This window comes from Chenopodium album, chromosome 10 (genome assembly GCF_948465745.1).
Source record: "Chenopodium album chromosome 10, dcCheAlbu1.1, whole genome shotgun sequence".
NCBI lineage: Eukaryota > Viridiplantae > Streptophyta > Magnoliopsida > Caryophyllales > Amaranthaceae > Chenopodium > Chenopodium album.
In genome coordinates this window covers 59,684,330-59,813,399 of record NC_137843.1, presented here as the reverse complement: position 1 = coordinate 59,813,399, position 129,070 = coordinate 59,684,330, and the positions used below count along the sequence as shown (strand labels likewise).

Sequence of the window (129,070 nt, the reverse complement as noted above, 5' to 3'; positions counted from 1 at the left end):
ATGCTCCTCAAATTCTCATGGCAATTCAAAACAACAAAAACTCATCTTTCACTACCTAGTTCTACAAAAAAGCAGAGTCTCCACTCTCCTTAAAGTATGCGGCTTGACCAAAGCAAAATTCATACACTCCTCTCGCGTAGTTTATCATCACCAAATATATATATTCATCAATTCTCCAAGTACATTCCTAATTTGATCATAAGGTTTCTCAAATAAACACTCATTGGTTGCAAAAATTGAAGGAGATATTAAATAATAAAAATATAGATCTTACCAATAACCTAAAGCACCAAATAAATAATAAATAACATCATTAAATAAGCATAACCAAATAGTCACATAATTACATGCTTCATATAATGATCATCCATACATACACATTACATTGCACAAATCATCACAAATTAATCTATATTGTATTCTTTAATCCTTACACATGATTCTAGGTGATCACAACACCCAAATTTGCATGATTATATAAAACATATACAATTAAATATAACTTGCATAAAAACTACATTCAAAATAAATGGCACCAAGAATTAAATTATAATGCACATAGAAAGAAATCATTTGTCCTATATGCCCTTCTGAAGACTACCCAAATCTCACACATAAAATAAAATAAATAATACTAAGGATCAAAGAATAAAATAAGTACGCAAATTCAACTAATTTCAAAAATAATTAATAACATAGTAATTTATAAAAATACATATATTTTATTTAAACTGCTGAATTATTTTAATTAAAATAAAATAATTTTTTTGAAATTAAAGTTTAACCTTAAATCACGTCATAAAATCCAGAATCATAAGATTTAAAACATTAGGCGCCCAAAAACTTTTAAAGTAACTTTAGTGGTAATTAAATCGAACCAAAGCTCCCAGATACCACTTTGTAACACCCCAATAATTCTCTCTTTAAACCTCTGAGGACCCTGAACAATATTCAAGAGAATTACTGGCGTGCTACCGCCACGTGTTCAAACGTTAAGGCTTTATCAGAAAATAGCAGCGAAAAAACTAAATCAGTTATAAATAAGTTTCAAAACCAACGAATGAAACCAAATTAAGTCATACAACTTGGAACCATTAAGGCCCTTATTCAAAACCCAATAAAAGTAGTAAGTGATTAAATTCAGTGTTCAAATAAATTCAAACCCAAAAGAAATAGTGTCGAATAAAATCGAATTAAAATAAATTCAAACTTGCAAAAGAAATAAAATGAAACAACCAACTCTCTACTCAAGATCCCACAACCCTGATGAATGCTGCATGTGTAAGAACCTGTGGTAATTCTGCTCCCCAATATTACAAGTGTAAAAATTGGATCGTCACAGGGTCATTGAAAGGCGAAGGCCATGACCAAAGAAAGACACACAAAGCACGCAATCAGCAAAGCTGAGTACATACAAGCTGCAAAATAAATTAAGAATTTCATAACATGCTACTAATAATCAATCATCATGCATCATTAAATTATAGACTCAACACACGACTCAACTATTTATATTACTAAGACTCCATTAATTAATAATAGGTAAATCATTATTTTTATTCATTGGATTACGCAATAGACAAGGTTGTCCAACCCATGCTCCATTTGGAACATCAATAAAAGAAAAACCCCATGCCTCCTTTCGGAAACATCAATAAACATCCAACGACCACGGGCGCGACTCCGTGACCGTAGTTAGTATGAGATCTCACCTAACTCCTAGTTTTGAAAAATATTTGAAATAAGAGACTCGTAGATCAGACGGCCTCGAGAAAAGTACACGGCTAATACCCCATGTACCCCAACCCCTGATTGTCATTACTCCAGAAGTGCACCAATCCAGAGTTTTATTGCTCATCCATCTTGCACTTTACGTGATTTACAGGTTTAGACTTGGTGATGACTCATATGCATAACAATACGATCAATCCAATATCAATTCAATCAAGTAAAGCAACTTTTCAATTTCAATTCTTGATTTATTAGTGGCAAGCAACATTTATTATTTATTCCTTTACTACCTCGGTGTATAAACACCTTGAGTGCATAAGGCACCCCAAACTCTTAACCTTGTCTTATAAGACATGAACCATTCCTTTACTCATCCTATTTCATTAAATCATGAATGAGTAATAATTAAGTCATTTCACCAATCACATACCTTTGCCTCTAAGCGCACCTTGCATAATTAGAACATAACCAATAATTACAATAAGGAATAGTGCACGTCAAAGGAAATTCACAATGTATAACCAAACAATTTAACCCAGTCATCCCTAGACATGATACTAAGTTCTCGATCCGTCCTTAAACATGCACCTAAAAGCAAGGTTTTGTAACTTGTACGTACCTTGAGCAAACGAATTGGTATGCCACTTTACTAACTAGAAATCACCTTCAATAAAATCCTCTCCTAAGCCAAATAATAACATCTCAATCAATACCCAATCAATTAAATTTACAGCAATACTAACTTACTTTAAAACCTTCAAAATCCAAATCAAACAACACTTTAAAACCTTCCCTTTTGTTAAAATTAAAGGCTTATATATAGTTCTTTAAATTTTTCTTCATAAAAACCTTAAAATACACTCTTATACATGAAATTACAGCAAGTTCAAAGTCTAATAAAAATCTGAAAATTATATAAAAACCCCTAAAATCTCTCTTTTTAATGGGTGATTAAACCCTCTTTATAAAACATCAAAAGTAGTACTTAGAAACTATTTCCAACACTTGAAACTTCAATAAAAACATATATTTATGCTTAATTAACTTTAAACATAATTAATTTTATTAATCAAACTCAAGGATAATATTTTAAGTATGTAAAAACTTCGTTAAAATCAAAAACTGCCCGAAAATCATATTTAGAGGCTGAATTTGGCCTCGAGAGGGTGGTGCTCACTACCTAAGGTAGTGAGTCTTTCTTAAAACGTAGTTTCCACATGGAAAACACTACTTTTTTGTCAAAATCGGATGAGTTTAGAACCTGATCGGGATTAAAACGGGATTAGTATTAACGAACGGAAATCTAAAAATTAAAACACGAATCTATGTGTTCAAAATAATCTGGAATTAAGTAAAACTAATTAGTAGTTATAATCACCAAAATTTCAAAACATCATTACTATAAAAGCCCTAAATCAATTGTTCATAAAAACCCTAAAATCATGATTTTCAATAAATTGAAACCCTAGGTTTATAATTCATAAAATATGAAATTTATAACATAAATATAATCTGAAATTTATAATCTTTATACCATTAAAATATAATTTGATACTAAAAATATAATCTTTATACTAAAATCAAAACCCAAAACAATTAAATTAACATTAAGCAAAATAATGAAACAAAGGAGGATGAAAATAAGACTAACCTTTTTGTGTGGGAAATTTTTGGAGATTCATGGGATATTTATAGGAGAGAATTATTGTAGGGTAAAAAGAAAGATTGGGCCTCATAAAAATAATGGGTCGATTAAGTAAACAAATGGGTTAGGCTTGTATGATTGGACATAAATTGTAGAATAAAGGTGCATAAAATAATTTGTTCAAATAATTTTCGACCCAGATTATAATTTGAAACTTTTGAAATTAAATTATGAAAAATAACAAATAAATATTATAAATAAAATAAATTTTCATTTATAAAATATTTAAAAATACGGGGGATTACATATATTTTGAACCTTTTAATTTTGTAGTTGTTTGAAGGTGAATCATCCAACAATTTTGCAAGACCTAATTCTTCTCAGCCATCCTCATCAAAAGCTTCAAATACAACTAATGTTCAGCCTTCCTCTGGAAATATTTCAAGAGCTACTCATCCATCTTTTTCAAATGTAATTTTTTTTGTTGAATTTTTTTAATTTTTTCTAGAATTTTTGTTTTATTATTCAAAATTAACTTGAATTTTTTGTAGGTTTTTGGTCAACAAGGTTCAACTAATTCTTTTCAACCATCCTCATCAAAAGCTTCAAATTCTTTCCCAACAACTAAGCCACCTTTATCAAATGTAATGTTTTTTTCTGAACTTTTTGACATTATTTTTGAACTTTTGTTTTCAGTTTCTGAACTATTTTTAATTTCTTGTAGGTTTTTGGTCAACAAGGTTCAACTAATTCTTCTCAGCCATCCTCATCAAAAGCTTCAAATTCTTTCCCAACAACTAAGCCACCTTTATCAAATGTAATGTTTTTTTCTGAACTTTTTGACATTATTTTTGAACTTTTGTTTTCAGTTTCTGAACTATTTTTAATTTCTTGTAGGTTTTTGGTCAACAAGGTTCAACTAATTCTTCTCAGCCATCCTCATCAAAAGCTTCAAATTCTTTCCCAACAACTAAGCCACCTTTATCAAATGTAATATTTTTTGCTGAACTTTTTCACATTATTTTTGAACTTTTGTTTTCAGATTCTGAACTATTTTTAATTTCCTGTAGGTTTTTGGTCATCAAGCTTCAACTAATTCTACTCAACCATCCTCATCTAAAGCTTCAAATTCTTTTCCAACAACTAAGCCACCTTTATCAAATGTAATTTTTTTTGTTGAACTTTTTGAGATTATTTTTGAACTTTTGTTTTCAGATTCTGAACTATATTTTGAACTGACAAATGTTTTTTTTGAACTATTAACTTTAAGTTCTGAACTAACCTTATTTTTCTTTAGGTTCATGGTCATCATGTTTCAACTAATTTTCCTGCAACTGGTTCTCAGTCTTCTGCAAGAAATGTAACTTTTTTGTTCTGAACTTTCTTTCATTTAATTTGAACTTAAGGCATTATAATCTGAACTATATATTTTTTTTTAGGTTTCAAGTGGTTCTCAGGCTAAAAAAAGGAAGGTATCTGAAGTGAATCATAACAGAAGTTTTCGATATGAAACTAGTAAATGGGCTCAAGTAAGTGTGAACATTTTTATTTTGTATTATTGTTTTTTTGTATAAATTTTGTTTTTTTTTTATTATTGTTCTTTTAATTTTTGTGTTTTTAGTATTTTGATGCCGGTCGCAATGCAAGGAATGAAGGGTCTCATGCTTCTGGATCTTCGAATGTTTCAAGTTATGATGCAATGTTATCAATTTTTGACAAGACAAGTAATTCATAATTTTTCAATATATGTAATAATATTCAAATTCTTATATATTTTCAATATATTTGAAAATTTTTGCATGATAAAGTTTTTGTTATTATTTTTTAATCAAATTATATATTGACAAACATGTTTTATAAAATGAACTACTAAGGATTAATTTTTGAACACAATGTTAATGTCAACATTTACTACAAATATTACATATTTATGTCAATTTCAATCCAAATTAAAAATTCAAACAAAATTTGTCTTCATCAAACATCAAATTCAAACAAATTACATAAAATCGCTGTCTTTTGAAATGTCAATAAATCTAAATTTTAATTCTCCTCCATTCTTCTTCTTGCTGCCATTTTCACTCTGTATCCTTCTTTGTTGGTGGGGCTTAATATTATTTCTGAACAATATTGAACTCTAAGCTTCCTTATTTGATCAACCTGAACATTAAACCCGAAATTATATAGTTTTGAACAATATATGAAATTCTTTGAACATAACAAGAAAACATTTGAACAGTATTTTTGATACTCACATTATTTGCTTTCAAATCACAATTCCATTCTACCAAAGGCTCTGTTGTGTATGTTTCCATATGTTTCATCAAGTAAACACCACAATTTTTAGAATCCAAATTGCTTCTCCATTTCATCTTGATTAAATCAGTCTTGAAACTTAAGACTCTAGCAACATCGCTTCCTGTATAATCCTTTGTTCGCATAAAATATGCAAAAGCTTCTAGCTGTAAAACATAAAAATATACTTTTTGAACATCTCAACTCAATATACTGAACACAGTCTAAGAAGAAATTGAACAAAAAATAATTTAGTACTTTACCATTTTTTGAGGATTATCTTCATATTTGGTAGATGCTTTGATATTCATTTGAAGCTTCCTGTTATCAATCAAATCAACTGTGCTATTGTACATGTTGATACATAGCAAGTAGAAGTGACCAAATGCAGCCACGGGAAAGAAGAATTCCCTATATTTTTTTGTGTTGGAGATACCACTGTTTGCCATTTCATAATTCAGTCTTTCAACAAACTTCTCATGTCTTACTTCTTTTGTGGTGTTCACACTTTCACCCTTGTTTGTGCAGACAATCAACTGCAATTAACCATTAAAATAATGAACAGTTATTATATAATGAACACTTGTCAAAATATACTGAACAATTTGTAGAAAAATATTAAATAAGGTTCATTTAAGAATATTGAATATATTTTTTCTTACGTATGGCATTGTGGAGAAGTTAATGCTATGTTTTTTGTCTTTGGTGTTCAGAATATGAGCCCAAGCATCGATAACTGCAGTGTCCACCTCTTCATCTGTTCCAAGTGTCCTCATTTCTTCCCTATTGACACTATTTTCTCCATCATGGTACAGTACTTCACTGCCAATACAAGAAAAAAAAACAAATTAAGTTAAGCTTCAATTTATTATTTGAATTATATAAATAAATATTTGAACAAAGTAAATTAATTTTTGAACAACGAACGTATTTTAGAAAACTTATTCTTTAGGACCTTCACTGAATGCATAATCAGATAAAGTTGCTTGCATTTCACTAACATTTTTGAACAAATCCACATATTTAATCATGAATGGGGATTTTAGGCAAGCTGGCAAATTTGTAACTTCTCTTCGTGGTCTTTTGTTTGCATCCACATCCTGTTTTGTTTTTGGTCTATTGTAACAATATAAAAGTATTGTTAGTTTTTTTGAACTATACGTTTATATAACTGAACTGTATGTGAATTGCTAATGAACTTCTATTGAATATATATGCTCTTATACAGTTACCCCTTTGATTTTTCAGAAACTTGTTTTTCTTTTCCTGCTTCTTCTTTAGATCTGTAGATTTGAACATACAACAAAGACATATGAGCATCTAATACAATTATTTGAACACAGAAAAATAATATAGTAAATATATCATTCAATAATTCATAAATACATATATATTTGTACTTGTTCTGATTTCATCCAAAATATTTATGCTGACTTTTTCAGCTTCTATCCTAGTTGTCCAAAAAATTACAGATTCGTTACATTACTTCCAAAATATTTACATATGTTTTTCTTTTTCTTTACTACCCTACTGCCCAAAAAATTACATTTAGATGTTCAGATAGAATTACATTACCCTTGATAGTGAAAGTCCTTTGAAAGTGGGTTCCTCAAAATATCATCAAGTGTTGCATCATTGGTTTCAAATATATTGGTAAAGTCAGTGGGATCATCAAATATGTCTTCAAAAGGCGCATCTGTTGACTTTCCAGGTGCATCAGCTGCTGCCATTTCAAAAGGCACCTCCTTTGCCTTTCCCTTTCCACCAATATCAGGCACTTTTTTCTCATGACCTTTCTCTCCTCTGCCTATGGTAAGTGTTAGGTCAAGAGTACTTTTCCCAACAACAGTACTCTCTTCCCCTTGATCTGCACTTTCCATAGAAAAAGGAGCAGTTGGTGTTGGAGGAGTTTGAAGTTCCAAATTAAAAGCACTTTCCATGTTATAATCCTCCCCCATCTTCTCTTTTGCTCTTTCTCTTCTTTTCTCCTTTTCTGTTTTTTTCTCAGCTTCTCTTCTTTCTGTTTCTTTTTTCTCAGCTTCCTTCTTCTCCAAATACTCTCTTTCAATCTGATCAATAGCCTTCAAGAAAGCCTCAGTTCCAAAGAAAGCCTCATCTTCACTCAAATTGGAAGCATCACTCATTCTTTTCCCAATAAGACCTTCAACACTTTTGATTATCATGTTGTTAGGGAACAGATTTTTCCCTAGCTTCAGCTTCTCAGACATTTTTGAAACACAAGTTCCCAAAGTCTTGACAATCTCCATCAAATCATCCATAAATTCCTCCTGTTTTCAATATAAAATCATTCACTTAAGTTTACAGTATTTTGAACATGCATTATAAGTTGATGAACATCAGAAATATAAAGAATGAATATGTAACTGATCTGATTATCAAGTATTAAAGTGTTCTTTATTATTTGAACTTTATACTAAATCATTTGAACATTTATCATAACAATCTGAACAATTATAAATAAAATTTGAACAGAAAAGTAAATGGACTTAATTTAAAGTATTCTTTAATGATGTTATGACTGATTTTATAATTCATTATAAGTTGACGAAAGCATTTGAACATGTTTTCATAACAATCTGAACTACTGGAAAAGAATTTTGAACAGAAAATAAAATGAACCTTGGTTGGCAAATTCTCATATGATTCAGTACTTTCTTGTTGTTGAACTTTTGGTTGTTGCTGTCCAGGTATTTGTATTCTTTCTAGCACACTTCCCAATCCAAATGTAGACTTTCCCTCTAATTTCATTCTCTCTTGAATCATATCTCTATTCCAAGTTGAAATTATTGGGTATGTCCTTGGTTGCTCAATACCTCTTTTTTGCACTCGATCACAATACAACAACTGTGCCATGACAAAAGCATACCAAAACATTATTTCCATTACGAATTTTTAAAAAAATGAAACCAAGATATGCATTAACATCTTGAACAAACATAATTAAAAACCTTGAATTTTTAACATATTAATATATTGCATTAAAATTTTGAACACTCATAAGAAAAAACCTTTAAACAAACACAGGAAAATAAGAAATTAAATTTTGAACAGTCATACAAAAACTTTTGAACATAAGAATAAAAGTTATAATTTAAATGCTTTAATAAGGCAAACACATTTTGATCATATGCCTTTTTTAATTTTGAACTAATAGGTATAACTTTTGAACATTATGCAATACAATATGAACAAAAAATTTAAAATAACAAAAGTCAGAAGCATACCAACAGGAAAGGCAGTGGTCCCTTGAAAAACCCCTTGGTGTTTTGTTTCCACTCAGGCACTGTGGAAATCAGACTTTGTAGCACATATTTGCACCAATTCAATTCCTTTATTTCATCACAATCTTGAATTGAGTGTAGGAATTTGTAGTGGCAGTGAAGGTTTTGGCTTGTTTTCATCATTGAGTTCACAGCAAGCACAAGGAAATCTATTTTGAACATTTCAGTTGCTTCCCCTGTGTTCTTCTCTTTTGACTCTATGTCTGCCGTGACATATTTCCTCCTGTGCAAAGCTTGCTGATCCCTCTTGTTCTTCTTTTCTTCCTCACTTTCATACTTCTCAAATATCCATTGTGTTCTAGGGCTTCCAGTTTTGCACCCCCACATTTCCCTCCACCTCATCAAAGGTGTCACTAACTCCAAATCTTCATCTTCTTCCTCTGCCTTCTTTGGCTCTTTTTCTGTAACAACTTTGTTACCTCTAGGTACTCCATATACAATCTGAACATCTTGTTCAGTGATCTCCACTGTTTTGTCAAGTGGCAAGTATAGAGTGCTGCTGTTTTCTTCAAAATGTTTTAACAGCCAAGCACAAAATACTGCATCATTTTGAGGCAAATTTACAGAAAGAAATACCCCAAATCCCATATCCTCGACTGCTTGTTTTTGTTGTGGGGTTAAGTTACTTACAAACTTCATAAACTTAACATGACCCACTCTAACAGTTAGCTTATCATCTTCAACCTCCTCATCATCACTCAAGTTCACTACATTGTCATCAATCAGCTCATCTTCATCAACTTTTCTCTTTCTCTTTTTCTCAATCTTCTCAACTTGTTTTCCTTTGTCCTTTTTTTGAACTTCTTCAGCCTTTTTCTGAACTTCTTTTCCCTTCTTCTGAACTCCCTTTTTAACAACCTTTTCTGAAGGTTGTCCTCCTTCCTTTCCACCAGTTTTTTCTTTGATCTGAACCCCCTTCTGTGTTTTTTGAACCCCCTTTTTAATCTTTTGAACTCTATTAAACTCTGATTCTGGAATAACCTCTGCTTCAACAGGACTTTTTTGCCCTTCTGGGGTACTTTGGCTGCGCAACACTCTTGTTGTTGTAGGTGTTGTGTTCTTCCTTTTTTTTGTAGCTACGTGCTTCCTTCTCCTGTTTAAATTATTTATATAAGTTAAAAAAATATTTACATTTATGTATTTAAATGAACATTACACTATAATAAAATGATCAAAAACATATTAATATTTTACCTAGGCTTTGGCTGACTATTATTGTCACCATTGCTTCCATCTGGTTCAGAATTTCCTGTAGGTTGTTCAATATTGGGCTGACCATTATTGTCACCATTGCTTTCTTCTGGTTCAGAATTTCCTGTAGGTTGTTCAATATGTCCTGTAGGTTGAACAGGATTTTCAGAATTTGGTTGAGGTTTTTCAGGATTTTCAGAATTTGGTTGAGGTTTTTCAGAAATTCCAGGTTGGAGTTCAGAAGTTCCTTTGTTTAGTTCAGAACTTGTTGATGAGGGTACAGAAGTTTCTGGTTGATTTTCTGATGGGATTTCAGACATTTGTGGAGGTACATCAGAAGATTTTTTTGGTTCTTGGTGTTCAGTGGGTTGGGAGGGTAGTTCAGATGTTTCAGGATGTTGTTCAGATGTTTCATGGGGCTCTCCAGCATTTGGACTGTTAATAAAGTAAAATTACAGCAAAATTAACATATTATATGAATATAAACTAAATTTTATATGAACATATCCTAATTTTTTAAAGGGTTTTCATCTAAAAACTTAATAATTAATTATTATCTATAATTCCATTACAAAGTTAAATGAAATATGTTCAGTGGCTATTCATTGTTGTTCAAAAGATTTTTATGGGTTGTTCAAAAATATATCAATACATAATTAAAATTGATAAACATGCATGCATATATACAAACATAAATGCAAAATTCTGGGTTGTTCAGTGTTTGTTTTTTATTGTTCAAAATTTTTTAAAGGGTATTCATCTGAAAACTTAATAATTAATTATTATCTATAATTCCATTACAAAGTGAAATGAAATATGTTCAGTGGCTATTTATTGTTGTTCAAAAGATTTTTGTGGGTTGTTCAAAAATATATCAATACATAATTAAAATTGATAAACATGCATGCATATATACAAACATAAATGCAAAATTCTGGGTTTTTCAGTTGAGTATTTATAATTCTTCTTCAAAAAAATAACATATATTCACATTGAACAGGAATCATATGAATTAAAAGTTCAAAATATACCTGTTTGATGGACTTTCTGAAATTACTTTGTTTAATTCTTGCAAAATTTTGTGATCAACAATTGGACTTGCTTTTATATCTTCCAATTTCTTCGTTTTTGGTGTTTTCGTTTTGAACATCTTAATTAATGTCCTGTTCAACAAAATTTTGTATCAAATTATTTTTCAATTTCAAAAATTAGGGTTTAAATTGCTCGTTTTGTTAGTAATTAGAACAAAATATTACTTACATATTATCGTCTTCATCATCAGACGAACTTTGTTGCGATTTTCTACAAAAAAAAAACAAAATTATATCTATTATTTAACATTTCAAAAAATTAAACAATAAAAACTTAACAAATTGATCAAAATCGAGTAAAAATCAAAGTTATTGGAGAGATGTTCACCTTTTTGAAGGTGTTTTCGGTGAATCTTCTTCGTTCGCCATGGAATTGCAGTAGTTTTTAGAGAGAGAAATTTAGAGTTGAGTGAGAAAAATGAAATGAGGAGAGAGAATTGCAAATGAATTTATTAGATGAAGCTTTATAATTTATGAGAAGAGAGAGAATGATTTAAAATGATTAAAAAAATAAAGTGGCGGTTATTTTTAAAAAAAAAAAAACTGAAAAACGGAACTCCGTTTTTTTTTCTGGGTTGGGCGTGTTTTTTGTTTGGGCTGTGTTTATTGGGCCGCGTGTGGGCTGGAGCATGTAGTTTACTGTGCACCATGGTGCATAGAATACCAATTGGTAATTGAGTACCAATCTATTGTTTTTGGGCTAAATCAGGGTCATGAATTCATGATGCTAGCTAATTACCAACGGCCAACTTAATATTTTCCAATGGTTTGGCCTGATGTGAGTGTTTTCCAATGCACAAAGCGTCAAAGCATAGGCCAGTACCATTTTTTTTAATTTTTTAATTTTTTTATTTTTTTATTTTTACAACAAGCAATCAAGCATTTAAGCATATATACATGTACTTTGTATTTCTATTTCACATTTCACAAAATACGGAAAATAATCCTCGCCCACCCCCCCACCCCCCCAAAAAAAAAAAGAAATAAAGGACACAAAAACTCCATTGGCTTTAAGTTGCGAACCGAGGTTGTTGCCTTTGAGGCTACCATCTAAATTTTAATACTGTATGAATTTTTCAATAGTGCTGATAATTTCCGGTTCTTATTAATCACAACAAAAGAATATTTTATATCTCACAAATAATACCCCTTTGTTGCGAGTAATAAGAACCGGAGATAGTATTTATGTATATATGTTGGGCTAATTCAACTTTAAGACAATGTCATTGAGGATGAAGATATCGAAGGTGTTTGAATATTGTGTTGATGATATATATGATTGAGGACAAAGGGGAAGGGGGTGACTTATCATGGCCTTTTATATTTTTAATTAAATAATTTATTTTCAAGAGATTTTATTCTTTATTTAATTAATAGATTGATTACAGCTAGTCAGTAACGCGTGAAATAAAAGTACAAGTGTATCATGTGCATAAGTAATTAATCATATATATTTTTAATAGTTGAGTATTAATTTAAATAAATGTGTAAGCGTAATTATGACATATCATCGTATGCTTCAAATTTTTGTCGAATGTATTTATCTTCCATAATCCATACATCACTTTATTTGAAAAATGGCATGCACAAGCATGAAATCAAGCTGAATTCAAAGTCAATAAATTGTAATATACTCCAACTTGCATGGTAAGATAAAAGCCCAGGCCATTAATTGATTTTGCTATCACTTGATTAGTAACATGATATCATAAGCATGCAACATAAAACAAAGTACAATGACGTCGTCCAACAATAAAAATTAAAACAAATCGAAAATCAGAAATGAAAGAGAATGAAAGCAATGCAAATCAGATGCAAAATAAAAAAGATCAACATATTAAAGCAGAAAACGTAACAACGAACTAACACACCAAACATCAACATTTTTAATCAAACAATCTCGCAAAAACTACTCATCATTGTCATCGTCGTTGTCGTCGTCGTCGTCCTGATTTTCTTCCACCTTCTCTGCTGCCTCTTCAGCGAGATGATCAGTAAACTGATCATAGCCTTCAGCTAAAGCAAGTCCTCCCAAAATTCCTGCAGCTGCTCCTATAGCAATTCCTGTACCCATTCCTCCAAAACTGCTCTTTTTCTTCTCCTCTAATGGCTGCTGCCCGTACTGCCCTTGATCGTACCCGCCATACCCTTGCTGCCCGTACCCTGCAGAAGGATAGCCTGCAGCTGCAGGCTGTCCATAAGCAGGGGACTCCCCGTAATACTGCGGGGCGCCATAGTCAACGTCCCTAGACGTTGTCATTGGCGCCCCGTGGTGAGGAGGGGGGTAAGGGTTATAACTTTGATATCGCTCACGCACAATGATCTCAAGCTCTAGCTTTCCCTGAGGCCGACCAGAGGAACGCTTGAGCTTGAGCTTGCGCGTGACACTGTTCCCAATGCCTACATCATCCAACACGTCACGTAGATCTAGCTTTGCAGTGCCGATGTGAGGCTTGGTGTCCTCATCGACATCTGCAAAGTGGACAACCTCGATGGTTAGGGTAGCATCGTCTATAGGACCATTTAGAGGGACCTTCAGTGTTTGGTCCCATCTAGGGTTTGTATCACCCTCGTCGTCGGTCCGGGTCGTGACTTTACGATCCGGATCGAACCACATTATGGCGTACGGCTTCGTAGGGCCGTAATGCCAATTGACATTCTTGATATCCTTAGCGGATAATACTGTTACTTCAACCTCGTACCTTGAGGCCATTTGAATCAACACTACACTTATTAAGGAAGATTTTCTTTTTTTTTGTTTGTTTTTGCACTTTGGACATACAATGAAATACTACTATCCTAGTATCTTAAGGACTATGGTATTTATAACATTTCTTTAGGTACCATTTGTCTAAAAATTTTCCCAAAGTACCCTTTTGTCCGTGTTATTTTCGTGGGTGCACGATACTCTAAGCGCATATAGGCAGTATAGCATAGTAGTTAGTAGTTCATTATTAAGGTTCGTTAGTTCATCTTTTCAAATCTTTGGAGTTAACAACTAACAAATTAACAATATAAATATAATCACGTTAAAACTTAAAAGGTTACCATTTTATGTACTTTGTATATATTACAGATATGAATTGTTTGAAATTAGGGAGAGTCCGAGAGATAGTATTTGTTAAATCATATAATCATCATGTTAATCTAAATGATAAATCAACATTATACTATAGACTAATTTCGCAAAAAGAAAAAAAAAAAAAGATTAATTATAATCATAAATTTTTATGTTAGGTTTGAATGTTAAATTATACTCATACTAAAAATGAACGAAATATATCCTCTACGAAAAAAGACGATCTTAATTATTGGGAAACTTAGTACGGTAGATAGCTACATTTTGTTTATTTATTTTTTTAAACAAAATATGTAATATATTGTGTTTAGAATTTGAGTATTGCATAAACGAATAATAATATTTTGAAAAGATTTGTGGCTAAAAGTTACTGTACTATGTATGCTTCTAATTCTTTGTATCTAACAATTATTTCCATTTATCTTTTTGCCCCAGTCTTAAATTCAATATTTGACATTTATACATCAATCAATCAATAACATAATAACAGACACCCATCAATCAATCTATTAACTTGTACTAAAAGCGAATTCTTCCATGACACTTGTCATTATGTTGTGAAAATTTTTTCCGCCTTTTTCGCTTTTTTTTTTTTTTTTTTTTTTTTTTGCAAAATCTTTTAGTAAACTACTTATACCTTATGTATTTTATTTCCAGTTTGACAACCATATTCCATTTATACTCAAATGAAATATTTGAGAATTTTTTTTATATACTTTATATTTTGTAATATTATTATTAAAAAAATCTATCAAACGTGCATTGCACGGGATTTTAACCTAGTAACATAATAACAGACACCAAGAATGACACATGTCATTTATTGGTGTTGTCATTTTCCCTCCAAAACCATCCTTCATCTTCTCTTGCCAAAATAATATTTATATAATATGATTTGTTATCGGTTTTCTTTAATCTTCTATGTGTACGCAATTAACTCAAATTTTATTCTAAATATTATAATTCGTATCTTTTCTTGTCAAAATCTTTTAAAATAATACTCGATTTCCTATTTGGTTATTTTTTGGGTGATCATACTTTTTTTATATAATGAGATGCATTTTATATATAAAAAGAAGAGAGAGAAAGGAAAGAGAAGAGAGAGTAGAGCGTGAGAACAGAGAGAAGAGAAAGAGGAGAGAGAAAAGAGAGAAGCGGCGTGAAAAGAGAGAATTAGGGTTAAGTTAGCTGCCACCCTTTTATACCCTTATTTAATATAAAAAAAAATAATCTTTTTACGACCGCTTTTAGCGGTTGCAAATTTGCGACGGGCACATAATCAATCGCAATTATTGACTTTCGCGACTGTTAAAAGCGGTCGCAACTGGGTTATTTGTATTTTTAATTATTTTATACGCTTTTTTTATTTTTTAAAAAAGTTAAAATATCATTACTTTATTACGACCGGTCGTAGCGGTCGCAAATGGTCGAAATTGCGACCGTCTATAACGGTCGCAATTTGCAACCGGTTTTGTCGGTCGCAAATTGCGACCGTTTCTATAACGGTCGTAAATGTCGCAATTTGCGACCGTTTTTGACGGTCGCAATAGAATTGTTTTAATTTAGAATTATTTTTAACATGTATATTAATTTTAAGAAATTTTTAAATACTTTTGCGACCGTTAAATAGCCTAAAAACGGTCGCAAATCTGCAACCGCCTTAAAAACGGTCGCAAATATTATATTTTGCAACCGTTTTGATGACGGTCGTAATTTGACCGAATTTTAGTAGTGTATTGTGTTGGGAAAAATAAACTAATGTGACTATTTTCTTTTCTCCAAAAAATTGCAAGATCACTTTGAGTATCTGCTGAACTCCATTTCCTCTATTTAATCCCATTTTACCATGTCACATCCCTATTTTGTTTGTTTTTCTTTTTCACTTCGTACGTACCATTGAATTATAGACTAGAGTATCAAACATTATTATTGTTGTTGTAGTAAGTCACGTATTGATTTTAAAACTATTTCAATAATAATAGACAACTTTAATTTATGCAAAATTACATTTTTTGGTTAAATTCGTGCATCGCACGGGCACTAATCTAGTTTGATCTGTCAATTGAATCAACTTGTATTTAAAATTAATTGACATTAGGTTTTAATTCTTAAACTTATACATTCACATGTTAGAGGATGATTTTCTTTTTTTTTTTTTTTTTTTTTGTGGTCAATTACCTATACCGTGTCATTTACGTGGGCTTACATTCCTCTTTTCGTTTTTAAATTTAGAAGAAACGTTTAACGTTTTAAAACGTTTCAATAATGAAATAAAAGCATAATTATATTGTACGGAATATATATTTAAACAAAAAATCAAACACTAATGTCCTTTGGCTTCTCGATGCTATATATCTTGAAGATTAAGTAATTGCCATACATAATACTCCGTACATAACTAATTAAGTACGAGGAAACAAATAAATAAAAAGATGTGCATTCCCACTCACTATTCACATGGTACTCTATTTATTTTTCTTCCTTTTGACCTATCTTCACATGATACATACGACTACACGAGTAGTTTTTTATTTTTATTTTTTTATTATTTTTTTTTTTTTATATAACTAGTAAATCAATTTATCTATCACACCGTCACACACTCACACCATGCAATATCTAATTAGGTTTTGTTCTTATTGACTGAACTGAATTGAACTGAACTGAATTGAGCTGAGCTGAATTGAGCTGAACTGAACTGAACTGAATATTTTATAAGAGAAGGAAATTAGGAGTTGAGCTGAACTGAATTGAGCTGAACTAAATTGAACTGAACTGAATTTCAACGTAAGAGAACAGACCCTTATAAGCTTATGCTAAGGGATCAAATTGTTTCATTATCAGCTTTTTGGACATAATACCTCAAAGTTGCATATAACATTTAACGGAGATAATACTCCATTTATCTTTTTGCACAATCTTAGGCTTTGTTTGTTTGGCTAAAAATTTTGTGGGGAGTCAAAATTATTCCCATGAATTTCATTTTTACTCTCTTGTTTGGTTGACACAAAAAGTGAAAATGGGGGCAATCAAAATTCATGGGAATTTTGACTGCCCACAAAACATGGGAATTCACTTACCTTACCCCCCCTCCCTTGGTAAGTTGAAATTCCCATAAAAATTTACTTCCTCCATTTTTAACCAAACAAATTTGTTGAATTCCCATGATTTTGATGATGGAATTTATTTCCCACAAATTGAAATTTCATGGGAATTTACACTTCCCTAATGAACCAAACGACCCCTTAAATTCAATATATATTAATAGTTATATATATTTTTTGAGGAAATATATTAATAGTTATATAGTTTGTTGTGTAAAGCTTTTTTTTTTTTTTTTTTTTTTTTTTTTTTGCAAAGTTCGTTGTGTAATGTAAAGGGATAAATTGTTGTATAATAGACTTCTCAAGTATCACCACACGTAAGTGTCCCGTATTAATTGGTTGAACAAGAGATAGTTAATCACTTATAAGGCTAAGGGGCTATTCGTCCTATTGCCCTATGGTTTTGGGATGAAATCTCCTTTGATCTTGTGAAGTCGATTATTTCTCTTGGTGATGCGGCCTAGATCTGTATTTAACATGGTACCAGAGCTAAGTTCACGATATGAAACCCTAAATGGCTAAAGTTCACTAGGTCCAGTGTAGGTCGTGAGGGGGAGTGAAGAAGCACTCTAGCCTGAAAAATCACACGAGACAAAGTTAAAAAGGGACTTTATGTGAGGGGGACTGTTGTAGAATAAATCTCTCAAGTATTACCACATGTAAATATCTCACATTGGTTAGTTGAAGAAGAGAATGTTAATCACTTTATAAGGCTAAGGGCATGTTCTCATTGACTGAAATGAGCTGAACTGAACTGAGCTGAACTAAACTAAACTGAAATGAACTGAACTGAGCTGAGCTGAACTGAACTGAAATGAATATTTTATAAGAGAAGGAAATTAGGAGCTAAACTGAATTTCAACATAAGAGAACAAGCCCTAAGAGGTTACTCCTCCTATTGCTATATAGCCCAAACCCATGTTCAACATAGACAGATTGAAAGAACAACAACAAATAAAAGGCTATAATTCTTACTCCCTCCGCCCCTATTTGTTTGCCCCATTGCCAAAATACGGGTCAAACTTTAATAAATTTGATTATTGATTCCTGTTTTTCTATTAAAGGAAGTATAGTCAGGTGATATTTTGTTTGGTTCGTCTCATTATAAATTTAATTAATATCAACTTTTTGTAATATTACGCAAATGAAAATTGAGATATAAATGTTTTATACGTGTTTTGGAGACCGCATAATGTCAAATGAAGCAAAAATAAAGGGAAAAAGGGAGTATAAACATTGCACCGGAATAAAAGAAATAATAAAAACTTGGTAATGTTTTAATTTTTTTTTTTTAAAAAGTGTGTATGTTACTGTCTCCCTAATCCTTAAACTTCTTATTTTTTTGGTGTTTAAAGAGCCACAAATGCGGGGTGAGAATCGATCCCAGGATCTCCTTAAACTCCTTATGAATGTAATATTGTATTAATGTATGTAGATGTTATTTTGCTTTGTTTTGTTCAATAATTATGTATGTCGACATCAAAAGTTATCCATAACATTTTCAAAGTCAAATTATAAACATTATAGATGCCACCTGTCATATGCCTCCACTTACCCACTACAAGTTGGACCTACAAGATCACAACGGCTCAACATCCCACTTGCAAATTGCAATGTAGGGTTTCTGCTCTTGCTAATTCATCGAGAAATAGTTGTAGGACTTGTAGCCCCTATTTGGTAATTAGCGATAAGCTTATCTGATTAACTAGTTGTATTAAATGATTTGACTAGCTAGTCGCATTAGTTATTTTGACTAACTAATTGGTAAAATTAGCCTATTAGTTATAGTTGTTTGTTAGTTGAACACATAAAATAACAATTTAGAAAATTGACAACTTATTTTTACTCTACCAGGGTAAGAAAGGAGGAAGGACAAGAATGTAAATGATTTTTTAGAATAAAATTGTCATCTGACACCTTTTACTTAATTAGCTAATCTTAAAAGCTCTAATTTTTTTTTTAGCTTTTTACAAATTAGCTTATTTGCCTCAATTAACTTATTTAAAAAGTTCTTTTACCAAACGACCAAATTAGATGCTTTATGTAGCCAAACTTCTAACTAGGTCAAATAAGCTTGTTTTAATCAAAACTTTATTTACCAAACATGGCCTTTAGCTAGACATATCAAAATATTTATTGATTTGAAATCAACCTAATAATGTTAGTTTGACTAGAAACTTATATAAATCCACACCACAAGGCTTGAAATTAATCCAAATAAAAGTTGAAATCCAATCTAATCTAAACAAAGTTATTGACTCAAAGTGGATTAAATTGTAATTGACAAATTGGATGTTCGAATCGGAATGAAGAAGTTTGGATCCAAATAAGTGGAACATACGAGGAGTAATTTTTTTTCTTCTTGAATACGAATTAAGGCCCTGTTTGGTTTGATGTAAAATGTTTTCATGGAAAATGAATTTTCCATTTTTTCCCATTTTCCTTTGTTTGGTTTGTTAAGGAGTGGAAAACAATTTTTCAAGGGTGGAAAATTCCATCATTTAATGATGGAAAACATTTTCCTTCCAAAAACAAGGGAAGCCACATTTTCCTCTCTCCTCCTTACCTTTTTTTTTTTACTTCCCTCTCATTCATCCTTACATTTCCACTCTTATTTTTTATTTTTCTTGGACTTTTCTTGTATGCAACCAAACAAAGGAAAACTAATTTGCAATTGTGTTTTTCCTTGAAAATATGTTTTCCATGAAAACTAGTTTTCCATTGAAAATGTTTTACATTAAACCAAACGGGGCCTACATCTCTCTGCTTTTGCATTATTCATATGGAGTATAAATGTTATCTTCGTATTAAAAGGAGTAGAAGTAATACACACTCCTTTCGTTTTTAAATATTTGCTCCATTTCTACTTTTTGCAATATCCATGTGTCCGGTTTTAACTAATTTTTGTGACTTATGCCCTGTTCTCTTCACCTTACAAAAATAATATTAAGTAAAAATAATTTCAGTTCAGTAAAAATAATTACAGTTCAGTAAAATTAAGTTCAGTTCAGTAAAAATAAGTTCAGTTCAGTAAAAATAATTTATGTTCAGCAAAATTAATGTGAATCAAACAGGGCCTTATACATAAGAAAATATATTGTGAGTACTTGTTAGAATCATCTGAATGAATAGATAAGTAATTCTCAATTATTAGAATTTATGCTTATTGATTATTAAAGATATTATTGATCAAAGATTTGTATCGACATACGTGTCTAGGAAAAATGTAGCAAATATTTAAAAATGGAAAGGGTACTACTCTATTCATTTCATTATAGTCGTAACACTTTGACCCACACACCTGCCAATGCACAACTTTAACCATTAATAATTATAATCATATACGTAGTATTATAAACAAGTATACTCCGTATTGTATATAAAGACTAATCCAAAAATAAGTTTCATAATACACCATAATACTCCCTCCGTTTTTTTTATATGCATCACTTTCCTTTTATGGGTGTTTTTTTTTAAATGCATCACTTCCTTATTTGGAAACTTTATACTATATTTTATTATTTCTCTCTCTTACTTTAAACCCCACTTAAATTATTTTATCATTTCTCTTTTCTCTATGGTCCCCACTTATATAATAAAAATATCTATTCTCCCTCATATTCTTTTTCTTTCATGATCCCATCTTACTTATACTATAATAAATTATTCATCCACATACAATATTATATTACCCTTCTAAAACTTCGCGCATCACCAAGTGATGCATATAAAAAAAAAACGGAGGGAGTATGTGTTTTATAAATTACACGGAGTAGTAAGTTACTATATGAGTACGCAAAAGTCACATTGTGGCAATTATTCCGAGACAAACGGAGTAAATCGGAATAAAGATAAAGATCCGGGAGCAGTTGACTTGTGACCACCATATACGCAATTACGATCACTCCTGACCGCAATCACTGCGCCACGCACATTTCAGTGACACACCCAACGAAACACAGAGAGAGATGCATGCGCTTAACTCTCTAGCAATGGCATGGTTCGCCAACACAACGGAGAGCTATTCATTAGCCTCTGAAATCGATTTCGGGACGGTTTCGTGGTTCGTCTATGCCGGTTTATGTGTAGTATTGGTTCTATTTGCTGGTCTTATGTCTGGTTTAACTCTTGGTTTGATGTCTTTTAATCTTGTTGATTTGGAAATTCTTGCTCGTAGTGGTACTCCCAATGAACAACAACAGGCAGGTTAGATAATTCTTTTTTTTTTTTTTTTTTTCCATTTAGTATTACAATTTAATTTTAATATGATTTTGGGCAATTTTTACATCTGGGTTTTGTGGGCGGATGTTAACTAGCTTAGTTGGTTAAAGTCGCGGGGATGGATGGGTATGTGGGTATGATTGTTTTAGATGGTGTGAAATGGGGGTTGGTGTTTAATGATTTCTTCAGTTGTTTATATGATTTTACTTGCTGAAATGGGCAATTTGTTGTAGTTGGTACTGATTATGTTCTGTTTTTTTTGTTTATCCAGCTAGTATTCTTCCTGTTGTTAAAAAGCAGCACCAACTTTTAGTGACATTGCTTCTATGCAATGCGGCTGCCATGGAGGTACATATTTGGATACTAATTCTTTGTATACATAATTGAGAATCTTGATCACTACTTCTGTCTTATTGATTTGTGTAATTTTCCGCCTGAATCTCGGGTTTGCTGCTGCTGTTGTTGATCAACCTCATTATTCTTAATTATTGCTCTTGAGGTGGTTGTTGTTGTCGTCGTCTGTCTTATACTCTTGTTCAATTGTGAACTTTAGCAACAATGTAAATTGTTGCTTAATCTCAAGGTTATATAAAAGTTTGAATAAGATTTTGAGGGGAATGGCAATAGAGTAGTTTATGAATACAATAGTTTGTATGGAAAGAATGTAGACATATACTACATTGGTCTTCCCACAAGAAAATGATTCGTACTAGGATGGCTGGATGGACATGTATATAACAAAAAATCTTCAAAAAAATTTGTTCTAGAATTTTTTCGTACCCCTTTGTTTGTACCTCTTCCCATGATGTGATGCTTGTTGCATACTTGTCTACTTGCATAATGGGTTAGTAAAAACAGGATGTTGTGCTAGGGGATCGTGTCATCAAGTTAGGGGCGGAAGGAAGATGTGTTGCTTGGATGTCTTTTATTGACTCTGCTATGTTGATCTCATCGGCATATTGCTGTACATTATGCTATACGTCTATATAATTTCTAGTAACTAAGAGCTTTACCTGGCTTCAAAGTATTCCGAACTGATTATGTTATCATCTTTCCCCGAATGACTCTTTTGTTCTGATCTTATCCTGCAGACACTTCCTTTATACCTGGACAAGCTTTTTAATCAGTATGTAGCTATCATTTTATCTGTAACATTGGTTCTATCTTTTGGGGAGGTATGTAGCTTTTGACTCTGTTATCCTTCTGTTGTTTCTATTTTCATTCATAAATACTCTCTCAGTTCTCTCAGTAAAGGAAAGTTTGACTTATCTGAATTTTTAGGTTATACCCCAAGCTATATGCACAAGATATGGCCTTGCTGTTGGCGCAAATTTTATATGGATTGTACGCATATTGATGATTGTAACCTATCCAATTTCTTACCCAATTGGAAAGGTAATTTTCTTGCTCAAAATGAAAGCTTAATATAAGGTTACAGTACTTGATACAACGAGAAATGCATCAGACATCTGCTTCTAGACTGGGCTGTATGAGTGGCAGAAGGGAAACCACTCAGGCACTCATCATAAAACTTTAAGCCAGCATTGTTTGGATCAAAGAGTTGATTTTCTGGTGATCTATTCTAACTTTCCCTAGGCTGTAGGATGAGATCAAATTGGGTTTTTATCTTTGGGCATGGAACTTGAGCTCCCTCATATATTTCCTCCCCAGGAATATGCACATATATGTTTCTATGTTCCTACAGTATGTCGATGAGCAAAAAAGGAGGTCAGCAAGCTATATTCATGATCATAAAAATGGCTGGGTGGTTATTTTGTCAAGTTCAGCGAAAGCTGAAAGTCATTTGCACTTAAGCTTCTGGATATGACATTAGCATGCAGTCAAATAATCATTGGTGTGGGGCTAGGAATGGGGTTCTACTGCTACTTGTTAGACAGCATTGTACCACATCCAGTCATACCTAAATTGGCAAATTACATCATACTGTAAATTTAATTTATATGAACTCTTTGTGCTGCGTTTTTTAATAAAATATTCTGCAATTGAAGGTATTGGACTGCTTACTAGGACATAATGAAGCACTCTTCAGGAGAGCTCAACTGAAAGCACTTGTCTCCATTCACGGTGAAGCGGTAACTGACTTTCTATGGAAATGCTTTTCTATATAAGAAAATGCAATAACTTCAATTCCTGGATACCTGTTTTGCTCCTAATGCTGATATTTTCTGTGTTCTTTAGGAATTCTGAAACTGTCTTTGTGGGTGCTTATGCATTATCTGACTAGAACTTATATTCTTTTAGGCTGGAAAGGGAGGCGAGCTTACTCATGATGAGACAACAATTATTAATGGTGCATTAGATTTGACAGAGAAGGTAGCTGCTGAAATAAACTTTTAATTTTGTGTTCTGTCAATTGTTGAGTTTCTTAATGTCTAGTTTAAGTTATGATCCACAGAAGTACCGAATTAAGCTGCTCTCTTCTGAATACTAAAATATCCAAACTGCCTGGATACAGGATGGAATGCCAAATTTGTGGCCATGCTATTGAATTTAACATGTTGTTTTGAGCGTAAAAGAAATTAAGCATTCGGCAAGAGCCTCATTTTCTTGGTTTCTTATTCTATTTGTGTTTCCGGTGGAGATATCCAGTGTTTGCAAGAGCTACTTAATCTGCTGTCCAGTATAATGCCATATTGACATCAAACAGGGCAAACACTGATACTTTTTCAAGGATTGCAATTTTGAGCAATCTTTCTTGTCCACTAATCTATTTACACTTAATATGCTATGAAGATACATAGTTTTCTGCAAGCCTGATATATACTTGGTAACCTTTAATATCATCTAAATCTGGTCCCCACTTTATTTTCTTGCTGAACAGACTGCTGAGGAGGCAATGACACCGATTGAGTCAACTTTCGCCTTGGATGCCAACTCAAAATTAGATTGGTAATGATGTTTATTTTCTCCTTCCTCGTATATAAAATGATTCATATATATTACCCACCCCTGAAAAAGAGTAGGCAAGTTCAATTCATTACTGGTGTTGTTAAGCATGTTTAAGTCATGGGATCATGGAAGAAATTGAACTGTTGAGTACTGCTGTTCTGTTTTATTGCTTCATATATAATTCTGCAATGCTTTTCTTTTCTTTTTTCTTTTTTTAATGCCCAATCACGTAGGTGATGAGTGCATGACCTGAGAAGTGCCTATTATTGGTTAGCTAAAAATTGAAAGTATAAATGTTTATATACTGCTAGTAGATGGAGCATTGGTTTGATGTTATCTAAACATACTTTTTTGAATATTTTGAATGGAGTTTTGGAATGCCTTAGTAGCCAAGATATTCTTAGTTATAAATTGTGTTCACCTCGCCCCCTGTTATCTGCACCTTAGGGAAGCCAACATTGTTTTTATGATGCATCTCACTTCTTTTACTCAACCCAAAGCATCTTAAGTACTCAGCTACGTGTCCACAAAGGAACACAAAATATAGTGGATAATAGTAATGTTGGAATGTGTGACTAGGGAGCTTATGGAAGTTTCATACTTTGTTTCTCGTGTGAGGTGGGAATGTGGGATCTGCCAGTATCTCCTCTTTATTGAATTTATCGGGAGATGAATATTCTGCAGTCTGCTAGTTGCCCCCACTTTAAGAAAAATTGTAGAGATGCTGCTTTGCTTGTTTGTTGATTTGGCCACAATTTCATTTTGTAGGGAAACAATGGGAAAAATACAAGCTCGTGGGCATAGTCGTGTACCTGTTTATTCTGGAAATCCAAAAAACTTCATAGGAATGCTATTGGTGGGTGTCAAAAAGTCCTAGTTTTGAGCTTTTGAATCCCCTTTATCTCAGAATGAACTTCACACTTACTGTTGGCATAGACATTAAGAATGTTGTTGAATGTATAAAAATGGGGATTAGTGTAAAAAGGAAATGTGACCTTTTGGGGGACAATCATTTGGAAAATATGAAGTTCATTATATGGTGGAAGGGCATCTTAAAATGGAAAGTATTTTGTATGCTAAGCGTATCAACTATCAAGTCCTCAAAGTTGTTTTTATTTTTAATTTTTATGTAATGCTTCTTATGCTCTATAACTGGTCTTGAAAAGGAATTTGATTAAACTCTTCTTCAATCCTCAGACTAAAAGTCTACTAACAGTACGACCCGAAACAGATACTCCTGTAAGTGCAGTTTCCATTCGAAATATTCCAAGGTATGGTCTAGAATCTATATATATTGCACTCCTAGTCCATGAATCATTAATGGAGTAATATTCCTACATGTTTTCCAGGGTTCCAGCAGACATGCCTTTGTATGATATATTGAATGAATTTCAGAAAGGTCAGAGTCATATGGCAGCTGTGGTGAAGGGAAGGGCAAAGAGTATTCATAATTTGCGTATCATTGATGAAAAACCTAAGCAGTCAAATGTCACTAATGACAAGTGTGATTTAGCTGCTCCTTTATTGTCCAAGCAAAGTGACAACTGTGAGAGTATTGTGGACATTGAAATAATCCCTAAAACAAGAAACAAGAACGAGCATAATTTACAACATGATTATGCATTACCTAACTCTTCCCGAAATTCAGTAGAAATTTCTAGGGAGGGAGAAGTTATTGGCATTATTACCCTTGAAGATGTTTTTGAAGAGATTTTGCAGGTAGGTATTTACGAAATTTTATACAGTATAACTTTATATTGTTCTTTTTGGATATTTTTTATTTTATTTTATATTAATGTTAAAGAGGACCCTAACTAAACCTCAACAATCACGGTTTCTTAGTCTGGTCTTTGTGAGCCAAGCACTTGAAAGTGAGGGGCAAAGGTAAAAGCACTTGCAGCTGGGGTGGGGGGGGGGGGGGGGGGTGGGGGTGGGGGAGGGAAGGATTCAATCTCGTGACCTCTAGGTTGCAAGGTGAATCCCCAACCAACTGCACTTGCTTGGTAATGAGGAAGTTAGGCTACATGAAAGTATATCAGAAACAGGAAGTGCACCAATTCATACTTTTTGGAAGCATTTTGTCCAAGGGCGGGGCTCCTTGATGGACGACCAGCCATACCTAGGTGCTAAGGATGTACTGTTAGGCCCAGCTACATGAAACAAACATTTAGGACATTATGTTTAATTTGTTCTTATGTGGCAATCAATCTTGGTGTGGATCATTCCCCCCCTCCCCCCCCCCCCCCCCCCCCCCACACACACACCCCTCTTTTCCTATGGTTCTCGATACCTATTGTGTAGCAACTCTGAAGCCAATTTTGGAGTAATATATAGAACCAGCGGCACACCCCCTAGAGCTAATAGCCAGCTGATTAATTTCGTCCTTAAGTGTACACATGGTGTAACCATTTGTCTAAAATGGGTATTGGATTTTGAGATGTGGAGGCAAATATATACTGATTTACCTGAAGTAACCCAGACCTCTGTCTTTTTCTTAGATAAACAGTCTTTAGCTCATGCCATAGAGTGTGTTAACTATAACGTTTAACATACTCCCTTGAATTTCTGCTTTATGCAAAGATTTTTCTTTGATCTTATCCCTTATTTTATTTATTTTTTGAGATTCCCTCTTTCTACACCGAAGCTATCATATTCACTCTCTTCATGTGCTCTTTGGAAATACAGGAGGAGATTGTAGATGAAACAGATGAATATGTTGATGTTCATAAGAGGTATCAGCCATTGTTTCATTGACAATACCAAGCTCAGTTGCAGGTGACTGATTTGGCTATAAAGACTGGCTCTGACAATTTTACTCATTTCATGCAGAATACGTGTTGCTGCAGTTACAGCTGCTTCTTTGGTTGCACGTGCTCCATCTCTTCGGAGGTTAGCTAGCCAAAAGAATGTTGTAAGTATATTGTTTCCCTTCCTCCCCATTTTTTCTTGTTAGCTTAGCTTTGCGTTTATTTGTGAATCATCTCTGTAACTTCAACTGTATTTTTAATGTTTTTGACTCGATTTAGAGAAAAGGTTTTGATGCTCTACTTCCTGTCAAGGATATGCGGTTTCAGAACCTCTAGGGGCACTAGGGCTCTAGGATTCCTATCTCAAAGTTGATCGTAAACATCCAAAAAAAATTGTCCCTTCCTGATAAAAAAAATTCCTATAGTTGTAAAATTGTAAGCTTAGCATAGAAGTTTAATTTCCTTGTGTGGTGTTGCTCAGGGTCAGGGAAGCCACAACAGGCTTAAAAAAGGTGCAAAAAAGACTGATGACGAGATTCATGCTTCAACAAAGTAATTACTGATTATACCCCTGCGCCCCTCTCAATCGAGTTAGTTCGTGAGAAGCGGCGAAATACTGTACTTTGTATCTTTCATTTATGATTCCTATACATGTTAATAAGATCTTGAACTATGCTATGTGTAAGCATCTAGAGGAGAAATGGTGTTGTTCACCTTTGGTTTTGTATCAAGTTATGTACATGACATGTACAATGCACACGCATGTCAGAAACACAGAACGCCAATTATTCATCCAAAACTACTTTTTCCCATCATAATTATCACAGTATATCAAAAGGATTTTTTTGTTGCAAAATGCAAGCTAAGAAAAATTTAGCCTGCAAACAGAGTGATATGTTTAGGGTCTGCTCTCTTCAGCTTAATTTCAGTTCAGCTCCAACCAGTTCAGTTCAGTTCAGTTTAACTCTTAATTTTCTTCTCTCATAGAATATTCATTTCAGCTCAACTCAGTTCAGCTCAAATCAGTTCAGTTTAGTTAAGTTCTGTTTAGTAAATGTGAACAACCCCTAAGTATGTTTGATATCTCTAATTATTGCATATAAATTTTGTTTTGAGATATTAGAGTGATGGAATTTAGTTGAGATAAGCGAATTTTATTGGGTAATGGAGTATGGATCTTTATAATTTGGCAATTGTATTCATTTTAAAGGGAAAATCTAGCAATTTTTACTTTACAACTAGTTGTACCATGTAATGTACAACAAATTAACGCCCTTGGTTGTTTGATGGTAATTAATAGGTCTAGTGCTCGTATAGTCGTATGTGATATGTCTCCAAGTTATTTGACAAATTGACATTGTTACTTGTATTGAATTTTGAGAAAGATTACATGCTTTTATCATAATTAAATCGTAACAACCATAGTACTCGTAACATAAAAGTCACCTTTTTACTTGAGGGTCTCCATTGATCCTTTTGATAAACGATTGATATTTATATAGGAGTAAAATCGTATTATAATAAGCGAATTTTGCACCAAAACACACTAAAAACGGTATTTGAGTAGTTTTAGTCCAAAACTGCTACTTCAAGGCTTATTTGGCATCAATTTTGATTTTCAGTTTTCTGTTTTTTTGAAAACTAAAAACCAAAAACAGAAAACAAGAAAAAGGTGTTTCCACTTTTCTGTTGTCAGTTTTCAAAATTATCATAATTTTAACAAGTTTATATAATTTTGATTCATTATGGGACACATATCATATACTTTTTTAGAAAACAAAAAACCAAAAAACAGAAAACCACAGCGGTGCCAAACGAACCCTCAAATAGCGGTTTTATTCATAAAAAGTAAATATCATATGCACTTATTTGTAATATTGCTACTAGATATTGTTGTTTATCGTGAAGATCAACTTGTATTTTCCCCGTTTTACAAAAAAACGGCATATAAAAAATGTTTGCATTTGAAAATGAGTGGTTTCCCGCCAAGAGATAAAAGAAAACATATTCCATTTGCACTTTATATCAGAATCCCGCGGAATTGAAAAGAGTAGCGAAAATTGCCGAGGAAGATAGCTTCTTCAAAAATACGAGTAGCAGAAAATCGTCATGGATGATGTCGATCGTCTGTTCGAATGCTTCAAATGCGGCGTTACTCCTCCTGGTAAATCTCTCTTCACTGCAATTCGTCATTAGTAAGCTCAATTTTATCTCCATTTTTATTTACTCATAAAATTTAATTTTTGTTTTAGTGCTTATTATCACCATTTAGTTGTAATTGATCTTCAATTCTTCCTAATTACAGTATTAGTTAGTTCGTCATTACTGCTAATTGCTCTTCTAGGGTTCGGATTTGTTTGGAGATTATATTTATTAGGGTTTGAAAATGATCCAAAAGTTTAATTAAGAAATTTATTGTGTAATTAAGTTAGGTATTGATCTTGAGAAATCATCTAATTTTTCCAGGATATCAAGGGGGGGTGAAAACCTAATTTTGTGATGCTGTTGCGAGTTCTTGGGTTGATGTATTGGCCGATTTAGTCATGAATTTGCCAAAGCTTTTTTAGATTTTACTAATTCACTTAATTAATGGCAATCTCAAATTTCTGTGCCAATTTTAGTAAGCAAGTCTGTTAAATTAATTTATCTTTTCAAGTATAGGTCTCGTAAGAATTAGTAACTACGAAGGAGTTTAATGATTGATTGTGGGCTCTTTTGGTTCCTTCTGAAAATTTTCAGGCATTTGAAGTAGTTTAGAATGAAATGAGATGCCCAATTTACTATTTTAGTTGGGATATTGGGCATAACATTCCATACGTGTTATTGATAGTTTAATGGTTATGGTATTTTTAAAACTCTATATTGGTTTCTTCCATCAAAATAACAAATGTTGTGTACAGAATCTGCTATTAGAGAGAGAAAAACAAGTGTGAGTAGACTGAAGCCAGAGAGTTCAAGTGTGAAGGGCACCGACTCACCAAGTTCAGCAAGACAAGGCAAGAAGAAAACTGTGGATGTACGTGGGAAATCAGAAAGTGTATGTCATGTGCTCTTAGCAACTCATTCTTTTTGGTGGGCTTATTACCCCCATTGCTGAAATTTGATTATCAAACTTTCATGCTCGTTTCTGTCTGAACATTTTGTTAAATGCTGAAGCGTCACAAGTGTAAAAATTATCAGATATGCAATTTCAGTATCCTCTATCTATTATATATCTATGTTACTGGCTTTTTTCTTCTGAATTATTAGAAAAGAAAAAAGTAATAGTGAATCTGTATCTTCTTCCTTTCCCTTGTCTTTTGATGCATATTGTTCATATTTTTTAGTTTATTTGTATTAATGATGCATTGCAGCTTAATTTTCTGCACTTAATATCTCAGGGTGTGTCAGTGACAAATAAAACAAACAAACTCATTGCTGGTAGGCAGCTTTCTCCGGGTGTGTTCTATGGATCGCCACATGGAGTGCCTCCAAAGAGGCCATCCAGTTTACTCCGAGTATTGCGTGAAATACACCTTGATTTATCTGAAAGACGTAAATCCAACTTAAGGTATAATGTTTTGGCTTCTTGTACTATCATTTACATTCATATGAGGTGTTGATCACTTTTCTAGTTGTTTACATAGTACATACACTCTACTGTATCTGTCTTGTGTCTCTTGATAATCATGTTTAAATGTTTGGTCAGGAAGCAAATATGGGCTACATTTCCGAAGCAGGATGATGCTATAAAATTTGCAAAAGAACAAGCCAATGTTCGCATATTCAGCTACCAAGATCATTTCAGTGGTCAAAGAAGATTCCTTGTTTCTACCTATCAAGAGTTTTGGAGAAGGTTACTTGTCACCACAAATTATCTTCAACATTTTAGTTGTCTTTTTGCTGGCTTGTGTTTCTTGCTTACTGAAAGTTGATCCTGCAACATATAGGTACAAGAATATGGACTCAAAGTCCCGTCATCATTATGAGGTGATCCAAGATGTGAGTATCTGTTGTTTAATATCCTGTGCAAGGACTGTTCAATTGCTTCTTTCATGGTTTTATACTATGATTCGAATTATTCAAGATTATTTGTTGGGCTGTTGAGCTAAATTTGTACTGCTTGCAATTCATTTCCCTTTGTGCTAATTCCTATAAAGTACTTGCTGATCATCCATGTATACTTAAACACTTGTATGCCATCAGGAAGAGGCCTTTATGTTTTGACTAGATAAACTTCTCCATCCCTATCTGTATTCTTTTTGCACCTGAGTTATTATTTGTTCTTTTGCTCCTCAACCTTGCTTTTGTAAAAGTGAGCTGTTTGATAAAATTAAACTTTGGACAACATGCCTTCTCCTTGTGCTGGCCCAAGTCCTTAGTTGATTAGAAAAAAGCATTTATCCAACACAATATCTTCAGGTTATCAAATCTTGATTGTAAATTTCCATTAAATATTTTTTTCAAGAATGTGGGAAGATTCAAACAGGATCATAAAAAATGTGATACAGATACTATATTAGGACGAATGAGGAAGAGAGTATGGTAAGTACGAAACTATCAGAAAGGTTATTATTCAAAATCATGTTAAATCTTGTTACAATGAGTTGGATATTAAAACAAAGCAACAACTTCCCAAAGGGTGGAGGCATATGAACAGGAATATAACTTTACATTATGTCCTTATTCAAACTTGTTACTTCTTGTTTGAGGCAAAATCTAATCTTGTTGGGTTTTCCAGGGCTTTCCTTGTCATCTATACTTTGATCTAGAGTTCAATAGATTGGAGAATACAAATAGAGATGGTAATCAAATGGTCGATCTTCTTTTGCTGGTCATATTTGAGGCATTATATGAGAAATATCATATACAAGGAGAAGAAGATTGGGTTGTAGAACTCGATTCCTCCACTGAAGGTAGGGCTGTGATTTAGGTGAGTGATTTGAACATTTGAATACATAAACTTTATATTCATAACCGATTTTTCTAAAGTTTCATCTTTGGCCTTTGTACCTTTTCATTACTTGCTGGTAAGAGAGTATATTGTCATATTTGTTTGGACAAAGATGGATTTTGTTTCTTTATATCTCCAATTTCCAAAAGTCTTCAAAAACAGCCTAGTGCGGTCTGTTCAATCCGATACATCATTGGTTCATGCAGTGATGCAATTTGATTTATGATTTGTTTTATAAATCTTGTTTTAAAAGTCTTATAAATATGTTTATTGGTTACATGGCAGCAAAATTCTCTCGCCATTTGGTGCTACGTATTCCAAAGGCTGCGTTCAAGGATAATTCTCATGCTGGTGCTTTTGTTTCCGAGGTATGGCTGGTTGTTACTTGATAGTTATTTCTGTTATGATCCTATTTAAATATAAAATAGAAAGAGATAAAATATATGTGGTGAAGCATTAGAAATATGTCAGAGCAGTTGAACATAGTATAATCCATCTTACATCTATTTGTTACATCTTTACTTTAAGATTTGACCGTGTGAAACCTGTAAAGACTTTTGTGCAATTTTAATATCTGCACACCATGTCCTCTCTTGTATTGTGTATTTGTCTAATCATCATCCACCCTTTTCTGTCAATATCAGTTGTTCTCAAGAATTCATAAAGCGAAGGAGAAGGATGAGAGATATCACCAACTCTTTATTTTAAAAGATTCTAGCTCTGCAGGACCCTCAATGCAACTATTTGTGGATAATGCTGTATATTCAAGAAATCGTTGTTTCCGCTTAGCTCTATCATCAAAAGCCGGAAAGACTTCTTTGCTTCTGCCTACTAGACGATTCAAGTGTAAGGGCATGGTATGAAACCTTTTTGTATCTTTGTCCTAATTGGAAGTTTTTTGTTTAGCCTAAGCAATTATTGCTATTTACATTTATTGATGAGCTGGAAAAATTGATCCATGCTTCTTATGTGCCCATTCATGTATTCACTATTATTAGTTGTATTATTCCAAGAAGGCTTTTTTGTAATTTTATCTAAACATGACGTGTGTGGTTTACAGTGTGAAGAAGACGTTTTCATGGCATCTTTGATCTGCAATATAGATGATGACTGTGAAAAGCTTTTAGTGTGTAAAATGGAGTTGGAATGTATCAAAACTCTGCAGTTTGATACCGAGGTAATATTTAGCTTAGTTTTAATGGTTTACTCTCTTTTACCAACCATATTGATGCTGTCAACTTATCGAGTAAACTCTTTATTTTTTTTTCTTACAAATTCCATTATACTGCGTATATTTTAAGATATATCTTTGTTGGATGGTTTTTTTTCTTTCCTTTTCCTTTGAGGGATCTTGAGGACTCTTTCATAGCCTTAAAGTCATGACATTATGTTGCTCTATGTCATTCTAACCTTCATTGTTTAATTTTTTGATGCTTCAAAATATTTGTTTTCTTCTTTGATTGCGAAATGATGTATTGCTTGACTTATGCAGGTTAATATTACTAGTAGGAGACCTTTGAGTGTGCTTCAAGAATTCACATCTAATGCTTGTAGAAATGATGCCTCGAGAACTTACCTAATGGGAGCTTCTCCATTTCCTGCCCTGGATGCATTCATAGAATCTGTTGCTTCTTTTGGAGCAGTGACTGGTATGTATAATATTTAAGAGCTGTTTTTTCAGGATTGACTTGGTGAAGTGCAATCTCAGATTTTTATATTGGTTTCTTGGGAAATTTAGTTCATTTAATCAGCATTTGAAAGGGCATCTCGTGATTTTTCTTCTGTACTTTTGCAATCTATAATCCTTCAAGACTTTAAGTTAGTTCAACTAGTCCTTTTTGCGAACTTTCTTTCATCCAATAGTGTAGTATAGTTCACATTTTGTGGCCAAAAACCAATCTCCAAAGTTGTAATCTGTAATTGCCTGGTTTTGTCAGTAAATTTTTTTCTTCACAGAAATTTGTTCAATAGTTGTAATCCTGGGGAACTGCAAGAAATATCTTTCTACTAGTATCTTCCAAATTTATTCACTCTTACTGAACAGAGTTTTTATATTACAAGAGAAAAGACAGCTAAAGAAAACATTATGTTTAGGTAGCTCGATACATGTTGATTGGAGCATCTTATTTTGGTGTACTAGTCTTCATGAAAACAGTTGATACCGTAAGTTTGAGCTTACATAAGCCTAATTAGTTCGACTTGCAGCCCCTTCAGCCTTTTCTTTTTGCATTGTAATGGTTTTGTAGATTTCTGAAGGTTTCCTTCATCCATTTCACTGGTTGATTGATTAAAATTTTGATTGTTGACTATGATGACTCCCTCCATATTCCAGGAAAGATCCGAAGCTGGTATTGGTTTTCTGAGTACAGTTTGTTGGTCTACAGTATGTCAAAGAGCAGATACTGTGGACGGATTGGTCGAGAACACAAAAGCAATCATGGTATGTTGCATTGTCCTATCTCACTTTTTACACTCGAAAATATGAATTCACGAATCCTGCTTATTATCCAAGTCCACATAATGTACTAACTTTTGTTTGTCCTCTAGTTATGTATGTGGCTGACCTACAGTGGGCTCTTTACTATCAGAAGTGTTATGATCCTGATTGCCAAGGTTTGTCCCCTTGCATTTGAGAACTTATGAGTTAAACCCTGCAGTCACTTCTCGCTAAATTTCTGTTTGGATCAGGATATCGATCTCCCTCCCGTCCCATTCCACGTGATTTAATCCCTGAAGTTTCCAGTTTCGAAAACACAGGAGTTATTGATGGCTCTGATAATAATAAGGAGCACATGTTACTTGGTGGTCATGAAAGCATGATAGACGGAGATAATGATGAAAGTTGGTGGCTTGAAGCAGTGAAAGCTGCTGACAATGTTGAAACTATGGGAGATTTATTTATCAGTACCACGGTTAGTTTATCTGTGCCTTTGTAACATTTGGTTGCTTCTGCAAACTTTCTTTCTCTGGTTGGTTCATTTTTCATTTGTATATATTGAAGGATAATGAAGATGAAGAGGGATGGTGGATGGAAGTTGAGAGGACTGCATCTCAGGCTGAATTAAACTGCCACTGTTAAAGACATGATAATCTGTTGCATTTCTAGGTATTAACATGCCTGTCCTATTGCAAAGACTACTAGTGCCCAATGGTTGGTGTGAGTTCCTGGAGATTCCTCAGATAATAAGGTAATTATTACTCCTTCGGTCCTAAACTCATTTTCAATCGCAGGATTGTATGAAGTTTAAGAATTATGGTTAAAAGTAGAACAAAAAAAGTTGAGAAAGAGAACGAAAGATTATTGGGATGGAGAGAGAAATGGGAAAATTAACTAGGAACTGTGAAGAAAAATTAAAATACCCCAAGATAGAATTTGTGAAGGCAAATTTGGGGTGGACGGAGTAACGAAGTTCCTCACGTTGTAGTTTCTGGAGAAGAGTTGTCTGAGTTTCTGGAGAAGAGTTATCTGGCTGTCTGGCACAGTCCTTTAGAAAATATCCTGAATTCCCCTATCTTCTACAACTAATTAAGGGGGTGTTTGGTTCATTAAATTGGTATGAATTGGTATGGAATTTCATACTAGAGAGGTATGGATTCTAAAACCCATACTAGTCTAAAGTTGTTTGGTTTAAATGTTGAAATGAATTATATGCTTCATTAATAGAATGGATTGAGAATATTAAGGGGAGAGGTGGGGTATGAGATTCCATAGGTATAGGGTAGAGTAAGTCAGTTAGAAACCCCTTGGGTATGCAATTCCATACTTAAAAAAGCTCAACCAAACAAAAAAATAGATGGAATCGAAGCTCATTCCAAAAACGACCCTGAAGGAAATGTGTGACTAAACTGCGGCAGTGGCTTCATAGTGCAACAAAGGAGCTGCAGAGCCAAAATGTCCTCGTATAATTGAAGTTGAAGCTTTTGCAGATTTTTAGATGTCCCTTATTCTTGTATAGTTAGCATCTAGGAGACCCCAAGTAGCAGAACATTAGTCTAACAGTATATCCTATGTTCTGTAATTATTTAACTTTCAGTTTCAAGCCTTTTAGGCCGTAATATATCTGCTCCTTTTCACCAAAAAAAAAAAAAAAATCCTCTGGTATGCGATGTATTGCAGTAAGTTTTCCCTGATCTGTAATCAAACGCTGTGATTTACTCCTGTTTGATGTATATTATGAAATAAATTGTTGAAAGATTATTTCAGGTTCAAGAAGATTATGCATTTTGCATGCACTAGATTTTCCAAGTACAAAAAACTACAAAAACTTTTACTGCTAGTTTCATATATTTCATACTGAATCAACCTTTATTCTTCCATCATTTTTACAAGGTCGTATTTGATACATGAAAGTCATACTGCTAGTCTCTACTAACTGCATAAAAGCAGGTACATTATTCTTCTCTAAGATTCATTAGTACAATATAGCATCATCATAAACCAATTATTGCTGGGAAATTTGATCTGTTTTGACAGTTTCATAAACCAGCTGAGCAGTCAGAACATCAACCACACCAGAACCAACAGATTTAAACACAGTAATCTCCTTGTCATTTTTTCTCCCAAGCTTGTCACCTTTAATCAATTCCACCAAAGTCCCACAAATAGCATCCCTTGTTATCACCCCTCTCTCAAAAGCACCCACCAGTTCCCCAGCTTCCTCTAATGCAACCTCATTGTCAACAAACACTCTCCCCCTGCTTATCGCCTCGTCGTCGCACTCCTTCATTGTTGGCTTAAACGACCCAACAAGATCAAGATGAGCTCCTTCCTTCAACTCCAACCCTCTAACCAACTCTCTCTCTGAATTCGTGGCGCAACTCACAATATCACCTAACCCAACCACCTCCTCCAAGCACCCATTACTCTCAAAACTCACCCCATCAAACCCATTCTGCCCCCTCAACCTATCTGCCAATGCGTCCGCCTTCTCGGGCGTTCGATTCCAAATGATCACCCTCTTGATGCTAGGCCTAACACCCAAATGGGCAGTGATCAAATGGGGTGATAAATTACCAGAACCAACCATAACAAGAACATGGGCATCATTTCTTGACAAATAAGAAGAGGCTAAGGCTGAAATTGAGGAAGTTCTGTAAAGGGTTAGCTCAGTAGCATCAAATAGAGCTAGGGTTTGGCCTGTTAGGGAGCTGAAAAGGGTGTAGCAAGCATGGATTCCGGGTAAATTGAGGGAAGAGTTTTGAGGGTGTGAAGTTACAAGTTTGACCCCAATGTAAGGGAGAGAAGAAGAGGTTGAGAAAGAGGGCATGAGGAGAAGAGTGGAATTTGGGGAGGTAGAGAGAGAATGACGAGGTGGGGTAGAGAGAGAAAGAGAGGCGTTTGGGAGGGTGGTTTGGAAGTGGCTGACTAATGTTTTGTGGGTCAGGATTGAGCGGAGGGTGGTGGTTGAGATGAATATTGGGGTGGTTGCGGCGGCGGCGGCAGCGGCAGCAGGTATTGCCATGGCGTTGAGAGAGAGAGGGAGGGAGGGAAGGGGGGAGGTGTCAAGTCTAAATGTGTTTAGGCATTTGGGGTAGGGGTTGGAGGAGTATTTTAAGGTTGCCAAAGAGTCAAAGACGAAGAAATAGAGAATATTGCTTCTGAAACTTCAGAGAAATTGGTTCTAAGTCGGAAATTTCACAACTTATAGTAACAAGTTTAGGAAATTATTAGTATTTTTTCGTTGTAGTTTCAATATCAAAGACTGGATTGGATTGATTTTAAATTCTTGAGTAATTGCATATTTAAAAAATATACTTTTAAGAGCATGTTCGGCAAAATTAGTTGTTGTAGTAGCTGTTAGTTTTTTTAGACAGTGACATTATTGTAGACTGTGAGGGCACTAATAATGAATTTTTAGATGTAGTTTTCAATATTGTTGTGTATGATTTAAGTGTTTGATACAAAAATAACTATTGCAAATTTGCAATAGTAAAATTTTTTTAGGAAATTATGTATTGTAGAGCTAAATTGATGGCTATTGTTAATATTTGTCCATAATCTAAAAATTAATTTAGTGAAACACCGTTTCAAAAGCTCAAAGTTACCATCGAATGTAATAGCCTACCTTGCCATGTGATTTCAAGTACTCTAGTCTCTAGATGCTCTTTGCTATTGATTTCCATCATATTCCATTCTAATGTAATTACAATAATTTTCAAACTTTGAGACAAAGTTGTTGGCATATTTCTCAACAATTTATATCAAAATAAAATTCTATCTAATCTATTAACAAACATAATAATTGATACTTGCATGTTCAATTTTGAGATTGTAACACTTCCCCCCCCCCCCCCCCCCCCCCCCCTCTAAACAAAGATAAAAACAGTCAATTTGTATGATTTTTAAAACTTTGGTTAGAGGTTTTTGATGCAAGTTACTCAAAGCTTCCAACTAGTATTTTGTATTCTTGCTCAATTTGACAATTACATTACACTTATACAATGAAAAATCATAATGTTACAATAGTAAAAAGAGGTAGGGATTGCTTAGTTAGTTAAAGATCCCTCTTAATTCGATTCTCATTAGTTGCTTTTTCCTGTTCTTGTATTTATAGAATATTATACAAAGTAATTATAGCTGAAGCTATAATTCTTCATAAAGGAGTCCAACTACTTTTTCAGTGTGGCATTCAGAACGATCAAATTGAAAATGATAATCTATTAGTCATCAACTCAATAAAAGGTATTTGGTCAATCCCTTGACAAATCAAGCAAATTATCAAAGACACTTCCTCTCTCCTCACTCAATTTCATAGTTGGAGTATTTAATATCGAGAGGCAAATCAAGCAGCAAATTGAATCTCTAATGAAGGTCATTTAGTGTATGATAATATGGATTGTGATGTTTGTAAATTGTACTTTGTAATAGCTCAAGCCTATTTCGTATTCTTTGTTCTAATAGGTTAGGAATTCTCCTTGTAAGGAGGTTTCTTAATATTAAGGAGTAATAATATTAACAGCCTTTCGTCAAAGAGAAAAAAAATAAAAAATAAATAAATTAACCGCCTCTTTCTTTCGGTTCTTCCACAATAATAATACGGGGTAAAACCGAAAATATCAAAACTGGACCATCTCATCTTCTTTGTAACTCAGAACTTTCTGGGTCGCTTCAATTCTCTCTCATCTGCATCTTTCCAATTAGGGTTTTTTCATCTTAATTGGAGTTGAAATTCCCCAATTTCGGCAATCAAATCATCAAATGGAATGCAGCAAACTCCAACAATTGCAGGTTTTCTTCCGATCACCCGATCTCCAATTCCCAATTCGTGCCCTAACCCTAAATCCCAATCAAACATGGGCTGATCTCAAAAAATCTCTTCCATTCTCCAATTCATCATCATCTTCTTCCTCTGAGCTCGGATTCTTGTCTTTCAATGGCAAAAAGCTCGACGAATCCTCCACCATCGGCTCTTCCGGCATCGCCGCAAACTCCACCATTAATCTCCACTTTAAGCTCCTTGGCGGCGGCGGAGATGGCGGCTCAACTTGTGCAGAATCAAGAGATTGCTACTTGAAGATGTACGCCGAGAAGAAGCCGGAAAAAGTGGACCCTAACGAGAAGCGGCTTTCGAAGTGGACAACTTGCGCGCTTTCCTTCGAGCCATTGAAGCCGCCGTGTGTTATCGACCGCCTCGGTAACGTATTCAACAAGGAAGCTCTTGTTAAGGGGTTGCTAGCTAAGAGTTTGCCGAAACCCTTTTCGTTGTATATTAAGGGTTTGAAGGATTTGATTCCAATTCAATTGTCTTCTGTTGAAGGTGATAAAGTAGAAGGATCACGTTTTCAGTGCCCAATTTCTGGGTTTGAATTCAATGGAAATTACAGATTTTATGCTTTGAGTAAGTGTGGTCATGTTATTAGTGCAAAGGCACTCAAAGAGATTAAATCTTCTGCTTGTATTGTATGTCATGAGGAATTCGAGGAAGACGATAAGATTGTTATTAATGGGACTGATGAGGAGGTTGATGTTCTTAGGAAGAAGATGATTGAGATGAAGGATAAGGAGAGGGAGAAGATGGCGGCGAGTAAGGTTAAGAAGTCGAAATCGAAACAATTAAACTCGGTTGATGTTTCCGGGGGAGGTGATGAGGGTGTTAGTGTTGTAACTAGTGATGATGTTCGATTGAGTGGGAAGAAGCATGGGATTGATGTTGTTAATTCGAAGGCCGAGGTCAATGCCAAGCTTCCAAATGCTGTTGCTGGTGCTGCTGCTACTAAAAATGGTTCAGCTAAGAGATTCAAAGCTGTTGATATTGCACCCCCTAATGCTGATAAGAAAGTTTATGCTTCTCTTTTTACTTCTTCTAGGAAATCTGATTTTAAGGAAACCTATTCTTGCAGATCACTTCCTTTAGGTCGAAACTGATTGTTTGCTTATTAATGTGAGTTTTGTTTTCTTGTTTTTACATGGCTGTTTCGCTTGTTTCGTTACCATGTTGGTTATGTTGAAGCATTGGCATCTTTGTGTTTCGAAACCATTTACATTGTTATATGTATGATCTATGTATACAAGTATTAACTTTCTTGTACTATTTGTTTTCCTGTGTTCCTGATCCTCCTGCTTTAAGTAGATTTTTGTAGTATACGTTCTTGTTTGAGATAGGGTGGTGGTAATTATTCTGTGCTTTAATATTTAGTAGAATGAGCTGAATTAACTCACCAAAGTCCAAAGGATTGTTCTTTTGGATGTAAATCGCACTGTATAGAGCTTAAGAACAAGGATTTCTGTGATGAGAAAGGTGGGAAGCAAGTAGTAACGGCAGTAGGTATAACCGTATAATGGTATAGTTAAAGGAGCACATGGATGGCATGAAGCAGAAGAAATAAAGAGAAAGTTGGGTGTATCTTTTGTTGGTAGGGTAAGTTAATGCTTTGAAATAAGCTTGTTTTAGGGGTTTGTCGATTTATTCTCGTCATCTTTAGATTGAAGCACTTGCTTATATTGTTGTATGGTTGATCAAAGTGCGTAGATTCTTTGTTGATTGGACAGTGTGTTGAGGTTCTGCCTTGTGGTTGGGTATGTAGAGTCTGTTGAAGTTTCTGCTTTTATGTCACCACAATCCTTGCTTGCTTGGTAGGAGGCCAAGGCTAAGTAGCTTCTTATATTGCAAGCGCCTTTCCTGCTAATCTGCTATGATTCCTGTGAAAGGATGGCTTTTTATTCTGCACATATTAGGCCTATAATCTTCCAATTTCTTCTGACCCATATCTCAACTGCCCTTCTTTTAAAGTCTATGTCTTAACATTTATCATATTTAAGCTTGCTCATACTATGTTAGTGCTGGGGAATTTTATCCTTTTTACTTTTTCCAATCTTTTCTGTTTGATTTTTCATAATTGCATCTCAAGCCCCCATCTTTGGTATATCCAATTTGCTATCTTTACTCTTCAGTACTAATGTCATCTCAAGTCCATTTTTGTCAGGTTCCATACATGGATTTTCTTGCATTGAATGATCTGTTTATTTGTGTAAATTGTGATTAAGCTGGAATTTGTGTATCCCGTCTTGTTTGTTTGGTTGCCTTAGACATTTATTTACCATGGATTGTACTTCTCCTGACAGTCATATATTGGAGCATTCTCACGGTTATCACATTGGCAGGCATTTTCACCACAGTCAACTGATAATTGTGAATCGCGTATGCCAACAATAATTGTCAGAATATGTCTTGAGATCATACTTATAGAAGATTTGTAGATTTCCCTGTGTTAGAAGATTATGTTTTGCAGGGGCTATTTATCTGTTTGTGAGATGGGTTAGCTATGTCACTGTATGAGGTGATGCAGCTGTCGATTCATTCCTCCTCGTAATTGGCATTGTTGCTTCAGTAACTATTTGTCAAAACCATTGAAGAAGCATCCTGCTTTGCACCAGTGGATGCCTTGAGAATCTGCTTAGGATTATAAACATGCTGGGGTTAGTAATATAGATGGACCAAACACTGGTGCCAACTCTAAAAGTACATACTCCGTACTCTGTTGGACCTGTGTTTGACTAGTACAATTTTGGTTTATATTGATGAATTGTATAGTTCTCACTGTCAAGTTACCATTTCTGAGCTACAAGGGGTATTCTGAGTATCCGAATTCTGCAGTATCGTCCGTTGCATAACCAAGTATCACAACAGTCAAAAATATTTGAAAATAGGCTCTTTTGCTTGATATTTGTGAGATACATTCATGGATTACCCCTATGGGGAGTGTTGTGACCAATTACGCCTTTCATTACCCTTAATGTATATAGCAAGAACTTGGGAATTGTTGCAAGAAAATGCGTCTTGCATAGCTTTTGATGTATAGCAAGAACATTTCTTTACCCTTATGTTACTTCATAGTTGTAGTTTAAAAGCTCCAAAATTTCTCAAAAAACGTGGATATTAGCCTTCAATTTTGGAATTTTTTGACTTTTTTTCACCCAAAAATAAAAATTGCCGAAATGATTACCATGGTCCCTAATACCCTTCGGAAGTCCAATTGGTTGGGTGGAACCATCCAATAAGTCTTTAAACGACCAATTTAACGGTTTACAACTTGCATCGATTTCATTAACTCAAGCTTGCCACGAACATTTATGACAACTTATAATGATCATATATAGATCCAAGCGGCATTATATGACCCTGAGATGTATCCCATAAAATCTCAATGTTTTTCGACACCGGGCACCAAATCATTCGAAATTTCTCAAAAACCGTGGATATTAGCCTTCAATTTTGGAATTTTTTGACTTTTTTTCGCCCGGTTATAAAAATTGTAGAAATGTTTACCATAGTCCCAAATATCCTCCGGGAAACCCGTTGGGTGGGTGTAACCATCCAATTTGCCTTTACACGACCAATTTACCGGTTTACAACTTACACCGATTTCATTAATTCAAGTCCACGACGAACATTTATGACAACAAATAATGATCATATATGGTTCCAAACGACATTATATGACCCCAAGATGTATTCTCAAGAATTTAAAGACTTTTCAACACCGGTCCCCGAAGACTCCAAAAATTCTCAAAAAGCGTGGATATAGCCTTCAATTTTTAAAATTTTAGACTTTTTTTTTGCCCGGAAATAAAATAGCCAAAATGTTTACCAAGGTCCCTAATATCCCCCGTGAGTCCAATCAGGTGGGTGGAACCGACCAATTTGTCTTTAAACGACCAATTTACCGGTTCACATCTTGCACCACTCAAGCCTACCACGAACATTTATGACACACATGTAATGATCATTTATGGTTCCAACAACATTATATGACCCCGAAATATATCCCTAAGAATTTCAAGACTTTTCGACGTCGGGCCCCGAAACTTCCAAAATTTTTGACTTTTTTTTCGCTAGGAAATTAAAATTGCCGAAATATTTACCATGGTCCCTAATAACCTCCAGGAGTCCAATTGGGATGGTGGTACCATACAATCAATTTGCCTTTAAACAACCAATTTAATTACCGGTTTACAACTTGTACGGATTTTATTAACTCAAGTTTACTACGAACATTTATGACAACATATAATGATAATATATGGTTCCAAACAGTATTATATGACCCCGAGATGTATTCCCTAGAATATTAATAATGTTCTATACCGGGCCCGAAACTTTCAAAATTTCTCTAAAAATGTAGATATTAGCCTTAAATTTTGATTTTTTGATTTTTTAACGCTCGGAAATAAAAATTACCGAATGTTTATCATGTTCCCTAATACCCTTCAGGAGTCCAAATGGTTAGATAGAACCATCCAATTTGCCTTTAAAGGACCAATTTACCGGTTTACAACTTGCACCGATTTCATTAACTCAAGCCTACCACGAACGTTTATGTCAACAAATAATGATCATATATGGTTCCAAACAGCGTTATATGACCCCGAGATGTATTCCCTAAAATTTAAAGACTTTTCGACACCAGGCCCTGAAACCTCCAAAATTTCTCAAAAAGCGTGGATATTAGTCTTCAATTTTGGAATTTTTTTACTTTTTTCGCTAGGAAATAAAAATTGCCGAAATATTTACCATGTTCCCTAATACCCTCCGGGAGTCTAATTGGGTTGGTGGTACCATCCAATTTTCCTTTAAACGACCAATTTAATTACCGGTTTACAACTTACACAGATTTCATTATTTCAAGCCTACTACGAACATTTATGACAACATATAATGATCATATATGGTTCCAAACGGCATTATATGACCCCGAGATGTATCCCCTATAATATTAATACTTTTCTATACCGGGCCCCGAAACCTTCAAAATTTCTAAAAAATGTGGATATTAGCCTTCAATTTTGAAATTTTTTGATTTTTTAACGCCTGGAAATAAAAATTGCCGAAATGTTTACCATGGTCCCTAATACTCTTCGGGAGTCCTAATGGGTGGGTGGAACCATCCAATTTGCCTTTAAACGACCAATTTACCGGTTTACAATTTGCACCGATTTCATTAACTCAAGCCTATCACGAACATTTATGACAACAAATAATGATCATATATGGTTCCAAACGGCGTTATATGACCCCGAGATGTATCCCCAAAAATTATAAGACTTTTCGACACCAGATCCGAAACCTCCAAAAATTTTCAAAAAGAGTGGATATTAGTCTTAATTTTGGAATTTTTTGACTTTTTTCGCAAGGAAATAAAATTGCCGAAATATTTTTCATGATCCCTAATACCCTCCGGGAGTCCAATTGGGTTGGTGGTACCATCCCATTTGCCTTTAAACGACCAATTTAATTACCGGTTTAAAATTTGCACGGATTTAATCAACTCAAGCCTACTACCAATATTTATGACAACATATAATGATCATATATGGTTCCAAACGGAATTATATGACCCCGAGATGTATCCCCTAAAATATTTATACTTTTCTATACCGGGCGCCGAAACCTTAAAAATTTCTCTAAAAGCGTGGATATTAGCCTTCAATTTTGAAATGTTATGATTTTAACCCCTGGAAATAATAATTACCGAAATGTTTACCATAGTCCTTAATTTCTTTCGGGAGTCCAAATGAGTTGGTGGAACCATCCAATTTGCCTTTAAACGACCAATTTACCGGTTTACAACTTGAATCGATTTCATTAAGTCAAGCCTACCACGAACATTTATGACAACAAATAATGATTAAATATGGTTCCAAAGGCATTATATGACCCCGAGATGTATCCCTTAAAATTTTAAGACTTTTCGACACCGGGCCCCGAAACCTCCAAAATTTCTCAAAAAACGTGGATACAGTCTTCAATTTTGGAATTTTTTGACTTTTTTTCGCCCAAAAATAAAAATTGTCGAAATATTTACCATGGTCCCTAATCCCTTTCAGGAGTCCAATTGGGTTGGTGGTACCATCCAATTTGCCTTTAAACGGACAATTTAATTATTGGTTTACAACTTGCACGGATTTAATTAACTCAAGCCTACTACGGACACTTATGACAATATAAAATGATCATATATGGTTCCAAACGGCATTATATGACCCCGAGATGTATCCCTTAAAATATTAATACTTTTCTATACCGGGCCCCGAAACCTTCAAAATTTATCAAAAACCGTGGATATTAGCCTTCAATTTTGAAGTTTTTTGATTTTTTAACGCTCAGAAATAAAAATTACCGAAATGTTTACCATGGTCCCTAATACCGTTCGGGAGTCCAAATGGGTAGGTGGAACCATCCAATTTGCCTTTAAACGACCAATTTATCGGTTTACAACTTGCACTGATTTCATTAACTCAAGCCTACCAGGAACATTTAAAGACAACAAATATTGATCATAAATGGTTCCAAACAGCATTATATGACCCTGAGATGTATCCCTTAACGTTTCAAGACTTCAACACCGAGCCTTGAAACCTCCAAAATTTTTAAAAAAGCGTGGATATTAGTCTTCAATTTTTGAATTTTTTGACTTTTTTTGCCCGGAAATAAAAATTGCCGAAATATTTACCATGGTCCTTAATACCTTATGGGAGTCCAATTTGGTTTGTGGAAACATCTAATTTGCCTTTAAACGGCCAATTTAATTACCGGTTTACAAATTGCACCGATTTCATTAACTCAAGCCTAGTACGAAGATTTATGACAACATTTAATGATCATATATGGTTTCAAACGACATTATATTACCCCGAGATGTATCCCTTAAAATAATAATACTTTCTACACCGAGCCGCAAAACTTCAAAATTTCTCAAAAAGCGTGGAGATTACCCTTCAATTTTGAATTTTTTTGATTTTTTAACATCCAGAAATAAAAATTGTTGAAATGTTTACCATGGTCCCTAATACCATTCGAAAGTCCAAATGGATGGTTGGAACTATCCAATTTGTCTTTAAACGACCAATTTACCGGTTTACAAATTGCACCGATTTCATTAACTTAACCCTACCACGAACATTTATGACTTTAAATAATGATCATATATGGTTCCAAATAGCATTAAATGACCCCGAGATGTATCACCCATAATTGAAGACTTTTCGACACCGACCCTGAATCCTCCGAAATTTCTAAAATGCGTGGATATTAGCCTTCAATTTTGAAATTTTTGACTTTTATTCACCCGAAAATAATAATAGCCGTAATGTTTACCATAGTCCATAATACCATCTGCCCGTCTGGGTGTCTCATTGGGTGGGTGGAACTATCCTATTTGCCTTTAAACGACCAATTTAACGGTTTACAACTTGTACCGATTTCATCAATCAAGTCTACCACGAACATTTATGACAACAAATAATGATCATATATGGTTCCAAAAAAACATTATATGACCCCGAGATGTATCCACTAAAATTTCAAGACGTTTCGACACCGAGACCCGAAACATTCAAAATTTCTCAAAAAGCGTGGATATTAGTCTTCAATTTTGGAATTTTTTGAATTTTTTAGCCCGAAAATTAAAATTGCCGAATTATTTAGTATGGTCCCTAATACCCTCCTGGAGTCCAATTGGGTTGGTGGAACCATCCAATTTGCCTTTAAACGGTCAATTTAATTACCGCTTTACAACTTGCACGGATTTCATTAACTCAAGTATACTACGAAGATTTAAGACAACATATAATGATCATATATGGTTCCAAATGGAATTTTATGATCCCGAGATGTATCCTCTAAAATATTTATACTTTTCAACATCGGGTTCCGAAACCTCCAAAATTTCTCAAAAAGCGTGGATATTAGCCTTCAATTTTTTGATTTTTTAATGCCCGGAAATAAAAATTGCCGAAATGTTTACCATGGTCCCTAATACCCTTCGGGATTCCAAATAGGTAGGTGGAACCATCCAATTTGCCTTTAAACGACCAATTTACCAGTTTATCAACTTGCACCGATTTCATTAACTCAAGCCTACCACGAACGTTTATGTCAACAAATAATGATCATATATGGTTCCAAACAGCGTTATATGACCCCGAGATGTATTCCCTAAAATTTAAAGACTTTTCGACACCAGGCCCTGAAACCTCCAAAATTTCTCAAAAAGCGTGGATATTAGTCTTCAATTTTGGAATTTTTTTACTTTTTTCGCTAGGAAATAAAAATTGCCGAAATATTTACCATGGTCCTTAATACCACCCAGGAGTCCCATTTGGTGGGTGGAACCATCCAATTTGCCTTTAAACGATCAATTTACCGATTTACATCTTGCACCGATTTCAAAAACTCAAGCCATCCATGAACATTTATGACAACAAATAATGATCGTATATGGTTCCAAACAACATTATATGACTCCGATATGTATCCCTTAAAATTTCAAGACTTTTCAACAATGGGCCCCAAAACCTCCAAAATTTCTGGAAAAGCGTGGATATTAGTCTTCAATTTTTGAATTTTTTGACTTTTTTTTCGCTCGGAAATAAAAATTGCCAAGTATTTACCACGGTCCCTAATAGCCTCCGAGGGTCCAATTGGGTTGGTGGAAACATCTAATTTTTCTTTAAACGACCAATTTAATTACTGGTTTACAACTTGCACAGATTTCATTAACTCAACCCTACTACGAAGATTTATGACAACATTTAATGATCATATATGGTTTCAAACGGCGACATTATATGACCCCGAGATGTATCCCCTAAATTATTAATAATTTTCTACACTAGGCCCCGAAACCTCCAAAATTTCTGAAAAAGCGTGGATATTAGCCTTCAATTTTGATTTTTTTTTTTATTTTTATTTTTCAACGCCTGGAAATAAAAATTGTCGAAATGTTTACCATTGTCTCTAGTACCACCCTTCGGGAGTCCAAAATGGGTGGGTGGAACCATCCAATTTTCCTTTAAACGACCAATTTACCGGTTTACAAATTGCACCGATTTCATTAACTCAAGCCTACCACAAACATTTATGACAACAAATAATGATCATATATGGTTCCAAACAACATTAAATGACCCCGAGATGTATCACCCAGAATTTCAAGACTTTTCGACACCGGCCCCGAATCCTCCAAAATTTCTCAAAAAGCGTGGATATTAGCCTTCAATTTTGAATTTTTTGACTTTTTTTTGCCCGAAAATAAAAATTACCGTAATGTTTACCATGGTCCCTAATACTGTTCGGGTGTCCTATTGGATAGGTGGAACCATTCAATTTTCCTTTAAACGACCAATTTAGCGGTTTACAACTTGCACCGATTTCAGCAACTTAAGTCTACCACGAACATTTATGACAACAAATAATGATCATATATGGTTCCAAACAGCATTATATGACCCCAGATGTATTCCCTAAAATTTCAAGACTTTTCGACACCGAGCCCTGAAACGTCTAAAATTTCTCAAAAAGCGTGGATATTAGTCTTCAGTTTTGGATTTTTTTGACTTTTATTTATCCGGAAATTAAAATTGCCGAAATATTTACTATGGTACCTAATAACCTCCTGGAGTCTAATTGGGTTGGTGGAACCATCCAATTTGCCTTCAAACGACCAATTTAATTATCAGTTTACAATTTGCATGTATTTCATTAATTCATGCCTACTACGAAAATTTATGACAACATATAATGATCATATATGGTTTTTAACGACATTAAATGACTCTGATATGTATCCCCTAAAATATTAATACTTTTCTACACCGGGCTCCAGAACCTCCAAAATTTCTCAAAAAGCGTGGATATTAGCCTTCAATTTTAAATTTTTTTGATTTTCTAACGCCCGGAAATAAAAATTACCGAAATGATTACCATGATCCGTAATACCCTTCAGGAGTCCAATTGGGTGGGTGGAACCATCCAAATTGCCTTTAAACGACCAATTTACCGGTTTACAACTTGCATCGATTTCATTAATTCAAGCCTACCACGAACATTTATGACAACAAATAATGATCATATAAGGTTCCAAACGGAATTATATGACCCCGAGATGTATCCAATAGAATTTCATGACTTTTCGACAACGAGCTCCGAAACCTCCAAAATTTCTCAAAGTGCTTGGATATTATCTTTCAATTTTTGAATTTTTTGACGTTTTTCCCCTGGAAATAAAAATTTTCGAAATGTTTACCATGGTCTAATACCCTCCGGGAGTCCAATTGGGTGTGGAACCATTCAATTTGCTTTTAAACGGTCAATTTACCGGTTTACAACTTGCGTCGATTTACCGGTTTACAGCGACCAATTTAATTAACTTACACCGAACTTGACTTGAACCGAAATTGAACCAATCCATTTTAACCCGTCAAAACCTGAATCTTACCCGACGTGTTACTAACCTGACCTGAATTCAACCTGATCCGTTTCTTATCGGACCCGAATTTAACCCAACCTATTACAAACCCGATTTGAAATCAACTCGACTTGTTATTGACCTAACCCAAATTCAACCCGACTTGTTATTGACCTGACCCTAATTTTACCATACTTATTACTTACCCAACCCTAAAATTCAACCCGATCTGTTACTAACCCGACTCGAAATTAACACGACTTATTATTGACCCGACCTAAATTCAATCCAAATTGCTCCTGACCCGATTTCAAATCACCTTAAATGCAGTTTAGACCACCTTATTTTTGTTGATCAAAGCTATTTGTCATGAGAGACCAAGTCGGTTCAGGCCAGCTAAAGAAAGGAGCATCATCCTCAAATTTAAGAGTTAAATATAGTACGAAGTATATATTTTTGTTGTATTGTTAAAGGTGATAATTATCTTCTTAAATTATAGACTATAGTTCCCTAGTATATTGCCATATATATTATAGTCAAAGGAAATAATTAGCTTGATAAAAATGATGATTATTTATTTATAGTTAGTTGAACTCGAATATGACCTGACTTAGGAATGACCCGACCTAATTGTAACCTGTAAATTATTGACCGGAACATAACCCGACTTGAATCAGAGAATGACCCGACTTGGAAATGAGCCAACCTAATTATAACCCGCAAATTATTGACTTGAACCGTATCTGTCTTCAACCCGTGAATGACCCGACTTGAAAATGACCCGACCTGCTTATAATCTGCAAATTATTTACTTGAACAGAACCCGACTCAAACCTGAGAATGTCCCGACCTGATTCTAACCCGCAAATTGTTGACTTGAACCGATCTCGACTCAAACCCGAGAATTACCCTAACCCGTTTTAACCCGAATTAAACTCGACCTATTGTTCATCCGACCCGAATGTAACCAGACCTGTTATTAACCTGACATAAACCCGATAAGAAGTATGACCCTTCTTGACCCAACTCAAGCATGACCCAACCCAAACTCGGCCCGCATAGGTTATGGAATTAATCTGAATTGACCCGACCCGAGTAGACCCAACCCACTCTTACCCCACCCAAACCCGACCCGTTTACTCAAATTGACAACTCTAGTTGTAGAGATGCAATTACTGTCGACAAAAAACGGCCTTGTTGCAAACTCTAGTACTATCAGATTGAGAGATTAGTAGTCAACCTAAAATATGCAAGATTGCAAGTATCACTTCTACTCCGTTAAATACTCTTCTAAATTTAGTATCATACTCGACTTTGATTCTTAGATTGGTTTTTTGATTCAGTAAACTATGTTAATCCTTGGATGACAATTTGGGTTTCACTTATACTTGTCCTATTTTCCAATTGATCTTTAAATTTCGGGGCAATCAATTTAAGGTTTAGAGGTTACTGTTCCCATTCTAATTGGAAAAGAGAAATATATCCTATTGGACTTGTAAGTTTTTTTTTTTTTTTTGGACAATGATCACTAACAAAACAAACAACCATAAGTCGGCTACAAAAAGCCTATAGCCAATACAAGTGACGTGTACAAAAACTGGTAAATTGGATGCTTAAAGGCAAATTGGATGGTTTCACCCATCCAATTGGACTCCCGGAGGGTAGTAGGGTGTATAGGTAGCTTCTCGGCAATTTTTGTTTCCGGGTAAAAAAAAGTCAAAAATTGGCAAAATTGAAGGCTATATAATACACGCCTTTTGGCCAATTTCGGAGTTTTTGGGACCCGGTGTCGAAAAGTCTCGAGATACCAGAGATACATCCCAAGGTCATATAATGTCGTTTGGAACCATATATGATCATTAAATGTTGCCATAAATGTCCGTGGTAGCCTCGAGTTTATGAAATCGGTGGAAGTTGTAAATAGGTAAATTGACAGTTTGAAGGTATATTGGACTTGTAAGTTATAATAGATTAAAAATCTTTTCTTCCTTGAGCTTGATCTCCAAAGCAAAACAAAATACCATTACATTGGAGGATGCTTTACATGCCTTAAAATGTGTTATGCTTTAGTGTTATAATGAACCAATTCAACATGTACAACAGCAACAACAAAGCCTTGATTCCAAAATAAATTGGGGTTGGCGAACCAATTCAGCCAACATCCCCCAATAGAAAAGAGGGGGGGGGGGGGTGTTCAAGCCTTCAACCAAGATTTGTATGTTGGGCGTACTCAGCTACTCCTTCTAAGCCGCATATTATTGCAATCAACATTAAAAGCTTCTCTATTTCAGCCATAGTCATAGACATGTTAAAGTATAATTTACATTGAAAATCAAAATTCTACAATACATGAAGTAGTACATACATAAAAGCCACCAAACTCCATTACTAAAATGTTTTCCAAAAAAAAAAAAAAAAAAAAAAAAAAAAAAAAAAACTCCATTACTAAAACCTGTTATTTCAGCATTATACACTAGAAACAACAATCTCAAAACTAACTAATGCAGACAGAAACTACTGTTGGTAATCAACATTACATACAACAAGCTTTTCAGAACCATATGTTGTGCCGTGAACCTTGTGATTGAATCTGATACTACTAAAATTTAGATGATAATGTACACATCCCCTGACTCTTTCTTTAATCAGCCGAGTGGATAGAAAACTATGATGAAAAAAAAGGGGGAAACCTGTGATCTCGTACAAGAGGAGAAAAATTTCTCCTCTCTTATCCTCTCTATCAGTCTACAACTGATGACAATTTTGACAATGTTAGCATAAAAACATCAACTCTACCTTGCTGTAAAACTGTTACTTTTGCAAGCATATGTTGAAGAAAATTGGGCTGTACATAGCTCGAGCTAGTTATAGAGCAAATTATATTACTTTTGCAACATGAAGATCTTCTCAGTTAAGATACATGGGAGCTCGATCTTAAAACAGAAATATACCTGCGGCATCCAGCATCAAAGGTAAATTTTGAATAACTATAAATCATTCAACTTCAGATTTCTTTTCTACGGGTTTGTTTTACTTTTTGAACCTTCTGATTGCTTCTAGGGAATAATAAATCGTTAAGCTGTCTTTCAGCACTATATTCTGAAGTGGCCTGCAAGCATATTATGATGGCAGTGAGAACAGCATATCAGAAATATTACTAAAGATTACTCTTGTGAAAAACAAGGGTAAGGACCTGAGAAGTGAAAGCAAAACGCAATGTTTGTACTTGCGTTCCTGAGCAAACTCTCAAGTCAAAACCACGAGAATCCACACCAATAAGCGATGCCTCCTGCGACAACAATGAAAAAAAAATAAAAAAAAATAAAAACAAAACTCCCCAACTTATTACAAAAACAAGGGTAGAATCCAAGTAAAGCGAGAAAAACAATTTCAACAGCTTTAGCTATATCCCCTAATCAAATCCAAGTACACATTTAAATCCTTGCATTAAGAAATTTTCAATCCAAAACAATATCTGCACAATATCAAGGATGTATCATTATTTCTCAGGGACTAAAACTGAGCGGAAACAAGGCTGCATGATGCATGTTTCTACAATTTGATTTCAAGAACATCAACTACTAAAATCACTTTTGCTTCATGTAGCTAACCCCACTTATGGGATTAAGGCTTTGATTGATTGATTGAACCTCAGAGAGAATAATTATAATTTGTCATGGAGCTGTAGATGATTTAAGCAAAAGACAGCCCAGCTGTAATATCAGCTTTTTGTCACAAAATTTTAGGCATTCTTACTTGTAAGCTTCTGATGTAAGCTTAATGTAGCTAGCAAACTTAGATTACAAGGCAGAACGGTTTGTCAGTATGTGCAACAAATCACGAGAAAATGAGCAAAAAAAATGTCACCTCTACTTGAAGACCCTTGCTTCTCCAGCACAGGGATTTGAGAGCATTGGTGGTCTTTTCTCCTGCAGCACTTACACGAGATATAATTTTGGAAGCTGAATGAGCAATTGCATCAGAGTGTGCCTTCCTGTAATCTTCAACCTCAACTTCAGTCTGTTACACAGTTTAATTCCAGGATCTCATTTTAGCAAATACTTCAAAAAATGGAGAAAATAATCCCTCATAGCGACAAAGATAATAAACAAACTATCTAATTTTAAAGGCTGGGTTGAGAGGGAGTTTGTAAAATTGGAAATTACAAAAAATTAAAAAATTAAAAAATTAAAAAAATAAAAAAATAAATAAAAATTATACACACAAACAAACATAGATCCATCTTTACTCCAGCACTTCCATCTTCTTTGGAAGTATTTAAGTTAACACATTCTCAACATTTAAGGAACATGAATATTGGGTAAGGTCCTTCAAGAATTCATAAAATAATTTCTCTCTTGTTAAGTGAAGGTCCTAACTAATATAGTTCATATGAGCACATGGGCACGGCTGACATATGAAATGAAGGCACTATAAAAGGCCTCATATTTGCTTCATAGCTTGTTACCTATACTCCTGTATTCTCACAAGTCATAAGAGCCTTTAATTGCACATTCACAGTAGTTAGTAATACAAAGAAAATTTTATTTAAAGCGGGGCATAAAACCTTAACCCTAAGGTCAATAGTCAATAAGTATTTATTATATTCTTTAAAATATACTATGAAGGATTATTGTTATTTGTTCCTAATAGAATCATAGATTCACTATTCTTGAAATTTAAATTGTAGTGAGCAAATAACCAGGGCCAGTAAACTGTAAACAATTCACATATTATTATCAAGTAGCACAAAGTCGTTTTGCACAGAAACTCGAATTAAGTCAATAGCATTGCCTTTATCACAGGAACCTCCATAAAGAGTCATTGGGGAAATGTTGATGATGTACATTCCCTGGGTCCCCAAATATTTTTTAGGCTTTCCTACTTACGATTCCCAACAATAACCATTACACTTCTACTTAAAGTAAACCATTTTCTTTTCAGTTTCTTCACATAAATCATTATATGTCTCTATCTAAACATATTTGACACATAATCCATATATACTAAAATAGCCTTATAATAACAAAACTTATTCTTGGAACTTTAAGAACTTATTGCTAGACCTGCTATGGTTCCAAAACAACTTTTATAACGTTGGGGGCACCCCCGCATTCACTTCAAAAATATTGGAAGAAGTTACAAAAATTTGGTTTAAAACTATAGATATAAGTATATAACTGACAATTTTTGACATTTTCAGGTCCTAAAAGGAAAGAGGACAAGGTGCTTCCATGGACCCCAAGAGACCTCGGGAAATCACTTGGGCGGTTGGAACCATCTGTTTTGCCTTTAAACGATCAATTAATCCGGTTACATACACATCTCCCTTCATAAACTCAAGGCAATCATAGGCCTTTTTTGACCAACTAGTGGCTTGTTATGGTTTCAAACCAACATTTATGAACTTGAGGCACCCCACATATTCACTTCAATTTTGGAAAGAGTTCAAAAAATGGGTTTGAAAATATGGATGCCTTCGGATAATTTTGGACTTTTTGGAGGTCAAAAAAGAAAGAGAACAAGGTACATCCCCCGAGATGTCATTTGGGTGGTTGAAAGTCCGAAACTTCCAAAATTTCTCAAAAAACGTGGATATTAGCCTTCAATTTTGGAATTTTTTGACTTTTTTTCAACCGTAAATAAAAATAGACGAAATGTTTACCATGGTCCCTAATAACATCCGAGAGCCCAATTCGATGGGTGGAACCATCCAATTGCCTTTAATCGAACAATTTACCGGTTTACAACTTGCACCGATTTCATTAACTCAAGCTTACCACGAACATTTAAGACAACATATAATGGTCATATGTGGATCCAAACGGCATTATATGACCCCGAGATGTATCCTCTAAAATCATAATGCTTTTCGACACAGGGCCCCAAACCATTCGAAATTTCTCAAAAAGCGTGGATATTAGCCTTCAATTTTGGAATTTTTTGACTTTTTTTCGCCCGTATATAAAAATTTCCGAAATGTTTACAATGGTCCCAAATACCCTCTGGGTGGGTGAAACCATCCAATTTGTCTTTAAATGAACAATTTACCGGTTAACAACTTACACCGATTTCATTAATTCAAACCTACCACAAACATTTATGACAACAAATAATGATCATATATGGTTCCAACAACATTATATAACCCCGAGATGTATTTCCTAGAATTTAAAGACTTTCGACACCGGGCCCCGAAGACTCCAAAAATTCTCAAAAAGCGTGGATAATAGCCTTCAATATTTGAATTTTTTAACTTTTTTTTCGCCCGAAAATAAAAATTGCCGAAATGTTTACCATGGTCCCTAATACCCTCCGGGAATCTAATTGGGTGGGTAGAACCAACCAATTGGCCTTTAAACGACCAATTTACCGGTTTAAAGCTTGCACCGATTTCATTAACTCAAGTCTACCACAAACATTTATGACAACATATAATGATCATTTATGGTTCCAAACAGCATTATATGACCCCGAGATGTATCCCATAGAATTTCAATACTTTTCGACACCGGGCAACAAAACATCCGAAATTTCTCAAAAAGCGTAGATATTAGCCTTCAATTTTGGAATTTTTTTTACTTCACTTCGCCCGGAAATAAAAATTGTCGAAATGTTTATCATGGTTCCTAATACCCTCCGGGAGTCCAATTGGTTGGGTGGAACCATCATATTTGCCTTTAAACGGTCAATTTACCGGTTCACAACTTACACTGATTAAATCAACTCAAGCTTACTACGAACATTTATGACAAAATATAATGATCATATATGGTTCCAAACGACATTATATGACCCGAATATGTATCCTCTTAAATTTAAAAACTTTTTTACACCAGGCCTCGAAACATCCCAAATTTTTCAAAAAGCGTTGATTTCAATTTTGGAATTTTTTTACTTTTGTTCGTCCGGAAATAAAAATTGCCGAAATGTTTACCATGGTCCCTAATACCCTTCGGGAGTCCAATTGGATGGGTGGAACCAACCAATTTGCCTTTAAACGACCAATTTTCCGGTTTACAACTTACACCGATTTCATTAACTCAAGCCTATAATGAACATTTATGACAACATATAATGATCATTAATGGTTCCAAATGGCATTATATGACCCCGAGATATATCCCCTAGAATTTCAAGACTTTTCGACACCGGGCCCTGAAACCTCTAAAATTTCTCAAAAAGTGTGGATATTAGCCTTCAATTTTAGAATTTTTTGACTTTTTTTTGCCCGGAATTAAAAATTGTCAAAATGTTTACCATGGTCCTAATATCCTCCAGAAGTCCAATTAAGTGGGTGGAACTATCCAATTTGTCTTTAAATGGTGATTTTACCGGTTTATAATTTGCACTGATTTCATTAATTCAAGCCTACCACGAACATTTATGACAACATATAATGATCATTTATGGTTTAAAACAATATTATATGACCCCGAGATGTATACCTTAAAATCTCAAACCTTTTCGACACCGGGCCCCAAAACCTCAAAAATTTCTCAAAAAACGTGGATATTAGCCTTCAATTTTGGAATTTTTTAACTTTTTTTCGCCAAAAATTAAAAATAGCCGAAATGTTTACCAAGGTTCCTAATACCCTCCAGTAGTCCAATTAAGTGGATGGAACCATCCAATTTGCATTTAAACGGTCAATTTACCGTTTTACAATATGCAGTTATTTCACTAACTCAAGCCTACCAAAAGCATTTATGACAACATAAAATGGTCATTTATGGTTTCAAACGTCATTATGACCCCGAGATGTATCTAATCAAATCTCATTTCTTTTGGACACCTGGCCGAAACCTTTTAACTTTCTCAAAAAGCGTGGATATTAATCTTCAATTTGGGAATTTTTTTACTTTTTATCGCCTGGAAATAAAAATTGCCAAAATATTTACCAAGGTCCCTAATACCCTCTGGGAATCCAATTGGGTGGGTGGAACCATCCAATTTGCCTTTAAATGACCAATTTACCGGTTTACAACTTGAACCGATTTTATTAACTCAAGCCTACAACGAATATTTATGACAACAAATAATGATCACATATGATTCCAAACGATATTATGTGACCCCGAGATGTATTCTTTAGAATTTCAAACTTTTAGACACCGGGGCCCCGAAGATTCCAAAATTTCTCAAAAAGTGAGGATCTAGCCTTCAATTTTTGAATTTTTTTACTTTCTTTCGCCCGTAAATAAAAATTACCGAAATGTTTACCATGGTCCCTAATACCCTCCAGTCCAATTGTGTGGGTGGAACCAACCAATTTGCCTTTAAACGACCTATTTAACGGTTTACAACTTGCACCGATTTCATTAACTCAAACTTACCATGAATATTTATGACAACATATAATGATCATATATGGTTCTAAACGGCATTATATGACCCAGAGATGTAATCCAAAAATTCCAAGGCTTTTCGACATCGGGCATCAAAATCTCCAAAATTTCTCAACAAGCATGCATCTAGACTTTAATTTTGGAATTTTTTGACATTTTTTTCGCCAGAAAATTAAAATTGCTAAAACGTTTACCATGGTCCCTAATACCCTTCGGGAGGCCAATTGGAAGGGTGGAACCATTCAATTTTCCTTTAAACGACCAATTTACCGGTTTACATCTTTCACCGATTTTATTAACTCAAGCCTACCATGAACATTTATGACAACATAAAATGATCATATACGGTTCCAAACGGCATTGTATGACCCCGAGATGTAACCCCTAATTCTTAAGGCTTTTCGACACCGGGCCCCGAATTCTCAAAAATTACTCAAAAAGCGTGGATATTAACCTTCAATTTTGGAATTTTTGACTTATTTTTGCCCAGAAATAAAAAAATTCCGAAATTTTTACTATGGTCCCTAATACCCTCCGGGCGTCCAATTGGGTGGGTGAAACTATCCAATTTGCCTTTAAACGACCAATTTATCGGTTTACAACTTCCACTGATTTCATTAACTCAAGCCTACCATGAACATTTATGACAACATATATATATGGTTCCAAACGACATTTTATGACCTCGAGATGTATTCCCTAAAATCTCAAGGTTTTTTTGACAACGTACCCAACCTCAAAAATTTCTCAAAAAGCGTGGATATAAGCCTTCAATTTTGGAATTTTTTTGACTTTTTTTTGCCCGGAAATAAAAATTGCCGAAATTTTTACCATGGTCCCTTATACCCTCTGGGGGTCCAATTGGGTGGGTGTATCATCCAATTTGCCTTTTAACGGCCAATTTATCGGTTTAAAACTTGCACCGGTTTCATTAAATCAAGCCTACTACGAACATTTATGACAACATATAATGATCATAAATGGTTCCAAGCGACAGTATATGACCCCGAGATGTATCCCCTAAAATTTTAAGGGTTTTCGACACCGAGCCTTGAAACCTCCAAAATTTCTCAAAAAACATGGATCTTAGTCTTAAATTTTGTAATTTCTTGACTTTTTATCGCTCGAAATGAAAAATTGCCGAAATATTACTGGTCCCTAATATCCTCCGGGAGTCCAATTGGATGGGTGGAACCATCCAATTTGCCTTTAAACGGCCAATTTACTAGTTTAAAACTTGCACCGATTTCGTTAACTCAAGCCTACCACTAACATCTTTAACAACATATAATGATCATATATGGTTCCAAACGACATTTTATGACCCTGAAGGTTTTTCGACACTGTACCCAACCCCAAAAATTTCTCAAAAATCATGGATATAAGCCTTCAATTTTTTAAATTATTTGACTTGTTTTTAGCACGAAAAAAAAAATTGCCGAAATGTTTATCATGGTCCCTAATATTCTCCGTGAGTCCAATTGGGTGGCTGAAACCATCCAATTTGCCTTTAAACTACCAATTTACCGATTTACAACTTGCACCGATTTCATTAACTCAGGCCTACCACTAACATCTATGACAACATATAATGATCATATATGATTCCAAACGGCATTATATGACCCCTAGATGTATTCCCTAAATTCTCAATACTTTGCAACATTGGGCCTCGAAACCTCTAAAATTTCTCAAAAAGTGTGGACATTAAGCCTTCAATTTACCGAAATTTTTGACTTTTTTTTGCTAGAAAATAAAAATTGCTGAAATGTTTACCATGGTCCCTAATACCCTCCAGGAGTCCAATTGGGTTGGTGGAACCATCTAATTTGCCTTTAAACGGCCAGTTTAATTACCGGTTTACAACTTGCACGGATTACATTAACTCAAGGCCACAAGCCTACTACGAACATTTATGACAACATATAATGATCATATATGGTTCCAAACGGCATTATATGACCTCGAGATTTATCCCCTAAAATATTAATAATTTTCGATATCGGGCCCCAAAACCTCCAAAATTTCTCAAAAAACGTGGATATTAGCCTTCAATTTTGAAATTTTTTTATTTTTTCACGCCCGGAAATAAAAATTGCCGAAATGTTTACCATAGTCCCTATTACCCTCCGGGAGTCCAATTGGGTGGGTGGAACCATCCAATTTGCCTTTAAACGACTAATTTATTGGTTTACAATTTTCACCGATTCCATTAATTCAAGCCTACCACAATATTTATGACAACAAATAATGATCATATATGGTTCCAAAAGGTATTATATGACCTCGAGATGTATCCCATAAAATTTTAAGACTTTTCGACACTGGGCTCCGAAACCTCTAAAATTTCTCAAAAAGCGTGAATATTAGCCTTCAATTTTGGAATTTTTTGACTTTTTTCGCCCGGAAATAAAAATTGCCGAAATGTTTACCATGGTCTCAAATACCCTCCGGGAGTCCAATTGGGTGTGTGGAACCATTCAATTTGCTTTTAAACGGCCATTTTACCGGTTTACAACTTACACCGACTTACCGCTTTACAACGGCCAATTTAATTAACTTGCACCAAACCCGACTTGAACTAAAATTGACCCAAACCAGTTTTAACCCGTCTAAACTCGAATTTAACCCGACCTTTTACTAACCTGACCTGAATTCAACCCGACCCGTTCCTAACCCGACCCTAATTTAACCCAACCTGTTATAAACTCGACCCGAAATCAACCAGACTTGTTATTGACCTGACATAAATTCAACCCAACTTGTTATTAACCTGACCTAAATTTTACCATACCTATTACTTACCCAACCCAAAAAATTTATGACCAACTACTGGTCCATGTCATCATTTTGCCTTTAAACTATCAATTTAAAGGGCTACATAAACATCTCCCTTCATCAACTCATGGCCACCACTATGACCGACTACCGCTATTTATGGTCATCACTTTAGTTTTTGACACCGGATTTCAAAATCTACAAAAATAAAACCCCAATTTTGTTTATCGTAGCTTTCAAATTAGAACACCATACTCAACAAAGTTAGACATCGAGGCTTTCTGAGTTCATGGGTCCCCAAGAGGCTTATTGGTGCAAAAAATTGTTTCATTTATGCCTTGGCCCACACTTCTTTATCGTGTCTTAATATGCCTGGCTTACCGTTGCTTTGTCTTGGTCCTAAGGCAATCCAGAGGCTACAATGTGATGAAAGATAACGATAACATATATACCCCGGCCTTATATTTTTCTAAATTTGTGTTGGTAATAGCTGAGAAGGCGTTGGGGTTTATATCAGCAAGGCTTACTAAAAAAACTCTTGCAGATCTGAGCTAGTTAGGAGTTGAGCTAGTAAGGGGTAACCAGCTTACAATCTAGAATTCTAGACATCCTAACAATTGTTATTATTAAGCCATTTTCAAGCAAGACAAAATGAAGGCATATTAAGAAAATGTTATTTAACAAGAAAACCAAAAGGGTCCAGTGATGTGTATTATTGAGCCATTTTTAAGCAAGACAATTAATGGCATTCCTTAAGGGGGGAGGAGGAATAACACTAAATCTAGGTGGCTTCTCCAGTGATTACAAAAAGAATCACTAAAAAATACTGCTGCCAAGAACTAGCCTGAATTTCAAAGGATTGTGCATGTGTGCAACAAGTTGACGACCCACTAACCATTCAGACAATTGTAGAGACATGAAACAATACCTGATTTCCATAAGCTGATATAAGCTGAATCTTAATCATTTCCAGCTTATAGAATGCAGTCCCATTAGACAACCCATTATCCTTATCCAAATCCCCAGTCCACTCAGAATTATCTTCAGGAGAAACCAATGGATGAGCATGGCCATTAACCGAACCAACATTTTCAACATTGGTATCTGCAGCTTTTTCATTCATGTTGATGTCAGCATCTTTATCTGGCTGAATCAACTTGTGCTTCTTGATGACAGATCGTTCCTCAATAAAAGCAGGTCTCAGAAGGCCTTGTATAGCCAGACCTGCAGGAGGCTGTACCATAAAGTCTATAGGATTATCAGATGTGACCTGCGCATAAATAGGGCTCGTTAAGACAATATTCACAATGTACCAAGTTTTGCTTTCAACTCAAAAATAATCATCAGCATTAGTCTTATGTAACACCCAATAGGATTTTGCCTAACTACGATAAACAATTTTGAACATCTTGAAAACATCAGCAACATCTACTCCACAATACTGCAAGGCATCACAGTGAAAATATGAAAATCATGCATAACATGATAAAGACTGAGAAGAACCTCAGAAATCTTTTTTGCGAAATACATAGGATGGGAAGCACGCATCGTTTCCAGTTTTGCCCAGTCTCCCAAAGACTCATCTGAATCAACATGATCTTCTTCAACTTCAAGAATATCAACCCAATCCTTCAAAAGACAGATCAAATGCAAGAAGGATGTCATACCATCAGATACAGATTGCTGTTATAGAAATAGTACTCGAGGCACATATGAAGCCAAATAGCAAATAGTTCTCACCCCGTCAAACTCATCGTCGTCATCATCTTCACCCTCGTCTTCATCTTCATCAAAATCACTATCTTCCTCATCAATTTCCTCAATACCAAAATCAATTGTAGCTGGACCTGACAACTCCATCTCACTCAATATTTCTTTGGTATCCAGACCAATGATGACATGCTGCAAACAAGAAACCATAAGTCTGACAAGCCAAAAACACGAAAAATGGAATGGGACAATATTAAGTGTCAGGCTTTCTGCAAACACTAAAATGTAACGCCTGTTATAATTCCTGCATTAGATTGAACATTATAACAATGGCCTCCAAAATGGGCCTCACAGTTGGCAGGCTTTGGGAAGGTCATAATGTAAGCAGTCTCAACCAGTCAACCCTAAACAGAAAACAAGATTAATAATGTAGCTTTTGTTAAGAGTTAGCTCATGTACCATTTTAGACTCCACTACTACTACTACTTAAAAATCTCACGTGCTGCTACCTTAAAAATCTAAACCAAAGCTTAACCATATCAAAACACTTGACTATAAACAAACTTGACACCTAACGAAAGGTAAAATAGCTACTATAATTGTTTTTTTTATCTAATTTGTCAATTAGATACAAACGGCAGTATAGGTAACCTTAGATCTGATGTAGCTCGGGAAATATACATTTTCTAATCATTGCTTCGGAATCCACATGAATTTCAAGAAGAATACGAAATAAATGTATATACAGAAATGCCCCTCTTATTGACACCACCACATCACTATGCATCTCTAGGTCAATATTCTTACCACATAGTTGTTGTCCGAGGTTAGGGACTGCATAATGTCTTCGTCATTATTCACCTGGAAGTATACATCTGGGAACAAGCCAAATATAAGACACTTCGGAGATAATAAGCAGATTGAAGCTAATTTTTAACTATTAAACAAGATTATTGTAAAACCAATACCAACTCACTTCCATGTTCGTCAGTCAGGTAAGGCAGATCTGGCCAGAAAATATTCTCATGAACTTCATCATTAATCATACCAGAAAACATTAGCGTTGCTTTGCTGTTTACCTGACAACATATAGGCCAGACAATCAGTAGAAAAGATAACAAAAGGACCCATCAACCAAAATTATAGCAAAATCTGTAACAAATTGAGATAATATACACACAATCAGATAAAATGAAAAAGACATGTCCTTTATAATAATCTCCTCATTATACATCAGATAGTTGATTGATCCCTCCTCTACTTTATAAAGTAGCTGCATCCTGGTGTAGAACCAGAGACAGGAAGTAAAATTAGCTACTTCTAGCCCCCAAAGGAGAAATAATATTGTCAGGACTGTTGTGTTGAGTCATATCTTGAACTTATTAAGCAACTACAATTAACTTTTATTTTGGAGTTTAAGGAACAATTATCTATTTATCAATCATTCATTTTTTTTAAAAAGTTCACACAGTTTGACTTTTATGCTTCCCAACACATAATCTTGACCATTAGTATTATGGAAGTACATGTCTAGACAAATCTAAAAAGATCCCACATGATTGTTTTTCCTTGCATATAAATTCAAGGGGGGGGGGGGGGGGGGGGGGGGTTGTATGAATAGTGTTAGAGTACAAAGTGGGCTAAAGAAGTACTTATTATTTGACAGAATGAATAGTGTCATTGGTGATATGAGAAGTTCACTAGTAACATGTTCATAACAAGGAACTGAAGAAAGAGGATGCATTGTACTGTTGTTATGTTGTAGTCAGCAAAAGAGCTGAGATAATTTAAGAGCACTCAATGACTCAAGTATTGCTGTTTGACCCACTAACATGATGTAAAGGCATAGTTTCCAAACACTTCACTAGACCAGACACATCCACAAAAAAAAAAAACTAGCAACTCCAGGTATGTTGAGTCAAATAATTTTTTATGCTGCTCGAAGGAGTCTAGGGTTTTAGTTATCCAACATACTGATATAGACAAGTGGAACCCTAAGAGTTTCTTATGAATAAAGGAGATCTTTCATCATTTTCCTTTGCAAATTTTTTGAGATGCAACATGCACCAAATGATCTCAGAGGACTTTTGGCCTTTGGCTCAGGAAAAGTATTGATCCCCCTGCAAACTATGTTCCTTAGTTCTAAGTTTTTCAAGGCTATACTTTGGCTAGAGGTTCCTTCCAAAGGTCAAAGGTAAATCTAACAAATTTAGGAGGAAAGCTACTAGGATTACAATGCCACTCTGACCCAACATTTGTCATCCATGACAAGGTCCATAAACCAAGACTAGGACTCCCATAGATAACTTGAGATCTTCAATAAAATCATATAGAATGTAATCCGCATCTAGACATCAAGTCTCTTGTGATAAATATCAGCAATAAGGACCATGTGGCACTAAACCCAAATATACTTGTCGAAGCTTATTAGAATGCTATGAGTCATCTATTCACCCTTATGAGACCTTTATGGGGGCAATGATTTAACTCAAGTAAAAGAGGGACGTTTCATGAGGCTGCATAGTGGGGCTTATAATTTACTTACCTCCATTTTTTTTAATTGACATGTATTCCTTTTTAGGAAGTTTATTTTTAGCTGTATTTTTTTTGGGTAAGTTTTATACCCTTTTTTTTTAATGTACCCCACTTGCTTTATCTTCTCTCTCCTCTCCTTAATATGAGTGCCTAAATTAAACGTGTCAACTAATAGAAACGGAGGAATTATAATATACTTGACATTAGAACCAAGATAGGTTGGAGACAAGTCAAGTGCTCTCCTCAAAACAAGCCAAAATTCAAAATTTACCATAGGAAGCCCATATAGGCCATGAATATTTGAAATAGGATGTATATACTACGTAGAAAATAATTAGACTAAGTATATCAACACCTACATTTAGGGAGCACAATTTATTACACAAAGTTAGCCAAGGATGGTCAATTATGGAAGACATCATAGTCGGGTACTTAGGTCTAAAGTTTGATGGCATTGGGAAACTCTCTATCATTTCTTAAACAAAAACCAAATGACTTCGTCTTCCTTCGACATCCCAAAGGTCAAATGTATACTCCATCCATCACAATTTATTGGCCCAATCTCCTTAACATAAAAATCTCTACTCTCTTGAGTTGGGTCCAACACTCAATCACCCATTTTGTTAATATAATTTTTAATTTGCATATAAATTAGTTGCAAAAGGCTATGGGGCAAGTAAATTGGAACAAAGGAAAGATATGAAATCTCGATATCAAATAAAGAATCATAACAATTTCATTATACCTCAATGATGGTTCTACAAGTTTCAGAAGCAGTAAGTTGACCCTTTTCAGCATCGGCTGCTTCGGAATCCGAAATATCCTCAAATGGATGATACTTAGACTTGCCATTCTCTCCTAAATGATCTGACCCTGACCCTAAATACTTCCCAGTTGCTTGAATTCTGCTCTTCCTTGACTCATTCCTTTTATTCAACAAACTACCAAAGTTTTCCCTCAATTTCTTGACTTTATTCCTGAAAACCCATATTAAATTCATGCCCTTTTTAAGATATAAAAATGTACAAATCAAAATAATATTGCGTTAATTTACTCAATAAAATACCCATAAGCTCAAATCAAATAATAACTACTATAATCAATGGGTTTTATTAAAAATTACCAGGGAACAGCAACTTTGACCCCCATAACATCATCAGAACTCCAAATTGAACGGCAATCTGAAATAATTTCCAGAAATAAAAATTGGGATCCCAATTAATAACTTATAAATTAAGAATGCATGAAACTATCAGAAAAGCTCTAAAAAATAAACAATTCCCAGATAAAATTAAGAAATTACAAGATAGAGTGGAAGATGAATGTAAATGAATGGCCATAGTTGAATCTATTAACATCATTTGTAAATTGAAGATGAACTTAAGTGTTGGAGAGAGAGAAAGAAGTGTGAGGAGAGAGAATGTGGATTGCAGAGTTCTTGGCCTTTGCCGTTTTTTTTGGAGGATGATGAAATGAAAGATGCTTTTTTCGTTTTTCTTTTTTTTTAGAAATATCTAATTAAGTATTTTTCTTTCGATTTAACACGTAGATAATTCTTTTGTCCAATTGAATTGCACCCACGTGGCATATGGGCTCACTCTAATTGGCTAAGCAATTGTACAATCATGATAGGGCTCTTTGTCATCTAACAAAACCCCATTATGCATTTCATCCTTGCTTTTAATTTGTTTTTTTAAGGAGGAATTCCCTTGGAATATTCTATGTTATTGCATAATAATATCTCTAAAAGATACCAAATCACTCGTTATTTAAAATGCCTATTATACACTGAGATGTATTATGCACGATATAAGGATTACTCAATTTTTGCACATTTGGTTATTTTATGCGAACAATTAGTTCAAATACATTAAAGAAAAAAGTATTGAAAATTGTCCCTATTAGTCAAATACATACTCTCCATTTGAAAAAAATTCATGTGCTAGTGTGAACATGTGATTGATGAACTAATATTTATATAATAAAGATAGACAATCTTCTATCATGCTATAAGAGTATAAGCCTCATAAAATACATGTATTTATGCACTAACAAAATTATTAGTTACTCATTATTTTGAATTTCTCATATAGAACTTTCTCTTAGTGTATAGCAATTGTTTATAAATACCATACAAACTTCTTCAAATTAAAAGGAAAATCCCAAAAAAAGGAAAATGGTACAAAGTATTCAACTATCGAATTCTGAGAATATGGTAGAGTTACACTAATACATGGAGTTTAAATATTAGAGGTACAATGAGAATTTGACATAGTATGACAAAGAGGTTGGGTTTTCAACATATTGAATTAAAGGATGATGTCCTTAATTTAGCTAAGGTTGTTCACTTGAAGAACTATGGTAGAATTAATCTTGACTTGATTGTTAAAGATATCAACAATTTTTTACTCATATTAAATCGTTCTCAATTTCTCACATCAAATTAAAGCTAACTCTAATGGTTGTTTTTGGAAACTAGCTTGCAATTTTAATAAATTTCATGTTAAAAGTCAAATCACTAGAAGATAAGTTAATAATTAGCTTAGCCAATTGTCTCTAATAAAATATTAATTATTTTAAAATAAAATTGAAAAAACTTAATGACAATTAACTTAACAATTGTGGTATAAATTAGTAGAAGAAAGAATAACTTTGCAATCCTGGACGACATAGCAAACTAATTTGATAATTAGCTTATTATTGGAGTTGCTCTATAACCTTGACGATATATAACACTGTGCCTGTATATACTTCCTCCGTTCTTTTTTACTTGACATGTTTCTTTTATCACGTTTGCCAATACAAAACTTTAACGTTCAATAACTTAAATTTTCCAAAAGTAAAAATTATAAAAGTTATATATTATGATAGTATTATTGAGACGAATCCAAAAAAAACATACATGAATATATTTTTCCTTACATATTATTCACTAAAGACGGACAAGGAGGGGTGGTGAATAACGTAAAATTCAAAGCGGGTCAAGTAATTACTCGTATGTAATTATGTGCAAAATTTTATTGCAAGTAACTATCCAGATTTCTTGAACCCCCTCCTCTGTCTCTCATCTTTTACTGCAAACTTCTATTTCTGTAATTATTCGTTTAGCAAAGCAGGGAAATTTCTTCCTTCCTTTTCTTCAAAACCCCCATAAATGGGCGAATAATCTGCTAATTTAAAAGTGTGAATTTTGAGTATAAATGTCGTTGAAACTCACACCCTTCAACAAGCCATACGTTGTAATACCACCAATTTCCAGAAACTCCAGCAGTAATTTATGTTCAAATATGTTTAGTTTGAGATACCCACCTCAAATAATTACCCCTAGTTTAGAATCCATTCATCTCTCCAGAAATTGCAGCTCAAGATATGTGGTTGTAAGTTTACTAGTTAATATTTCTCATTAAAGCTATAATTTTTCTTTAATTTTTGGTGGAAGTTTGATTAGTTCTGTTGGATTTCTTGAATTGTTAGGTTTGTGGGTTAAAAGGTCCAAGACCCAGATATCCTCGGGTATGGAAGACCCAGAAGAAAATTGGGACAATATCCAAGTCTGCAAAGCTTGTTGATTGTGTAAGGTTACCCTCCTCTAGTTGTTTCATTGAATTACACAATTGCCTTGATATACCTAGAAAAAACCCAAAAAAATTATTTTTGGGATTGCCATTTTGTAGGAAAAAACTATTTTTTTAGATTATATGTTAAGGGTTAGGCCTATAGGGAGCTAAAAAGGGCTATGATGTAGTTGGGATTTGATATGCGGTATTGGTAATATGGTACCACTCTCAATACTTTATCCAACTAAGCTAGTGAGCATCCATACGATGATACGAAGAAGTTATAATTATTGTTTATTAATTGTCCGAGTTGGTGTGGTTATTCTGGATTATATCGTGACTGATATTTTGCTTATGAAGATGGTGAATTACTGAATTCATTCCCGTCTTTCAAATTTTTGGAGGTTTAAATAGTGTAGTAACATTCTTGCAATGTCACTTATTATTCAAGTTTTGTAAAGGAGGGTATGCAATCAGGATAATAGAGAAGGTTTAAGTTGGGAAGGATGCAAGCAATGAGTAAGAAGAGAGGAAGTATATGTGGGCTTTAATACACTTTTGAGTTAATTAAGCCTTCATGTGCAAGATTTATGAGTATTGATATTAGGTATGAGGTTTTGTTTTGATGCATTTTATATAATTATCTAAACCAAATGTCTAGGGATAGTAGGATACTGCTCCTTCCTCCTTCTAAAGTACTCAACAGTCAACACACGTCTGCACGGCAGTTGATGCCGGGGGTGTGGATACATGTATCTGAATTCTGATCATAGCGAAGTAGTTTGGAGACCCTTGAGTTTCTGGTTTGATGTTATGTTTCACATGAATTAACTCCATGTCTTATTTAAATACTTTCAATGAATGAAAGTTTGCTTTCCTGGAAGACATAAGAGGGGCTATTCAGCTGTATCTTCTCTTTGTTTGTTCCATTTTCTACTTTTTCTGCTCTTAAACAATGATATTAATGTTGATTATTACAGATAAAGGGTTTGTCAAATGTTAAAGAGGAAGTATATGGGGCTCTTGATGCATTCATCGCTTGGGACTTGGAATTTCCTCTCATCACAGTAAAGAAAGCATTGAAGACCTTAGAGTATGAACAGGAATGGAAGAGAATAATTCAGGTAGAAATCAGTACCAAAGATCATTGAAAGTTAACATGAGGATTTTATCACTACAACAAGCTGATTGCCCATAAATGTAGGTGACAAAATGGATGTTAAGCAAAGGTCAAGGACGGACAATGGGAAGCTATTTCACATTAATGAATGCATTAGGGGAGGAGGATAGACTTGATGAGGTTGAAGAGCTCTGGACAAAATTATTTTCAGAGAATCTGGAAAGCACACCTCGCATGTTCTTTGACAAGATGATTAGCATATACTACAGCAGAGAGATGTACGACAAGATGTTTGATGTATGTTTAATCCTGCCTTAGCTTTTTTATTATTTCCTTCTATTTTAAAAGCTGTTATGTTCCAAATAATTTATTCTTTGTTCCATGGTAATCACGTGTTATTGCTTGTTTGGACGGTATTGGTTATTATGTTAGGGTCACCGCGTATATGATATATGTACCTGACTCTGTTGGACTTAATTTTTACAGACTGAGTGTACTCTTAGATGAAAGTAAACAATCAGAACACCAAAAAATACTTAGACTATATGAAGTTGTAGCTATTGTTTATGAAATGCTCATGTAACTGAGGTTATCTCTAAAGATGTTTATGATTCCTAGCTCCCATTTATCTTTGACCCACTACACAATCAGGATTAGAAAAGCGGACCCAACTAAGTGACTGATGATACTGCTCAGTATCAGTGTGTACAATAGGCTATAGGTCTGGATGAATTTTTCATTCACGTCAGTGATTCTTGTGTCAGAAGGTGCAAGTAGAGTATGTGAGGGGTATCCAAATTTTGGTGTTTGCTTTGGCTTGGAAATATCTTTAGATAAACCTGTTTTATGTGATCCACATGCATGTAGAAAGTGCAGTGAAGCATTTTTTTCATTTTTATACGTGTGTGGATTGCGAAATTTGTGACCTTTACAAGTCTGAGCTTTATGCCACATAGAATTAATTGCCCATTGAACATTATTTTGGAATGTAATGAACACTTCCATAGTTCCATTCCTTGAACAGTTTAATCTAGCACATTAGCACAACACAATATCAACGTCATCCTGAGCAATCCTACCATTTACAGGGTCTGCATTATGCAAAGATCCAGATGTACATAAGCTTACCCTTGACATATTAAGGCTAAAGATGATGCATTGTACTAAACCACTTTCCTCTCATTTATTCGCTGTCTCTTAGTTTCATCTTTCATCCTCTTGAAATGAATTTCTTGGAGAAGTAATTGCACCTTTATTTTATTGCTTCAAAATAGGTGACTTAAGCAATTTAGCAGATGGTAGGTGGTTTTCTTATATTTACGGTACTAATGGTAAAATTATGTTTCTAATTGTATAATGCTTTAATTTTTAAGCGGCACATACCAGGGGGTAGCGACTGTTTATTAAAAACACAGGACTCTGCTCGATTTTTAAAATATCAAAAAAGCATGTTCCCAAAGAGGATTTTCCGCTGAGGGCTATGCTCTGCTTTGCCCACCAACTGGTTACCAAATTATGTTTCTAATTGTATAATGCTTTAATTTTTAGTGTCACAAAAGATACATGGTTAGACTCTTGCTTTAAGTGTGCATTGCGATGGCCTCAGTTTTATTTAAAATCCTATCTTTAATAAGAGAGTATGACTTATTCTTTGTAGGTTTTTGCTGATATGGAAGAGTTGGGTCTTCGGCCAACCACTTCAATTGTTTCAAAGATTGGAGCTGTTTTTCAGAAGCTTGGGATGATGGACAAATATGAAAAGTTGAACCACAAATATCCGCCGCCTAAGTGGGAATATCGGTACATCAAGGGCAAGCGTGTCAAAGTCCGAACTAAGCTGCCTGATGAATCCTCTGGTGAAAATGTTACGGAGTTGAATGAGCAAGCAGAGTCTTCTGATACTGGTATAGTTGCTAGTGATAGTGACAAGGAACATGACGAGCAACTAGATGAGACTGCAGGATGATGAGGATGATGATTCTACCAAAGCTAGGGAGTAAATGTAGTTATGTAGTTAGCTGATGTCTGTAATATAGCACAGATAGCATGTTACATAATGCAATATGGTTGAGCTGCTTATGAACGAGGAATAGGATATGTAGTCTCAGTGTAAAAATAACTCTACTTTCAGAAATGAATGCAGTTTCCTTGTGAATTGTGAGTAAACTTGTATTCCTCTTTCCTAGTAAATCTTTCTTCTTTCTTCCCCTTTTTTTTTTTTAAATGCTCAAATGCAATAATGAATTTTGTAACTGCCAGCTTATCTGGAACAAAAAGAATTATGGAGACCTTCCAAACATTACTCGCAATCTAATAAAAATTATATAATTGGTCACTATCAAAAATGTATAAATTGATCAAGCATCTCAGATTTTGTAAATTTTCGCATTGCACTAATAAAAGTAAACCCCTGTTTGAGAGAAGTTTATTATTCTAATTAAATCTGTGTTTCTATTCATCCTCTGACTCTGAACCTTCAGAACTTGACTGCTTATTCTTCCGATGAGCATCACCATTTGCAGTGGTGCCTTTCTTTGTGTCTTGTTCATCTTGTTCGTCCTCACTATACTCACTCTCATAATCGTCATCATATTCTTCATCCTCGACCTCTTCTTCTTCTTCAGCCCCATCCTCCAATAAAGGACCCTCTTCTGTGATGACACCACCCCTAGTGCCAGCCCTAGTCCTCTTGAGAATCTTCACCTTCAAACCTGTCTTAGTGTCGCATCCAATCCAAGAATCACATAAGCAGAAACATGTCATACTATAGTTACCCTCTGCTGGGGCCTGGAACTTCCCCATCACGAGGCGGGACCCTCCCTTTACTTTCTCAACGGCTTCCCTAACCGCTGCGCTGGTTTCTCTTGCACTGGCACCTGAGACTTCCATCATTTCCTCGATTGCCTTGGAAGCAGTAGTTAAAGCTGTAGCTTCATCCATGAAGTTGACCTTCTGGGAAAACCAAACATTATTGGAGTTCTGGTCGGCAAGGAGGAACCAAAAGTTTTCATCCTTGTGATTCGGATAATAAGGGGCATGGGGAAGAGCACCAATCAAACCATTAGGGCGTTGAAGTTTAATCCAAGCTTGAACTGTCACAATGTCACCCTCCTGTATACCCTCTTCACCTTCTGTTTCACACTTGACCTCCATAGATAGGGAGGGCATTATTTCAAGTACCCTCTCCACATCCTCTACTTCAGTGGCAGAAAAACCAGCTACTTGGGAAAGCAGGTCTGTGCGCTCTTGTTGAGTCATTTCTCGAAGCTCCTCAAAGGTCCGCACCTTCTGCAAATATATCACGTAAAAACCTAGATCAGGTCTACATCTAACAGCAGCAAGTTATAAAAGAGACAAGTTAACAAGATATGCCATACCTACAGTAGCTCACTATTAACAAAATACATGCAAAAAGTTTCACTTATTTAACATGTTGAGAGACTATTGTGATCTGCACCACCCAATCCTCCCACTGCATGCATATCATACAACTCTTGCTACTACTATGAAATTGTTTAATAGGGCCAAGCCTCGACAATCCATTAAGTGGATTCTCTACTATAGTCAGGTTGAAAATTGTATCCAGGTAACAACTGCTCACCACTGCTTAGGCTAGATCTATCATTTCTACAACTTGACACGTAACAACCTTGGAGTAGATTATTGCAATTAAATCCTTTATTTATTTTTATTTTTTTATTTATTTTTTTTTTTGGGTGGGGGGGGGGGGGGGGGGGGAGGGGGGATATGAGTTGAATAATGATACAAACATGATAAAAATCTGAACTCAAATTTCCCACAAACCTTGCGAGCAATCTTTTTGGTAACAGCCTCACTAAAATGTGGCAGCTGCAAAAAAGGTGCAATGCCTTCAGTTGACCCTCCTCCAGCTTTTTTAGCGCTCAAAGGAACAGCCTGCACAAAAGGTTGACCATAGATAGATCAGAATCTGCACAGCATGAAGTATATAGAACAAAAACTAACAATCGCACATCAGTTAGCAAATATAAAACCTACATAAGATCAGAAACTACGAAAGAACCTACAGCAAGTCAGTAATATGATGCTGACTGGTCATGGGTACTGGCTGATGCATATTGCAAACACATTCACCATCCAGAATCTCTTAACTGATCCCATTTTTTTTATATGTATATGAAATTATTTTGCGTCCAAATAGTTAACATTCTCAATGATCCCATTTTCCAAACTACAGTAGCTAAATTTGGATACCGTGAACTAAACATTTTAATCTAATTTAGGGACTCATATAGCAGCTTATGTTAAAAAACTTCAACAAAAGCACTAAAAAGATTTGCATATTGTATGAGCATATACTGAATAACTGGAATTTTGTGACAAAAATCAATTATGTTGAGGAGAAGTGTGTATCTTCCACCATCAAGAGTCAAGACCATGATTAAGGAGTTTGTGAACACATCACTGTTGAGGCACTGTGTGTGGTGGGCAAACAACTGAAACAAGGGCATTTTTTATATAGCTTTAACCCTTGCCAAGGCCTGTATACAGCAGGGTAAAAAAAAACTCCAAATTTTGGCATAGCATTCGATCTACATATAATTCAAATTTGATTAAAGAGAATGGAACGTGAGGAAGTGTTAATCCTATGTCCTTGAAGCTTTATTCAGCTCCTGAATTTCGTCTCTCTGTATCCAAGAATATTCTAAACCTAGAAATGCAGACCAGGACTAGCTTATAAAAAGAAAGCCATTCAGAATCAAATATGATTATTACATGCACCTAAATATAGAAGCATCCACTAGATGTGGCTGTTCAATACAATCAGATTACCATGTATAGCACTTCCATAACAGAACCTCTCACTCACAAGAGATTAGAACTATGGACAAGTTTGGTGTGGGGAGAATAATACAACATGAAGATAAAACAACATCATAAAGTTCAGGATATCTAGGAATTGCAGTACCTGAATAACACACTGAGAAAGCTCGACAACCCCAATTGCAGGCCTAAGCCACCCATGACCTTGAGCTGTGCGTGGTATTAGAGCCATCTGCATCATAAAGTAAATTATTAATGTTACAAGAGAACATCTGCAAATAAGTGTAAGAAAATAAATAACCCAAAAAAGGACTGGAACAACCATGGCAGAAATGTAACACATCAGAATTGTAAACTTGACACCTAAGCCAACAATATATGATTGACATGAGTTTAATGTGGGAAGTGGAAGCTAAGCTGAACAAGTATGGTCAATCTACTACTACCACTACTTAAAACTTTGTCCAATTATATATATATAGGAGAGGGATCCGGTGAGAATAGGTCCATATGTGAGAAATCATACTTATATGAGAACTGATTTAAAATTTAGAACATGTGAGTAAAAATTTAGAACATGTGAGTTAAAATTTAGAACATGCGAGTTAAAATTTAGAACATGTGACTCAAATTAAAATTTTGAACATATGAGTAATAATTTAGAACATTTGTGTGAGTAATATGTTTAGAACATCTAATTTAAGAATTAGAACAAGTGATTAAAAATTTATAAAATTTGCTTTATAAAATTTTAAACATATGAGTAAAATTTAGACATACGATTTAAGATTATGAACATAAACTGATATAGAATATAGAAAGTGTGAGTAAAGAATTTAGAACATACGAGTAAAAAAAATAAAACATACAATTTAAAATATGGAACATATAATTAAAAATCTTAAAACACACATTTTAAAATTTAGAACATACAAGTTAAAATTTTGGAACAAGTTATTTAAAATTTATGACATCGAACTTAACTAATTTATATTTTAGAACATGTGAGTACTAAATTAGAACATTCGATTTAATTTAGAACACATAAGAAAAAGTTTAAAACAACAGATTTAAAATTTAGAACATACGAGTAAAAGTTTAGAACATAAAGAGTGTTCTCACATAAGAAAATTTCTCACGAGAGTGTTCCCCTATATATATATATATATATATTAAAAGAAGATAATACTTGGTAATCTTCACGAATCCCAATTTTCCCTTGATAAAAATTGAGTTCACGTAAGATAGAAAACTTTGTAAGCATTACCTTAATTGAGCACTTGTATTAATAAGGATATATATTTGAATCCAATAGACAAATAATTAATTATAATAATTAAAACTTTGGTTTTGAGTTAAAATAAACCAACCTCTGGAGTGCCCCTTTCCCAAACACTTCCGAGAGTTTGGACCATTTATTATCATATCATATCTTTGGACCATTTCTGGAAGGGGCATCTCAAAGTTGAGACAATAATAAGTTAACTAGAGTTGGGATAATTGAAGAGAAGGACAAAAATCCTAACTATTATATGTCTAGAACAAAGTAGGCTTATCAAATGCAGGAATTGCTAGTTTATTCCAAAGGTCTAAGTTATTATCAGCATATATTGAAAAACCTTATAAGACAACAGGAAACCATAACAAGGAATAGAAGGAGCACTCATCGGCATCATCAATAGATCAGAATGTGTAGAATAACAATACACTAATCTTCAGGTGTCACACTCTTACAAAAAATCAAGGGTTCATGCCATGCAGTGGTATTATCATTTGCTAAGTGCCAGGACACGGGAAAGCTTTGAATTACCTTCATCAACTCCTCAAGAAGACGAGGTGCAAGTTCCAGGACACGTTTCAGATCACCATTTAGTGTTGGAGGTAGGTCTGCTGTTTCCCTTGTTAAATGGGCTTGAATTAACAATTGTGTCTAGCAGAAAGAAATATGTTGTGTAAGAATTCAACTCGTAATTTTATATTTCACACCTAATTAATTCGAAAATAAGCTCCCAAAAGTACCTTAACTAGTGGAGGATGCTGCTTTAAAAATTTAGCTTGCTCTTGTTTGATGTTTTTGCTGTCTAAATTCAATTCACTCCTTACTAACAGCAACAGTTTGTGAAGTGGTTCATCATCAACTCTTCGGACTGGAATTTCCATGTATTCAGCCGCTTTGATGAATACATCCAAAACTTTGCTGAATAACATAACATACACAAAAAAATCAAACATAGCAATGCAAGTTCAGAGGTGTACCATGATGTCAAGACATAATAATTAAATGGTGTGACATCTAATGAAGAGAAAGTAGGAAGCAAAATTTAGTTCAAGGATTCAGGCATGTTGAAAGGTGGCATTCAAATGAACCAAACGGGAGATGGTGAAGACCATTAAAGGGAGAACAAAGAAGAGGTAGACCTATTAAGAATGACAGTGAACTATTGAAGTGATTTGACAAGATTTTACCCACCTACAGTTTACTCAAGTCATGATCCTTGAGAGCGGACTGACAGGGTGTGTAGGTGTATTTTGTGGTAAGTAGGGAGCTTTCACAAATTCTGAGTCTATAGTAAAGGAGGTTATGACTTTTCCAATTAGTTTCCCTCCATTTCCCTTCCAATCCATAAGCAGTGGATCACTGGCTAATATCCTAGTACTAAAATTAGGGAGATCCAGATGTCCCTTGCAACTAATTCTATGTAAATTTTACAACTTAACACCCTCCCTTTTCCTCAGTTTAATTGCTTCTCACTAACTACTACTAGTCAAATATCACCAAGCTCACAACCACTGTGTTTGTTATGTTTGTTTCTCATAGAAAAGAAACCGTGTTACCACTTTCTCCATTCCAAAAAATTAAAACTCCAAAACTGATAAAACCCACAAGCTATGTTACTCGGACTCTTTCATTTACCTCACGTGTCCGTGTCGACACGACACGTGTCGGACACCACACTTGGACACTTCATTTTTAACTAAAAACACAACTTTTTTTCTAGAAAATGGGCGAGTCCGATGCTTGGACACCCGTGTCTAATTTGACACTTTATCCGAGTCCAAGTAACATAGCCCACAAGTCCACGACCCATCCATGAAAAAACTGTTAAAACAAAAGGAACACTTATTCCTTCATGTAAATGGATTAAAAAATGTAGATACGAGTTATTTAAAAAAAAAAAAAAAAAAAAAAAAAAAAAAAAAAAAAAAAAAAAAATCCAATACTCTGGACTCAACATGTTGAAGCAAATTGCATTTGAAAAGTATGCAAACACTTTGATACATTCTTAAAAGGGATACAAAGGCAAACATAACAAAGCAGAGAGAATATGTTATTTAAGAAAACAACTTTGTTGCACGTCAATCATAAACAGTGTTCCTATCGGTTCAGATTAGCACGGATAAGACTCCGCACATCTGGACCTTCCAAACCTCACTCTACAGAGCAGAGAGAATATGTTACTAAAGAAAACAACTTTGTTGCAAGTCAATCCTAAACAGTGTTCCTATGAGTTCAGATTAGCAACTTAGCAAGATTAAGACTGCACACATCTGGACCTTCCAAACCTCAGTCTATGGTATAGTACACATTTGGTTGTGTTGCCATTGCATTAACTCGCTAAGTAATCCATGGTGTGCAAATGACACTATGAAAGCACTGATAATAAAAGGTAAAGTGTAAAAATATAAAAATAAACTTAAAATAAAAACAGATACGTATTAGTAATGATAGTAAAAGCTTTAAGTATGAAAAGTACCTCGGGGCTAGTGATGGTTTCATCAAGTGATAATAAGCCAAAAGTGTCTGATGCATGACATAATTCCCTGAGTACTTGGCTGACTTTGAGAGATAAATAACAGCTATGACCAACGGCAACAAGATACAGATTCCAACAATCCAAATTAACAGTATCCCGCCAGATGCACCTTCAATATTTAATAGGAACTGAGGGAGAGCTATTCCCATTTGGAATCCCTGCAAACATCCAAGACAATAATTGCAATGACATGTTCAGTATATACCTGGCTGACTGGCGGAGAAAAACATGAACTCAAAAAACTAATGAAAGAAGACAATATACTTTTAAACAGCATATAAGATAACGTACCTGTCTCCCATCTGGATGACCATATTTTTCATAATTCTCACGAGAAATGGGATCAGTCAAGGCCTGGTAAGCTTTTGAAATATACTCCACAAAATACTTGTTAGCCTCTGCAAAGAATACAAAAGATACCAGGGCATTAGGAATAGGTAGGCAAACTAATCAATGAGAAAAATTATCATAGCATCAACACAAACAACTATATATACCAGGATCTGGATTTTTATCAGGATGGTACTGAATAGAAAGCCTCCTATAAGCCTTTTTGATTTCTGAATCAGAAGCTCCAGGTTCCAAACCAAGAATATTGAATGGCTCAAACACTTGAGCCTGAATACCACCAAGAAAGAGAAAATAAAGTAAAGGTCAAATCTATTGACAGCAAGATTTACATTGATGCATAATAAAATTTCAGCACTAATCACAATATGTGGAGCGTTCTATAGATAACGGAGCAAATGACATCAACCAAGGGACCTTTTAATCAGCTAAAAACATCAATGATTCCCACTTGCTAAATATACATACCTCCGCGCTCATATTTTTTATATAGTAAACCAAGAAGGCCATGATAACCCACAGCAACACAAGAGTCATGTTACTCCAAGTGGAAAAGTTTGAAATCTGCACATTCAGGAACAAAATTCAGCAAATGAAAATTACATTGAAAGATCATTAACAATGTAAAACGGATGAACACGGTGATCACAAAGACACAAACCCTTTTGAAGAGTGATTTATGATATTTTCCAGACCGGGTGCATACAGCGCATTCGCAATGTAAGCTTTTCGCCTTCTTCTTAGCAGCACGACACAGTTTTATAATTGTGTAAGGCACTAAAGGCAATGCCATCATAGTCAATATAAAGATAGGAAACAGTGAACTATTTTCTTCCGAAGCTGCCATTTTTATTCAATTCGAGATAACTTATATGAAACCCTAATCCCTGCAAAAATGATTACAAATAAAAATCTTTCAATATCATAAATCAAAGCCTGCAACACATTAGCAACCAAAGTTGACTCAATTGTCAAACTAGACTCCAACAATTACATTTAATTCTTCAAGAATATATAAACAATTAGTCAATAATTCAAAATCACCTCAAAGAACCCTAAATTGACAATACTGACAATTGAATGAACGATTAACACTAGATTGTGAAATTGAAATTCGATTGATTATTTAAAAGGAATAATCTTTTCACCTCAGAAGCTGATTCAATGGAGGAGAGAAAGCTCAGAAGCCGCTTCAATGGAGAATTCAGAGAACGCTTCAATGGCGGAGAGGGAGAGGGAGAGGGAGAGGAGTGCAGCGAGGTGCAATCGTGAAATAGATCTAAAGTGAGAAAGGGAAAATAAAGATCTAGTCTAGTCTAATACAATGGATTATTAATGATACGCCTATAATAACGACTTCAATGGTGTTAAAAAATTAATCCGATTACGGTTTAATACGAGTACATACATTTCTCACTTAAATAAACAGTTTTTACCTGTAATAACAACTCTGTAATAACGACTTTAACGGTGTCAAAAACTAACCCAATTACCTATTATATTTCTCAAATACTCATACCATTTTAAAGTATGAGTAATTTAAAAACTTTTTTTTTTTATATATATTTCCACATATCTTAAAAGTCGTTTACTTCGTTATTTCATTTAATTTGAATGAATTGGTATGAAATTTTATAAAAGAAGGAGTAACCTAATATTAAGAGCCGTTAAATTAGTTATTTCATTAAATTTAAATACATTGGTATGAAATCTTATATTATGGAGGAATCCCGCCTATCTTAAGAGTCGTTTAGTTCGTTAAATCAAAATAGATTGGTATGAGATCTTGTAATAAGGAGGAATTCCGCCTATCTTACGAGCTGTTTAGTTCGTTAAACTAAAATAAATTGGTATGAAATCTTATAATAAGGAGGAATTCTACCTAATTTAAGAGTCGTTTAGTTCGTTATTTTGTTAAATTAAAATAGATCAGATGAAATCCTATACTAAAAAGGAATGAATGAATTCTAGATCTCATATTTGTTGGAATGGTTTTTAGTCTTTTACATTAATCTTTAAGAAGTAATATAGGCATGAGAATCTCATAGGATAGGTAGTCAAAGTCTTGTATAATACGGACTTTTTGTAATTTTATTGTAACACGATCAATTTAAGGATAATTTTAACACTCTTAAGGATAACTTTTAATTAGCTTACCATAGTAATTAATTAATCCGATAATTGATTAACCACTACTTTGACAAGGCCACAAGCTATAACTACTTTTTGCCGAACATGCTCGATTTGAATTGTACTCTTCATCTTAGATTCTTAGGGCATGTTCTCATTGACTGAACTTAGCTGAACTGAACTGAGTTGAGCTGAATTGAACTAAAATGAATATTTTACTCCCTCCGTTACGATTTACTCGCAACAAATACTAAAAATGGCCGTTACACATTACTTGCAACAAACTTATTTATTTCCTTATATGGTAAGTTTTTTTGTGTGATTTTACAACATTACCCTTACTTTTTTTCCTAAACACCCTAATTAAACTTCTGATTTTATGTTATTAACTTAAACTCTAACATTAATTAACTTAAACATTTCTACCAAAATCATTCTCCTTCCATCTAAATTCATCACCCCCTTAATTGACAACCACCACCACCACCACTACCACCGCAACTCCACTCCATATACCCAGAAATTTCTCTCTCCGTTCAACTCCCGCGATCTCCACCGCAACCATGGCAATCGTTATTGTCGCCGGAACTCGCTAGCTGTCCATATTCTTTTGGTTTTCGTCACCTCTGTTTTCTCTCTCTCCCTTTTCTTGCTAACTTTCCAGATCTGATTGTATATGGTTCGTGGTTCGTGCTGGGAACTGGGTCGAAATCGGGGTTGGGGGCTAAATCGTGGGTGGGGCTAGGTCAAATTCGTGGTTTTGGGTCGAAATCGGGGTGTTGGGTCGAAATCGGGATGGATCTAGGTTCGTGGGTTATGGGTCGTGGTTCTGGGTTCGTGGGAATTGGGTTTCGGGGTGGGTGGTGGTGGGTTGCGAGTCTGGGTTTGTGGTGGTGGGTTTCGGGGTTGTTGGTCTAGGGTAGGTTATGGGTTTCAGGGTGGGTGGTGGTGGGTTGTAGTGGGTTCGGGGTTGAAGGTATGGGGTTCAGGGGTGGGTGGTGGTGGGTTCGTGGGTGGTGCGTTTCAGGGTGGAGGTTGGTGGGTTCTGGGTCTGGGTCCGTGGTGGTGGGTTTCGGGGTTGTGGGCTGGGTTCGCAGGTGGTGGTGGTGGGTTTCGGGGTTGTGGGTTGGGTTCGCAGGTGGTGGTGCTGGGCTCGTTGGTGGGACGCTGGGTGGTGGTGCGCTGGTTGGTGCTGGGCTCCGTTCGTGGTGCGTGCTTGGTGTTAAGTTTTTTTTTTTTTAGATTGGATTAATATTAAGCACATCCCTTATTTTCCAATAATCACACTAAGGATATTTTGCCTAGGAGTCCGCAATTGACCCCTTTGTTGCGAGTAAATCGTAACGGAGGGAGTATAAGAGAAGAAATTAAAAGTTGAACGGAACTGAATTTCAACATATGAAAACAGGCCTTTAGTCAATCCCTAAACCCTTGGTCAATCCTAACTCATAAGCAAATGCTCGTGTCTTTCACTCTTCCATAACCTCCTCAAGTTTTTTCTACTCACCTCCTCCACTTTCTTCCAAACCAATGAACATTACCTCCTCATCTTCATGTAAAACCCTCTCTTTCTCTCTCCTCATATCTTCATGGCACCTCCATCATCATCCTCAACAACAACAACAGAATCCCAAAATTTCAATCATCTCATCTTCAACTTCATCCAATCAACAGCAACCAACTTCTCTTCTCTAATTCCCCACAAACCCAAAACGACGCACTCCATTCCCATCATTTCTACACCCTCTACTTCTAAAGTTTTTCTCCCTCTTCCTCTCCCTTTTTCCGAGTCAACTCACCATGACTCGCCCTCTTCCTCGGGTTCTTCTCACCGGGTTGCACCGCCTGAACCCGGGTCGGGTTTCCCGTCAATGGTTCGAATTGGTGGGTTGAAGTCCGCCGGAAGTGGCGCCGGTAGTGGTGGTAGTGGGCCCGCTTTTGTGGGGCAAGTGTTCAGTATGTGTGATATTACTGGAACTGGTCTTATGGCTGTTTCTACTCATTTTGATATACCCTTCATTTCTAAGAGGTAATTTAGTTATTCACTGTTTATTTGCTTTGATTTTGATTCTAAAGTTTTAAACTTTAATTGGGTTTGTAATTATTTTTGAAATTTTAATTTTTGATTGCTTAGTCGAATTGTTGAAATTTCAATTTTTTGTAGTTTACATTGATGTTTGATAGCAATTGTAGTGTTCCATGTTGGTTAATTGGGAAATTTGTTGTTCTGGTGAGTGATTGTTGGATGCGCTGATAATTGAGGTGTCTTTTCGGAGATAGATTATTGTAGTATACTACCCGTCTTGAAATGATAGTGGCCTATATTATTTGGCGTGCTATGCTATTGTAATATATGAATGGATCATGCACTCCGAGGTGAAATGAAATGTGTGAGGGAGAAGCAGTGGGCAGGAAGCAACCATTACCAATGAGTTGAAATGTCAATTTTGTGTAGTTTACGTTGATGTTAGATAGCAATTGTAGTGTTCCATGTTGGTAAATGAAATTTGTTGCTCTGGTGAGTGATTGCTGGATGCACTAATGATCGAGGTGTCTATTCGGAGATAGATTATTGTAGTATACCCACGCGTCTTGAAATGCAACCATTACCGATGGCTTGTGATTGAGTGCAATTTTAATTGTTAGTGTCAGTGGGTTGGGATGAATTGACCATTAATTTCAAATGAGAGAGAGGGTGGGGTTGGGGGGCGGGGGGAGGGCTGTATGAACTAGTCAAAACTTGACCGTGAGGTTGTCTACTTGCCTACCAAAATGTTTAGTCTCAATTTATATCAGGTAGGGTTATGTCGTTACTTTTTTTTTTAAGAAGGTTATGCCGTTTCTTAGTAATGGTTAGTTGTTAGTATAGAAGATGACTTCTTTTGTGCTAATAAGTAAGCAAATTGTGCTAAGGTGCGGAGCAAGGACTAAGGAAAGTTATTTGGCAAGGTTGGTAGGGATGTTATGTACTAATGGTGTCTAAAGATTTGTGTCATGTTGGAAAGCTCGGTAAACTATCTCTCTTTTCTTATTCCGTGCAACATAGGGATATTTTATGTCTCACAAATAATACTCATTTGTTGCATATAATAAGAAACAGATGTAGTATTAGAAAATGGTTATTATGATATTGGCGATGTAACCCAAGTGTTTGAGGGAATTCAAGTGCCTCAAGGGCCTTCTTGGTCCCCTGTTTGCATCATAAACTCTGTGATTGTATGCTCATGTGAACTTAGAGCAGGATGTTGACTCATTGAATTATTGTCAGTTTGGTCTGAAATAGAAGAGTTAAGAATGAACAAGTGATTAAATACTTCTATCATTGCAGAATCATGTTAGTGTTCATGTATGAGATTTCAGTATTGCACTATTATGAAATATTGACAATGTCTATTTAAAGGTGCACTGGTCTATGTTTTAACACACCGTCTGTTGCTTAGTCATTTAAAGGCATTTCTCACTTTTAGGCACAAGGATGATATGCATCAGTATTCAGTACAGTTGGTGTGAATTGTTATTCCATGAACCAAAAATTTAGGTTATTCCATCTTGTATGGGGGGTTGCAGTTCGGAAAGACTTTTGTGTTTGAATGAGGGAGGGGTAACGAAGAGACTATCAGCCAAATCAAAGAGCATTAATGTGAGTTGTTGACTAGTGAGAGTAGATTTTGGAAATGATGTCAATGTCTAGTACTACGTATCTGTTATTTGCTATCACGTACTGTACTTGTCATAGCTTTAAACTTCCCCCCTTAGTTTTGTGCTTCATTTTGTGATAATTGATAACCTTCTTTTGCTCTATGGATCTGTAGAACACCAGAGTGGATCAAGAAGATGTTTTCGGCTATTTTAAAGAATGACTCAGGCCCTGTCTTCCGTTTTTTCATGGATCTTGGTGATGCTGGTATACCTATCTGTTCATATGGTTCTATTTTATCATGTTTGTTTTGCATGCTTCTTTGTAGGAGTAGATTATACCTTCATTGCAAAATCTTCTCTTTTTTCTTTGGTTTAGAAGCCTTACTCTGGTTTTTAATTATTTTTTAAAAAAAAACTCAAAGATGAATTCTTAACTTATGTTTAAGTTGCAAAGTGTGTTACGATCAGATTATTATTATTATTTCATTTTCTATGGCTGTTTTGTAGTGGCCAAAAAATGTACATCCTGCTAATAATTTTCATTTTCTTAGTTTCCTATGTTAAAAGGCTGAACGTTCCTAGTGGCGTTGTGGGTGCTTGCCGACTTGATTTAGCATATGAGCATTTCAAGGTATGTTGATCACCTACCATCAATTCATTATTAGCTTTTTCCAATAAGGTGAGTTAGGTTGTAGAATGTAATGCATATGTTTAATTTATCATGGGGGAGAGTTGATTGGTAATTAAATTCTCATCTCTCCAAGAATGTGTATGAATGTATTTTTCTGCTTCATCTGGTCCATGTTTCATGTGTGTACGTGCTGTGTGCACACTCTTTTTTTGTTGTTGTTTGTAGGTCTTTCTTCTTGCTCTAAAGTACTGCTGAACTTCTTATATGCGCAGGAAAAACCTCATAATTTCCAGTTCGTTCCAAATTCAAAGCAGGTGAAAAAACATTGTTGGACTTAGTATAGTTGGACTTGTCAACTCAGGAGAAGTTCTGTGAAGATTTTCCTTGATAATCTTTCTTCTTGTAGGTGAAAGCAGCTAGCAAGCTTCTAAAGGGAAGTAAATTAACTGGCAGTGGACATATTGACGGTGTTCCTGTTTTCTCTGCTCAGAATCTAGATATTGCAATAGCAACTCCTGATGGAGTTAAGTGGTAAGATCTCCTATTATTTAGGACATTACCTTATAAGAATTGCAACTGTTATTTCCATTGTAGTGCTGATTCCCTTGAGCCTGAGTCATGGAAAAAAGATGGGACCTGATTCATATCTAAGCTCTATATATGGTGCAGAATAAGTAGAGACTAACTCTTTAAAAAAAAAAAATCACAGTTTATTGTCAGAGTTTAATGTTGGATTCCAGGATTTTTATTTAGTTGGCGTAATTATTGTACTACCATGAAATGGATTAAAACATGATTAAATAATATTACTTGTAATTTTGGAGTGGAGGACGAGGGATATTAAACTGCTAAGATGAGATCATAGGATGTGATGATGTCTAGGTTGCAAAAAGTATACATAAATGGTGTAGAAATAGCTATTATGAAATATGTGAATGCAGCAAGTTGAACTCTATAATTTATGTGGAGGCCGTGAAGGAGATGTGGATGCCTTACCTTCACTTTCCTCATCACCCCCCCCCCCCCCCTCCCCCCTCTTTTTCTCTCTTCCCTTGAGATGGTATATTGGCAGGGAGGTAATTGGGTTATGTTTGTTATGTTTTAGAGTTCTGGAATTTGATATCATTTTTTTGCGTTAAAGCTTATTGGAATTTGTTAATGTAAAATCACAATCTTCTGCTACCAGGTACACTCCTTATTTTTTTGATAAAAACATTCTGGATAACATTTTAGAGGAATCTGTTGATCAGCATTTCCATTCTTTGATTCAAAGCCGTCATGTTCAACAGCGGGGCGATGTCAGTGATGATAACTTTGCAGCAGAAATAATAGAAGAGAGTGCAGAGAGCATATGGGAGCCTGGAGAGGTGAGCATATTTGTCTTTCTTTTTGATCTGTATGTACAACATAAGCACTGCAGTAGTAAAGTTCAGAAAAAGTAGAACCAACTTTAGCTTATCCAAAAAACGAATGTCTATGCTACGTTCATGTAGTAATATACATATTCTTCAATTTCATCCGGTCATCCATATGTTTTTTCTCTGGACTTCTTTTTCTCCCTCTCTTTCCTGTTCTACGAAGTTTATTTCTGTCATTGTGTACTTGTGAAAAATTCCACATATTATTACCTATAGGATATACATAATCTTGGATTAGTGTATTAAGATTTAATTATGTGAAGCAAGTGAAAAGTAAGAACCACCAAGCTGCTTTTACAGTATGGTCTATAATTAGCTCAAGCTAATTGGATGATTACAAATTTACACTTGGTTCAAGGGCTAAAGAATTTCCAACTCCCTATTCCTAATGCAGACACCTTTTTGTGATCTTACTTTCTATATATTCTTGGAATTTTGCTTTCTTTTGAGTTTTAACAAAATTATTAATAGGTACAGGATTTGATGGATGAGATGGGCCAGTCTGGAATACCCTTAAGTGTCATATCAAAGGCTGCTGAAATGCAGCTTTCATATGCTGTTGACAAAGTGCTCCTGGGGAATAGGTGGTTGAGGAAAGCCACTGGGATCCAGCCAAAATTTCCATACATGGTTGACTCCTTTGAGAGGAGGTATAATTCATAATGCTTCTAATGTCCTTCAATTTCCCTTCCGTGGAAGCCTGTTTTCTATGTGGGAGTTGGAATGACTAATGCGTGCTTCATTACCAACATTGTGCATGTTTGATTGGAAGTGAGGTGAGAGAAGAAATAAAATGATACTTTGTAAAATTTAGCCAAAGGTACCCATCATGTTGTGATTCACCATCTTTGTTAATTACCACCACACAAGCATCATCTCTCCATCTTGTGAACCCTACCACCAATTGATGGAGCATTGGCAAACAATGAAATTCGCTCACATCTTATCAATTCTTACACAGGGGGCAAATAGATTTGTTTTTAAAAAAAAACTTCCTTTGTTACTATGATCACTTCTTGTTTCCTCCCTTTGCCTATCTCTTGGTTACCACTCATGAATTGGTGCCACTGTGTTCATTCGCTCTGTCGATCAAGAAGTTTACAAAAGTATATGCTCTAAATCAGCTCTGAAGAAGTGATTTAGGTTGAATATAGATTAGCCCAAACACCTGTACCATTTTAAGCACAAATTATTTATCTTGCTTGTGTTCCTTCTTTCTTTATCAAGGTATGCCGCAACTTACTTAGTATTTGGACAATCACGGCTATTCACTTTTTGACCTTGTAATAATTTATGCATGATCCATATAATTATTATATTGGTTCAGATAAGAGAATCAATGAGATGGTGGCTATACCGAATTACCGAGAACTCAGTTAAAAGCTTTACTCTGTTTGGGTTTTGAGTCTGTGGGTTTCATTTGTGGATAAATAGTCTATATGTGACACCACCGCCATTTCCCCACCTAGTGAGGAGATTTTCTTGTATGAATATGGAGATATGTATCTTCAAATTTAACTTGAATTGGATTACATGATTTGTAGTTTGCAAGACAACTTTTGAGTGTATACAAGTGATTGTAAATCTAAACAGCTTTTCTAGGTGGAGGATCGTGGGAAGATAAAAGACCAATCACATGGTATCTGCTAGGAAGCTTTGGTGTATTCAATGATCCAGTATCTAGAAAGCTCAAACTAAGATGTGTGTGTGATCAAAGCTGCTACTTCTTATTTAACAAAACTCTTTAGTCTGATACTCTGATGGAAATGGACTGTAGGAAGAAAGGGGAGAATGTGACAAACAGGCATAGAGGGGCTCTTGCCTTTCTTTTTTGATTAATTAATTAATTATTTATTATTTATATAATAATGAATGTACGTCTGCTTATTCATGCAGGAGTGCTGTTTCACGGTCAAGAGCACTTAAGGTAGCCACCTGTTCTGCAAATTCTGATAGGGAAAGCCTAAATGAACTGCCAGAGCAGTCAGCTTCGGCAAAGCTAGGACCAGAAAATAAAGATCAAACTACTGCTCTGGAGCAACCTGATCTCCCTTCTCCAAGGAGAGACTGGCTAAGATTACCTTGGCTGAAGCCTCAATGTGAAGCCAATAAAGAGGCTGATTCAAGGTTTTAACTCTTTACTCTGCTGTTTCAAAACTTTCTGTGAGCAACAGACTTATAGATTTGATTTTATTCTGTTCATCTGACAAGATGCTTTGTCTAGAAACCACCCAAAACAAAAGAGTTGGGGGGGGGGGGGGGGGGGTGGGGGAGGGGATGGAGAGAGAAGAAAAGAGTTGCTTTTGTTGGAGTTTTCCTCTGATAATCTCTTCTTTTTGTCAGGTTTGTAGATTCACCTGGTGGTCATGTGAAGGAAGAATCTCAAAGTAGTCCACTTCTCCCAAGGATTACGATGGTTGGTATTGCGACAACTGAGCCTGGTCAAATGAGCAAAGCCTCAATAAAGAAGACCATGGAAGATTTAAGCAAGGAATTAGAACAGGAAGGCCAGGGAAATTCTGCCTCTAAGAGCTCAGGAAAGTGTTGCCTTGAGGATAGAGATCCCCTTTTCGTAGCAAATGTAGGGGATTACTATTCAAGCATGAGTAAGTCAAGCTCACCTCGGTGGCTACGTGGTGTTCACAGATAAACTCTTTATAGGTAAATGGGGTATTTTAAGCTGTACATCATGTAATCGGGTTGAAATGAAGCTTAACGTGAAAGCAAGCATTGGAACTTTTAATTGATTGATTAATGGAGTTCCTCGCTGCTTAAGACCACGGTGGAGGTTAAGTAAAGAATGATGAATACCAAACTTAGAAGGCAGCTATGAAGAAACTTATAGTAGTTATAGAAATTGTTCAGAAGGTGTAACTACTGGAGAAATTATTTAAGAGATAGGAAGCTAAGGTGTTAGGGGTTCTACGTCGACTAGGATACTCATTGCTGTACAAGTTTAGGTTGTACTGTATTGTATAATAAGATGATCGTTTTGAAGTTGTCCATTCTTGGTTTTCAAGCTGAAATAAAAGTTTATGAGTTTATCTTTAGTTCTTTACCCAAGGCCCCAAACCAAACTCGAGATTTTTGTAAGCAAATATTCCTTCCTATTTCCGTGTGTAGACCTACACCCACCGCAGCTGCATCCATGATGCTACCTAAAACTGTCATACGCCTACGGCCTACCCTTCACCATCAAAGCCACTCTTATCTCACTGTTCCAACTTACCAACCGAAACTGCCGATCCTAAACACCAAGGTCGAGAGAGAGATCGGAGAGCTTTGTTCGGCTATATAACCAACCCACCCACCGTCCAAGAATTAGTTGTATGCTTGTATCTATCAACCTTCATTCAAAGAAGACAATTCTCAAAAAGCCTTGGTTATTAGTATTGAGCCCCAGCCGTCCTACATATGGTGTAGCACTTTTTTGGCACTAATTTACCAAACTCAAAAATAAAGTGTTGAGGATAATGTTGAATCATTTGATAGCTCCTCTTGCTAAATCCTACTCCAGTAAAAAGAGCTGATTGGGTGCTTTCTGGAAGCAGTTCCCGCATTTGCTTTTACCTGTGCTACTCGTTTTTTAAACATGTTTTTTAGCCAAACTCATCGCAGGTCCCTCATTGTGTTACATTTGTCAACTTTATCTTATGCACCTGAAAGCACTGAAAATGAGCCGATATTGTATATTGTAATGAGGTGTGTGAATGTGAGCGCAAGGTCAGGGGCGGAGCGGGGGGGGGGGGGGTCTATTGGGGGCCATGGCCTATTGACGGGATTTAGGAACAACAATTTTGGCACTCTTAACGACTTAACCTCTTAAGTATGTAAGTTGAAGCTATAACGTGGTCTATTTCTAATGGTTGCACAGCTTGTTGAGTTCATTTAAAAGCACATCTCGTGGTTAATATGATAATAATAATATGAACTAAGAGACAGTGTCAATGGTTACAAACCTTTCATATTTGAACTTTGTGTTATCTACCAAACACCCTACAAATATAATTATAACAATAATTAAGAGAATAAAACCATCATGTCCAGTCTTGTAAAATGATTGTCACACATACAACTGAAAGTATATGGTGTGTATCCAACAAATTACTGTTAATGAGACTTGAAAGAATTAGGGGCCCACAGGCCCATTAAGTATCAATCTTGTCATCCTATACTATCTTTAGAAGGGCCCAATAAAGCTCTTCATTTGCGGAGTTTATAACTCATAAGTCATAAAGCAATGAGTCAAATCCATCAAGTACCAAGCTCATCTTGTGTACTAATGAAAGTGACACAAATGAGCGACGTTCTATGTTCTTTTTAATCAAGGATCACCAATGTGAGATAATAAAGGTGATTTGAGTGAGATTGACAAAACATGTAACTAAAAATTCTCATCCACTCATACAAGAAATTATTATGGCACGTCAAGGTGTCTTATCTGAACTTATCTATGTTTCATACTCTAAAATACGTACGTATATATAGTATGTATTTTGTGACTTGTGAGTGTGTTGTTATGATTAATACTCGATACCTCTTATATGAACTTATAAACCTGTTTCTCGGAGCGAACTAGCTAGAAGTATATATGGTTACACTCACTTAGTAGTAGAGGAGTTGACTTTTATAAGGTATGTTGAGCAATGAGCTAATGGAAGTGAGCGTTTACTTATGCTCAAAAGTTAGTAAAAGAAGTGCTGGGAGTCCTTGGAACTTTTGTGAGTTGCAAAGAAGAGGAAAAAAAAAGCTTATTTGTAGCATCTTACCTATGAATCCTATGATAGTTAGGCACTTAGGCAGAATAACAAATGGTGTTAGTTTAACAATCTATTACTCAATCATCAGGGCCTTTGTTATAGTGGCACATAGTGCGTTATCTTCTATCATTGTATATATATGGTCAGGATTATACAATGGCCACAATTGTTTATCATGTTAGCATCCCTCTATTTTTACTACCATTTTGACCTTAGCTTTGCGCTATTTAGATGACTTAAACTTTACGAAGTAAATTTTTTTTTTTACTGTTTCATAACATGTGAAAATTATGTTATTATGTAAAGTATTAGCATGTATTTGATTTGCTTATATTTACAAAATATGTATTGTATGCAACTTAGATTAAAGTTGTGTATTGGAATATGAGGTGGAAAATTCAAGTGGTACTACAAATACATAAAGCAAAGGAAGCTCATATGGAAGATCCATAAAACTTGAACCTTCTAGGTCGTTGACTTGTTGTTGACTCTTGTTGTCGTCGTTGACTTTCTTAGTACACTTTGATCGTAATAAAATCATTAGATGAATATAAATTAATAACAATAGATCGGTGAATGATGATGATATACAAGTGTAGTCACTCTAAATCACATAAAAATCAACTTGGTAAAAGGATAACTGTTTACGGATATTTTGAAGTGATTAAGCATGTTATGTTATGTATGATACTCATATAGTCATATTATTTGTATACAAGCAGACAAAGTGATTCTAAAAAAATCTATTCGAAGCCTAATCCTAATATTGGTATAAAATAGGTTTGACCAATGTCTTTTTTACCAACCTGTTATAAGAAAAGAAGAAAAATGGACACGAGATGATCAAATTGACTACCAATAAATAAAAATTCTGATTCTCCCCAACTTTATACTATTATATAGTTTTTATGTGATTAATTTTCTTTAGCAAATGGGGAGGAGAGGAAGTTAACATCAGAGAAAGCTAGCTAGCTTAGCTTAGCTAGTGGTGGTCCCTTGGCTAAAATTTATTATTGAAGCATATTTGATATATTCTCAATTTATTGAAGCATAACATTATTTACTTTAATTGAATGTAGTTGTAGGTCTCTGTATCATGCCTTTTTCTATCACTTTCTTCGAATGATTTTTATCTATTTTTTTGTTTTTCTTTGCTTTTTTTAAAAAATAAAATAAAGGTTAAAATGGCTCATTTCATGCTTCAAATTAATTCTCTCGTACTTATCATGCTTGCCTTCTTCGACAATCAATTTGCATGGTATGGTATGAGTTAGAGGTTTTTTAAAATTAGAGAAGAATCGTTTTATCAATCGCAAAATTAGAGTTGATCATATTTTGTCTAACTTGATATTGAGACGTATGTTTTAGACATTTATTTTTAGGATCTGTTCACTTCAGCTTAATTTTAGTTCATTTCAGTTCTTAATTTCCTTCTCTCATAAACAATTCAATTCAATTCAGCTTAGTTCAATTCAATAAATCAGAACAGTTCCTTAGGGCGACAATGAGTTTGTAGAGAGAATTTGGCTAAACTTAATACTTGATTTAGGGCCTGTTTTGATTTACTGAAAATAACTGAAATGAACTGAATTGATTGGAGCTGAGCTGAATTAAATTGAACTGGACTAAACTAATTAGAGCTGAACTGAATAAAGCTAAAATGGATTGTTTATGAGACAAGGAAATTAAAACTGAATTGAACTGAACTGAACTAAAATTAAGCTGAACAGAACATGCCTTTAGTACAAATAAAAGATGGTTGGCTCAAAGATTGTTAATTATTAGAGGAGACATGAAACCCACTATTATATATATTAATATGCTTTTTATAGAACTATTATCATTTTCCCTAATAAAAGCATTATTATTCATAAATGTAAAATTTGAGGATAAATATAGCCCAAGGGGATGGACCACACCCCTTTGTTTGCCCCTGTCCCTTAGGGCCTTAGTTAGGCTCTAATGTCTTAGTGATCCTAAAAAGGGTGAAGTAATTTGACTCATTCTCCACAAAAAAGTCTAGATTATATATACTTTCGTGATCCAGTATGAAAATGACAGTTGCACATTATCACTTCTTTTCCAAATCGATCAGTAACCATTTAGTCAAAATCTCAACTTAATAAATAGAATTATATTGCTTCTATATACTTCTTAAAACACTTTTTTTTTTTTTTTAAACCTAATTTGGCAAAGAAAATCATTAGATCAATGTCTAATACTAATCATTAGACAAAGTTTTGCAGATAACGTAGTAGTATATAATTATCGAGATAAATTAAAAAGGTATAGATAAAGTTTTGTATGAGACAAATTTTTTAATCTATAATTCTGTACCGTATATGCGACTGACTTTCTTGACAAATATTGAAATATGTTACAATGTTTATAATTATACGAAGTATATGACTATATATCCCTTTATCTCAAATAGAACAAATAGGTAAAAGTTAGCTTTACACAAGCTTATCCTTCTACAATCAATATGCGCAATGGGGAAAAAAGGGACGGAGTTTGACCTTTCTCAAGATATGAAGTACCATAATCAGCACTATAAATCATAAGCAATAAGCTTTTTAAATTGTTCTTTTTTGGGTGGTTATGTGAGTCGTGGACTTGTGGAAGACTGGAAGCCTATGAATAATCATGAGAATGCGAACTTTGGTCCAATACTTATAGTTTTATATTTTTACATGTGTCCTAAATCTATATAAAAGCTTATTATAATGCTAGTATTTCTACTAATTAAGTGTTGTTAGCGAATTTAGCTTAGCCTTATAAAGTACACATAATTATTTGCTTTCTTTAATGTGAAATACACATCTCGATACTCTCCCCACCCTCACTACACTCGTTTAATGTGGAATAACACCTTGTTGATGTGATGAGTTTGTTACATACAACTACAACCCAAGTTGGCCGTTAGCAAATTCAAATGATATACTTGAGGAGAGTGCGTGAAAATTGAAGAAAAATCACGAGATTTGAACAAGCTTAGCTTGGCTAATCAGTTATTTGAATCCAAGAAAGTTATTACAAAAAGCCAGTATAATTGAACAACTTTATCCCTAAAGGATCTTTACCAAACTTGCATTAAAAAAAAAAAACCGCATGCAATGCTTTGATCAACCCATTTATACAGATTTTAAAAATTAAAGATTGTTTGTTATAATACACGGAGTACAAGTATAATGTTATAATTTGGCATTTTGCTTAGCTTCACGCTATGTGCCCTTCATGCAAAACCATTTCATGTCATAACTTCATTGCTGATTAACGGCTCTACTTATTGCCTTACTGCTTTTCAGGATGATTCTTACCTTCCTTCAATTTTTGCGGGCGTTTTTATTTATTTATTTTAATGTATTTCTATTTTTTTTTTTAAAATGTTATATAGTACAATGTACTGTCATCTGTTGGAACATGTGTTTTACTGTTTCTTATGTTTCTTTATACACACAACATTTTATCTTTTTATACACTATTTATATTTTATTAACTCACTTTATTACTAATTTGTGAATCAATATTTTATCAATTGTTAGGCTCAATATATAATCTCATGATATCTATTTTTTTTTCCCATAATATACATTTAAAGATATTAATAGTCAAAGTTGAGTTTTGACTAGCATAAAAGTCAAAATTTTACAAGTATTAATAAATAGAAAAAATACTGTGAAAGTCAAGTAAAAAGCATTTCAACTCACTCCCTGTCCCTAGTTATTTGCCTCGACCCATGCACTATTTTGAGAGTTAAAGTTTATCAACTTCAACCTAATTAATATACCAGAAAAATTATTATCATATGTGAACTCGTTAGACTTATTTTAACATGCAAATTTATTTTATATTTATCAACTTTTGATTTACTTCTTATTGCCTGTTGTAGTGATATGTAACTAAACATATCAATAGTTGAATTATACATATATAGATGTAAATTTTTTTTTTTGAAAGCATATATAGATGTAACTTAATTAATTGAGACCGTTTTAAAAAAAAGGAAAAAATTGCAATTAGGGTTGAATAAAAGAATACCACAATACAAGTAAGAAATTACGAAAATTTGACATTGATAATGCATATCTAATGTCGTATATACATATATTGACTACATCTGTATATATGACGACAAGATTATCATATTAAGTTGACACGTATATATATAAAGTATCATATCACAATAAACATTTGAGCTCAAAACTTTGTCGTTACTTGAATAATCTTTAAATTTGTCTTTACTCGGTCTTTTATACAGAAAAGTTATCTATGTGTCACTTAGCTTGTTCAGTTATGACGGTTTCAGATTTTATCAATCTTGTTTGTCAAAAGTTGAAGGGGAACAAGGAACGTAAAATGATCTTTTTGACTAATATTTTCACGTTACTATACACGTGTATCTTGATAAGGACAACTATTTTCAAACCGCAGTTCTAAATTAGGGCAAATTACAACAATTTGGCAAGAATTTGGCCATAAATAAGTTTTTTGTTCCATAAAATTGTACACTTATTAGATTTTAGGTTTTTGAGTTGACTAGAAGCCAAGTTGATGCAAATATATATAGTATGTATCGTAAAAAACTTCATTTTGACTTTAAATCATCACTGTCTGATCTTTACTCAGCTCGAATCTAGCTACTAATTTGTCATTAATTGGTCTTGAATATACCATCTCATGAAAATAAAGTAATCTATGTGTCACTTAGCTTATTCAGTTATGACGATTATAGTTTATCGATCAAAATTATATTGATCTTTTGTCAAAAGTTGCATGGAAGGGAGCAGGGAACTTCTACAGATCTTTTTAACTAATTTTTTTTACGTTACGCATCTTTTTTTTAACGTTATGTATCTTGATAACAACAACTATTTTTTTTTAATAAATTAAAGTGCAATTCTAAATTAGGGCTAATAACAATAACCATTACCATTTTTGGCAAGAATCCATGCAATAATTTTGTTGTACTCTACACTTTTTGTCTTATATTTTTGATGAGCCGATTGGTTGCCAATTCCAAATCGTAAATCAATTAATTATGAAGCAACAATTAACACCTTGAAAAATTGAAAATATAGAAACATTTGAGTAATAACTAATAATATACGAAGTATGTAGCTCAAATGGTAAGTGAGTGGATTACCACAACAATCACCTCACATACCAAATAATTAATTCAATTACAATTTTTATACTTTTACATACTATAGTTATGTCCATATTATAAATGATATAATTGCATGAGGGATAAGTACATGTAGGGTTAAATCAATTCAAATAAGAGCTAAGGTTGTGAAAGAAGAGCTTGTCAAAACAATGGTCCATTCTACTACATGCTCAATACACCGAGCGCATGGAGTGCCCGTTGCCTAAGAATATATATCTTGTCTAACAAAAGTTAAGCAAAACTTTACCTTTACCCCTGTCTCTTTCCAGCCAATTTACTATACATATTGTATGTATGACTGTATCTCAAATGTTATATTTTTTGTAGGTTATACATTAAGAAATAATTTTAAGCACAAAGATTTACATGTATATACGATTTTTTTCCTTTAATTTTCATATTTGTAAAAGAAGTACATACGACGTACATCATATGGCTTGTCACAATATGACTTGTCACAAATAGTAATATGTTAGGTGATATTCACGTACAAATTAAAATATTATTACCATAGGCACATATATATATGTTAGGAATTTTTATTTTGAGAAAATCACACCGTAATGTTTAGTTGTACTCTGTACTTAAACATCCATTCAATGAGGGCTCCGCAACCCTCCCTCCTCGATCTTAAACCCTCACTCGAGCCTCCGATGATCTCATTGATGATGCTATTAGCCATAGTCGGTTAGCCCTAGCTTAATGTACTACCATTTCCCTTATATTATGAAGTACAACATGCATACACCAAGAGAGCAAAATAAATGTGGGAGCAACCGTGCAAGCGTTAGTTATTTTTGTACAAGAAAAGCGTGAATAGGCAAAGAAATAGACAAAATTAGAGAAAAAGCAACCCGAAAAAGCAGTATATTTTGTTACAAAACCACTAGTTTCCCTCTCCAAACAAAGGCTATACCTTAAAACTTACGTTTTTTTCATCACTATAAATATTTGTACATTTTTCACTACCTTTGTCATATCCTACCTAGTCTTCTTCTAGTCTTTCTGCTTTCATCATCCCTTAGTCCCCCACCAAACCTTCTTCTAAATATATTTTTTTTTTCTTCTCAAAAGTCAGCGCCTTTTTTTTAAAAAATAAAATTATTTTTTAGATTGTCACCCTTGAAAAAAAGTGTCTTATTTTTTGTTACAAACATTTTTAATTTTGAAGTTTAATTTTCTATGGTTGTGATGGGAGAAGGGGAGATCAATGATAGTTGGTCTCTATTAGCCGTTGTAAAGGAAAGTTCTAGAAAAGCTAAACTTAGAGCAGCGCAAGTTGCGGCAGATGTTAATAATCTAACGACAACGAGAACCACCGCCGCCGCCACCAACACCACTCCAGCACTCGATTATATCGAGTTGGATCATAATAATTCTCAAGAGTCATGTTTTAATGATGACCAATTTATCTTGATGAATAACTCAATAGGTTTTTTGTTACCGTCAGCAGTAGGAGCAGCAGCAAATACTGCTCCTGCTGCTGATGAAGTCAACGCTTTAGAGGACGAACTAAAAAAATTGTGCAGGCCTTTTTTGGTCCCTCAACCTTCTGTTGTAAGTAGTGACAAGGCTGAACCCGTGGTCGGAGCTGGCGGGACGTCAAGTAATCAGCTCGTTGAGCAAACCTCACGACAACATCTAAATCCAAGAAGATTTCATATCATTCCGAATCAGAATTCCTCTACTGTTCTTTGTGGTGGTCGTCCATGTAACTATAAAAAAAAGTAACACCATATAACTCTCCAAAAAAAAAAGTGTATAATGAATAAATGATTTAATACTTTGTTTTATTTTTTGCAGGAAATTTGAGGATAGAAGAATGGTGAGGCTAACAATGGAGGAGTTATCAAGTAGCGATAAATGGGCATGGCGTAAGTACGGACAGAAGCCCATCAAAGGTTCTCCTTATCCAAGGTAAAAGTTACTTTTCATCTTGTTTTTAATTTTGCGAACTATTAATTAATAATGTGACAACTAAATTTGAATAAAATTGAAATTATTATTTTACGGAGTAATTAATTTAATGGGGTTGTTATTATCCTGCAGGAACTATTATAGGTGTAGTAGCATCAAAGGATGTAGTGCAAGAAAGCAAGTGGAGCGGAGCCCCATAGACCCGAATTTCTACATCGTTACGTACACTAACAATCATCATCATCCGTGTCCATCCATCCATCACACCACTAGGCCTCGGGTCAGGATTGCAGCGAGGTCTGAACCGACCCCACCACCCGAGTTAGAAGAGTCTCCCACCAATACCGTGCTCGGACCAGGGTACGGGTCCGGGCCGGTTGGTAATGAGGTGATAGAGATTGAGCATGTAGCTGGTGATGATAGCTTTAGTAGTGGTGAAATGAATGAAGGCTCTTACAATTACAACGATCATGAGATGCTTACGATGCCAATGAATTCGATGTCGTATTCGGATCTTTTATCGGGTATGGATGAGCTGAATAGTACTAATAATAATTATTACCCGTACTACAATGAGAATAATGTTGGGTATAATCGGGGATGTGACCCAAATGTGAAAATGGGGGTCCGAATGGAGGAAAATGGGTCGGGTCATGGTGTTGGGATTAGAGAAATGTATGCTTCTGCTCCAGCAACGTTGGCTGGGGCGCATCAGCCGCCGAGTAATATGGGACAGAACTCACATAACAATATTTGGGATAATGGGATGATTAGGCCTCAAGGTTTCTTTTCTTAGCTATATGCTATAAATGGTTAATTAGTGCAGTAATAGTCTCTAAAGAATGAGTGACATGTGGGGAAGACCGGAAAAGTAACTAAAGGAAATAGTCGGTGTTTTTTTTAAAAAAAAAACAACTGAAAGTGTCTATCTTATAATCTTTTATCGAGGCTTCTTATTTTTAAGATGTATAAGATGACATGCGGCATAGAAGGTAGTTTCTAAGTTATTGGACAAAATTTAAATCTTTTTTCTTTTAAATTAATGTTCTTGTTTTATATGAGGATTCAAGTTGTTAGCCTTTAGCTTCCTTTTATATTATGTGATTTGTAAATTTTTCATATAAGTAATGTGTTGCATCCAATAGAGTTTAAAAGAAGATTAAATGAGTCAAATTTCAAGTGTCTAACCTTTATTATTTTTATTTCCCCTTTTTATATCTCTAAAATTAAAAACTATTATTATTATTCCGTCTTCTAATTAAGATGATTCATCATTCTCACAATAGCACCATCATGTAATCTTGTTGCAATTTAATCTATCATTATTGATATCATGCATCTAATTTGATGTACTAGTACATACACTCTAAGTTTGTAGTAATTACAACAACAAATGTATTTTTTCAAAGATCACTGTAGATTTTTGCATAAAACATAATGATTGTCTATGCATAAACAATGCAACTCTTTTCACAACTTGTAAAATGAGAAACGCAATTAAGGACCAGTCAAATTGGTATAGATTAGTCTTAAATAATTCATATATAGTTGTGAAGTACTTGTATATGTATCAATGCAGCTGTGTAAGACCCAATAAATTAAAGACCAATGCTTCCAAACTACATACTCATACTATGAATTAATATTTGCCATTTGCATTGTTGTTCTCTTAAATTCTTTAGGTTTTAGTATTATTAGACAGACAATTGAACATAAACGAACATTAATTAACAACAATATGACAAGAAAACATAATTTATTATACTAGTTGTATTATATTATCGACATTGTGCATTACTATAAATGAAAATCAGATTATACTGACACCGTATGATTGTCATAGGTTATAGTACGATTTACATTCATTATGATTTATATTTTATAAGGCAAACTAGTTAGTGACTTGGTCGTGCTGTCGTATTTTATGTCATCCACCTCCAACTGGATTAAATCTAATCTAAATTTTATTATTTAATCTTAATCATGCATTAGTCATGTAGATATCTTTTTTGTCTTTAATTGTTCAATTTGATATTGTAAAATAATTATATTAAGTATTACTGCACTTTTTAGAAGGGTTGTTCCGATTTCTCTTACTCTATATGATCTATGTATAATATATCTACTCTACAATATAAATAAGTTAATGTCGTTATTCAAAGTACGTAATATATGGAGCAATTATTGTCATTTCACATAAATGAATGTTTACCTGTAACTTTACTTGTTAGCTCGATAATAGGAACTCATTTGACTCGTTTAAAGACATAAAAGTACAAACTAAACCGGTATAAATTTCACACATCTATTTGCACAAAATACGCGCATAATCTAGCATTGGGGTGGTTTTATACTAATGACCTACCTATGCAATGTTTCTACTCATGCTTATCAAAAGATTAAATGAGCGAATTTCCTATGTCATAAATTGAAGGCTCACGAGCAAACATTATATGAAATGATTAATTAATTACCAAGCCAATTTTACTATAGTTGGAATCTAGTTACATGGTTGCGTGATACCTTGTTCAATCCATTTTCCTATCTTAATTTGGTTACAGCAATAAATATGTTCAATTGAAATCACTATCAAATATTCCTATCTCCTCTTATTAAAAATATACTCTTAATAGCTTAAAATTAATTAGAATCATCAATAACGATCAACCCCACTTTTAGACATGATATATATTCTCATCTACAATATTTTCTGACCATGATCGACGCCATCAAAATGTAAAATCATCAGGATATAATAATTAGATCAAACTAGAAAGATAGATATATATAGTATGAATCTAGTAAAGAATGACAGTATGTAGTTCACATATTTATGGTCCTAGATAAAGGGCAAGGGCATATTATATGCACTTATGGGAAGTGGAAAGAGGCTTTTACGTAGTACTATTCTTGGAACATCATACAAATTGACCTATGCATGGAAAAGAATATCGACGATGGTGATATTGCCCCATGCACGGGGATTCCTTTTTTGTACAATGCTACTTATGGAATATGTAAGTGTATTTAGTATTTTTGTTCGAGTCACGACAAAAACTCTAGACTCGTAGTCGTACGGACTATACTGTATTCTCTCCATTTCTTATTTTTCGTACACGAGTATGTAAGGTTGTAAACTAGTTAGGTAGCTGTGTACTGTACCTGTCAGAGTGTCAGTTAATTTAGCTTATACGCTGTACTCCATACAATGGTATGGACTATGAAGTACTTAACAATTATGATATACTTTGTATTTTTTTTTTTCCTTAGGATTAATAAGCCATTTTTATTATACTCCGTATATACTTTGTACGGAGTATTTTGCTGTATCTTGCTCTGAGGCGCTGTAGACATGTTGTGCTTTATAAGTGAAGCAACTGGGCTAGTAATGAAATAAAGGGCTGGGCTTTATTTCAGAATCTTTCCTATTTATCCAATGGGCTGTGGGCCTGTTCTAACTGGCAAGGAACACGCAAATTAAATTCAGTAAAATGAATCACAAACTACAATTCTACAAACTTACCTTTATACAAATTATACAAGTACAAACCTAACCTTATGATTTGTAATTGTGTAAATCTATATCTATACTATCTATTAAAAGGCGTTCTTAAGAACGTCGATGTGCCACGTAGTCCCTTTTTGTTACGCCACGTCATCTTCCCAACATCTCATGATGCCACATCATCACTCAAACAATGCCACATCATCCAAGCAACCAATATTACTCCATATAAAAATGTAAGGATATGGAGAATTGAACCCTCAACCTTTTATAAAAAGAGTAACCATTTCACCATTTAAGCCAATTATCAAGTGTGTTATTAATATGTAAAAAAAAATCATATAAGTGCAAGCCACAAAGTTCTATTAAAAAAAATAATTTTAAAAAAAACTCAATTTTAGTTTGATAGTGATAATTACAATTTTAAAAAGCCTTTAAAAAAATTTATCGATTGCACGTCTACAACAGTAGCAACCCGGGGCAACGCCCGGGCTACTCACTAGTGTAAGATTAAAAGTTGCCACAAATTTTAAAAGAATTAGTAGAGAAAGTAAATGACTTTTGAACAAACACTTGAATTTAATACTACCATTACTACCTCTAGATCGTATTATATGCAACTTTGAAATTTTTTATATCTCACAAATAATACCTCAAAATTGCATATAATATGATCCGGAGGTAGTATTTTTGATGTCAATCGGTTTTTGAGATTGATCTACTCTCTTCAGTCATCTTAGACGATATATACCCATTTTCAATAATCTCTAAAACAATTAACAATATCTAGTGGGTAATGCAGGAAAATGCTAACCTACATGGTTACGCACGTACAATCTATCAACATAATACGAAGTTAAACAGAAAGAAGAACATACTTCTTCACGTTTCTAACTTTGGAACAAAACGTCTATATTATATGATTCAACATTTCCACGTTAAAATCCAGCTGCTGGAATGTATAGTAAGTCCAAGAGTAGCCTAAGATATTCACTATATTTCCTCTTTTTTGTCATCATGCCTTTCACACATTGTAAGCAATTTAATTAATTAGTGCCTTCCACCTTAAAAGAGATCTGATCAGACACCATATATAGCTCTCCATAACACCAATAAACACATATTCTATGGTTTCTTAAGTAAATACATTCTTACGTACTGTTTTCTTGTTAATTGTCTGAGGTTCAATGTGACATTTGCTTAAATTACTGCAAATTAATTTGGTATGATCATCTCTTCTATATATTAATTTAATACTTGTATGAATTTCAATTTACAAGCTTTCGGTTTATGTTTATGGAATCCATATGGAAGTAAATTAAATAAGATCAAATATTGATCATGTAAGACATTACAAAGGATTTAGGAGTACCATTTTGGCAATCCTTGTGTTAAATTGGCATTTTTTTCCACTATTTTTTCTTGTTTCTTTTATGTCATTTCTTTTGTTAGTTAGAAAGTGAAGTAACTCATCAATTACTTATTTAAAACACAAATTATGTTAAATGAAGCCTTATATAAACAACAAACCAATTTTCATTTCCACCATATTTGTATGAATAATTACATAATATCAAAGTGCCATGGGAAATGACTAATAAAAAATCTTCTAGGGAGGTGAGAGGATTGGTGATTTGGTGGGACCAATTAAAATGCAATATGTTACGTCCACAATAAAAATACAATATGTCATCTATCATTCTTTTATGTTTATTTAATTTATTTCATCTGTTTCATATACTCCAAAGTCCTAACCACTACATTTGCAAATTGCAATGTGAAGGAACAAGTAATCAGGCAAGAAGTTATGCACAAAACTTAGAAAATGAAGAAGAAATTAACTTGGTTGGGACTGGGAATTCTACTAGTACTACTGCTACAACTATGTTTGGTTTCGGGTTCGAAATCGAAAAGTGGTGAAAAAGACGTAATCGGGTATGGGTATACGGTGAAGTGGGCGAAGGTTGACTCCGGCACCCATCGGACGTTGACTGCCATACTTGAGCTTGTGAAGAATTCCTCAGTTTATGGACCTGATATTCAGCTCCTTTCTCTCACTGCCAGGTTCTTTGTGAACTCTTTTGTTGGTTATTTATTGTATGATTGAGCTACCTTGATTTCTTGTTCATATGGTTTACTCTATTAGTCTATTGTATTGTATAGTGCACATTCCATAATACATTTTAGAGTGGAATGTGATTATGATTGCCTTAAAATTTAATATTTCTTTATTAAAAAAAAAATAAAGTTGACTAATAAGAAATAAAATTACATATGAAGTATAACAAAAATATACCATGTCGTTATGCATTTAAGAACATACAATTTGTATACGTATCAACCTATGTAGCCATGTAGTTATAAGTTATGAATCTAACTAATTTAATAATGTGTGTTAGAATATTGAAACAAAATACTGAATATGAAATCACAAACTTGAATAGTTTTAGGAACCTTATACTCCATTAGTCCATTCATATTTCTAACGGTCCATACATGTCGAATTATCAAACTAAAATTTACTCCGTATCAAGATGACTTACCATCTACATTCTACAATAGCCAAGGTCACATGCTCCATTTTCTCCATTTGCAATTTGTCACAAAGTACAAGTACTTGTATAAAGTCTATTTGTTCCTCAAAATACTACCTCCGTCACATATTGTTTATAACAATTTGACATAAAATAGAGAGGAAAAATGCCTAATAATTGCAAATAATATGTAGCGGAGGTAGTAATAATAGTAATAATAATTTTTTTAAAAAATCTCTATTTGTTGGGATTGATTTATCATTTCACCAAAAAAAAAAAAAAAAAAATCAAATTATGAATCCTTTATTTGACAGTTAGGTCAGTTCACTAACTCCCTCCAATTCCCAAATTTCCTTCAATTGGCAGCTTAGAAAACAACGACCGTCTACGCCTTCGAATCACCGACGCCAACCACCGCCGATGGGAAATCCCAGACGATATCCTCCACCGCAGTCAACCACCACACTCTCTCTCCTCCCTCCGCCGCGCTCTTCACTCACCCCCCACCACTCTCGGCCACAACCTCCACCTCTCCCACCCAAACTCCGACCTCACTTTCTCTCTCCTCTCCACCACCCCCTTCGGCTTCACCATCTCCCGCAAATCCACCGATGACGTCATCTTCGACACCACCCCTGACCCCACCAACCCCTCCACCTTCCTCATCTTCAAGGACCAGTACCTCCACCTCTCCTCCTCCCTCCCGGCCCACCGGGCCCATCTCTTTGGGCTCGGGGAACACTCCAAGCCCACTTTTCAACTGGCCCATAATCAAACCTTTACAATGTGGAATGCTGATATTCCTAGTAGTAACCCGGATGTTAATCTTTACGGGTCTCACCCGTTTTATATGGATGTTCGGTCTTCGCCGGTGGTGGGGTCCACTCATGGGGTGTTGCTGTTGAATAGTAATGGGATGGATGTTGAGTATAAAGGTGATAGGATTACTTTCAAGGTTATTGGGGGTATTATTGACCTTTACTTCTTTGCCGGGCCTTCGCCGGCCCAAGTGGTGGAACAGTTTACTCAGCTTGTTGGACGGCCCGCCCCAATGCCTTATTGGGCTTTTGGTAATATCTCTCTTTCTTGTTTCTCCAATATGGTAGTTTGATTCTGCTGTTCATGTTTGATTGTATGGGTGTTCTGTTTGTTGCTGTCAAATATTCATTGTGTATGTTGCATTGTTGTAAGGCTTAATAAATCTTGAGTTGTGGTGTATGTATTATATTATTTATACATGTTTGTTTGCCATGTGATTTCGAGCTAAAGAGTGTTTACTATGGAGTACATCAATAAAACTTCTATAGGTTAATGATGGCTATGAAATTCTAGTGGTTGAAAATAGTCTTGGATGCACATTTCTGTATGATCAATTTCCACATTACTGGATTTTCATGGTTGATGAAAAGATGATCATAGGAGAATTTTACCATTACATCGGATAGGAACGGTCTTTATCCTGACAAAATGGGATTAAAGCCTAAAAGGAGTTGGGAAGTTTGGAGATTACTTGCTTACAGAGTGGCAAAATGTTGCACAAGTTACCAATTTGATAATTTTGTGGTGCTAGTCATTCCTTTGATGAATTATGGATGTAGTGGTTTATTGGTAATAATCTGGTTGGTGTGTTCTAAGTTCACTAAGTTACTTTCAGTATTGGGTAGAAGGCATTGCTGATTTCTGTCTCATGCTTAGTATGTGCAGATACACATTTTACTTCAATCTATCTTAGAAATCATTAAGTTTCATTAATAAAAGTCCGGAACTATCTACTCCTGCTCTTTAACTAATTAACTGCATATGCGTCTTGAAAATACTGCTGTTTGGCAAACGAAATACTCGTAGCTTGAGAGTAGGAAAATGAGAAGACTGGAGTGGTTTTGTTGACAGCGGAGCTGCTGTCATGGACATTGCATGGTAGTTTCAGTAGTTTTTATCTAGTGTCATCTTGTAAGTAAAAAATAGTCTTTATTACAAGATTTTGTTAGGAGTCCAACTACAAATTCTTAGTTTGTTTCCTGTATTGTCATTGACAAAAGTATGTATTTAAAACCTTTTCAGGTTTTCACAATTGTCGGTATGGCTATCACGATGTGGATGAGCTCGAGTCTGTGGTTGATGGATACGCGAATGCTAGTATTCCTTTGGAAGTAATGTGGACAGATATCGATTACATGGACGCCTTTAAGGATTTCACTTTTGATCCTGTTAATTTTCCCCTAGACAAGATGCAAAAATTAGTCAGTAAACTTCATAAGAATGGCCAAAAATATGTGCCTATTGTTGATCCTGGTAAGATTTTATGCTATTTGAATTCCTTTTTCCAATTCTGCACTTGTAATTTCTTTCTGCAATAATATTCTAAGATCAGACTTATGCTAAAATAGTTAAATTTTGTGTTTGTTGAAAACTTAAGAATTTTGTTTTTGTTCTGTCCCTAGGCATCAGCACAAATGATACATATGAGACTTTCACTAGAGGAATGGAACTCGATGTCTTTATCAAGCGTGATGGTGAACCATACCTTGGTTCTGTTTGGCCGGGGGATGTATACTTCCCCGATTTTCTACATCCTTCTGCTTCAGCTTACTGGACTGACGAGTTCAAGAGATTCTTAAATAAACTTCCAGTTGATGGTATTTGGATTGACATGAATGAAGCCTCGAATTTCATTACTTCTGAACCCGCCTCTGGCTCTACCCTTGATGGTCCGCCATATAAGATAAATGATTATGGAGTCCATAGACCTATTATAAACAAAACTATCCCAGGATCAGCTGTGCATTATGGTAACATCTCAGACTACGACGTTCATAACCTATATGGACACCTTGAAGCTATAGCCACCCATAATGCACTTGTTGAGGTCACTAAGCAAAGGCCATTTGTACTTTCTAGATCGACTTTTGTTGGCTCTGGAAAGTTCACTGCACATTGGACAGGAGATAATGCTGCAACCTGGGATGATCTTGCTTACTCAATTCCATCTATTTTGAACTTTGGACTCTTTGGAATTCCGATGGTTGGAGCTGATATATGTGGTTTTCTGGAGGATACTACAGAAGAGCTTTGTCGTCGTTGGACACAGGTACCTCTTAGGCTAACTCAACATTCCTAAATCAATCAATCAATCAATCAATCAAAGCCTTAATCCCAAAAGTGGGGTCGGCTAACATGAACCAAATTTGATTATTCCGTGTAGTCATCCACATAAATCTTTCTCCTCCATCCCTTACGATCCAAAACTTCATCCTCACGTAAATCCATGCACTTCATATCCTTCCTCACTCCTTCCAACCAAGTCATCTTTGGTCTCCCTCTTCCTCGTTTAATCCCTCCATGGTCCCACTCTTCCACTCTTCGCACCGGTGCACCCTCGGGTCTCCGTCTTACATGTCCAAACCAACGCAGACGATTTTCCCTTAATTTATCTACAATGCCCGCCACACCTACTTTCTTGCGAATAACCTCATTTCTGATTCTATCTCTTAAAGTGTTTCCACACATCCACCTTAACATGCGCATTTCCGTAACCTCCATCTTTTTAATATGCTCTTTCTTAGAAGCCCAACATTCTGTACCATAGAGCAACACTGGTCTTATGGCAGTCCTGTAGAATTTTCCCTTCAACTTTAAGGGAATGCTGCGGTCGCATAGCACTCCCGTGGCCGCTCTCCATTTAAGCCACCCTGACTTAATCCTGTGGGTCACGTCTTGATCAATGTCACCATTCTTCTGGATGATCGACCCTAGGTACTTAAAACATTCACTCATGGTCAAATCCTTTCCATCCAAACTCACCACTTCATTGCTTGTCCCCCTCTGAGTGCCAAAACGACATACCAAATATTCAGTCTTACTCCGACTTAGCTTAAACCCTCTAGATTCCAACCTTTGCCTCCATTGCTCCAACTTGACATTAACCCCATCCTTAGTCTCATCCACCAAAACGATATCATCTGCGAACAGCATACACCATGGAACCTCATCTTGAATTGGTCTAGTTAATTCGTCTAGAACCGTTGCAAAAAGAAAAGGGCTTAATGCAGACCCTTGATGCAATCCGATTGTAATAGGGAAATCTTTTGTCAACCCTCCGCATGTCCTCACATTTGTTGACACATCCCGATACATATCCTTAACTAGGTCTACATACCTTCGTGGGATACCTTTCTTCAACATTGCCCACCAAAGTATCTCTCTTGGCACCTTGTCATATGCCTTCTCTAAATCAATAAAGACCATATGAAGATCTTTCTTCTTTACCCTATAAAACTCCATCATTTGTCTTATCAAATGGATTGCCTCCATAGTAGATCTCCCAGGCATAAAACCAAATTGGTTATCTGAAATGCTTGTGCATGCCCTCAACCTTTGTTCAATCACCCTTTCCCACAACTTCATAGTATGGCTCATAAGCTTAATTCCTCGATAGTTAGAACAATCTTGAGCGTCTCCTTTGTTTTTATAAACCGGGACCAAGGTGCTCTTCCTCCAATCTTGTGGGATCCTTGTAGCCGTCCATATCTTGTTGAAAAGGTTTGTTAACCAATCAATACCAATCTTACCCAAACACCTCCACACCTCTATCGGTACCCCATCAGGGCCAACCGCCTTCTTAGGTTTCATCTTCCTCAGTGCAATCTCCACCTCTACTCTCCTAATCCTTCGCACATACTCCATGTTGATTTCTTCATCACTCATAGAGGTATCTCCTATCACAACTCCATTACTTCCATTAAATAATTCATCGAAGTACCCCACCTAACTCAACATTCCTAAAATATAACACAAATTAAGTGATGCCTTAGGACTTTAATAACACTATATGCTACAATGTTTTATATGTAATGAACCAAATTTGCTTCTTGTGACAGGTAGGGGCCTTTTATCCTTTCGCGAGGGATCATTCAAACCTTGGTACCATATATCAAGAGCTCTATAGATGGGACTCTGTTGCTGCAACTGCAAGAAAAGTGTTGGGTCTTCGCTACCGTCTTCTCCCTTACTACTATACATTGATGTATAAGGCACATATGACAGGAATTCCTATAGCACGACCTCTGTTCTTTTCGTTTCCTGCAGATGTCAAAACTTATGGTATCAGTTCACAGTTCCTCATTGGCCAAGGAGTGATGGTTTCACCTGTTCTGAAACCTAAAGCAGTTTCTGTTGATGCATACTTTCCACATGGAAACTGGTTTGATCTCTTTGATTACAGTCGTTCAGTGTATGCTGCTAGAGGAAGACATGTTAAACTCAGTGCACCTCCTGATCACATCAATGTTCATGTTCGAGAAGGTAATATACTAGTATATCTGTATATTTTCTATCCTTTGAAACTAAGCTGTTTTGAGTTGATCAAGGCTCTAGTCACCCCAAATTTCATAAATGACACCTGAATTACACATATAAGTCATATAAATTATTGACTTGTTATAGGTAACATTCTTGCAATGCAAGGGGAAGCCATGACAACTGAAGCAGCGCGCAAGACACCATTTCATCTCTTGGTGGTCTTGAGTGAACGTGAGGCCACCTCGGGAGATCTTTTCTTGGATGATGGTGTTGAAGTGACCATGGGTGCAAAGGGAGGAAAGTGGAGTTTTGTGAAATTTTCTGCTGAATTGTCAGGAGAGAGTGCAACTATCAAGTCACAGGTAATAAACAGGGAATTCGCACTAGGACAAAAATGGATCATAAATAAGGTAACAATATTGGGATTGAGAAGTGGAATGGATGTAAGGAAGTGTTTGTTACGAAGTGGAGTCGGAGCAGTTAACGGCCATAGAACTAAGCTAACAATAACTCCGGACAACAGTGGCCAATTCGTTATTGTTGAAGTGTCAGGCCTGAGCGTGGTGCTTGGACATGACTTTGAGTTGGAGTTCAGCTTGAATCTCGGAGTAATCTCTACATGTTAAACACCAACTTTCTTCCACGTAATTCAAATAAGGGAATCCTCTTCCATGTGGTGAGTGCATTACCATTTGTATGTTGGTGAGGGATCTGTAATGCATGTAGGACTCTGTAATGCATGTATTCATCTATTACTGCTGATGGATTTATCGTATATAAATAAAATTATTCGTCTCTAATTACTATTGATATAACTTTTACAACTACTGACAAAGTTGGAGCTCTTGAACAAATTTGCAAATTAGAAGAATTTTGTCAAATAAAAATGCCAGGAGTAGGAAAAAACATAAGCAATTCATCCAATCTAATCCGCCATTGAAACACAAAAAGGATATGTAGAAAATAAAATACAAAAGAAAAATAAAAATTTAAAGTTGCAAGGAAACAAACTGCCAAATATAATGACAAAATGTCAGTCTAACAAGAGAGCCTAACATTCATCTTAATTTTTCGTAAAAAAAAAAAAAAATTCATCCTAATTTATTGCTTGTAACTTAGACGTCGGTCCAAACCAGGTCAATGCAAGCAACTGATCGTCGACACAGAGAGTAGACACTGTCAAATTGGAAAAAAGAAGAATAGAAGATAATTAGTTCTACAAAATACAAGTACAATTTCACATAAAATTAGTCAGGGAAATAGTTTATCAAATTACCCAATAAGCAGGCTGTAACCTAACTACATTTTAGGGAACAAATGCACAATAAGGAGCAGCAAAGCATCTGCACAAAAACAAAGACAAATTCTTTAGCTTAGCTGAACCAATCAATAATGTAATAACTAGACTGTAACCTAAGAACAATCAAGTACCTTTAATCTTTCCTCCGAATTCTGGCCACATTCACAACTACCATGACATAAATCCTGTCTTTCAAGTCATCAAAGAACCTGAAAAAAGCGTGTCTCCATGATCTTTTCACTACTAAAGAACCGCAAACTCCCCAGAATCCTATAATAAATCCAAGCACCATGCTTATGTACAACCCTAGATAAAAATCATAGTTTCCATGCTCATCCTGATCATTTTCTTCGGATAATGTCTTGGCCGGTGCTTCATACCTTCTACAATCTCGAAGTGGTGCCCCACACAGTAATGGGTTTCCTCCGTATGATGAAGGATCAAAGCCTCGTAGCTGAGTTCCAAGTGGAATCACCCCAGATAAGTTGTTGTCTGACAAATCCAAGATTTCCAAAAAACTCACTTCGGAAGGCTCATGGGTATACCTCCGGACAAATGGTTATGTGATAGATCAAGAAATTGTAATGATGTAAGCTGCCCAATATTTGATGGAATTCTTCCCGTCAATTTGTTTTTTGACAAGTCCAGGGAGATCAATCCTGTAAGGCTTGAAATACCATCAGGGATACTTCCTTCCAAGTTATTGCATGATAGATCCACGGATATAACTAGTTCCAGATTACTTTTAAACCTTTGTTGGGCTCTTTTCCACTCAATAATTACAGTGTCATCAAGACCCATCTCCATATTGCTATCTGACCCTTGGATCATTGATGTAAGATTATATACGCATTTCAGGATAGTACCTGAGATATGGTTGATGGCAAGATCCAATATCTGGAGACTGGACAGTTGGCAAAGGCTTAAAGGAAGTCTTCCATAAAACTTGTTTCTTCGTAGATTAAGAAGACCTAGATTTGGAAAAGAAATTCCAATGTTTGAGGGTATATGCTGTTGGAAGTTCTTGATATAAAACAAGAGTGTTGGGAAAAATAAGAGGGAAAGAGAGAGAGAAATAAATGGAAGGGGAAAAGTCCCACATTGATTGGGGAGGAAGGTTTTTCCTTGTTTTTATAATGTAGTGCTTTAGCACTACTTAGTTGAGTGAGTTGGAGGTGTGTGTTACTCCACACACACACACGCGCGCGCGCGCGCCGAGCCGAGCCGGGTCGGGTCGGGCTCGGGCCTCGGGACTTGGGGTCTTGGGGAATGCGATGCGCGGGCGTGGGTCCTTGTTATCTTTTTGGAGAAATTTTATTTCCCTTTTCTTTGTTAAACAGAATATTCCTTTTTGTCTGTTGGGTTTATTCTTTTCTGACTGTTGTGAGAATTAATCAGCCATTAATTCCTTGATTGTAGCTGACTGATTAATTCCTTGTTTCTTGCCTCGGTTGTTGACTGACCAGATTAATCTGGTCGTTTTCTTGGCCAGATTCTTCCCACCTTTCATGCTTTCCGTTTTTCCTCTTCACCCTATAAATATTCGGTGGTTTTCTTAGCCAAAACACACAACACAATCAGTCTTCTCTTTTCTCTAAACTTATCTAAATACATGTTCTTTCTGTTCTGTTTTCTGGGCGAGTATTCTGAGTTCCAGTCGGGTTTGTGAGTGCACATAAACTCCGGCGCCGTGCTTATCCTGGAGGGCGACCGCAATTGTCTACTGCACCGGGAGGTAGCGCGGAATCGTCTTTTAGGTCAGTGGTTCTCCACGACGCGGCTATTGTCAGTTTGGTTCACGCATCAAGAGATAAGTTATTTCTGGTTTATTGCTTATTAGTATAACTTTCTAAAAGACGATTATGGCTTCCAAATTCCTTGTTCCTCATATGTCTAAACTAGAACCTCTTGATGGAAAGAATTATAAACGTTGGGCTGTTAGGATGCATTTTTATTTGGAGCAGATTGATGTTGCATATGTTCTTGATGATATTGTTGAACCTGTTGATAAAGATGATTTGTCTGAATCTGAGATTAAGTTTTCTAAGGATGATAGAACTTGTAAGGGCATGTTGTTGCATTATATGTCGAATAGTCTGTTGGATATTTATATGGGTTTCTATCATGCTAAGGATATTTGGGATGCTTTAGAGAAAAAATATGGAACTGATGATGCTGGTACTAAACGTTATTGTGTTAGTAAGTGGTTAAGTTTTCAAGTTGTTGATGATAAGCCTATTATTGATCAGATTCATGCTTATGAGAGTATTTGTATTAATATGGCTGCTGAAGGTCTGTCTATTTGTGATACTACCCTTGCTATTGTTCTTATTGAGAAACTCCCTCCCTCTTGGAAGGATTTTCGTAACCAACTCATGCACAAAAAGAAAGACCTAACCTTAGAGGAACTTGCTGCCCACCTCAAAATTGAGGAGGAAAACCGTATCAAAGACAAAACCCCTTCTGTTTTCCCTTCCTCTTCTTCTGCCAAAGCCAACCTTGTTGAACCCAAATCAAACAACCAGTCCAAAGCCAAAAACAGTAACCTTAAGCCTAATGGGAAAATTCAGAAGTACAAGTTTAAGGGAATCTGTTATGAGTGTGGTTTGACTGGTCACAGGGCTAGAGATTGCAGGGTCAAGAAGAAGAATGGGCAAAGTCAAGCAAATCTTATTGAGGATTCTGACGTTATTGTTGCTGTTGTTTTAGAAGCTAACTTTACAGGTAATGCTGCTGAGTGGATTGTTGACACTGGAGCTACCAGGCACATCTGCGCCAACAAGGACATGTTCACTACCTATGACAAGGTTGAAGGTGAAAATGTCTTCATGGGCAACTCAGCTTCTGCTTCTATCCAAGGCAAAGGGAAGATCGTTCTCGCTCTCACTTCTGGAAAATTGCTTACTCTCACTAATGTTTTGCATGTTCCAGAAATGCGCAGGAATTTAATTTCTGGCAGTTTGCTCATGAAAGCTGGACTGAAGCTCTCCTTTGATTCTGATAGATTAGTTCTTACTCGCAATGGGGAATTTGTGGGGAAGGGCTTTTGTAATGGGGGGCTTTTTACTCTTGATGTTAAAATTGACACTATGAATAAGAATGCTAGTACTTCTTCTGCTTATATTGCTGAGTCTATTGATTTATGGCATGCTAGATTAGGTCACGTTAATTTTGATTCTGTTAAAAGGCTTAAACACTTAAATTTGATTCCAAGTTTTTCTAAAAACTGATTTTTCGAAATGTCAAGTTTGTGTTGAAGCCAAATTTACTAAGAAGCCATTTAAATCAGTAGATAGACAGACTGAAGTACTAGAACTTGTTCATAGTGACTTAGGTGATTTTAATAATCACGAAAGTAGAGGGGGTAAAAAGTATTATATTACTTTTGTTGATGATTGTTCACGTTTTTGTATGGTTTATCTTCTCAGGTCTAAGGACGAAGCTGAGGAAATGTTCCTCAAATATAAAGCTGAGGTAGAAAACCAGTTGGACAAAAAGATCAAGAGGGTTAGGAGTGACAGGGGTGGGGAGTACAGCCCTGACACTCTTAAGGCATTTTGTGAGCAACTTGGCATTGTTCATGAGACGACGGCTCCCTATTCACCCGAACAAAACGGTATAGCTGAAAGGAAAAATAGAACTTTAAAGAATATGATGAATTCTATGCTTATTAGTTCTGGGCTTCCTAATAACATGTGGGGGGAGGCTATTCTTTCTGCTTGTCATGTTTTGAACAGGGTTCCTCACAAGAAGCTTGACAAGACTCCATACGAAATATGGAAAGGTCGAGCGCCAAACCTGAAATACTTGAAAGTGTGGGGGTGCCTAGCAAAAGTAGGCACACCTAGCTTCAAGAGGGATAAGATTGGTCCCAAAACTGTTGATGCTATTTTTATTGGCTATGCTTATCAAAGTGCAGCTTATCGTTTCTTTGTTAAAGGTGCTAACAATTCTTATGCAGGTGGTCATATCATTGAAGCAAGAGATGCTGAGTTCTTTGAGAACATTTTTCCTTTGAAAATGTCTCCTTCTAATGATAGTGAATTGCATGCTAGTAGTTCTGTTAGTTTACCTATTGCTAATGCTCCTATTACTAACGATGATTCTGTTTTGGAGCCAAGGAGAAGCAAAAGGGGAAGAAAGGAAAATAGTTTTGGTCCTGATTTTATTACTTCTTATTTATCTGAATCTTCCTTAATTGATGATGATTTTGTGCATATTTTTGTTTTGGAAGATGATCCAAGAACCTATGATGAGGCAATGAGGTCAGTTGATGCTGTATTTTGGAAAGAAGCAATTGATAGTGAATTACAATCAATTCTCAATAATAACACTTGGGAATTGGTTGAACTTCCTAGAGGTTGTAAGCCCATTACTTGTAAATGGATCTTTCGGAAAAAATTAAAGGCCGATGGATCCATAGACAAGTATAAGGCAAGGATAGTGGTAAGGGGTTTTACTCAAAAGTTTGGCATTGATTATTTTGATACTTACTCCCCTGTTACTAAAATTGCAACCATTAGGACTTTAATTGCTCTTGCTTGCATTTTTGGTCTTGTTGTTCATCAAATGGATGTCAAAACTGCATTTTTGAATGGTGACTTGGATGAGGAGATTTACATGGTCCAACCTGAAGGGTTCGTTGTTCCAGGACAAGAGGAGAAGGTTTGTAAGTTAGTCAAGTCATTGTATGGGCTTAAACAAGCTCCAAAGCAATGGCATGACAAATTCGATAAGACTATGACTGGTAATGGTTTTCATGTTAATGAAGGTGACTCTTGTGTTTATTTTAAGCATGATAGTCATGGGTGTGTAATTATTTGTCTTTATGTGGATGATATGTTGATTTTTGGGACTAACTTGGATCGTGTAAATGAGACAAAACAGTTTTTGAGTTCGAATTTTGAAATGAAAGACATGGGTGAGGCAGATGTGATTTTGGGAGTAAAAATCAAGAGGACTCCAAATGGCATCTGTCTTAATCAGTCACACTATGTTGAAAAACTTCTTAAAAAGTTTGACTCATTTAATGTCGATCCAGTTAAGACTCCCTATGACCCAAGTTTCCACTTAAGGAAAAATAATGGTAATCCAGTTAATCAGTCTGAATATGCTAGAATTATTGGTAGTATTATGTTTCTTATGAACTACACTAGACCTGACATTGCTTATTCTGTTAGTAGGTTGAGCAGGTACACTCATAATCCAAGCAGTGATCATTGGATTGCTCTAAGGAGGTTGCTTAGGTACCTTAAGGGTACTATGGATTGGGGTTTGCACTACTCCAAATTTCCTGGAGTTTTGGAGGGTTTTTGTGATGCCAACTGGGTATCCGATAATGATGAAGTTAACTCCACTAGTGGCTATGTCTTCACCCTTGGGGGTGGAGCCGTATCCTGGAAATCTTGTAAGCAATCTTGTACTGCTATGTCTACTATGGAATCTGAGTTTATTGCTCTTGAATTAGCAGGTCATGAGGCAGAATGGTTGAGGAACATGCTTGCAGATATTCCTCTGTGGGGGAAGCCAGCTCCTTCAGTTGCACTTCATTGTGATTCGCAAGCTGCTATTGCTGTTGCACACAACCATGCCTATAATGGGAAGAAGAGACACATCCGTCTGAGGCATAAAGCCGTCAGAAATTTGTTGTCTGAAGGGGTGATATCACTGGACTATGTTAAGTCCGAAAAGAACATTGCGGATCCGTTAACTAAAGGCCTATGTAAAAAACTAGTTTTGGAAACATCGGAAGAGATGGGGCTAAAGCCCGTTGTATGAATTGTGAAATAATGAACTCCTACTCACTATGAGTTCAAAGGGGAACGTTATGTAATAATTCGGAAGCACATTTTTATTTTATTTGTCCATCTCTAGATGTTTGTTTTGTGCTTAGCTACATATGAGAAGGAGGTTGAGCATACGGCTCTTAATGAACCCATATCCATATTTTTGGAGGTGTGTTGTAGCTCACACTTGATGGAGTTCACCTACTTAGGTGTGGAAGTGTGGCCGCTTCCTATGAGTATTTCGTGGGCTTATACTCTAGAGCACCTATGAGCATCCAGGCTGGACGTATGGCCAGTATAATGCGTCATCTTTATTCGCGGAATTTCAGAATATTATACATGTTCAATTGTGTGGCTCAAAGTGACGGGTCCCTAACTCCCTATTGAGTTCAAGACGAAGGTCACTTGTTAGGTGAGGGATCATAGCTTGATGTCCACTATGTGTTAATTCAAGTCGCGAGACATTGACACTTATGCAATTGTTTTGTTTTGCCCAGAATTCATTTTTCCTTTCTTTCTTTTTCATATCTTCGAACCTGTGGGGGATTGTTGGAAGTTCTTGATATAAAACAAGAGTGTTGGGAAAAATAAGAGGGAAAGAGAGAGAGAAATAAATGGAAGGGGAAAAGTCCCACATTGATTGGGGAGGAAGGTTTTTCCTTGTTTTTATAATGTAGTGCTTTAGCACTACTTAGTTGAGTGAGTTGGAGGTGTGTGTTACTCCACACACACACACGCGCGCGCGCGCGCCGAGCCGAGCCGGGTCGGGTCGGGCTCGGGCCTCGGGACTTGGGGTCTTGGGGAATGCGATGCGCGGGCGTGGGTCCTTGTTATCTTTTTGGAGAAATTTTATTTCCCTTTTCTTTGTTAAACAGAATATTCCTTTTTGTCTGTTGGGTTTATTCTTTTCTGACTGTTGTGAGAATTAATCAGCCATTAATTCCTTGATTGTAGCTGACTGATTAATTCCTTGTTTCTTGCCTCGGTTGTTGACTGACCAGATTAATCTGGTCGTTTTCTTGGCCAGATTCTTCCCACCTTTCATGCTTTCCGTTTTTCCTCTTCACCCTATAAATATTCGGTGGTTTTCTTAGCCAAAACACACAACACAATCAGTCTTCTCTTTTCTCTAAACTTATCTAAATACATGTTCTTTCTGTTCTGTTTTCTGGGCGAGTATTCTGAGTTCCAGTCGGGTTTGTGAGTGCACATAAACTCCGGCGCCGTGCTTATCCTGGAGGGCGACCGCAATTGTCTACTGCACCGGGAGGTAGCGCGGAATCGTCTTTTAGGTCAGTGGTTCTCCACGACGCGGCTATTGTCAGTTTGGTTCACGCATCAAGAGATAAGTTATTTCTGGTTTATTGCTTATTAGTATAACTTTCTAAAAGACGATTATGGCTTCCAAATTCCTTGTTCCTCATATGTCTAAACTAGAACCTCTTGATGGAAAGAATTATAAACGTTGGGCTGTTAGGATGCATTTTTATTTGGAGCAGATTGATGTTGCATATGTTCTTGATGATATTGTTGAACCTGTTGATAAAGATGATTTGTCTGAATCTGAGATTAAGTTTTCTAAGGATGATAGAACTTGTAAGGGCATGTTGTTGCATTATATGTCGAATAGTCTGTTGGATATTTATATGGGTTTCTATCATGCTAAGGATATTTGGGATGCTTTAGAGAAAAAATATGGAACTGATGATGCTGGTACTAAACGTTATTGTGTTAGTAAGTGGTTAAGTTTTCAAGTTGTTGATGATAAGCCTATTATTGATCAGATTCATGCTTATGAGAGTATTTGTATTAATATGGCTGCTGAAGGTCTGTCTATTTGTGATACTACCCTTGCTATTGTTCTTATTGAGAAACTCCCTCCCTCTTGGAAGGATTTTCGTAACCAACTCATGCACAAAAAGAAAGACCTAACCTTAGAGGAACTTGCTGCCCACCTCAAAATTGAGGAGGAAAACCGTATCAAAGACAAAACCCCTTCTGTTTTCCCTTCCTCTTCTTCTGCCAAAGCCAACCTTGTTGAACCCAAATCAAACAACCAGTCCAAAGCCAAAAACAGTAACCTTAAGCCTAATGGGAAAATTCAGAAGTACAAGTTTAAGGGAATCTGTTATGAGTGTGGTTTGACTGGTCACAGGGCTAGAGATTGCAGGGTCAAGAAGAAGAATGGGCAAAGTCAAGCAAATCTTATTGAGGATTCTGACGTTATTGTTGCTGTTGTTTTAGAAGCTAACTTTACAGGTAATGCTGCTGAGTGGATTGTTGACACTGGAGCTACCAGGCACATCTGCGCCAACAAGGACATGTTCACTACCTATGACAAGGTTGAAGGTGAAAATGTCTTCATGGGCAACTCAGCTTCTGCTTCTATCCAAGGCAAAGGGAAGATCGTTCTCGCTCTCACTTCTGGAAAATTGCTTACTCTCACTAATGTTTTGCATGTTCCAGAAATGCGCAGGAATTTAATTTCTGGCAGTTTGCTCATGAAAGCTGGACTGAAGCTCTCCTTTGATTCTGATAGATTAGTTCTTACTCGCAATGGGGAATTTGTGGGGAAGGGCTTTTGTAATGGGGGGCTTTTTACTCTTGATGTTAAAATTGACACTATGAATAAGAATGCTAGTACTTCTTCTGCTTATATTGCTGAGTCTATTGATTTATGGCATGCTAGATTAGGTCACGTTAATTTTGATTCTGTTAAAAGGCTTAAACACTTAAATTTGATTCCAAGTTTTTCTAAAAACTGATTTTTCGAAATGTCAAGTTTGTGTTGAAGCCAAATTTACTAAGAAGCCATTTAAATCAGTAGATAGACAGACTGAAGTACTAGAACTTGTTCATAGTGACTTAGGTGATTTTAATAATCACGAAAGTAGAGGGGGTAAAAAGTATTATATTACTTTTGTTGATGATTGTTCACGTTTTTGTATGGTTTATCTTCTCAGGTCTAAGGACGAAGCTGAGGAAATGTTCCTCAAATATAAAGCTGAGGTAGAAAACCAGTTGGACAAAAAGATCAAGAGGGTTAGGAGTGACAGGGGTGGGGAGTACAGCCCTGACACTCTTAAGGCATTTTGTGAGCAACTTGGCATTGTTCATGAGACGACGGCTCCCTATTCACCCGAACAAAACGGTATAGCTGAAAGGAAAAATAGAACTTTAAAGAATATGATGAATTCTATGCTTATTAGTTCTGGGCTTCCTAATAACATGTGGGGGGAGGCTATTCTTTCTGCTTGTCATGTTTTGAACAGGGTTCCTCACAAGAAGCTTGACAAGACTCCATACGAAATATGGAAAGGTCGAGCGCCAAACCTGAAATACTTGAAAGTGTGGGGGTGCCTAGCAAAAGTAGGCACACCTAGCTTCAAGAGGGATAAGATTGGTCCCAAAACTGTTGATGCTATTTTTATTGGCTATGCTTATCAAAGTGCAGCTTATCGTTTCTTTGTTAAAGGTGCTAACAATTCTTATGCAGGTGGTCATATCATTGAAGCAAGAGATGCTGAGTTCTTTGAGAACATTTTTCCTTTGAAAATGTCTCCTTCTAATGATAGTGAATTGCATGCTAGTAGTTCTGTTAGTTTACCTATTGCTAATGCTCCTATTACTAACGATGATTCTGTTTTGGAGCCAAGGAGAAGCAAAAGGGGAAGAAAGGAAAATAGTTTTGGTCCTGATTTTATTACTTCTTATTTATCTGAATCTTCCTTAATTGATGATGATTTTGTGCATATTTTTGTTTTGGAAGATGATCCAAGAACCTATGATGAGGCAATGAGGTCAGTTGATGCTGTATTTTGGAAAGAAGCAATTGATAGTGAATTACAATCAATTCTCAATAATAACACTTGGGAATTGGTTGAACTTCCTAGAGGTTGTAAGCCCATTACTTGTAAATGGATCTTTCGGAAAAAATTAAAGGCCGATGGATCCATAGACAAGTATAAGGCAAGGATAGTGGTAAGGGGTTTTACTCAAAAGTTTGGCATTGATTATTTTGATACTTACTCCCCTGTTACTAAAATTGCAACCATTAGGACTTTAATTGCTCTTGCTTGCATTTTTGGTCTTGTTGTTCATCAAATGGATGTCAAAACTGCATTTTTGAATGGTGACTTGGATGAGGAGATTTACATGGTCCAACCTGAAGGGTTCGTTGTTCCAGGACAAGAGGAGAAGGTTTGTAAGTTAGTCAAGTCATTGTATGGGCTTAAACAAGCTCCAAAGCAATGGCATGACAAATTCGATAAGACTATGACTGGTAATGGTTTTCATGTTAATGAAGGTGACTCTTGTGTTTATTTTAAGCATGATAGTCATGGGTGTGTAATTATTTGTCTTTATGTGGATGATATGTTGATTTTTGGGACTAACTTGGATCGTGTAAATGAGACAAAACAGTTTTTGAGTTCGAATTTTGAAATGAAAGACATGGGTGAGGCAGATGTGATTTTGGGAGTAAAAATCAAGAGGACTCCAAATGGCATCTGTCTTAATCAGTCACACTATGTTGAAAAACTTCTTAAAAAGTTTGACTCATTTAATGTCGATCCAGTTAAGACTCCCTATGACCCAAGTTTCCACTTAAGGAAAAATAATGGTAATCCAGTTAATCAGTCTGAATATGCTAGAATTATTGGTAGTATTATGTTTCTTATGAACTACACTAGACCTGACATTGCTTATTCTGTTAGTAGGTTGAGCAGGTACACTCATAATCCAAGCAGTGATCATTGGATTGCTCTAAGGAGGTTGCTTAGGTACCTTAAGGGTACTATGGATTGGGGTTTGCACTACTCCAAATTTCCTGGAGTTTTGGAGGGTTTTTGTGATGCCAACTGGGTATCCGATAATGATGAAGTTAACTCCACTAGTGGCTATGTCTTCACCCTTGGGGGTGGAGCCGTATCCTGGAAATCTTGTAAGCAATCTTGTACTGCTATGTCTACTATGGAATCTGAGTTTATTGCTCTTGAATTAGCAGGTCATGAGGCAGAATGGTTGAGGAACATGCTTGCAGATATTCCTCTGTGGGGGAAGCCAGCTCCTTCAGTTGCACTTCATTGTGATTCGCAAGCTGCTATTGCTGTTGCACACAACCATGCCTATAATGGGAAGAAGAGACACATCCGTCTGAGGCATAAAGCCGTCAGAAATTTGTTGTCTGAAGGGGTGATATCACTGGACTATGTTAAGTCCGAAAAGAACATTGCGGATCCGTTAACTAAAGGCCTATGTAAAAAACTAGTTTTGGAAACATCGGAAGAGATGGGGCTAAAGCCCGTTGTATGAATTGTGAAATAATGAACTCCTACTCACTATGAGTTCAAAGGGGAACGTTATGTAATAATTCGGAAGCACATTTTTATTTTATTTGTCCATCTCTAGATGTTTGTTTTGTGCTTAGCTACATATGAGAAGGAGGTTGAGCATACGGCTCTTAATGAACCCATATCCATATTTTTGGAGGTGTGTTGTAGCTCACACTTGATGGAGTTCACCTACTTAGGTGTGGAAGTGTGGCCGCTTCCTATGAGTATTTCGTGGGCTTATACTCTAGAGCACCTATGAGCATCCAGGCTGGACGTATGGCCAGTATAATGCGTCATCTTTATTCGCGGAATTTCAGAATATTATACATGTTCAATTGTGTGGCTCAAAGTGACGGGTCCCTAACTCCCTATTGAGTTCAAGACGAAGGTCACTTGTTAGGTGAGGGATCATAGCTTGATGTCCACTATGTGTTAATTCAAGTCGCGAGACATTGACACTTATGCAATTGTTTTGTTTTGCCCAGAATTCATTTTTCCTTTCTTTCTTTTTCATATCTTCGAACCTGTGGGGGATTGTTGGAAGTTCTTGATATAAAACAAGAGTGTTGGGAAAAATAAGAGGGAAAGAGAGAGAGAAATAAATGGAAGGGGAAAAGTCCCACATTGATTGGGGAGGAAGGTTTTTCCTTGTTTTTATAATGTAGTGCTTTAGCACTACTTAGTTGAGTGAGTTGGAGGTGTGTGTTACTCCACACACACACACGCGCGCGCGCGCGCCGAGCCGAGCCGGGTCGGGTCGGGCTCGGGCCTCGGGACTTGGGGTCTTGGGGAATGCGATGCGCGGGCGTGGGTCCTTGTTATCTTTTTGGAGAAATTTTATTTCCCTTTTCTTTGTTAAACAGAATATTCCTTTTTGTCTGTTGGGTTTATTCTTTTCTGACTGTTGTGAGAATTAATCAGCCATTAATTCCTTGATTGTAGCTGACTGATTAATTCCTTGTTTCTTGCCTCGGTTGTTGACTGACCAGATTAATCTGGTCGTTTTCTTGGCCAGATTCTTCCCACCTTTCATGCTTTCCGTTTTTCCTCTTCACCCTATAAATATTCGGTGGTTTTCTTAGCCAAAACACACAACACAATCAGTCTTCTCTTTTCTCTAAACTTATCTAAATACATGTTCTTTCTGTTCTGTTTTCTGGGCGAGTATTCTGAGTTCCAGTCGGGTTTGTGAGTGCACATAAACTCCGGCGCCGTGCTTATCCTGGAGGGCGACCGCAATTGTCTACTGCACCGGGAGGTAGCGCGGAATCGTCTTTTAGGTCAGTGGTTCTCCACGACGCGGCTATTGTCAGTTTGGTTCACGCATCAAGAGATAAGTTATTTCTGGTTTATTGCTTATTAGTATAACTTTCTAAAAGACGATTATGGCTTCCAAATTCCTTGTTCCTGATATGTCTAAACTAGAACCTCTTGATGGAAAGAATTATAAACGTTGGGCTGTTAGGATGCATTTTTATTTGGAGCAGATTGATGTTGCATATGTTCTTGATGATATTGTTGAACCTGTTGATAAAGATGATTTGTCTGAATCTGAGATTAAGTTTTCTAAGGATGATAGAACTTGTAAGGGCATGTTGTTGCATTATATGTCGAATAGTCTGTTGGATATTTATATGGGTTTCTATCATGCTAAGGATATTTGGGATGCTTTAGAGAAAAAATATGGAACTGATGATGCTGGTACTAAACGTTATTGTGTTAGTAAGTGGTTAAGTTTTCAAGTTGTTGATGATAAGCCTATTATTGATCAGATTCATGCTTATGAGAGTATTTGTATTAATATGGCTGCTGAAGGTCTGTCTATTTGTGATACTACCCTTGCTATTGTTCTTATTGAGAAACTCCCTCCCTCTTGGAAGGATTTTCGTAACCAACTCATGCACAAAAAGAAAGACCTAACCTTAGAGGAACTTGCTGCCCACCTCAAAATTGAGGAGGAAAACCGTATCAAAGACAAAACCCCTTCTGTTTTCCCTTCCTCTTCTTCTGCCAAAGCCAACCTTGTTGAACCCAAATCAAACAACCAGTCCAAAGCCAAAAACAGTAACCTTAAGCCTAATGGGAAAATTCAGAAGTACAAGTTTAAGGGAATCTGTTATGAGTGTGGTTTGACTGGTCACAGGGCTAGAGATTGCAGGGTCAAGAAGAAGAATGGGCAAAGTCAAGCAAATCTTATTGAGGATTCTGACGTTATTGTTGCTGTTGTTTTAGAAGCTAACTTTACAGGTAATGCTGCTGAGTGGATTGTTGACACTGGAGCTACCAGGCACATCTGCGCCAACAAGGACATGTTCACTACCTATGACAAGGTTGAAGGTGAAAATGTCTTCATGGGCAACTCAGCTTCTGCTTCTATCCAAGGCAAAGGGAAGATCGTTCTCGCTCTCACTTCTGGAAAATTGCTTACTCTCACTAATGTTTTGCATGTTCCAGAAATGCGCAGGAATTTAATTTCTGGCAGTTTGCTCATGAAAGCTGGACTGAAGCTCTCCTTTGATTCTGATAGATTAGTTCTTACTCGCAATGGGGAATTTGTGGGGAAGGGCTTTTGTAATGGGGGGCTTTTTACTCTTGATGTTAAAATTGACACTATGAATAAGAATGCTAGTACTTCTTCTGCTTATATTGCTGAGTCTATTGATTTATGGCATGCTAGATTAGGTCACGTTAATTTTGATTCTGTTAAAAGGCTTAAACACTTAAATTTGATTCCAAGTTTTTCTAAAAACTGATTTTTCGAAATGTCAAGTTTGTGTTGAAGCCAAATTTACTAAGAAGCCATTTAAATCAGTAGATAGACAGACTGAAGTACTAGAACTTGTTCATAGTGACTTAGGTGATTTTAATAATCACGAAAGTAGAGGGGGTAAAAAGTATTATATTACTTTTGTTGATGATTGTTCACGTTTTTGTATGGTTTATCTTCTCAGGTCTAAGGACGAAGCTGAGGAAATGTTCCTCAAATATAAAGCTGAGGTAGAAAACCAGTTGGACAAAAAGATCAAGAGGGTTAGGAGTGACAGGGGTGGGGAGTACAGCCCTGACACTCTTAAGGCATTTTGTGAGCAACTTGGCATTGTTCATGAGACGACGGCTCCCTATTCACCCGAACAAAACGGTATAGCTGAAAGGAAAAATAGAACTTTAAAGAATATGATGAATTCTATGCTTATTAGTTCTGGGCTTCCTAATAACATGTGGGGGGAGGCTATTCTTTCTGCTTGTCATGTTTTGAACAGGGTTCCTCACAAGAAGCTTGACAAGACTCCATACGAAATATGGAAAGGTCGAGCGCCAAACCTGAAATACTTGAAAGTGTGGGGGTGCCTAGCAAAAGTAGGCACACCTAGCTTCAAGAGGGATAAGATTGGTCCCAAAACTGTTGATGCTATTTTTATTGGCTATGCTTATCAAAGTGCAGCTTATCGTTTCTTTGTTAAAGGTGCTAACAATTCTTATGCAGGTGGTCATATCATTGAAGCAAGAGATGCTGAGTTCTTTGAGAACATTTTTCCTTTGAAAATGTCTCCTTCTAATGATAGTGAATTGCATGCTAGTAGTTCTGTTAGTTTACCTATTGCTAATGCTCCTATTACTAACGATGATTCTGTTTTGGAGCCAAGGAGAAGCAAAAGGGGAAGAAAGGAAAATAGTTTTGGTCCTGATTTTATTACTTCTTATTTATCTGAATCTTCCTTAATTGATGATGATTTTGTGCATATTTTTGTTTTGGAAGATGATCCAAGAACCTATGATGAGGCAATGAGGTCAGTTGATGCTGTATTTTGGAAAGAAGCAATTGATAGTGAATTACAATCAATTCTCAATAATAACACTTGGGAATTGGTTGAACTTCCTAGAGGTTGTAAGCCCATTACTTGTAAATGGATCTTTCGGAAAAAATTAAAGGCCGATGGATCCATAGACAAGTATAAGGCAAGGATAGTGGTAAGGGGTTTTACTCAAAAGTTTGGCATTGATTATTTTGATACTTACTCCCCTGTTACTAAAATTGCAACCATTAGGACTTTAATTGCTCTTGCTTGCATTTTTGGTCTTGTTGTTCATCAAATGGATGTCAAAACTGCATTTTTGAATGGTGACTTGGATGAGGAGATTTACATGGTCCAACCTGAAGGGTTCGTTGTTCCAGGACAAGAGGAGAAGGTTTGTAAGTTAGTCAAGTCATTGTATGGGCTTAAACAAGCTCCAAAGCAATGGCATGACAAATTCGATAAGACTATGACTGGTAATGGTTTTCATGTTAATGAAGGTGACTCTTGTGTTTATTTTAAGCATGATAGTCATGGGTGTGTAATTATTTGTCTTTATGTGGATGATATGTTGATTTTTGGGACTAACTTGGATCGTGTAAATGAGACAAAACAGTTTTTGAGTTCGAATTTTGAAATGAAAGACATGGGTGAGGCAGATGTGATTTTGGGAGTAAAAATCAAGAGGACTCCAAATGGCATCTGTCTTAATCAGTCACACTATGTTGAAAAACTTCTTAAAAAGTTTGACTCATTTAATGTCGATCCAGTTAAGACTCCCTATGACCCAAGTTTCCACTTAAGGAAAAATAATGGTAATCCAGTTAATCAGTCTGAATATGCTAGAATTATTGGTAGTATTATGTTTCTTATGAACTACACTAGACCTGACATTGCTTATTCTGTTAGTAGGTTGAGCAGGTACACTCATAATCCAAGCAGTGATCATTGGATTGCTCTAAGGAGGTTGCTTAGGTACCTTAAGGGTACTATGGATTGGGGTTTGCACTACTCCAAATTTCCTGGAGTTTTGGAGGGTTTTTGTGATGCCAACTGGGTATCCGATAATGATGAAGTTAACTCCACTAGTGGCTATGTCTTCACCCTTGGGGGTGGAGCCGTATCCTGGAAATCTTGTAAGCAATCTTGTACTGCTATGTCTACTATGGAATCTGAGTTTATTGCTCTTGAATTAGCAGGTCATGAGGCAGAATGGTTGAGGAACATGCTTGCAGATATTCCTCTGTGGGGGAAGCCAGCTCCTTCAGTTGCACTTCATTGTGATTCGCAAGCTGCTATTGCTGTTGCACACAACCATGCCTATAATGGGAAGAAGAGACACATCCGTCTGAGGCATAAAGCCGTCAGAAATTTGTTGTCTGAAGGGGTGATATCACTGGACTATGTTAAGTCCGAAAAGAACATTGCGGATCCGTTAACTAAAGGCCTATGTAAAAAACTAGTTTTGGAAACATCGGAAGAGATGGGGCTAAAGCCCGTTGTATGAATTGTGAAATAATGAACTCCTACTCACTATGAGTTCAAAGGGGAACGTTATGTAATAATTCGGAAGCACATTTTTATTTTATTTGTCCATCTCTAGATGTTTGTTTTGTGCTTAGCTACATATGAGAAGGAGGTTGAGCATACGGCTCTTAATGAACCCATATCCATATTTTTGGAGGTGTGTTGTAGCTCACACTTGATGGAGTTCACCTACTTAGGTGTGGAAGTGTGGCCGCTTCCTATGAGTATTTCGTGGGCTTATACTCTAGAGCACCTATGAGCATCCAGGCTGGACGTATGGCCAGTATAATGCGTCATCTTTATTCGCGGAATTTCAGAATATTATACATGTTCAATTGTGTGGCTCAAAGTGACGGGTCCCTAACTCCCTATTGAGTTCAAGACGAAGGTCACTTGTTAGGTGAGGGATCATAGCTTGATGTCCACTATGTGTTAATTCAAGTCGCGAGACATTGACACTTATGCAATTGTTTTGTTTTGCCCAGAATTCATTTTTCCTTTCTTTCTTTTTCATATCTTCGAACCTGTGGGGGATTGTTGGAAGTTCTTGATATAAAACAAGAGTGTTGGGAAAAATAAGAGGGAAAGAGAGAGAGAAATAAATGGAAGGGGAAAAGTCCCACATTGATTGGGGAGGAAGGTTTTTCCTTGTTTTTATAATGTAGTGCTTTAGCACTACTTAGTTGAGTGAGTTGGAGGTGTGTGTTACTCCACACACACACACGCGCGCGCGCGCGCCGAGCCGAGCCGGGTCGGGTCGGGCTCGGGCCTCGGGACTTGGGGTCTTGGGGAATGCGATGCGCGGGCGTGGGTCCTTGTTATCTTTTTGGAGAAATTTTATTTCCCTTTTCTTTGTTAAACAGAATATTCCTTTTTGTCTGTTGGGTTTATTCTTTTCTGACTGTTGTGAGAATTAATCAGCCATTAATTCCTTGATTGTAGCTGACTGATTAATTCCTTGTTTCTTGCCTCGGTTGTTGACTGACCAGATTAATCTGGTCGTTTTCTTGGCCAGATTCTTCCCACCTTTCATGCTTTCCGTTTTTCCTCTTCACCCTATAAATATTCGGTGGTTTTCTTAGCCAAAACACACAACACAATCAGTCTTCTCTTTTCTCTAAACTTATCTAAATACATGTTCTTTCTGTTCTGTTTTCTGGGCGAGTATTCTGAGTTCCAGTCGGGTTTGTGAGTGCACATAAACTCCGGCGCCGTGCTTATCCTGGAGGGCGACCGCAATTGTCTACTGCACCGGGAGGTAGCGCGGAATCGTCTTTTAGGTCAGTGGTTCTCCACGACGCGGCTATTGTCAGTTTGGTTCACGCATCAAGAGATAAGTTATTTCTGGTTTATTGCTTATTAGTATAACATATGCCCGGT

The 129,070-nt window shown here is 35.5% G+C and overlaps 10 protein-coding genes and 1 pseudogene across 11 annotated transcripts; 7 read left to right on the top strand and 4 right to left on the bottom strand.

The window, feature by feature from the left end:
- Positions 1–12,925: 12,925 nt before the first annotated feature.
- Positions 12,926–13,968, bottom strand: LOC145564394 (uncharacterized). The gene has a single exon (XM_081624704.1). It carries the CDS (start codon positions 13,966–13,968, stop codon positions 13,165–13,167), a length of 804 nt encoding a protein of 267 aa, XP_081480830.1. The 3' UTR covers positions 12,926–13,164.
- A 7,294-nt stretch (positions 13,969–21,262) lies between these two features.
- LOC145562749 (DUF21 domain-containing protein At4g14240-like) lies at positions 21,263–28,134 on the top strand. Its single transcript, XM_081623123.1, has 13 exons — positions 21,263–21,644; positions 21,931–22,007; positions 22,751–22,834; positions 22,941–23,054; positions 23,669–23,752; positions 23,922–23,993; positions 24,502–24,569; positions 25,338–25,425; positions 25,767–25,840; positions 25,919–26,288; positions 27,255–27,301; positions 27,399–27,480; positions 27,798–28,134. The coding sequence occupies exons 1-13, from the start codon at positions 21,407–21,409 to the stop codon at positions 27,870–27,872; spliced, it is 1,473 nt and encodes a 490-aa protein (XP_081479249.1). The 5' UTR covers positions 21,263–21,406; the 3' UTR covers positions 27,873–28,134.
- Positions 28,135–29,383: 1,249 nt separating this feature from the next.
- On the top strand, positions 29,384–35,328 carry LOC145565603 (uncharacterized). Its single transcript, XM_081625552.1, has 14 exons — positions 29,384–29,480; positions 30,217–30,353; positions 30,697–30,866; positions 31,005–31,151; positions 31,246–31,297; positions 32,037–32,211; positions 32,535–32,617; positions 32,894–33,106; positions 33,310–33,426; positions 33,742–33,898; positions 34,582–34,689; positions 34,797–34,862; positions 34,938–35,161; positions 35,251–35,328. The coding sequence occupies exons 1-14, from the start codon at positions 29,426–29,428 to the stop codon at positions 35,326–35,328; spliced, it is 1,782 nt and encodes a 593-aa protein (XP_081481678.1). The 5' UTR covers positions 29,384–29,425.
- Positions 35,329–36,534: 1,206 nt separating this feature from the next.
- On the bottom strand, positions 36,535–37,744 carry LOC145562750 (protein SAR DEFICIENT 4 pseudogene; annotated as a pseudogene).
- Positions 37,745–39,305: 1,561 nt separating this feature from the next.
- On the top strand, positions 39,306–40,780 carry LOC145562748 (uncharacterized). The gene has a single exon (XM_081623122.1). The coding sequence runs from the start codon at positions 39,448–39,450 to the stop codon at positions 40,612–40,614; it is 1,167 nt and encodes a 388-aa protein (XP_081479248.1). The 5' UTR covers positions 39,306–39,447; the 3' UTR covers positions 40,615–40,780.
- Positions 40,781–52,632: 11,852 nt separating this feature from the next.
- LOC145562747 (uncharacterized protein At3g49140-like) lies at positions 52,633–66,796 on the bottom strand. The gene is made up of 11 exons (XM_081623121.1): positions 66,609–66,796; positions 66,429–66,486; positions 66,051–66,282; positions 63,747–63,849; positions 63,578–63,645; positions 62,801–62,962; positions 62,564–62,689; positions 61,989–62,330; positions 53,802–53,954; positions 53,128–53,223; positions 52,633–53,043 (listed from the first exon to the last, which is right to left on the bottom strand). Exons 1-11 carry the CDS (start codon positions 66,664–66,666, stop codon positions 52,939–52,941), a joined length of 1,503 nt encoding a protein of 500 aa, XP_081479247.1. The 5' UTR covers positions 66,667–66,796; the 3' UTR covers positions 52,633–52,938.
- A 1,591-nt stretch (positions 66,797–68,387) lies between these two features.
- On the top strand, positions 68,388–72,148 carry LOC145562746 (pentatricopeptide repeat-containing protein At4g21190-like). The gene is made up of 5 exons (XM_081623120.1): positions 68,388–68,682; positions 68,780–68,878; positions 69,843–69,986; positions 70,067–70,279; positions 71,640–72,148. Exons 1-5 carry the CDS (start codon positions 68,506–68,508, stop codon positions 71,946–71,948), a joined length of 942 nt encoding a protein of 313 aa, XP_081479246.1. The 5' UTR covers positions 68,388–68,505; the 3' UTR covers positions 71,949–72,148.
- A 133-nt stretch (positions 72,149–72,281) lies between these two features.
- LOC145562745 (dnaJ protein ERDJ2A-like) lies at positions 72,282–80,248 on the bottom strand. The gene is made up of 11 exons (XM_081623119.1): positions 80,097–80,248; positions 79,610–79,835; positions 79,417–79,512; positions 79,098–79,218; positions 78,892–78,998; positions 78,541–78,758; positions 76,805–76,982; positions 76,596–76,715; positions 74,931–75,017; positions 73,787–73,897; positions 72,282–73,270 (listed from the first exon to the last, which is right to left on the bottom strand). Exons 2-11 carry the CDS (start codon positions 79,793–79,795, stop codon positions 72,434–72,436), a joined length of 2,061 nt encoding a protein of 686 aa, XP_081479245.1. The 5' UTR covers positions 79,796–79,835; positions 80,097–80,248; the 3' UTR covers positions 72,282–72,433.
- Positions 80,249–82,555: 2,307 nt separating this feature from the next.
- LOC145562744 (uncharacterized) lies at positions 82,556–89,816 on the top strand. 2 transcript variants are annotated; one of them, XM_081623117.1, is made up of 9 exons: positions 82,556–83,107; positions 84,891–84,982; positions 85,269–85,348; positions 85,621–85,662; positions 85,755–85,879; positions 86,535–86,715; positions 87,244–87,416; positions 88,663–88,893; positions 89,110–89,816. In XM_081623117.1, exons 1-9 carry the CDS (start codon positions 82,668–82,670, stop codon positions 89,414–89,416), a joined length of 1,671 nt encoding a protein of 556 aa, XP_081479243.1. In that variant the 5' UTR covers positions 82,556–82,667; the 3' UTR covers positions 89,417–89,816. The 2 variants fall into 2 exon arrangements, with proteins under 2 accessions (XP_081479243.1, XP_081479242.1); XM_081623116.1 differs by having other exon boundaries at positions 82,557–83,107; positions 87,238–87,416.
- Positions 89,817–97,591: 7,775 nt separating this feature from the next.
- On the top strand, positions 97,592–99,664 carry LOC145564393 (uncharacterized). Its single transcript, XM_081624703.1, has 3 exons — positions 97,592–98,423; positions 98,500–98,613; positions 98,746–99,664. The coding sequence occupies exons 1-3, from the start codon at positions 97,879–97,881 to the stop codon at positions 99,407–99,409; spliced, it is 1,323 nt and encodes a 440-aa protein (XP_081480829.1). The 5' UTR covers positions 97,592–97,878; the 3' UTR covers positions 99,410–99,664.
- Positions 99,665–103,867: 4,203 nt separating this feature from the next.
- Positions 103,868–110,741, top strand: LOC145564391 (alpha-glucosidase-like). The gene is made up of 6 exons (XM_081624702.1): positions 103,868–104,182; positions 105,019–105,722; positions 106,714–106,944; positions 107,094–107,740; positions 109,530–109,953; positions 110,095–110,741. The coding sequence occupies exons 1-6, from the start codon at positions 103,944–103,946 to the stop codon at positions 110,574–110,576; spliced, it is 2,727 nt and encodes a 908-aa protein (XP_081480828.1). The 5' UTR covers positions 103,868–103,943; the 3' UTR covers positions 110,577–110,741.
- The last annotated feature ends 18,329 nt before the right edge of the window (positions 110,742–129,070 follow it).

Excerpts from the sequence above, each read along its gene's own strand:
- LOC145564394 (XM_081624704.1), bottom strand. The coding sequence starts at position 13,968 with ATGGCCTCAAGGTACGAGGTTGAAGTAACAGTATTATCCGCTAAGGAT.
- LOC145562749 (XM_081623123.1), top strand. The coding sequence starts at position 21,407 with ATGCATGCGCTTAACTCTCTAGCAATGGCATGGTTCGCCAACACAACG. Across the intron at positions 24,570-25,337 it reads GCCAACTCAAAATTAGATTG|GGAAACAATGGGAAAAATAC; the intron begins GTAATGATGTTT and ends TTCATTTTGTAG. Across the intron at positions 27,481-27,797 it reads TAGCTAGCCAAAAGAATGTT|GGTCAGGGAAGCCACAACAG; the intron begins GTAAGTATATTG and ends GGTGTTGCTCAG.
- LOC145565603 (XM_081625552.1), top strand. The coding sequence starts at position 29,426 with ATGGATGATGTCGATCGTCTGTTCGAATGCTTCAAATGCGGCGTTACT. Across the intron at positions 31,152-31,245 it reads TATCAAGAGTTTTGGAGAAG|GTACAAGAATATGGACTCAA; the intron begins GTTACTTGTCAC and ends TGCAACATATAG. Across the intron at positions 33,107-33,309 it reads GATTCAAGTGTAAGGGCATG|TGTGAAGAAGACGTTTTCAT; the intron begins GTATGAAACCTT and ends TGTGGTTTACAG.
- LOC145562748 (XM_081623122.1), top strand. The coding sequence starts at position 39,448 with ATGGAATGCAGCAAACTCCAACAATTGCAGGTTTTCTTCCGATCACCC.
- LOC145562747 (XM_081623121.1), bottom strand. The coding sequence starts at position 66,666 with ATGATGTTAATAGATTCAACTATGGCCATTCATTTACATTCATCTTCC. Across the intron at positions 63,646-63,746 it reads CCTGACTGACGAACATGGAA|ATGTATACTTCCAGGTGAAT; the intron begins GTGAGTTGGTAT and ends GCTTGTTCCCAG. Across the intron at positions 53,044-53,127 it reads GTTTTGCTTTCACTTCTCAG|GCCACTTCAGAATATAGTGC; the intron begins GTCCTTACCCTT and ends ATATGCTTGCAG.
- LOC145562746 (XM_081623120.1), top strand. The coding sequence starts at position 68,506 with ATGTCGTTGAAACTCACACCCTTCAACAAGCCATACGTTGTAATACCA. Across the intron at positions 68,683-68,779 it reads GCAGCTCAAGATATGTGGTT|GTTTGTGGGTTAAAAGGTCC; the intron begins GTAAGTTTACTA and ends TTGAATTGTTAG. Across the intron at positions 69,987-70,066 it reads AATGGAAGAGAATAATTCAG|GTGACAAAATGGATGTTAAG; the intron begins GTAGAAATCAGT and ends CCATAAATGTAG.
- LOC145562745 (XM_081623119.1), bottom strand. The coding sequence starts at position 79,795 with ATGGCAGCTTCGGAAGAAAATAGTTCACTGTTTCCTATCTTTATATTG. Across the intron at positions 78,759-78,891 it reads GTCATCCAGATGGGAGACAG|GGATTCCAAATGGGAATAGC; the intron begins GTACGTTATCTT and ends GGATGTTTGCAG. Across the intron at positions 73,898-74,930 it reads TTTCTCAGTGTGTTATTCAG|GCTGTTCCTTTGAGCGCTAA; the intron begins GTACTGCAATTC and ends CCTTTTGTGCAG.
- LOC145562744 (XM_081623116.1), top strand. The coding sequence starts at position 82,668 with ATGGCACCTCCATCATCATCCTCAACAACAACAACAGAATCCCAAAAT. Across the intron at positions 85,349-85,620 it reads TAGCATATGAGCATTTCAAG|GAAAAACCTCATAATTTCCA; the intron begins GTATGTTGATCA and ends TTATATGCGCAG. Across the intron at positions 87,417-88,662 it reads GTTGACTCCTTTGAGAGGAG|GAGTGCTGTTTCACGGTCAA; the intron begins GTATAATTCATA and ends TTATTCATGCAG.
- LOC145564393 (XM_081624703.1), top strand. The coding sequence starts at position 97,879 with ATGGTTGTGATGGGAGAAGGGGAGATCAATGATAGTTGGTCTCTATTA. Across the intron at positions 98,424-98,499 it reads CCATGTAACTATAAAAAAAA|GAAATTTGAGGATAGAAGAA; the intron begins GTAACACCATAT and ends TATTTTTTGCAG. Across the intron at positions 98,614-98,745 it reads AAAGGTTCTCCTTATCCAAG|GAACTATTATAGGTGTAGTA; the intron begins GTAAAAGTTACT and ends ATTATCCTGCAG.
- LOC145564391 (XM_081624702.1), top strand. The coding sequence starts at position 103,944 with ATGAAGAAGAAATTAACTTGGTTGGGACTGGGAATTCTACTAGTACTA. Across the intron at positions 104,183-105,018 it reads CTCCTTTCTCTCACTGCCAG|CTTAGAAAACAACGACCGTC; the intron begins GTTCTTTGTGAA and ends TTCAATTGGCAG. Across the intron at positions 107,741-109,529 it reads TTTGTCGTCGTTGGACACAG|GTAGGGGCCTTTTATCCTTT; the intron begins GTACCTCTTAGG and ends TTCTTGTGACAG.